Here is a 142,485-nt window from a genome sequence, read left to right on the forward strand (position 1 = left end):
TGAATGAATCACAGAATCACAGAAAGTTGGAAGGAACCTTCAGAAATCACCCAGCCCAACCCCCTCTGCCAGAGCAGGGTCACCCAGGGCAGGTCACACAGGAACACATCCAGGTGGGGTTGGAAAGTCTCCAGAGAAGGAGACTTCACAACCTCTCTGGGCAGCCTGCTCCAGGCTCACACCAAAGAAGTTTCTCCTCATGTTGAGGTGGAACTTCCTGGGTTGCAGTTTGTGTCCATTGCTCCTTGTCCTATCCCAGGACACCACTCAACAGAGCCTGGCCCTTTCCGATCCCCTCAGATATTTGTAACCATTGATCAGATCCCCTCTCAGCCTTCACTTCTCCAGGCTCAACAGCCCCAGGGCTCTCAGCCTTTCCTCATCACATAGATGTTTCAGTCCCCTTGTAGCCTCTCTTGGACCCTCTCCAGTAGATCCCTGTCCCTCTTGAATTTGGGAGCCCAGGACCAGACACAGCACTCCAGATTATAGACTCTGTAGAGCACCTGTCAGTCAGCCAACCTCAAATACACCTTCACAAGACCTGTCTGTACATCAATGACTTCACAACGTACAGATGCCAAGAACCCAGAAAAAAGAACACAGCAGACAGGGAGTTGAGTGTGGTTAACCAGGCTGCTTTCAGTTTATTGCATGTACTGATACACAAAGCTGTGTGTGAGAACACCAGGGGCAAGATCCAGGGCACAGTGTACCAAAAAGGCATGGGGCAGGATCTTGGGGTGCAGGGGGCCAGGGGACCACCTATGTTTTGTACAAACTTTACACTGAAAAACAAAAAAACCCACACACTTTTCAGAGGGAAGCAGACAGTCTGTTTGGAACTGGCAAATTGATTTTATTCATATGTAAAAAAATAAATCTACAGTGGCATCAGTGCAAACACACAGTACTTACACAGCAGAGACACCAAGGAGCAGGCAGTATTATACAGGGAGCCTCAGGTTTGCCATGGTGCTGGCTGGGAGGTATGCAACAAACAAGAGGCTGAGGAGCAAACTGCAACGTGAACCAGCAGAAGAGCTGCAGATGACTGGCTCTGTCCTGTAGGGTCTCTCTATGGTAGGGGGCAAAGCTGTCATGCCTTGAATCTGCAAGGAAAAGAATGGAAATGAGCAGGTTTGTCACAGCTTTGCTCTGTAATTGTCAGCTTGATTGAGAATCACACAGGGTGCATGGGCTTGGAAGGGACCCTCCAAAGTCATCTTGTCCAACCCCCTGCAGTCACAGGGACATCTTCAACTAGAGCAGGCTGCACAGGGGCACAGTAAGTTTGGCCTTGAATGTCTCTAGGGATAGGGCCTCAACCACCTCCCTGGGCAGCCTGTTCCGGTGTCTCACCACCCTCACTCTGCAGAGCTTCCTCCTGATGTCCAACATAAGTCTGCCCTGCTCCTGTTTCAAACCATTGCCTCTCATCCTGTCCCCACAGCCCCTTCTGAAGAGTCCCTCAGACTCACCGACCACTCTGCATTGTCAGTTTTGGAACATCTGACGTTCACTGGCAGCTTCAGCACAAGGTCATTGTAGGAAAGACCCTCTGAGGGGGACCACTTGAATTTGTTCATTGCATCCGTGAAAGAGAGGTTTTTATACTGCTTGGGACTCTTGATGATGAAAGGCCAAGTCCTACAGGCAAATAAACAGAGAGTTTAGGAAACAGACACACAGCATCAAGTGGGAACTGATGGAGATAAACTTTTGGAGAACCTGCTGAGGAAAACAAATGCGCAGTTAATCTGTGTGGTGCCCAGCTGAGCTCTGCCACTGCACACTGCTGCACTTGCACAGGATCACAGTTTGCCAGCAGCTTAGGCCTTGTTTCCAGATGCTTGTAGAAATTAAGACCTTTTAAAAAGAGAATCACCCTTGCTGTGTCTGACCTGCAGCCTGAGCTCCCAGGCTGATCAGCACAGAGCTTCGGCTGCAACGTTTCACAAAAGCCCCAAGCACACCAACAAGCCACAACCCCTCCTGTGTTGGGCAGCACTGCAGAGGAGAGTTTGCCACTAGCAAGCTGCTTCCAGCTGGCTCTGCCAAGCTGCAGATAGCTCAGACAATAGGGCCCAGCTCAGCTCATCAGAGGAGCTGCCCCAGTCGGCAGCAGTGCCAGAAGAGCAAGTAACTAGTGGCGTGAACGCTGCCTTTTGGCTTCCCCCTGTGTGCTGGCTGCCAGCAGAGCTTTGCCACATCCCCAAGGAATAAATGAGGCCAATCCCACTTCCAAGCAGCCAAAGATGTGGAAAGGGAAGAAATGAGATTTCTGGTCTGCCATTTAGTAAGAAAACCTCACCAATAATAATAAAGTGATAATAAAAATAATAAAATAATAAAGTAATAAAATATACTGCTGCTGCTGCTACTACTACTGCAGCAGGAGTCAGTGAAGCAATGCCAGTGCAAGAGTGACACAAGAGAGATGACTGTCAGGTCACATATCCTCAGGCTGATAGAGCTTAGTGAAACAATGATTGTAGGTGAGGTCATAAATACTAGAGCATTAACAATCCCTCTTTCTAATTACTATTCCACTTGTGGCAGACACACTGCATACTCACTCTGTTCAAAAGGCCTTCATCTCCCCAGGCCAAATGCTCATTTTCCCCTTGACTGCAGTTGTCAGAAAGGGGCACTCCAGAAAGCACAACCCTGCTTAGAGTATTTATATATTTATATATTCTGAGCTTTCTGAGCTCAGAAAGACTCTGAGCTGGGACTCATCTAGAAACTGCTCCCTGTGTGAAGAGAATGTACACAGAAATAGAGTGCAAAATGAAGCAAGGCCACACTGCAGTGGGATGATTTCTGACTGCAGTGTGATAATTTCCTGACTGCAGTGTGATGATTTCCTGACTGCAGTGTGATTTTCTTCCAACCCTTTTGGTCTGGATCTAGGTCCCAGAATTCAGAGTAGTGAAGCCCATAGATCCCCTGACTTGGTAGTAATAGGAAATAATTTTGCAATTGCATGACTAAGATAAACTCTATAAGGAAAGAGAACTTCCAAGCTGAAAGTGTGAGGACACACTCCCAGACCAGCCATTGGATTTTGAACTCCTGCTATTACCTTAGTTGAGTGCATCCAACACCACAGCTACTGTCTACCTTGCACCACTAACAGTGCATTCTACACTCTGGTGATGTTTCTGCAGTTCATCCACACAGGAACTTTCCACTTTAGACTATTCTCACTCTGTTTGCAATCACTTCCACTGCCGACCTGCTACTGAGATGCTGTCCTGAAGGGACAAAGTCTCAGATATGCCCTGAACCAGACAATGGAGCAGGAGCCAGGAGCTCTGGTTTTCCAGGACATTCCCCACATTGTCCAGGTTTGTCTGAACATGCCCTAGGGTCCAAGTGGGCCAGGTGTGTGTCTTTGGGCACATTTGGAGAAAACTTTTCTATAGGTTCAAGTATCAGGTTTCTATCTCTTAATTTTTGTTTTCACTGGGCAGGTATGTGAGTGAGTGCCTTGCCTTGCCTTGCCTTGTCCAAGATCTGGGAGAGAAGCCAGGAGCCTTATCCTGCAAGCCTGAAAAGCCAAGCCAAGCTTGCTGATGAAGGGAAAAGTAAATGTATGTTTTTAAGGAAGAAAGTAAATATATGTTTTTAAGGGAAAAAGTAAATGAAGGGTGTTAAGTAAACAAGAATCCTGTCCTTAGGTGATAAGATCCCTTCCAACCTCAGGGCATCCTCACAAAGCAGGAAGGAGAACAACTGTTAAGGACCTATGGTAACAGTCAGGCAGTCAGAGACCACTGGTAAGAGGTATGGCATGGGAGGACCAGTGTTTCTTAAAGGAGGGGTTCTGCTTTGTGAGTCCCTGGCCAGGTATGATTATATTCGAAGAAGAGGAGGACACTCATGTAAATGAGTTCCTGAAAATGAGAAGGGGGAGGACACCTATGCTAATGAGTTCCTGAAGATAGTTTGCATTAGATACGCCTATCCTCAGAAACCTGTTGACTACGTATACCTCTCCTGTTGACTATGGATACCTCTGTAACCTAAAAACGGGTTGTGCCAGTGGTTTTTAGGTGAGATCGATGGACTGATCCCGCGGGCATGCGGCGTGGTAGGAAACATCTCTCTTCATCAGCCTGTGTGAGCTGGGAGCTCTTTTCCGCACGTCATTGCCTTGCAATTGGGAATGTGTGCTGTGCCTCAGTTTACCCAGAAAGACGCAAGTGCCCTACGCAGTAACATGTCAAAGCCCAGGAGCAGACAGATGTCTTGCCGGGCCGAAGGACAAACCCTGGAGGAGCCAAGACCCCAGGACAGTTTTGTCTTATTGGAAGAAGCAATCAGAACCACTGCAAAACTGCAGCAGAAGAAGCTCTCCAGAAAAGGCAAAGCTATAAAGTCGATGTGCCCTGAAAGCCTTGGCAGCAACCACCTTTCTACAAAGCTTTCAGCTACAAAGCTTTCAGCTACAAAGCCCTCGGAGATAAAAGCTTTCCCCATGTCTGTGCTACAGCAACAGGCTGCAGAAGCCAACAGAAAGCGAAGCTGTACTCTTTCAGCTTTCACCTGTTTGACTCCAGTTTGGTTTTGTTTAACTCCCCAGGTGTGCCATGTGTTACCGTGATCTGTGGATTATAAACATAGCAACTGGACTAAAGAGCAGTTTGTAGTGAGTAACCTAGTAAATATGATTTTTATAAGCATCTGTTAAAAAGTCTGTTGTCCTAGAGAATTCTAGAGCCCCCCACCCCCGCCTTGTGGGCAAAGCCAAGATGTTGCCGATGTCTTTTTTCCTTCTTTACAGTTTAAATTACTGTTGTTTCTGGGTTTTTGCTAATATTGTTTAAATTGTTACACGTTCCTGCTGGCGAGATATCTGTTCCACAACTGAATATTTCAAACCAGTAAATAGGTTTTATTAATATTTTCTCTGGGATTCTCTTTTATTAATCCAGTTATTAAATATTTTTATTAATCATTCTGCCTATAATAATCATAACAGATGCTTTAAGCACCATAAGGGACACTCAAAATCTGAAATAGGTTATTTATTGATCTTTATGTAGTCACACAGATTCATCTTGTCAAGAATGGGCTTCCTCCCATCATTAAAGATTGAGGTTATGTTCTGGAGATCAGAACATCACTTTTAGTGAGTGATGTTGTCCTTCAAGTCCTGCCACTGACACTAAAGGGCAGAAAAGCCAGAGCCCACCACAAACTGGGAAGCATTTTTGTTCTTGCTAAGGACTCTCATGATGAAGGGCAGCAAGACTTCTGCTGACTTACTGGAGAAATCGTAACACCTTGTTTAAAATTTACCAGCCTGTGGTTTACCATGCCTTACCATGAGGATGCTGCAACAGGTTGCCCAGGGAGGTGGTTGAGGCCCCATTCCTGGAGATATTCAAGGTGAGGCTGGACAACAAGTTAAGGCTTTGGGCAACCTGATCTAGTGGAGGATGTCCCTGCTGACTGAGGAGGGAGTGTTAGACTGGATGAGCTTTGGAGCTCCCTTCCGAGCCAACCCATTCTATGATTGTATGCCAGCTGAGTTACATGGACCTTCATGGAGGTTATTGCTGTCTAAGTGGCAGAAGACCCCACCCCCTACCATCCACAGAGGGGAGGCTTAATGCTGGTGCAGCACTGCAGGAGACAAATCTCACCACAAAAGGACAGCACTGATTTCTCTGTGCTAAGCAGTGGGCCAATACTTTGATTCTTGAGGGTTGTTTTATTGGGAGGAAAAATGGTGATTTTCTTTCTGACATGGATTAACATCTCAGAGATGTGCACTGTCCATCTTCTCTGAGCAGCAGGAGTTCACCACTCAGCAGGCACAGTCTTCGCACAGAACTGCAAGCCCTGCAACCAGCAGTTCACCTCACAAGCTCTTTGATTCCCCTTGGCTAGACTTCTGCCACTGCTTCATGGGTTTCTATTTACTATGCACATGTGGTGAAGGCACCATATGCCCAGAATCGTGCCCCAAATACTGTAAAACTTGTCCCAACACGTTTGGCCACACTCCCCCTTCCACCCTCCTGTCCGGAGCGGGTACTCAGCCCAGAGCTGAGGGGGACAAAGGCCCAGGTGCCAGACAGACAGCACCAACAACCCCAACCTGAATGCTTAAGGGGTAAACAGCAACATGCACCCATCCCATGGGATGCTCGTGCTCCTGCCAAGGAAGGGCATCATTCCAGCTTCATGCTTTCTGTAGGCTAAAGCTGGTTGTTGACGAGAGTGCACATTGGTCAAATCTGGCCTCAAGAAACTTACAAGTATTACCCCAACTTGTAAACAAGTCACTCTTAGTAAGCTCCTCATGCTTAAGCCTTTGCTATTAAGCTCCATAGCTATTGCTTCCATCAAGCTCCTCTCACATGCATGCCAGTGGCTCTGCACTACAGAGGGAAGCCAGCACCCGGGAAGGCTGTTGAGCCTCAGTTTGCCTGAGGAATCTACAAAGGGGAGTCCATTGCTGAAGCCCCAGATGGCCAGCGCCATATTGCCGGCCTCACCGGTCAGAGGGAGAGCCCACCTTGTCTTAAAGATGACTGGGCCCCCGAGGGTAAGCTTTTAGCCCACAGGGGAAGGGACTGGCTCAAGTTTCAGCAGTCCAAGCTTCTACTACAGCCATAAGCATCAGACAACAAGCCACAGAGCCTCTGTGCTTAGCTCAGAAAGAACGAACAGCACCAGCCGCACCCTGCGGGACCCCGCCCCATTCACGGGAGAGAAGGGTGTCACTTCACCGCTCCACAGTCCTGTAAACATCAGGGTAAGTCAAATCCGGAACCACCCCAAGAGAGGGTCTCGCCAGATCCCTTTCAGCCAAAGGGACACTGCCTCCACTTCGCACAACTGTGCCCCATCCAGGGAGCCACTACACGAGCCCTGCCTGCCGCAGCGCAGGATCGGAGACGTCTGAGACCGCCTACAGAGAATCCTGCTGGGCCGACCCTGCGAGGGCCACTCCCCAGGGAGCCAGCACTTACCCTGCTAGCCCTGAGCCTCTGGCGGGGACCAGCCTCCCGGCAGCCACAGCCGTGCCAAGGGAACCGCCCGACCCCTGCTAAAGGAGCCTGCCGACAGGGTAGCCTACATCTCGTTGCCCTCGAGGCTGCCCCCGTTACTGCGCGGAGGGAAGCCCTCACCATGGGCCCACCAGCAGCTCAGCCGCAGCCGCAGCCCAGGGAGCCTGCCCCCAGAACAGACCAGCCCCGGAGCCAATCCCGGTGGAGCCTGGCAGGCAGTGGCCTAAGAAGCTTAATTAGCCACAAAGGACACAGTGTATCTTTCGTATGTGCAGCACCCACTAACATTCAGTTAAAAGCTGTAATAAGTAAGAAAAGAGTTATTAAGTAAGAAAAGAGTTATTGGCTAATTATATAGTGTAGAGCTTAAAATGTAAAACAAAAGCATGCTTGTTTTTGTAGAGATTTAGTTACAATGTACAGCTGTGTGTAGCATCAGGGCCCCATGACATAATCCCTGTATATCTTATCTTGAACGGTTTCTGCCAAGGTAGGTAGCAGTACCAGGTGGCACAAGGACACATAGTACTACGTGATGTATTAACTGAGCATGTGCACAGACCAAGATCAGAAGAGAGACATCTGAAAAAAAGACCATCTGCTTCCGTCGTAAAAGACCCAATTGGATGAGCAATAAAAAGGAACCGATAAGAAACTGCTAATGGTGCGAAATTCACACACCATAAAAAGGGGTCTCAGGGTCTGGTCGGTGCGTCTCGGAGGAGGGGCAGGAGAACCCCCCCGGACGCCCAGCACTGCTTTTACTTATTTTACTCAAAATAAAATATCCTCATTCTTAAAATCGTAAAGTGTGAGGATCGTTTATAACGAAGCCTCTCGCACTAGCTCGCGTAACATTTCTAACTTAAGCTTCTGACACATTGTAACACTTCCCTGTATAGCGCTAAAGCCACGAACGTCTTGGGGAGTCACCACCTGGTGGACAAGCGGCAGAAAATTCGTTTTTTTAATCAAAATTAATTCTGTAAATATTCTAATTGGGTTCAAATTGTAGGTAGGAGACCAGTTATGGGATATAGCTAACAATCATGCACTAGAATTTGAATATGAAATACTGATTAATCAGTTATTAATATTTTATAATTTTCATAATTCAAATTTCATAAATCATAATTAATAACCTCTCCATCACAGCACATCATCCTCTGACGTTGTTATCCTTCCAAAGCTTTCACTCTCTTATTCCTCTCCATATTTGTGCTTAGCTACCATTCATCTACTAGTATGAACAATTTAATATTCTCTCAGCCTTTCTACTTCCTTTCAGACATACAACTTCTTCCTCTTTTGTGCACTTCAGTCAGTGTGATTGAGACAGCATTAAGAGACTGGAAAGGGACTTGGGGGTGCTGGTGGGGGAGAAGCTGGGCAGGAGCCACCAATAGGCAATGGCTGCAGAGAAGGGCAAAGGGCATCCTGGGCTGCATCCCAAGCAGCATGGCCAGAGCTGGAAAGAGATCCTGCCCCTCTGCTCTGCTCTGGGGAGACCTCACCTGCAGGGCTGTGTCCCGATCTGGGGCCCACAGTACAGGAAGGACATGGACCTGATAGAGAGGTCCAGAGGAGGGCCGCAGAGATGGTCACAGGCTGGGAAGAGGCTGAGAGAGTTGGGTCTGTTCAGCCTGGAGAAGGCTCCAGGGAGACCTTAGAACAGCCTTCCGTTACCTGAAGGGGCTACAGGAGAGGACATGGTGATAGGACAAGGGGCAATGCTCTGAAACTGGAGCAGGGTAGGTCTAGATTGGACATTAGGAAGAAGTTCTGCAGAGTGAGGGTGGTGAGACACTGGAACAGTTTGCCCAGGGAGGTTGTGGATGCCTCCTCCCTGGAGGTGTTCAAGGCCAGACTGGATCCGGCCTTGAGCAACCTGGGCTGGTGGGAGGTGTCCCCCACCTAGAATTCCATTCTAGGATTGTATGATCCTAAGCTCTATATGTGAGCAACAGTTCTAGGATCTGCTTGCACTGATTGCCTTCAACAGAATTACTGACAATGAACCTACCAAGGGTAATAATAGAATCATAGAATGGTCTGGGTTGGAAAGGACCTCCAAAGCTCATCCAGTCCAATCCCCCTGCAGTCAGCAGGGACATGCTCCACTAAATCAGGTTGCCCAGAGTCCTGTCCAACCTCACCTTGAATATCTCCAGGGATGGGGCCCCAACCACCTCCCTGGGCAACCTGTTGCAGTGTTCTAGCAGCCTCAAGGTACAGAACTTGTTCCTCACATCCAATCTAAATCTGCTCTGCTCTAGTTTGAAGCCATTATCCCTTGTCCTGTCCCTGCAGGCCTTAGCAAACAGTCTCTCTCCTAAACTCCTGTTTCAAAATTCTCTATAAGTGAAGCACTGATAGATCTTAATACATTGACAGACTTGAAACATTGCTATGATATAAATTGAGATTTTTTTAGACGGGTGTGGGAAAAAACAAACAAGCAAAAAAAAAAAAAAACAACCAAACAAAAACACCAACACCACCCACCCAAAAAAACCAACAAAAGACAGAAGCAGAGGAAATGGTTCCAAGCTGCACCAGGGGAGGCTCAGGCTGATCTCAGGAAATATTTCTGCACTGGAAGGTCTCTCAGATAGGTGCTTAGGGACATGGTTTGGTGTTGACCCTGCAGTGCTGGGTGAAGGGTTGGGCTGGATGAGCTTGGAGGGCTCTGCCAACCAGATGTATTCTATGATTCTGTCACATAAAAATGACCCTGCAGCCCCACAGACAGAGGCAGAGGTGCTGCACACATCCACAAGCACTGGACTTGCCTGACTGGTCTGTAGATCTCCTTGACACCAATGAAATGGAGCTGCTCCATGATGTCTGGGATGCTGGCACAGCGGGTGAGGTTGATCCTGGGGTAGTAGAGCAGGTAGGACAGGCACATCTCATTCCTGGTGCTCAGACCACCCTGCAGATAGCATTAGAACCCCACAGACAGAACCAGTGATTAACATTTCTATGGTAATGAAGCCTGCGTCAGGAGGCCCAGTTCAAACCTTTATCTTGCAGCAAGTAGCAAGAAGAGACTCCATCACCATCATTCATTACAAAATAAACTGCAAGTTCAAGAGACACATCCTAAGCTTAAAAGGTGTCAGAGCAGCTGTCAGTAAAATAAAGCCTCCTGCTGTGTTGCAGAGCACTGTCTGACAGGTTCAGGTTTATTTTCAGCTCTAGAAAAAAGGCTTTAAAGTGGAGTAGATGTGGAAAACAAATCTGGTAGGATCCTTAGTTTGTTTAATAAGAAATGAAATGGGCTTTTCCTGGTGAAATGGGATGTGTACCTGTATGGACTCCACTTGTAAGCACATATACACAGATGGAGGAAGAAGGGAAAGAGTTAAGGGAATGTTGCCTCAGATGCAAATGAGCACTAAGTACAAAACAAAGAATTTAAGTAAGTTTTTCAGGCAGTAGAAGAAACAGACTCTAAAATCAACTTGAAGATTGTTCCCAATCCTGTGTGGGAACAGTTCCACAAATCTCACCAAATGAATAGGAATGGAGAAGACAAAGCAGGGACCAAGGGCTGAGAGCTGGTGTGGTCACCACACAGAAGACAGAAACTCTAAAGCCTTCGTTCTCACTTGTTCACTCTCCTTGATGTGCCTACCACATGCACCTACATGCAAGTGATGATTCAGAGAGAGGTTTCCCTGATCTCTCTTGGTGCCAGGAACAGGTCTTCCTTGTTCGGAAACCCCTCAGACCTCACCTGACCCTCCAGAGGAAGAGGGCTCAGCCCCTGGCAAAGGCTGGGTACTGGCAGCTCCACCCCTGCCTAAACAAACTGTCTCTGACATGGCCCTCTGGTTTCACAGCCAGGCTGCAGCCCAGCTTGTGTTTGCAGACCTGAATTTGTTTCACTTCCAAAACCAAGTGGCCACATCACAATAGCTGGAGCTTGGTGCCTGCTGACCTGCAAAGCAGCATCAGGGATAGAAGCTGCTGCTGTTTGCCAGACCTTAGCTGGATACCTTCCAGCCTGAAGGGGATGCTCAGCCCTGGCCACGGCCCTGTGATGTCCACTGCCATGGATATGCACCTGGGGCTGCAGCACAGCCGCTCCTCATGCCCCAGCTGCAGAGGGATGGCATGGGCTCCCCTGGAGCTGCCCCAGGGGCAGCAGCTGTCCAGGAGGGACCTCGCCTGCAGCAGCTGCATTCTGCCTGGATCCCATCTCGGGCACAAAAACAAGTGGTGCCATCTGAGCAAGCCCCGCGGTCAGTGGGCTAAATTCAGAAGATCAGCACTGCTGGTAATGTTCTGGGGTTTCACTGCTTGTGTGAACAGAAGGATTGGTGTCAACTGCCTGGAGAATAGAAGGCTCCATGGAGAGCTTTTTGTGGCCTTTCAGTACTTAGAGGAGCTGAGAAAAAAGTTGGGGACAGACTTTCATCAGGGCCTGTGGTGACAGGACAAGGGGTGATGGTTTGAACTAAGGCAGGGAGATTCAGACTGGAGAGAAGGGAGCAATGTTTTCTGCTGAAGATGGTGAAACTCTGATTCAGATTACCCAGAGAGGTGGGAGATGGCCCAGGTCAAGTTGTCTGGGGCTCTGAGCAGATGTCCCTGCAGACTGCAGAGGGGTGGGACTGGATGAGCTCCAAAGGTCCCTTTCATCCTGAAGCATTCTAGGGTCTCAGCCATGGCATAAGGAAAACTCAGTGTGTGAGAACTGGCAATGACAGCTTGCGGGGGGAATGTGTATCAAGGAGATCAAAACAATTCCTCTGAACATGCAGAGTGTGCATGTTGGTGCATGTTGGTGCATGCTCTGGAGAGAGCACTGCTTGTGCCGGGGACTGGGTTTATGAGCTGGCCTGCTCCTTGTTCTAAACTACTCGGATGAGTGCTTTGTGCAAGAGCTCAAGCCATGGGCAGAACACTCCTGATGGCCTTAAAAGCTAGGATTCTGTGAAAGGAAGGATGACACCCAGCTGTGCACAGAGGCAGGAGCACATCCAACACACATCCAACAGCACTGTGTGACAATCCTGCAGTCCCCACTGTTACCTGGGTGGATATTTTGATCCATGACACCTTTCTTACCCAGGTCATGCGGATCCGGTCCACAGTACTGTAGTGACATTCTGTGATCAAATGATCGCCCTGAAACAGAAGAGTTTGGAACTTCAGGTCTGAATTTTGTTAGCATCAGCTTCATTTAGCCACAGCTGACAGCAAACACACAAGGAAGAAAGAGCAGAGCAGGGGAACAAAGGATTAGGTAATTGGCAAAGGCTAAGGCCTTGGCGCTCAGCATGCCTGTGATCCCAGATGCCCTTTTGACAAGGAGTACCATGGAAAAGACAAGAGGAAGGTTGGAATCCAGTAGAACCCAGATCCTCAGGGATCCTCCACAGATTTAAATGGAGTTTTACTAAGAGTCTAATCCAGTCTTTGGAAAAGCAGTGAAGGTGCCCAGCTACAATCCTGCTTTCAGGAAAATATCTGCAGACAATGTGCACACAGGATTCTTGCTCCCAAACTCCTCCAGTGCTGCTTGGGATAGCTTCCCCCAGGCCAACTTACCCTGCCAGCTTCAAGAGACCTACTTGCCAAAAGAGTAAAATAAGGTTTTCCACTTCAAAATAACATCTGTTTATCTGCCAAGCCTGGGAGTGGAGGAGTGGCAGACAAAGACTCAGCTGCACTGACAGACAGGCCTGGGAAAGGCTCCTTGCTTGCCTTCTCAGGTACAAGGAATTAACCTCTTGTTGTCCTGACAGGCTGAGCTGCAGCTGAGGAGCTCCTTTATTGCTTCCACTTACTCAAATACAGACACCAAAATCACTGTGATAGTCAAATGAATTAAAACACTGAAGAACATTGCCAGATATCAAAAGTCACAGAACATTAGGGGTTGGAAGGGACCTCCAGAGATTACCCAGTCCAACCACCTGCCAGAGCAGGGTCACCCAGGGCAGGGCAGGTCACACAGAACACATCCAGGTGGGTTTGGAAAGTCCCCAGAGAAGGAGACTCCACAACCTCTCTGGGCAGCCTGCTCCAGGCTCCAGCACCCTCACAGGGACAAAGTTTTCCCTTCTGTTCCCACAACCTCTCCTCTGCTCCGGCTGGCACCCAGTGGCCCTTGTCCTGTCCTTGGACATCCCTGAGCAGAGCCTGGCTCCAGCCCTGCACATCTTTATCCCCAGCAATGAGGGCAGCCCTCAGGCTCCTCTGCTCCGAGCTCCAAGCCCCAGAGCTCCCTCAGCCTGGCCTCACAGGAGATGTTCCACTGCCTGCAGCAGCTCTGTGCCTCTGTGCTGGACTCTGTCAAGCATTTCCCTGAGGTCCTTCTTGACCTGAGGGGCCCAGAACTGGACACAATATTCCAGATGTGGCCTCACCAGGGCAGAGTAGAGGGGCAGAACATCTCTGGACCTTCTCACCACAGCCCTTCTAATCCAGCCCAGGATGCCCTTGGCCTTCTTAGCCACAGGGGCACATTGCTGGCTCATGGGCATCCTTCTGTCCACCAGCAACCCCATGTCCCTTTCCCTTATGCTGCTCTCCAACAGGTCAGGCCCCAAATTATCCTGGTCCGTGGGGTTATTCTTCCCTAGATGAACAACCTTGCCCTTGTTGGATTTGATTCCATTTCTCCCCACACAGCTCTCCAGCGTGACCAGGTCTGGTGGGACAGCTTCATATCATAAGGCTGCCAGTGTTTTATTTGCTTTGGTTCGTTTTTTTATATCATCATCTTCCCTGAAAAAAAATCTGATGTTGCTTCCAAGGTTGAGACTTTCTCCTGTCCTGTAGCTGTCTGGTTGCCAGCTCAGTGCTAGCACTACCCCAGCTAGGTGCTGGAAGCAGGTGAGTCAGTCTGGTGCCAGCCAAAAGCAGGGGGAGGTTTCTGAAGCAGCATAACTGGTACAGCATTGCTGCTCCCAGCAGGAACATGTTGGCTGCTGCCAGTTCTAGTGTCCCATGGCTCACACTGGAAATGTTCCTCCTGCCAGATTCGATCTTTTGCTTCAAAATTCAGGTGAGAGTGCTAGTGCACAAAGAAGACAAATAACCTGGACTCCAGAAGCTGAAGGAAGGATGAAAGAGCTTTCAGAAGGTGAGGATAACAAGAAATTGAATTAAATTTTTTAATATTAGTTAATTGATTAGACTCTAGTCCAAAATGCATAGAATGGGTTGGGTTAGAAGGGGCCTTAAAGATCATCCAGTTCCAGCCCCATGGTAACACCTCCCACCAGCCCAGGTTGCTTCAGGCCTCATCCAGCCTGGCCTTGAAAACACCCAGGGTGAGAGCAGCCACAGCCTCCCTGGGCAACCTGCTCCAGTGTCTCACCACCCTCACTCTAAAGAATATCTTCCTTCCAGTTCCAGAGAGACAGGGAGCTGCTGGAGAGAACCCAACAGAAAGCCACAAGGATGATTAGGAGATGAAGAGAGACTGAGAGCCTTGGGGCTGTTTAGTCTTGAGAAGAGAAGGCTGAGAGGAGATCTGATCAATGTCAATCAATATGTGAGGGGTGGGTGTGAAGTGGAGGGGGCCAGGCTCTTTTGGGTGGTGCACAGCAATAAGCCAAGGAACAATGGAGACAAACTTGACCAGAGAAGGTTTCAGCTCAACATGAGGAGGAACTTCTTTGCAGTGAGGGTGCTGGAGCCTGGAGCAGGCTGCCCAGAGAGGTAGTGGAGTCTCCTCTGGAGACTTTCAAAACTGACCTGGATGTGTTCCTGTGTGACTTGCCCTAAGTGACCCTGCTCTGGCAGGGAGGTTGGACTGGATGATGATCTCTGGAGGTCCCTTCCAACATGTAATGTTCTACAATTCTACGATTCTAATCTCCAGTTTCAATCTCCCCTCTTCTACCAGCTCAAAGCCATTGCCCCTTGTCCAGCCAATTCTTTATCCAGTCAGTGGTCCCTCCCTCTAGCCCATGTTTTTCCAGTGTGGTGACCAGGATGTCTCATGGGACAGTGCCAGAGGCTCTGCACAAGTCCAGGTAGGTGACACAGGGGAAGCTGTGCTGGGAGTGGTGGGAAAAACAAAAGGTATGAGAAGTGCTCACTTCAGAGAAAGAATTCCAGCTTCCACCTGAGCTGCCCTCTGGAAGCTGTTGATGTTATCAGAGGTCTCCTTTAGTCTTTCTGCTGTCTGCTCCCTTTTGCTCTGGAATATTAGGGAGCCTTTCTCTATAATCTGCATGGATTTTTCCTACAAATATCACAGGATGTCATCTTCTGCCAGCCCTCTTCCTAAACCCTTCCACACTTCTTTCCTCCAGGAGGTAAGACTGGTTTGTATTTGAAGTCCCTGTGGAATACAAGCAGTTGGACTTCAAAGAGTCAATGCTGCACCTGAATATTCAGGGTTTGCTGCAGACATCAAATTACAAAGTTAGTACTTTGGCTTCTTGTCTGCAAAGGACAAACACCAAATTCTCCCAGGGTGTGAGAAGAGGTAGGAAAGGGAAAGGGACTTGAAGACAAGCCTAGAGTTTTATACCATGGGGCTCCTGACCATACTTGAAGCTCAGTCATTGCAGTGCTCTTTTCAGCTCCCTTGCAGCCTCCAACTAAACACAATCCAGCTGTTTGATATTCCACATCTGCCCATTTACATCAGGTTACATCACACAGGTACATCAGCAGCTGTACATCCAATCTTTGCAGAACTGAATTGTCTGTCCTCAGGTGCTGTGTGGAACGACCAAGAGATGAGGGAATAATTGATAATGAATGACTGAGCACAGGAACCAAACCCAGAGCTTCTGCTCTGTTCTGTCACTGTGGCTGGGATTTCTCTAAGAGCTGCAGGACATTGCTCTCACAAGAACTGGGAACAGCAGTGCAAAAGTTCTTCTACCAGAAGGTTTTTTCCACTAGTGAAGAACTGGCTGAGGTGCAGATGTGTTTGCCAGGACGTGCTGCTTCCTTCCAATGCACCTGGCTGGATGCACAAAGATGGCACAACCAGGCACCCATCTGCTGGCTTCAAACACTGGTGATGGTAAAGTTCACATCCAGTAATTGTGGACATCAAACACACTCAAGCAGCAGCTTGAATTGATTGGCCAAGACAGTTCTGAAGTGAACACAGTGCAGGGAACCCTGGGCCTGTCAGTCTGAGATGGGTGACAGGGAAGGTTCATGGAGCAGGGCACCCTGAGTGCCATCACACGTCACTTACAAGACAGCCAAGAGATCAGGGCCAGGCAGCAGGGGGTTATGAAAGGCAGGTCCACCCTGACTGATCTGATCTCCTTCTGCAGCAAGGTGACCTGGCTAGGGGATGAGGGAAGTGCCATGGATATTGTCAGCCTGGACTTTAGCAAAGCCTTTGACACTGTGTCCCACAGCATCCTCCTGCTGAAAGGAGAAACTCTTGGCACAGGGCTTGGCTCAGTGCCCTCTGCACTGGGTTAAAAACTGGCTGATGGCCAGGCCCAGAGAGTGGTTGGGAATGGAGCTGGACCTGGCTGGGGCCCAGTCACCAGTGGTGTCCCCAGGGCTCAGAGCTGGGGCCTGGCCTCTTTAATGCCTTTATCAATGATCTGGGTGAGAGCATTGAGGCAGTCTCAGTGAGTTTGCAGATGGCACCAAGCTGGGTGGCTGTGTTCAACTGCTAGAGGATAAAGAAGCTTCACAGCAGGGTCTGGAAAGGTGAGAGCCATGGGCCAAGGCTCATTGGGTGAAGTTCAGCAAGACCAAGTGCCAGGTACTGCACCTGGGGCACAACAACCCCATGGGGAGCTCCAGACCTGGAGATGTGTGGTTGGAAAGCTGCAGCATGGAGACGGACCTGGGGGTGTTGGTTGGCAGTCACTGACCATGAGCCAGCAGTGCCCAGGGGGCCAAGAAAGCCAATGGCATCCTGGCTTGGATCAGAAGCAGGGTGGGCAGCAGGGACAGGAGGTGACCCTCCCCCTGTGCTCAGCACTGGGGAGGCCACACCTCGAGTGCTGTGTTCAGCTCTGGGCTCTCACTGCAGGAAGGACACTGAGGGGCTGGAGCCTGTGCAGAGCAGGGCAGTGAGGCTGGAGAAGGGCCTGGAGCCCCTGGGCTAGAGGAGGGGCTGAGGGAGCTGGGGGTGTTGAGGCTGGAGAAGAGGAGGCTGAGGGAGACCTCATTGCTCTCTGCAGCTCCCTGAAGGGAGGTTGGAGTGAGGAGGGAGCAGCCTCTGCTCCTTGGTGGCAAGGGACAGGAGCAGAGGAAATGGTTCCAAGCTGCCCCAGGGGAGGCTCAGGCTGGAGCTCAGGAAATATTTCTGCACTGGCAGGGCTCTCAGACATTGGAATGTTCTGCCCAGGCCAGTGCTGGAGTCACCATCCCTGGGGGTGTTCCAGCAGCATGGACCTGGTGCTTAGGGACATGGTTTGGTGACCCTGCAGTGCTGGGTGGAGGGCTGGACTGGATGAGCTTGGAGGGCTCTGCCAACTGGACGGACTCTGGGATTTTGTGAAAAGTGGAAATATTTACAAAACACTCAGGAGTAGCTGTGGCACACTGGGACATGACCTAGTAGTAGTCATGGAGGCATTGGGTAGAAGGTTGGACTTGATGATCTAAGAGGTCCAACCTTAGTGATTCTATGATTCTAATAATTCCATGATTCTATCAGAAGAGACTCAGCAGCAACATCACCCCTAGCTGTGAGTAACCCTCAGGCACTGCAGCTCTTAAGGACTCAGGGAGGGTGTAAGGCTCTCCTACCGGCAAGATGGTTCTTTCTTCTTTCAGGTACTGGAACTCCTGGAAGTTGAAGTCGAACTCCTCATCATAGGCCAGCAGCTTCTGCTCCTCGCCTCTGTGGAAGTGGCGCAACCTGATAGCTCTGCCAGCAAGGTGAGCGTGGAGCAGCACTGCAAACACATGGATCCCTGCAGGCCTCTCAGCACCTAGAGCCTGCCCAGAGGAAACCAAGAGCATCAGTGTGCCCTGCTGCAGTGTCATGCATGTACAACCGAGAGAAGACAGATTCATGAATGCATTTTGCAGTCCCTCGATCCAGACCCAAATGAAGGGTTTAGGTACAGAGCAGGCAAGCAGTTTTCTGGGGTTGTTTGGTGGGTTGGGATTTGGCTTAATTTTGGTTTGCTCCTAATCACACAGTAGTTGTGGAACTCAGCTGCACCATCAATAATTCTCAGTAGTTGAAGACTCTCAAAGGCATCAGGCTGAGAGCTGCACATTATTTCAGTGCTCATGGTCAGTACTGCTGAGTATGGATTGGTACTGTGAAGAAGTACTGTGAATGATGTTAGCACCCTTTCCCTGGCAGCACTTGGAATTAAGAGGCTGCAATTATAACATACTCCACTTCCCATCTTCAACTCAACTGGGAAAAAATTCCTGAAAGATTACACATGAAAGGTTTTTCCAAGTTGAAAATATTTGCAAGAGCAAGGTCACCTAGACCAGGCTGCACGGAAACACATCCAGGCAGGTTTGAAATCTCTCCAGAGAAGGAGACTCCACAACCTCTCTGGGCAGCCTGCTCCAGGGCTCCAGCACCCTCACACCAAAGAGTTTTGTCCTTAAGTTCAAGCAAAACCTCCTGGGTTCTTGTTTGTGTCCCTTGCCCTTGTTCTGTCACTGACCACCACTGAGAAGAGCCCAGCCCCATCCTCTTGACCTCCAGCCTTTAGCTGTTGATCAGATCCCCTCTCAGGCTGCTCTTCTCCAGGCTAAACAGCCCCAGGGCTCTCAGCCTCTCCTCCTAAGAGATGCTGCAGCTCCTCAGCATCCTCACAGCCTCTGCTGGGCTCTCTCTAGTAGTTCCCTGTCCATCTTGAACTGGGGAGCCCAGAACTGGACACTATACCTCAGCTGCAGCCTCACCAGGGTAGAATAGAGGGAAGGAGAGAAACCTTCCTGGACCTGCTGACTCTCGATGCACCCCAGCACACCACTGGCCTTCTTGGCCACAAGGGCACACTGCTATCTCATGGCCATCCTGTTGTCCCTCAGCACTCCCAGGTCTTTCTTCCCAGAGCTGCTCTCCAGCCGATCCCCCCTCACCTGTACTGCTGCAGGGGTTGTTCCACCCCAGCTGCAGGACCCTTCCCTTGCCTTTGTTGACCTTCATGAGGTCTTCTCTGCCCAACACTCCAAGCCTGTCCAGGTCACTTTGGGTGGCAGCATAGCCTGGCAGGGTGTCAGCCACCCCTCCCAGTTTGGTATCAATAAATTGGCTGAGGGTTCACTCTGCCCCTTCATCCATGTTGTTGATGAAGACATTGAACAGGACTGGACCCAAGTCCCTTGGAGAACACCACTGGCTACAGACCTCCAGCCATACCCTGAAGCATTGACCACAACCCTCTTAAGGGACCTACAAGAAAGCTGGGGACAGACTTTTTAGGGTGTCAGGTAGTGATAGGACTAGGGGGAATGGAAAAAAATAGAAATGGGTAGATTCAGATTGAATGTTAGGAAGTTTTTCACCATGAGAGTGGTAGGGTGGTGAGACACTGGCATAGATTGTCCAGGGAGGTTGCCTCACCCCTGGAGGTTTTTGAGGCCAGGCTGGATGTGGCTCTGGGCAACCTGATCTAGTGTGAGATGTCACTGCCTATGGCAGGGGGCTTGGGACTAGATGATTCTGTTATTGTCCCCAGTCCTCAGGCCTGTCTCCTGTTCTCCAGGATGTTTCAAAATTGATGTGAGAGTGGCTTAGCAACAAGCTCAGTCAGCTCCCTCTGCACTCATGGGTGCATCCCTTCAGGACCCATGGGTCTGTGGATGCCCAGCTTGTCTAGGTGATCTCTAATCCAGTCCTCCCATTCCTTCCTCTGGACCTTCTCTCTTGCCTCCTGGGTCTGAGGGCTGGTAAAGCCTGAAGCAAAGCTGGCATTCTGGAGCTCCACCTTCTCTGTGCCTCTGTGCCTCTGTCACCAGAGCTCCCACCTCATTCGGCAGCAGGCTCACATTTTGCACAGAGCAGGACAGCTGTGTCTTTGTGTGCCAGCTCCACCTGGGTCCCCATATTCCTCCTGGTGATGGGTCTGGAGCAAGGGGAAACCATGGCTCGTTCCTCCTCTGGGTTAGTACTGACCAGTGGTGGAACTGGTGCCCTGTCTGTCCTGCCTGCACCAGCTGCTGCACTATGGCCTGTTCACCACGCTCCCTGGGGCAGCTCTGCGACCAGAGGCTGCTGCCACCATCGCTCAGGGCTCCTGATGGAGTGGGAGCTGGGGACACCATCTCTCTCCCTGCCCTTTTGCCTTCGCTCTTTTGCTGCAGTTTTGATGCTTTAGGAAGGCTTCCCCACTGTGGTCCTCTGCTCTGGAGCCATTCACCTCAGCCACTGCTACCCCAGTACCTTTGATGTGAAGCCTTAAGGTCAGACCCCTCACAAGCTCCAGCGCTTCTGGGCTGAAAACTGCTCTGACAGAGTGCAGCATTCAACAGCACCAAGAACAAATCCAAATTCTGGATCTACTTCATCCTTTACTCCAAACCACATCAGAACCTCTCCATGTCACCTCATGTCCAGAAAAGGGCAATGAGGCTGCTGAAGGCTCTTGAATACAAGTCCTGTGAGGAAGAGCTGAGGGAGCTGGGGGTGTTCAGCCTGGGGAAGAATAGGCTGAGGGGAGACCTCATTGCTCTCTACAGCTCCCTGAGAGAAAGTTGGGGTGAGGTGGGGGTTGGCTTCTCCCAGGTAAAATTGATAGGATGAGAGGAAATGGCCTCAAGTTGCCCCAGGGGACGTTTAGGTTGGAGAGTAGGAAAAATTTCTTCACCAAAAGGCTCATTGGGCCCTGGCACAGGCTGCCCAGGGCAGTGCTGGAGTCCCCATTCCTGAAGGTGTTTAAAAGATGTTGGGATGAGTTTAGGGACATGGTCTAAGAGTTGTCTACAGGGAGATGCTAGGACAGGGTTGGATTCAATGATCTCAAGGTCCTTTCCGCCCAAGTGACTCTGTGATCACAAGCATTGGTTCAACTTTTCTCTATAAATGACAAAGTAAATCAGAGTCTCCTGTGACAGATTCTAGACAATGCTTCCATTTCCTGCAGAGACATTTAAATTCTCTTAATGAAATCAAGTGTTCAATGAAAGGATAGTTTTGTGCTTTGGGACATACAACATCTGTCCAGGTCTTTAATTTCTGTGGTTGGTCTGGGAATGCCTTTCAGGCTTTCACTTCACCAGTAGGAGCCTTTTGCACATGCACAGATCTTAATGAGTCTCTCTGAACAATTTTTTCTGTGCTCTTCCAGGCTATTGATAGCTTTCCCATAGAAAGCTGTGTGAGCACACAGTTCAAACCTAACTTTCTAGAGTGAGCACAAAATTAAAACAAGCACTGTGCATCCAGGACCACATAATTCAGTAAAGCAGCCTGAATGCTGAGCACTCTGCTCAGGGTGCTGGGTTTGTTCAGTCTGGAGAAGGCTCCAGGGAGAACTTAGTGCTGCCTGCCAGTACCTGAAAGGCCTACAAGAAAGCTGCAGAGGAACTGTTCCCAAAGGCCTGCAGGGACAGGACCAGGGGCAATGGCTTGAAAGGAGAGCAGAGCAGATTGAGATTGGATGTGAGGAACAAGTTCTGCACCAGGAGGCTGCTGGAATGCTGGAACAGGTTACCCAAGGAGGTGGTTGAAGCCCCATCCCTGGAGATATTCAAGGTGAGGCTGGACAGGGCTCTGGGCAACCTGATCTAGTGGAGGATGTCCCTGCTGAGTGCAGGGGGGGTGGATTGGATGACTCTGGAAGGCCCTTCCAACCCAGACCATTCTGTGATTCTATGATGCTATAAAATACCCAGATCAAAAAGATTGAGCATGCTGGGGGACAGGAGGCAGTAGGTGCCTTCACCCTTGTCTGTCAGCAGTAACGATCAATCTTCCCAAGAAGTTAAGTGATTGTCCCAAACTATTTCTCAGCATGGGAGCCCTTGGGCTTGGGCTGCAGCCATACCTCTGTGAGACATTCCTGTGTGCAGTGACCCTCTGACACGAACTCAGGCATGCCTGGTGGGATGTTGTGGAATAGACTGACCCACAGACCAGCTTCAATAACCCCAGCATCGTATTTCCTTAGCACTGGAGTGTAAATGAGCCTCAGACCAGAGTTATCTATCAAGCCTGCAACAAAAGAACAGAGTTATCCATGGCTGCAAATCAGGAAAATAAATTAATAAATAACCCCCAACTGTTTCACATTTTTCAAGGCTTGAGCTGTGTTTTGTATGTGCAAAGTTCACCTCAATAACCTGGAAATCAGTCAAACCATATGCAATAAGTGATAAACAGAAGCAGGCTCCAGGAGGGTGGTTAAACATAGGATACTGAAATCTCTGCTGTTCAGACGGGAATGAAAAATGTGAGCTGCCTGCATCACTCATGTCTCAGTATGGGTCTCAGAGAAAAGAAATTGGATCACAGGGAGAGCAAACAATAAAGAAAAAAAATAAAAAATCAAAGGGAAAAAAGGGGAAAAAACACAAAGGAAAACAAAGGGGGGAAAAACAAAGGAAAAAAGGGAGGGGGGGGGGGAAACCAAAGAAAAAAAAAGGGAAAAAAGAGAAAAAAAATAATAAAAGGGGGGGAAAAACATAAAAAGAAACAAAACAAATAAACCCAATAAAAACTAACAACCTCCCCCAATGAAGCTCCAAAGGATCCAGGTACCATTTTCAAAAGACATATTTGAAGCACAGCTTAAAGTTGTGGAGGTTTTAATTTAAAAATTTCCATCTCTGTGTTGCCTTCTCCTTGTGTCTTTAACTATTCCTTCACCTTGAGCCCTGGCATGAATTGGATTTTCCTTTGTTTCGTGCTGCCTGTCGTGTTACAGCACACCTTAGATCATCAGAGTCACAGCATGGCTCAGGTTGGAAGGAGCCTTAGACATCAAGGTCTCCACCTCTCCACCCTGGGCAGGGACACCTCTCAGCTAGACTCAGCTGCTCAGGGCCTCATCCAGCCTGACCTTGAAACCCTCATGGAGGAGGTATCCACAGCCTCCCTGGGCAGCCTGTGCCAGAGTTTCACCACCCTCACACTACAGAACTTCTTCCTTAGCTCCAGTTTAACCCTGCTCTCCCTCAGCTTCAAACCATTCCCCCTTGGCCTGTCTCCAGACACCCTCAGGAAAAGTCTCTCTGCAGCCTTCCTGCAGGATCCCTTCAGGTACTGGCAGGCATCTCTGAGGCCCTCCTGGAGTCTTCTTTTCTCCAGGCTGAACAGTCCCAGCTCCCTCAGCCTGGCCTCACAGCAGAGCTGCTCCAGCCTTTGGACTCCTCTGGACTCACTCCAGCAGCTCTGTGTCCTTCTCATGCTGGGGACACCAGAACTGGGGGCAGGATTGGAGGTGAGGTCTCAGCAGAGCAGAGGCAAGGGGTAGAATCCCCTCTCCTGCCTTGCTGCCCACACTCCTCTGGATGCAGCCCAGCACACAACTGCCTGTTGGGCTGATGATGACCAACTCCAATCTCCACAAGAGAGCATCAAACAAACATGAAAATTGGCTTCCTAAATTCCAGACATGAAGACAGACAATCCCAGAATTCAGAATTGCTTTGCACAAGCCCCACATCCTGGTACTCCATCCATTGCCTCCTTCTTTGTTGTCCCTTTTCCAATTTCAGTGCAAAAAGCCCTGCCAAGTATCTCTGAGAAGTTGAGGCTTCTAGTGACCTATGCTAGACTTCTAAAAACCCTAACAGACACAGTAATGCCTGACACCAACTGTTATGGCCATCTGAAATCAGCAGGCTGTTTTGAGAAAAGCAAAGGGCAGAGGGAGAGAGCAGGGACATGAAAATACCTAAGTTGAGCAGTGTGTAACTGGTAAGGTGAGGAACAAAGGTTGGGAGCTCTGTGTGAGTGGCAATCATCAACTGCAAGACATCCTGCAATGTACAAACTATGAGACCTGATGAAAGAGACCTGGTGAGGCCACAGCTGGAGTATTGTGTCCAGTTCTGGGCTCCCCGGTTCAAGAGGGACAGGGAACTACTAGAGAGATTCCAAGGGAGGCTACGAGGATGCTGAACATCTGTGTGATGAGGAAAGGCTGAGAGCCCTGGGACTGTTGAGCCTGGAGAAGAGAAGGCTGAGAGGGGATCTGATCAATGGTTACAAATATCTGAGGGGTGGGGGACAAGAAGGGGCCAGGCTCTTTTTGGTGGTGCTCTGTGATAGGATGAGGGGCTAAGGAAACAAACTGGAACCCAAGAAGTTCCATCTCAACAGGAGGAGAAACTTCTGTGCTGTGAGGGTGACAGAGCCTTGGAGCAGGCTGCCCAGAGAGGTTGTGGAGTCTCCTTCTCTGAAGACCTTCCAGCCCCAGCTGGATGTGTTCCTGTGTGACCTGCCCTGGATGACCCCGCTCTGGCAGGGGGTTGGAGTGGATGATCTCCAGAGGTCCTTTCCAACCCCTACCAATCTGTGACTCAATGACATTTCAGGTCCCACACCTTCCAACTTCAAAGAAGCTATTTGCACACTCTCATCATTTTTGTGGTATTTCCCCTTCAAGATTTATGCTAACATCTAAGTGCCAGAAAATCTCATGATCTGTCAGAGCAACCTCCACAGAGAGCACCTTTCAAGTGAAAATTGAATGTTAAGGGTTTCATAAACAAACTTTCAAACCCAGTCCTGTCAGGAGCAGTTCAGGCATTTCTGAGTCCAGCAGGGAGCCAGCACTGATGTTCCCCAATGACAAAGGTGAGGCTGACAGCACAGCCTTTAACCACCAGAGCCAAGGGGGGAAAAGGCAGGGGCTGAAAGGTGAGAAGCGAGGTGGTCTGGTGTCCCGTGCCAGTGTGACTGCTGAAGGGAGAGAGTCAGTCATTAAACAGAACAATCTGGAGAGAGCAGGTTGTACCAGGAGAGGCTGAGGGAGCTGGGCCTGTTTAGCCTTCAGAAGAAGCTGAGAGGAGACCTCATTGCTCTCTACAGCTACCTGCAAGGAGGCTGGAGTGAGGCCAGTGTTGGACTCTTCTCCCAAGTGACTAACGACAGGACAAGAGGAAATGCCTTCAGGCTGTGCCAGGGGAGGTTTAGGTTGGATATTAGGAAAAAAAATATTTCCTGGAGAGTAGTGGGGCAGAGGCACAGGCTGTCCAGGGAGGTGGTGAGGTCCTCATCCCTGGAGGGGTTCAAAAAAATGAGTGGATGTGTTTTGGGTGCTTTGGTGCTTTGGGACATGGTCTGTTGGTCATGGGGGTGCATGGTTAAAAGGTTGGACTTGATGATCTTAGAGGTTTTTTCCAACCTTTATGGTTCTCTAAGATAGTTCCATCTAATACAAGATGTAGAGGGGGAACACCACAACCCACAGGGAGCAGCAGAGAAAGGCCACTGCACTGTGCTGCACTGGAGTTTGCTCAGTTCTGTATAGCAGCCACCAGAATGTTCTCAGGTACAGCAGCTCAACAACGTTTTGTTTCAGAACAAAAGTCAGCCACAAGGTTGCCCATGGATTGTCTGTGGCTCCTTGATTTGTTCCTTTGGCTTCTTCTAAATAGTAACAAATTTTAGATAGAAGATTAAAACAACCCCAGCATTACAAATTAAAACTTTATCTTTTAAGATAAACAGCTTTTACCCATTAAATGCAGAAAACCAGAGTCCACACCTGACCTAGGTCTAGAGACCTCCTTGACAAGGTCTAGAAACCTGAGTCCATACTTCACCTTGAGGAACTGCCCAGTATTCAGGTTAGATGTCTTAAGAGAATCCTGCCCACAATGAAGGTTCTTTCCCTGTCTTGGCTCAGTCTGGTGCTGTGCTGCTGGCTCACACTGATTGGATTTTCCAGCAAAAGGAGAGAGCATAAGACAAATGCAGTGACAAAAGGAGATGTGTTCACCTGGTCCACAGCTCTTTGTATGTCACAGAATCGCAGAATCATTCAGGTTGCAAGAGCCTCCTGGGATCCTCAAGTCCAACCACTGACCCTGCTCTACAAAGTTCATCCCTAAACCATAAGCACCACATCCAAACCACCTTTAAACACCTCCAGGGTTGGTGACTCCACCACCCCCCTGGACAGCCTCTGCCACTGTCTGACCACTCTTGCTGTGAAAAATGTTTCCTACTGTCCAGTTAAAACCTGCTCTTCTGCAGTTAAATCTGAATCTCCTGCTCACTTCAGGTCAATCTTTTGAGAGCAGCAACAAAAACTCTGGGAACTGGGAAAATTGAGCAGGCAAAAGCAGGTCTCAGCTTTGGGTTTCCTCTGTTTGCTGTGCAATGCTATCAGGAGAACCTCTGTCACTTTTGTCTGGGGCATTTTTCAGCCTGGCATGGTTTAAAGAACATGAGAATACAAACCTTCTGTGTATGATGGGTTGTCATAGTGCACCTCCATCAGAACAAACTGAGGGTCTGCTGCTGTGCCAAGGGACAAGCCAACATGAGGAGGGTAAGTGAAGCCCTGGGGATCAGCGTACACATGCAGAGTTAAGATATTCTTGCCAGAGATAAGAGCTAATTTCTTTTTATAAGCACATACATTTACTTTATTTATTTGGTTTTCAAGGATGTAATCACATTTATGCTAATATTTACAGAGGTAACTCCTTTTAAAACTCTCTGAAGGTGGCACTTTGGCATAACAGTTTTATTATAAACTCAATGCCTTGCATAACTCTGTCACTAGCAAATAGTAGATGTTATGCTTGCTAGAGGATAAAGCCCTGACCAAACCAATCTGACCTCACCACTGACCCTGCTTTGAGCAGGAGGTTTGACTAGAGACTTCCTGAGGTCCCTTCCAACCTGCATTATCCTGTGATTCCCTGATTATTTATCCTGTATTTACAGCTCAAGTTGAAAAGGCAAATTCTCTTTCAATGTATAAATATTGCATGCTGGAGCAGATAGGCTGACAATAAAGCCCTTATGGAGAGGTGAATCCACACTGTAAACATTCCCAGTTTCTAAACAAGAGTCATTCCCAGTGAATGCTGAGGTTGGATGGGATGAAATTGTTTTCCTGCACAGACCTCTGCATTCTAAGTAAACTGATTAGAACACTAAAGGTGATCTTCAATGCTACACTTTCATTAGCAAGCCATGTGGTGCAAAAGAAAAAAATAACCAATGAATGTACAGGGCAACAGCTTGGGCAGAACCTGCTGCCCCCAGACAATGTCTCCTTGAGCAGGCTTTGCTCAGAACCCCTGCACTGAACCCTGTTTATTGCTGGGCTGTGCTGGGCTCACCCCTGCAGATTCAGTTTCACTGCAGCCCAGAGTGGGCTGTGCAGGTTCTCAGACCACTCATGGTGTGAAACAGAGTGGGAATGCTCAGGAGGTTTAGTTCAGAGCTCACTCCTGTCCCAGACATAAATACCAGTGCATTCTAAGTTAATTCAACTACCAAAGTCACTGTCAGAGGAATGAATCTGATCATTTTGCAGTACCTAGCAAGTATTTGAATGTGCCACTTGAGACACTGCTTTCTGAACTGTGCCTGCTGATGCTTGAAGGACATTAAAGAATTAATCATAGTATACAGTAATAAATACTATTCTCCTATTCTACATAAGGGCAAAGTGAAGTGAGTGCTGCAGCAAACATAACCCAGATGTGTCAGATTCCTTTCTACAGATCTTTCACCATGGGATCATTCCTGCAAGAGCCTGCACAGTGCTTGCCAAATGCTAACATATTTATATGAGCTTTTTATTTCACTTAGATTAAGGCAATTGGAAGTATAAATACTAGGTCAGAGCATAGCTGATGGCAAAAATGCACCAAGCATCTATCAGGGCTAATGCTCACAGTGGATGAAGCTTCTTTTGATGTGTCCATGTGGTAGCTCTGGCTTCCTTACACTGCAGCACTCAAAGATGTTTCTGGACTGCAAGCTGGCAAAAAGAGCTCCAGAAACTATCATCCCCCCAGTCCCTCTCTGTGCCCACACTGTGGTTTGTGTTGGCACACAGGGAGCGAAAGGGATAAAGAAGGGGTAGAATTAATTCTCTAGTCAGTGATGCTGCCTTATGAAAGGATTAACTGCAGCCTAAATTAACATACAAAATGAGCTGAAAATACAGCCTGAAGTCCAAAATGTCATCAGGGACTGTTTTCTATAGACATGTCCCATTGCCATCAGCTAAAGGGTTCTTGTGCTGGCTCTGCACTGGCACAGGAGCTCTCCTACACAGAAATTCTGTCCTTGGGCTGGGCAGAAAACTCCGGACTGATAGGTGTGAATGAGGCAAACCTCTTAGCGGGTCCTGGTGAGGCACAAAACGGTTTCAATCTATGTCTGACTGAATTTGCAAAGTCTTTCCTCCATGTCCTGTGTGCAAACACCTACAGACACTACTCTGCTTTCTGTAGCAGATACTGATCACTGCTGGAGGCGGTGATCTCCCATATCAGATGGGACAAGCTGATGCAGCACAGACTTCCATGCTCCTAAGCCACCTTTCTTCCCCAAAGGCATCAACTCTGTTTACAATATTTTCATTGCTTTTAGCTTGTCACTGAGAGCCATCCTTGTATTTCAGACTTCAAAAGCCAACAAGAAGTTGATTGTATATCCTTAAGAGCAGCGAGGTGAAGTCATCACTAATTGCTTACTAGGAAGAAGCTTCACTATGAAGCAGCCCCTCCTGGATGCCCCTTGCTGAGCCATGCCAGCCAGCTGTCCTACCTCTCCTCCAATGGCCCAGGCAAAAATGACTGTCTCACAGGTGAGGAAGGCATCTGGCATGTTGGGGTGGTAGCACTCATGCCCATAGTCCAGCACGCTGTTGTTCAAACTGCTGCTGCACTGGTAGAGCAGGATGTGGTGCACCAGATTCTCATGGCCTTTCTGGATCAGTGGCTCAACCTGTCAACATGAAAAGGAAAGTGAAAGAAAGCACACCTCAGAGCTGGCCATTTCCATGCAGGCTTGCAGGGAGAAATAAAGATCATGTGGAGCATTTGTTGTAACAGAGGAGACCTGGTTTAGATTGTACATAGGTTGTGATGGTCAGAGATTCACAGAATGGTTCAGGTTGGAGAGAAGCTTAAAGATGATCCACTACCAACCCCTGCCATGGGCAGGGACACCTCCCACCAGCCCAGCTTGCTCAAGGCCTCGGAGTCCAGCCTGTCCTTGAACACCTCCAGGGAGGGGACATCCACAGCCTCCCTCGGCAACCCGTTCCAGTGTCTGTGCACCTTCACTCTCAAGGTTACTTTACTGTAAATTGTACTTTGGAGCTCTGCAACTCCCAGCACTGAAGAAGCTTGGTAACCTCATTGCCCAGACATCCACAGGGGACAGGAAGAAAATTATGTGTCTTGAAGAAACTTCTGTTGCCATCTGTCTTGTTCTCTCTTCCCCCACCCCAGCTCTGCACTGCCTCTTGATTTCCTCCCTGCCCAGAGTTGTCTCAGCTACATTCCAGCACAGAGAGGACACAACTCAGCTGGAAGTCTGCTTAGCTAACCCAGCTTCGTATCTGAACTGCTCACAGCTTCCCACCCCTGGTTCTGCCTCTTTCATGTTGTTTCAAACTAGAGCTGCCCATAGGTTCTGTGGGTCTAGGGTGAGCCTGGAGGTACACCCCACAATCCTCAGCAGCTCAAGATGGGCTTTCAAATTTTGTTGACAACTACACGAAATTATAATTCTTTTACAAGTTGCTTGGTTATCAAGAATTTATTAACATTGCTGAGAGGTCAGGGGCTGGAGCCTGCTCGTGGCAGTGATGAGCTGCAGGGCTCTCAGGGGTGCCCAGATGGCCGCAATATAATTTAACCAGAGAACTTCAGGGTAGGCTGAGATGTTTTCATTCCACAGAACAGCACTCACTCTCTATTTACTTGTATGATGTTAAATTGTCTCTGTCAGAGATGACATCCCTGGGGCAAATGTGAACCCTTCTGAAAAAATTATTTTGCTTTTAAGCAGAATATCAGCATACAGAAAACAGTCATGAAATTCTGAGAATTTCTCCCTTGTTCCTGCTTTCAGAGGTTGCTTCCCATTCTCTCATACCTACCTTAAATGAGTTAAACATTCACGTTTGCCCATATCAGGAAAGAGAAGGTATTTTAAAATACAGAATCATAGAATGGGTTGCTTTGGAAAGGACCTCCAAAGGTCATCCAGTCCAACCCTACCTGCGGAAATCAGGGACATCCTCATCTAGATCAGGTTGCCCAGATCCCTGTCCAGCCTCACCTTGAATATCTCCTTGAATATCTTGAGTATGTGTATCCCAACTCTGCATCACTTTGTTTTGCAAGGATATGAACTCCAGTGACCAGAGGACCAGAAGCAAGAGCAGTTATCAAGGTACTGTCAGCACAGTATTTTCCCCCTAAATGTCTCTCTCCTCACTTTGCTCAAATCACTAAACCAGCTGCAAAACGAAGAAGGGCAGGAAGAAGAAGAAACCCACTTCCTGTGCTCAGAAGTTAGAGCAGAAGGATGTCAATTTGCTTGGAGGTAGCAAAGTTCTGTTCTGATGTCAAGGCTGAAACACTTCACAAGAGATTTGTTGTGCTGCCCTCAGTAATGCCTGCCCTGGTCAGCGTTATACCAGCAGGGATCACTCTCCTCTGGAAGTAAATTATCTCTGAAGGTGGTAAGAGTCAGTTTAAGGGTGAGAGACCTGGGGCTGTTTAGTGTGGAAAGCAGACTAAGACTGAGAGGGGATCTTACTAAGGGTGAGTGTCAGGAAGCAAGGGCCAGGCTTTTTTTTGGTGGAGCTCTGTGACAGAACAAGGGGCAATGGACACAAACTGGAACCCAGGAGGTTCCACCTCAACATGAGGAAAAGTCCTTTGGTGTGAGGGTGCTGGAGGCCTGCAGCAGGCTGCCCAGAGAGGTTGTGGAGACGTTCAAAACCCACCTGGATATGTTCCTGTATGACTTGCCCTGGGTGATCCTTCTTTGGCATGGTATTGGACTCAATGACCTCTGGAGCTTCCTTTCAACCCCTCCCAGTATATGATTATATGATTTTTATTTTCCCATCAAATAAGAATTTATTCCCAAATGTTTCAGACTGACTGACTAAGATTCAGAGATCCATTTCAGCTTGACAATGCTTTTTCTTTCTGTTCCACATATATCCAAACACTGCAGAACCAAGACATACACATCATGGCATCTTAGACATCAAAGAGCAGAGTTCTGAAGCTCCCCATAAAGCAGAGGTTAGTCAGGGGAATCACAGAATCAATGTTAGGGGTTGGAAGGGAGCTCCAGGGTCACCCAGTGCAGGTCACACAGGAACACACCCAGGTTGGCTTTGAAAGTCTCCAGAGAAGGAGAATTATGGTTATGGGAATATTAGCCCTGTAGCTACCAAGAGGGAGAGAGTATTTTTATCCCAAAACGTGAGAGTTCTGCCTGCTGCTACAAGATCCCAGCACCTGGTGTGCTCACAAGCACTACTTCAGCATCAACTTCCCCTCCAAATGCTGGGGCACGACCAAAATTAGAAACTCACCTCCTGCCAGCAGCACCTAAACAATAACAGCACTACAGAAAGAGGCTTTGTGCAGCTTTCTCTGGTGAAGATATGAAAAACAATCCAGAGCAGCCCCTTAGGCATCTTTCCAGTGCATCCTCTGGGCTTCAGATGCAGTGAAGTTAAACTTTTTACGCATTCCTGTTAGACCTTGGTTAATGAGGGGGCACACTGAGTTCTCCCCTTTTCTGCCAATAGAGAAGCAAAGAAACACTTCAGAGTGTAAAAAAAAATTGATTACCAAAACTGCTGGGCAAATACCATTCATCAGAAATTCTTCATGGAGTAGATGGAAATATTTTCATAGCCAGGCCCCTAAGGTTCATTTCTGCCTGAAATGAGAGAAGAGGAGCAGTCCCCCTGGGCTCCCCTTCTCTGATGAATTCTATTTACTTACTTCATCAGAAAATCAAACAGAATGCGATTCCATCCTCTGTTCCAGAGATTAACTGGAGCAGGAATTTTCACACCACATCCCAGGTGAGTGCTGCCCTGTTGGCTCAGCCATCTTCTGTTTGAGTTATTTAGCTTGCCTGCCTCTACCTCTTTCACTCTCCACACACAGCATCTGTACACCTTAGTTTGCTCCAAGCTGGAAAGAAATTCCAAAACCTCTTTTTTTATTTATTTCTTTTTTTTTTCCCCAGACAAACAAAATTCCTGTTCTCTGCCCAGCCTCACAATGATGAGCAGTTACCAGGGTTCTCAAATATGGAGCCAAATACAACAAATCACTAATACACTAGAAGCTGAAGAAGTCCCATATGTAAAATGAGTTGCTACAGCAGGTATCAACAATTAACTCCTTAGCTGAGGGTAGTCCTGATTTCCAGAGGACTTGCAGCCTCCATGGATGATAACACAATGTGCAGGGCTTATTTTCTGTGAGGTTATTCCTGCTTTCATAGATTCACAGAATGGGTTGGGTTGGAAGGGACCTTAAATATCACCCAGCTCCAACCCCCTGCCATGGGCAGGGACACCTCCCACCAGCCCAGCTTGCTCAAGGCCTCATCCAACCTGGCCTTGAACACCTCCAGGGAGGGGGCAGCTACAACTTCCCTATTCCAGTGTCTCCCCACCCTCACTGCCAAGAATTTCTTCCTCGTCTCCAGTCTCAATTTCCCCTCTTCCAGATCACAGACATTGTCCTTCATCCTGTAACTCCCAGCCCTTGTTAAAAGCCCCTCCCCAGCTCTCCTGGAGCCCCTTCAGGGACTGGAAGTATGCTCTAAGGTCTCCCTGGAGCCTTCTCTTCTCCAGGCTGATTTTCAAAATTTTAACAAACCTTTCTCAGCCTTTGATCCCCAGCTGCAGGCATAGATTTTTAAAGCATGAACTGTTTGATGACCACATTCAAAGTGTCTCTCTTTAAAATCATTTCTAAACCAAAGTTGTTGGTTCTTTGACAGCCTTTCATCCCCAAAGCACAAAGTGGAAAACTAAGCTATTACTGGTCTAAAACTAAGCTATTACTGGTCTAAAACTAAGCTATTACTGGTCTCCACTCTAAATACTAGTGGAGTCACCACGACTGCTTTGTTAGTTTGTCCTGGGAAGCAGTTCACCCATTAGAATACTCATGGAAATCATTGAATCACAGAATGGTCTTGGTTGGAAGGGACGTCCAAAGCTCATCTAGTCCAACCCCCTCTGCAGCAAGCAGGAACATCCTCCACTAGATCAGGATGCCCAGAGTCCTGTGGTAAATTATGGCTAAAAGTAGTGAAATACAGAAGATACAGTGGACATACTAGAGGACAGCAAATAATCTTCAGGTCTCAGTGACTGAATTTTTATTTGGTTTCTTATTTATACACAGCCGCCTGTACTCTGTTCTTCTAGTTTCAGGAGCCCCTGAAACTGCCCCTTCAGCCATCAAACACTGAGTACCTCAGATGAGTTGTAGTGAAAACAGGAACCCAGCTCTCCTTTTCCATAATTCTAAGCAAACCTGTGCCTTTGGAGCACAGCTCCTTCCCCTTCCCTTGCTCATTCTTCCCCACCTCTTGTTAGCTGAGGGAGCCAGGAAAGAGGCTGAAAGGAGGCTGGAAGGCAGTGTGCATGCAAGAACCTATTTCCCCATTCTACCTCATCTACGGTTCTTTCCCTGCTGCTGACATGCAAGGAAGACTCAGCTGTCAGGGTGAATCTCTTTCCCTGCTGTGAATAAGCCCTGTAGGTACTGCACCACCATGGATACTGCACCACAGGGGCACCTCGGCAACTCCATAAGGGCCTGCAGACAAAGTGCATTTTCTGCTTGACTTTTCCTAAGTGCCAGAGGCTGGCAGAACAGATGCCCTGTATCCATCCTCCACCAGGATGCTGGAAGCCTTGGGGACTGCACAAATAAGTGCATGCAATAAAACACAATCCTCCTGCTTCTCATGGAACCTGCAGGAAGAAGCTCATGGTTTATTATCCATGGTGATTTGCTTTCTGCATCCTCTCTACCGTTCATGAAAGCTCAGGCTAGAGATCTTTCTAGCCAAGCACACTGACACACATGAACACATCTGGATCCCACTAACAGAGGTAAAAGATGTACTGTACAGCCGTACTGTAGTGCCCAAGCACAGCCAGCCAGACTTTGCAGAGGAGAAGGTATTTAAAATACACCACATTCAGATGCTGCCTTCTGCAGCCAGAGTTCTAGTGTTTGGTTAGCATGAGCTGTACTCAACAGGCAGGCTGAGAGGCTTTACAGAGCTCCTTTTCTCATCTTAGCTCTTCTGCAAACATTGCCTTTCAAAGAACAAAAAATAACTATCAGTTTGTTATAAAGTTACACAGATCAGACCTGTGTTTTCCACCTGTTCATTTCACAGATTCACAAAATAGTTTGGCTTGGAAGGGACCTTAAAGATCATCCAGTTCCAACCACCTGCCATGAGCAGGGACACCTCCCTGAGTTGCTACAGCAGGTATCAACAATTAACTCCTTAGCTGAGGGTAGTCCTGATTTCCAGAGGACTTGCAGCCTCCATGGATGATAACACAATGTGCAGGGCTTATTTTCTGTGAGATTATTCCTGCTTTCATAGATTCACAGAATGGGTTGGGTTGGAAGGGACCTTAAATATCACCCAGCTCCAACCCCCTGCCATGGGCAGGGACACCTCCCACCAGCCCAGCTTGCTCAAGGTCTCATCCAACCTGGCCTTGAACACCTCCAGGGAGGAGGCATCCACAGCTTCCCTGGGCAACCTGTGCCAGTGTTTCACCATGCTCACGGTCACGAATTTCTTCCTCATCTTGTCTCAATCTCCCCTCTCCCAGCTCAAAGCCATTGTCCCTCATCCTGTCACTCCCAGCCCTTGTCAAAAGTTCCTCCCCAGCTCTCCTGTGGCCCCCTTCAGACCCTGGTATTTAACAAACCCTGTTCTGGTCAACAGGCTGACAACACATGAGCTAAGGAAATGCTTACATCTTACATCTGAACCAGTGCCAGGTTACTCAACTTCAATTTTTCTTCCTCTCCTTTATTTTCTGTTATCCTTTTACCTTCTTCACCAACTGAACATTCCACAGCTCACTATTTCTTAAAAGAAACAGCCAACAAGACAAACTGTAACAACAACCCCATGCAATGCTACAGGCTTGGGGCAGAGTGGCTGCAGAGCTGCTTGGTGGAGAACAATCTGGGGGTGTTGATTGATGGGCGGCTGAAGGTGAGCCAGCAGTGTACCCAGGTGGCCAAGCAAGCCAACGGCATCCTGGTCTGGATCAGCAACAGTGTGGCCAACAGGACCAGGGCTGTCCCCATCTATTGGACACTGGTGAGGCCACACCACAAGTACTGGGTTCAGGTTTGGGCCCCTCACTCAAGAAGGACACCGAGGTGCTGGATGGTATCCAGAGAAGAGCACCTAAACTGATGAAGGGCCTTGAACACAGCTCTAGTGAGGAGCAGCTGAGGAACCTGGGGTTGTTTAGTCTGGAGAAGAGAAGGCTGAGGGGAGAGGTCATTGCTCTCTACAGCTCCCTGAAAGGAGGTTGGAGTCAGGTGGGAGCTGGTCTCTTCTCACATCCAGCAAGTGCCAGGACAAGAGGGAACAGCCTCAAGCTGTGCCAGGGGAGGTTCAGGTTGGAGATTAGGAACAATCTCTTCCCAGCAAGGGTTCTCAGGCACTGTCCCAGGCTGCCCAGGGAGGTGCTGCAGTCCCCATCCCTGGAGGGGTTTCAAAGCTGCATGGATGTGGTGCTGAGGGACGTGGGGTAGTGGCAGTGGCTCAGCAGCAGGGGTGGGGCTGTGAGCTCTGGGTGAGTGACTGGATGATCTCTAAGGTCTCTTCCACCCTCAACAGTTCTATGGTTCTATGACCCCAAGCAGGGTCCAGATAGTAATGTATAATATATTAAATAGGCCAAAAATGCAAACAATTCCACTGGTGCAAGAAGATTCTCTACAAGGGAAAATCATCTCCAGACGCCTGGAAGTCTTTCTTATTCCTGGTTTTCTACCAATTTATCTGGTTTCCTTCCTATTTATCTGGTTTCCATCCTATTTATCCGGTTTCCTTCCTATTTATCTGGTTTCCTTCCTTTGCTGTTACCAGCTGTGGTTTGTTCTTCACACCTGATTGTGCAAATGATGGAAGGTTACTGTGAATCGCATCCATAGACTCCTCATAGTGTCTTTACCATGAGGGTGGTGGAACACTGCAACAGGTTGCCCGGGGAGGTGGTGGGGACCCCATCCCTGGAGATATTCAAGGTGAGGCTGGATAAGGCTCTGGGTAACCTGATCTAGTGGAGGATGTCCCTGCTGACTGCAGGGGGGTTGGACAGGATGAGCTTTGGAGGTCCCTTCCAGCCCAAACCATTCTCTGCTTCTGTGATTCTCTGTCAGGAAATGCAGCCTGCTGAGTGTCAGAAAACAGAATGCTGACTGTATTTTTGTGTATGAGAATACGGGGAGTTTTTTTGTTGCTTTTTGTACACAACCCAGAGGTGTGCTGAGCAAAAACTCAGCAGCTGGAAATATGCCTCTGAGTTAGGGTAGTTATGCCCATGACCATGGAATTCTAACCCTGACCACCTGGCCTAGCCCAGTGTCACATCGGGGACACTAATCTGATGCAGACATTCAGACAGGAGTTCAGGCATCCTGGGGTCAGGCAGGGAACACTCTCCCAGCGCTCCCACCCCACCTCATCTGTCAGAATGAATGCCACAGAGTAGTCGGAACTAAAAGAGAGACCTCCACAGAGTAGTTGGAACTAAAAGAGAGACCTCCAGCACTCAACCAGCTGCAGTCTGGCACGGATTAGCTGCCAAAATCTCTCCTGAGCTCTGTGGTGCTGTTTGCATGAAGGCAGCCAAGAACCTGTTTCACTTCCCAACCCAGCTCCTAAACTCAGTCATCACTGCTAGCAAAGCCCTTTAAATCAGAGAGGCTGTGGAGTCATCTTCTCTGGATTCTTTCCAGACCCACCTGGAAGCATTCCTGTGTGACCTGCCCTGAGTGATCCTGCTTTGGCAAGGGAGTTGGGCTGGATGATCTCTGAAGGTCCCTTCCAACCCCCATGTTCTGTGGGTTTAATTCATTTGAAAATGCAGAACTTCAAAAGCAGACCGAAGATTCCAGCATTATTTTGGAGAGAAAGTCCCTGTTACCTACAGCTATTTCCTGTTTTTGAAGCTAGGCAGCAAGGATTTGTTTCCTCAGTGACTGCTGGTCAGTGAAGGCTCCCATTCCAGTGCTGCTGGTGTGCTGTGTTAAGAAGCATGCCTCTGGTTTGAGCTGCAGAATTGTTACTGGAAAAGAACAGCCTCTGTCAGGTGAAAGTCACTGCTGCTCTGCTGTGAGCTGTCACACCAAGTGTGACACAGACTTGATGGATGTCCCACTGCTGGATCAGGAACTGGCTGGATGGCTGCACTCAGAGTTGTGGTCAGCAGCTCAATGTCCAAATGGAGACCAGTGACAACCATCACCCCTCAGGGGTGGGGAGTGGACCAGTGTTGTTTAACACCTCTGTGGGATGGCAGTGGGATGGAGGCAGCCTCAGCAGGTCTGCAGATCACACCAAGCTGTGTGGTGCATTTGACACTCTGGAGGGAAGGGATCCATCCAGAGGGACTTGGGCAGGCTGGAGAGGTTGGCCCAAGCCAACCTCAGGACATTCAACAAGGCCAAGTGCACGGTCCTGCACCTGGGCTGGGGCAATCCCAGGCACAAATCCAGGCTGGGAGAAGAGTGGCTCGAGAGCAACCCTGCAGAGAAGGGCTTAGGGGGTACTGGCTGATGAGGTGCTTGACATGAGCCAGCAATGTGACCAGAAGGCCTACCACACCCTGAGCTGCACCAAAAGCAGCATGGCCATCAGGTTAAGGGAGGGGATTCTGCCCCTCTGCTCTGCTCTACTGAGACCTCACCTGGAGTGCTCTGTCCAGTTCTGGGCCCCCCCAACACAAGAAGGACCTGGAGCTGTTGGAGAGGATCCATAGGAGGCCACAAAGATGATCAGAGGGCTGGAGAACCTCTGCTATGGGGACAGGCTGAGAGAGTTGGGCGTGTTCTGGAGAAGAAAAGGCTCCAGGGAGAACTTAGAGAAGCCTTCCAGTATCTGAGGTCCTTCTTGACCTGAGGGGCCCAGAACTGGACACAAATATTCCACATGTGGCGTCAGCAGGGCAAAGTAGAGGGGGAGGAGAACCTCTCTGACCTACTCACCACAGCCCTTCTAATACACCTAAGGATACAACGTCTACACAGCTCTTAAACTCCTCCGGGGATGGTGACTCCACCACCTCCCTGGGCAGCCTGTGCCAGTGTCTGATGCCTGATCTGACCTTGACTATTTTGGTGGGACATCCAGCTGGGAGCTACATCTCTAATGGTGACTGTGTATCTGGGTTCTCTCCTTTGTCAGTGTAGAGAGGCTGAAGCATACAGAAGAAGCTGGACCTGCTGTACCTCCTGCAGGATGGCAGAAATGGATGGTTTTGACACTGAAAGGCCATTTAGCAGCTGGCTCAGACATGTAGCCAAGGCCAGTTACAGCACAGGAGCCCATCCTTGTGGGTGGAAATTTACAGTCTTCCATGCATTGCCTGAATTTGCTGTGGTGTTCATGAGTTGTACTTAAGAGATGCTGAATTTTAACCAGATATCCTAATCCCCAGCATGGGACTTCTTCCCCAGTTCAACAGCACTAAACCTGCTCCCTCCTTCTCCTCAGCAGGTTTAAACAATGCACATGGAAGGATATTCTATGAATCTATGAATTTTATGTTCCTGAGCACAGCCACATGGTCGTCTTTCTGGTAGTAAAATGTGTTCCAGGCCAGGCTGGATGAGGCCTTGAGCAAGCTGGCCTAGTGGGAGACTGGAACAAAATGATCTTTAAGGTCCCTTCCAAGCCAAACCAGTCTGTGAGTCTGACTCAGCCTGACTATAGGAGTTTCAAAAACAAACCTAGAAAGTTGGAACTAGAGGAAAATGAAGGTTATTAGAAAAAACTTCATGTAGATAGAGCTAAATGACCCTACTGCCCAAATACAGTTCTGATTTTACAGAAACTGCTTTACCTACTCTTAGAGTGAAAGTCAATGTTAGACATTTTTGTCTGTGGCTACTGAAGCTCAGCAACCTGGGGATGTTGATCCATTGGTGGCTAAAGATGAGCCAGCAGTGTGCTCAGCTGGCCAAGAAGGCCAATGGCATCCTGGCCCAGATCAGCAACAGTGTGGCCAGCAGGTCTAGGGACGTCATTGTTCCCCTCTGCTGGGCACTGGTGAGGCCACACCTCAAGCACTGGGTTCTGTTTTGGGCCCCTCACTCCCAGGATGACATTGAGTTGCTGGAGCAGGTCCAGAGAAGGGCAACAAAGCTGGGAAAGGATCTGGAGAACAGGGCTGGGGAGGAATCACACAGAATCATAGGATCACAGAATCATCCAGCACCTCCACATCTCTCTTGTGTTCGGGTGCCCAAAACTGGACACAGCACTTGAGCTGTGGCCTCACCAGTACCCAGTACAGGGGCACAGTCACCTCCCTGCTCCTGCTGGACACAGCATTTCTAATCCCAGTCTTCAGTTTTCTTGGGCATCTGGGCACACTGTTGGCTCATGTTCAGATGCTTGTCAATTAGAACCCTCAGGTCCCACTCTGCCCCAGGCTTGTAGTGTTGCTTGGGGTTGTGACCCAAGTGCAGGACCTGGCACTTGGCCTTGTTGAAGCGCATCCTGTTAACATTGGCCATGGATCCAACCTATCCAAGCACCCCTGCAGAGCCTCTCTACCCTGGTGCAGATCAACACTCCACCTAAACTGGTGTCATCTGTGAACTCACTGCTGATCCACTCTGTGTCCCTATCAAGATCATCAATCAAGATGTTAAACAGAAGTGGTCCTAACACTGAGCCCTGGGGAACACCACTCGTGACTGGCCACCAGCTGAGGGAATTTGGGTTCTTTAATCTGAAGAAGAGGAGACTGAGGGGAGACCTCATTGCTCTCTACAGCTCCTGCAAGGAAGCTGCAGTGAGGTGGGGTTGGCAGTGGCTTAGCAGCAGTGAGACTGTGAGCTCTGGGTGAACTGCTGGATGATCTCAGAGGTCTTTCCCAACCTTGACAGTTCTGTGGTTCTATGATTCTGCTTTCCCTGAGGAAAACACAGGATATTGCAAAGAGATTAAGAAAATAGAGAGGGAAAATGTATGGTGTTGGAACCACCATGGATGTGCCCTGTACTGATCCTGCTGGGTGACCATGGCACATCTGGCATGTGGGGGGTTCAGGCCTTTCCCTCACCTTTAACTACTGCAACACACCACATTAAACCATTTGTCAGGTGCAGGAGGGGAAACCCCAGGTACAGAGAAATGATAGCAAATCCAGAGACACTAGAGGAATTTATCTGACAAGGGTTTGAACTGCAGCAGGAAGAGCATGGAGTGTGTGGCAGACCTGCAGCTGGAGTGAAGGCCAAGTGCCAAGCCTGCAAGCAGATGCAGCTGTACCAATGAGCAATGCAAGTAACCTGAGCTGACAGAAGGCACCCAGGATGGAAAGCTAAGCCAAAGACAGTAAGATTAATAACCTGGATCTGTAGAACCACAAGTGCAAAGAGCAGGAAACACAAGCTTTGTGTGGTCTAGCAGCTGTGTGCAGCGAGATGTTAGGTCATGGTTGGACTCCATGATCTTCAGGGCTTTTCCAACCAGGTGACTGTCATTCTGTGGTAAAGCAAAACCAGTATTTACTGGAATATTAGGAAGGATTTTTCATGATTATGAAACAAATTTTCACTCTCATGAAACTGGCAAAAATCTGGATGATGCCAGATCACAGGAAGCAAAGAATAAATAAACAGGTAGGAAAAAAAATATCATCCACAGAGAGGCTTACAAACTGTCAAAGCAGAGAGATGTGTCAGCACGCACCCAAACATCCAGCACAAGGACGTGGAACTGTTGGAGAGGGTCCAGAGGAGGCCACCAGGATGATCAGAGGGCTGGAGAACCTCCCCTGTGGGGACAGGCTGAGAGAGTTCAGCCTGGAGACCTCAGAGCAGTCTTCCAGTACCTGAAGGGGCTCCAGGAGAACTGGGGAGGGACTTCTGACAAGATCTGGGAGTGCCAGAATGAGGGACAATGACTTTGAGCTGGAAGAGGGGAGATTGAGTCTGGAGATGAGGAAGAAATTCTTGAGTGAGGGTGGTGAAACCATGGAACAGGTTGCCCAGGCAGGTTGTGGCTGCCTCCTCCCTGGAGGTGTTCAAGGCCAGGCTGGATAAGACCTTGAGCAACCTGGGCTGGAGGGAGGTGTCCCTGCCCATGGCAGGGGGTTGGAACTGGATGATCCTTAAGGTCCCTTCCAACCCAACCCATTCCTTGAAACCATGATTGAAAATCATGAAAATTAGACATTTGATGGTAAAAGAGAACTCCAAAAATCCTAGCAAGAAATGACCTCACATCATGTCTGGCAGGTCTGAGGTAATTAGTAGAATAGCTTTTTTAAGCAAGCTACTTCAAGAAGACTCCTGGCTAGCTTCTGTTTGTGAGAAAAGGGAAGCTACCTGGGGCAGCCAGCCTGAGGCACAGAGCACAGCCTGCAGCCCAAAGCAGCAAACCAGGCCAATGCACATCTAGCTGCAGGAGCTAGATGTGTGCTCTGATGTTTGCTCTCCCACATGAAGAGCAGCCAGGGTCCTCCACTCCATGACCACCGTGGAGCCATCCTGCAAACAGCTGGTTGGCTCCTGTTGGCTGCTGTTAGCTCCAAGCAACCCCTTTCATCTGCTCTGCTTGTTGTTAAACGGAGACTCATCTCCCCCGCAGTTGGTTCTGCTAAGAGAAAGCACAGGGGAGGCAAGACCTGGAAGTGCTTAACAACATGTCAGGCAGCCACCACTCAGCTGGGAAGGCAGCTTGGAGCTGAGGGGCAATGTACTCTGGCAGAGGCACCACCTGGCTGTAACCTGTGCAAGTCACTCTCATGCCTGCCTGTGGAGAAATCATCTCATTCTGATTTATTTCTTAGCAGACACAATATTATTGTGACTTATTTTCCCAGGAGTTCCCAGAGGCATATGGGAAGATCTTGTTACAGAAGGCACAGCAAGGGCATGGAGGAAGGCTGTACTGGTTTTAGGGCTATGCCTTTAAAATTTTTCACAGATCTTGAGCAGAAAGTAGTAAGAATGTAAATAAATCACTATTGGGTGTAAAAAGGAAAAATAATGATCATTCTAAATGATTCCATTCAAGGGATAGCACCCTTAAGATTCAGTTCTCAAAACAAAGTTCAGTCTGGTCTGTTCTGTTGAGCAGTCTAGCAGGGTGATCTGCTTCTCTTCTTGCTTCTTTCACAGGGGAGGATTTCCAATACACCTCTGCTGGCCTTGACTGCTTGGTCTGGTATTAACCTTATCTGCTTCTCTCTCTCTCTCTCTCTCTCTCTCCTTTTGCTGGAGGAGTCAGGAGTCAGAGAGAGGGAGGCAGGGAGCAGTTTCTCTCCCTGGTCTTTGGACAGGCGGGGTTATGCTGGTTTTGTTAATTGTAAATACCTGCAAATATTGTAAATCCTGTCTATTTGTATATATTCATTGCATTGTAGACTGCAGTGTCACTTGTAAATACAGCTTCATTTGCTTCCAAACTGAACTAGTCTGGTGAAGTTAATGTTGGGGACAATTTCAACCCACCACAAAGGCACAATCTCTTCCCCAGGGAAGAAGCTGCAAGATATAGGAGACAAAGGAAGATTAAAGAGAGAAATCCCAGCCCTGGCCAGGTGCTCTGTTACCACACTGCAGCTCTCTTCTCCATTGGCCAATGCAGCAGGAGAAATTACTTCTCCCTGTGTCCTTATCCCACCTTGGGATGAATACAAGATTACAACTTTATCTCTTGCATAATTTCCATGTCATGTCATGCAGCTTGATCAAGAAAAGTCAAGGAAAATGTGCTGTTTCTCATTACCCAAAGCTCTTGGAAAGTAGCACGGATCTTATTGAAAGACAAAGCAAATACAGAAGGGCTTACTTGCTCCTGAGGTTCAGCAGGAGCAAGTGCAGGGTCCTGCACCTGGGCCAGAACAACCTTCACCATCAATCCAGGCTGGGGAAGGAGGAAATTGAGAGCAACTCTGAGGAAAAGGACTTGGGGGTTCTGGTGGGGGAGAAGCTGGACAGGAACCAGCAATGGGCAATGGCAGCACAGAAGGCCAAGGGCAGCCTTGGCTGCATCCAAAGCAGTGTGGCAAGAGATGGTGAGAGGAGATCCTGCCCCTCTGCTCTGCTCTGGGAAGACCTCACTGTGTCCAGTTCTGGAGTCCCCAACAGAAGAAAAACATGAAACTGATGGAGAAGGTCCAGAGGAGGCCGCAAAGATCAGAGGGCTGGAGATTCTCTGCTGTGAGGACCTCCAAAGGGCATCCAGTCCAACTCTCTCTGCAGTCAGCAGGGACATCCTCCACTAGATCAGGTTGCCCAGAGCCCTGTCCAGCCTCACCTTGAACATCTCCAGGGATGGGGCCCCTGGGCAAGCTGTTCCCAGTGCTCAGTCACCTTCCTGGTACAGAACTTGCTCCTCACATCCAATCTCAATCTTCTCTGATCTCATTTCAAACCATTGTCCCTGGTCCCGTTGCTGCAGGCCTCTGGGAACAGTCCCTCTGCAGCCTTCTTGTAGGCCCTTCAGGTACTTGAAGGCAGCTCTTAGGTCTCCCTGGAGCCTTCTCTTCTCCAGCTGACATTGACACACTCTGCCTATTCATACAGCAGAGCTGCTCCAGCCCCCTGATCATCTTCGTGGCCTGTTTGATGGGGCCAAATAATTCTGCCCTCCCCTTTGTAACATTTGGTCCCTGCTTGCACAGCTAACACCCTCTTGAGCAGCCTCAGACCCCATCCCTTGTGTATCAGCATGCCTTGAGAATGTTTCCTCAGTCTGCAGGCATGCATCCATCCAAACCCACAGCAGCTCCCTAGCAGGCATCTCCCAGCGTTGCATCTATGAAGATATGAACTGTGCCCCTGCTAGCAATGCTAAGGAAATGCTCCTATGTAATTCTTCTTTCTCTAAGCATTTCTCTCTCTCTAAGCATTTTTGAAGTGGCAAACTGCAATTTGTTTGCCTTTCTGAAGGTGGAAAATCACTAAGGATTCCACTTTGAGTTTTAACCTCATAAAAGCAAGGAAATTGCTGATTTCACAGTGTCCCAGATTGCACTGGTTTGGAAGGGACCTCCAAAGGCATCTTGTCCAATCCCCCTGCAGGCAGCAGGGACAACTCCAACTGGAGCAGGCTGTCAGGGCCACATCAAATCAATCTTGAATGTCTCCAAGGACAGGGCCTCAACCACATGCTTGGGCAACCTGTCCCAGTATCTTACCACTACCAGTCTTATTGACTGAACAGCCCAGGCATCAATTCCAGCTCAGAGAGAAGGATGTTGTGGTCAAAGTCTTTACAAATATGATCTCTAAAAGAATTCTGCAATGCACACAGCACCATCAAAACAATATAAAACTGTTCTGAAACATTAGGCAGTACGTTTATGAGCTAAAATCACAATTTAGCTTCCCCCAATCACAATGGAGCTATTGAATAAGAGGGCGGACAAAGCACTAAAAACATTAATTCAGAAAACATAAATAATAAATAGTTCCAGAAACCCTTTAGCAGAACAGCAATTTCCACCAAGCTGCACATGGAGAGCAGGAGCCTGTTGGTAGCATTTGAAGCTCTCTGGCTTGAAAGCAGGCAGACAGGACTCCTGCCATATAAACTGCAAGCAAATCCTGCTTCTCATGCAGATCTGTGACATTAGCTGCCACAAATCTCAGATGTGATTAAAGATCAAGTATCTGAAGGCAGAAATTTGGACCTTGCAATTCTTCATGCAGATAAAAGGGTTATGAGGATGCTGAAGGGCCATTCCTCATCACACAGAGATCTGTGTGATGAGGAAAGGCTGAGAGCCCTGGGACTGTTGAGCTTGGAGAAGAGAAGGCTGAGAGGGGATCTGATCAATGGTTACAAATATCTGAGGGGTGGGGGACAAGAAGGGGCCAGGCTCTTTTTGGTGGTGCTCTGTTATAGGACAAGGGGCTAGGGAAACAAACTGAAATCCAGGAAGTTCCACCTCAACAGGAGGAGAAACTCCTGTGGTGTGAGGGTGACAGAGCCTTGGAGCAGGCTGCCCAGAGAGGTCGTGGAGCCTCCTTCTCTGGAGACTTTCCAGCCCCACCTGGATGTGTTCCTGTGTGACCTGCCCTGTATGACCCTGCTCTGGCAGGATGTTGGAGTGGATGATCTCCAGAGGTCCCTTCCAACCATTACCACTCTGTGAGTCTGTGATTCTATGAAGTGCAGAAACCAACCATGTTTCAGAATCACTATAGGTGTTTCTCAGACCTACAATGGAGATCACACACTGAGCTCATTTAAAATCCTAGTTTTATCAAATGCAGTGGAGAAACATGACTGACAGTAATCAAAAATAGTAATGGGATGGAATTACAGCCTTAAAAGCATTCCTGGGTTCAAAGAACAAGAAAAAGGAGGGCCAGAGCTATATCACTGTTCTCTTGGCAGCAGTGTAGTGAAGCTGTGCATTTAAGAGGTCTCTGGGGGAGGAATGTGAGAGCCAGCTTGCCCCCAGCACTTTTAAGTTTTCAGGCCCAAAATGAAAGAGAAGTTTGAAAAAGCATTACAGCAAAACAAGTTTGTGCATGTGGGCTCTGAAATGCCCTGGGATCCTGCCGAGCTTTGTGTGGATGCTTGCGGGGTTTCATTAATTTTTCAATAAACTGCAACATCCATCTCTGCTTCTTAATATTTATCTTTTATATAGCTGAAGACAGTGGAGTCTGTGCTCATGAGATGTACCATGGGATAACTCCACTGTGACCATTGCCACTGGAATCAGATAAAAACCTGACCTTTCACTGGAACAAACTTCAGCATTTCATGTTTTTTTAAACACTCCTCTCTGTCAAAAGAAATCTGTTCCACTGCTACACTGATGTCAAAGGACAGGACATGGGGCACTGGGGGCAAGCTGGAGAAGAGGAGGTGCCACTGGAACAGAAGGGAAAGCTGTCAATGTGAAGGTGCTGGAGCCTGGAGCAGGCTTCCCAGAGAGGTTGTGGAGTCTCCTTCTCTGGAGACTTTCCAAACCCACCTGGAAATGTTCCTGTGTGAGCTGCCCTGGCTGACCCTGCTGTGGCAGGGGGGTTGGGCTGGATGATCTCGGAGGTCCCTTCAAACCCCTACCATCCTGTGACTCTCATTCTGTGAAAAGCAGAAGCTTGATAGAACAAGCCTCTAGACAATTTTACTTAGTCTTTGCAAACAATGTTTAAAGACATAAATTCTCAACCTCATTTTCTGAAGGGAGAGAGGATGCAGGGGCTGTGTCCCTGCAGGCACCACTGCTCAGGGCACACTAGAATCAGGTCCAGGGCACATAGACACTTGACCCATGTTTGTGAAGACAGACAAGAGGTCTTGTTTTCTCCCTGGTAAGATCCAGCATGGATCTTAAGCCAAATCACCCGCTGAGCACCTCTAGAGTGGTTCTGTCTGAATCACTCACCTTTGTCACATGATGCTTTTGCTGCTGCAGAGGAATCTTGAACATTTGGCACCAATATGTTGTATCCTTGTCTGGCACAGGAACCTGTCTTAATAAAAAGGGCAAGAAAACAAGGGTCACATGAGCCTGCTGCACGAGGCCAAGGCTTTGGCTGTCACCTCACCCTCATCTCCACACAGACCCAAGCCCTGGATCAACTTACGTCTCTGTTTGTCAGGTCAAAGTATGGCAAAGAGGCAGAGAAGGCTTCTTCCCTCTCAGGGTTCAGCAAGCGCAGGCTCTTTGTGCCACGCGTGGCCCCGTGGTAATTCTGGCCTGCTTCTGCCAGGTCTGTGTGGTGGTAGGCCCATATCACCCTCACTGTGCTCTCCTGGAAAGAGACCAAACAACCAACAACCCCCAGCTCTGTGAGAGGACTGCTGGAGGTACTGAACAAAGACAGCACTTAGCAGAGGAGGAGTCAGACACAGCCTTTCATATTTTGTACTCATAGGTTTCACTGGAGATGTGCAGGAGCTGAGTCTCAATCTGAGAGATCCATTCATTAATGTCACTAACTTAAACCAGATCTCCAACCAGCAGAACAGACTCCTCAAGAGGTAACCAACTCAGTGTGTGAAATTTGTTTTTTCCTTCAAAAGTCCCTTATTGGCAAGCAATTAGAAGGTTCCCTCCCAAAAACTTTCCCAGCCTCAGCTCTGTGAACATGTGGCTGCCTTCTGTGAACTGCTGTCCTCACATACCAGGGGAGAATGACATTCAGCTGTGGGACAGATTTACATCTTCAACATCAATCTTCAGCCACAGCACAGATCAATTCTCTGTAAAGCCATTCTCAGCCTGCCATCATCACCCTTGAGACAAAGCCCTCTAACAAGTCCTGAAATGTCCCAGAATGTTAAATTACACTGAGAATTCAGAGCAGGTATGAAAGACATAGATCCACTGGCTGCCTTGGAATCACAGAATCACAGAATGGTTTGGGTTGGAAGGGACCTCCAAAAGGCATCCAGTCCAACTCCCTCTGCAGTCAGCAGGGACATCCTCCACTCGATCAGGTTGCCTAGAGCCCTGTCCAGCCTCACCTTGAATATTCCCAGGGATGGGGCCTCAAACACCTCCCTGGGCTACCTGTGGCAGTGTTCCAGCAGCCTCCTGGTGCAGAACTTGTCCTCACATCCAATCTAAATCTGCTCTTCTCTCATTTCAAACCATTGTCCCTGGTCCTGTCACTGCAAGCCTTTGGGAACAGTCCCTCTGCAGCCTTCTTGTAGCCCTTTCAGGTACAGGAAGGTCATTATCAGGTCTCCCCAGAGCCTTCTCTTTTCCAGGCTGAACACCCCCAAGCTCCCTCAGCCTGTCCTTGTAGCAGAGGTCCCCTTATCATTTTCATGGCCCTCCTCTGGACCTGCTCCATCAGATCCATGTCCTTCCTGTGTTGAGGGCTCCAGAGCTGGGTGCAGTACTCCAGATGAGGAAATCTTGTTGGGTTTATCCAGCTGTGGTTTACCCTTCATCTCTCAGTTCCTTCTGTTGCCATTTTTATGCACATTACAGACAGGTAATGGACACCATGCAGAACAACAGCAATGCTTCCAACATGAGGAGGAGACAAGCCAAAAACTAGCAGCCTTGAAAATCTCTCTCACCTGTCTGCCATCTCCATTGTGTGAGTCACCAACTTCAAATGATTTAAAATAATACTTGGGCAGTAAAGCAGAAGGACAAACAAATCCAGAATTACAACAGAAGAGCTTAATACCATAGCAGAAGGACCTCGAGTTGGCCAAACAGGTGGCTTGGAAATGGGCACCAGCACAGCCTGCCCAGGGAGGTCGTAGGGGTTTAAAGCTTGTTTAGATGTGGTGCTTGGGGATATGGCTTAAGGGTGAACTTTGCAGAGTAGGTTTCTGGGTTGGACTTGGTGAGCCTGAGGGTCTCTTCCAACCTGAATGATTCTGTGATTCTCTAATCCTGTCCATTACTAAGGTGAGGTTTTAGTACCCAGCTTCCTATCCATGTGCAGGTTTGGCCTCTGACAATTGCTCCATCTCCCCACACACCTGCAGAGCCTCTCACCGTTATGCTCCTGTCATTGGTGTCACAGGTGTGCAGTTCTCTGCTAAAAGCCAGTATGGTGTGTGTCCCATTTTCCATGGCATATTCCAGATGGTAATCCTGCTGAGGGTCCTTCTTGAGCACTCTGTTTTCATCTGTAAAATAATCCTGTTGAGAAGAAAAGGTGAACCCTTTATTGAAATCTGATATTGAATTCAAAATGGAACTTCATGGCAAATACTGAAGCCCCTGAAACACATCACAGTGTAAAATGCTGCAGAGCAGAGGTCTGTATCAGGTGATAAATTTGAGATCTCAATGAACTTTTTTTTTAATTAAAAATCTCCAAGAAAGTAAATTTCCTTGGTAAGCAGCTGACAGAGAGCCTTGAGCAGCTTTAACCACACACTGCTTGCACGGAGCTGCAAAAATAAAAGCTGCACCCAAGGAACAAGGAGCTTAACTTATCATAGCTGAGATGTGGTGAGCTTTAGCAGAAATGAGGAGAGAGAAAATCTCCCTTAACGTTCCCATCAGCAATGCTGCCATTTCCTCTTTTCACAGCTTTGCCTTTGTTTTGTCTGCCCAACAGAAAGCAAACCCCTTGAATGAAGGCTGACTGGAATGAGACACCCTGCAGCTTAACCAGCACAAAAGGTGCTCAGCTCACACAAAAGGTGCTGGGCTGAGGTTAGGTTGGGCTTTAAGGAGGGAGTGTCTCCAGCTCTGGTGTCCAGCAGAGGTGGCCACTGGAGGAGCAGCTGCAGCAATCCAGGTCATTAACCTCCTCACCCCGAATTCCTTTGGTCCCGTGAAGCTGGGCCCCTGCCCTCCCTCTCCTCCCACCCTGGCCACCTGGAAAGGACTGCCCACTGACCCAGATGCAGCTCTCCTGGTCACCAGCCTGATTCAGTTTGGTTTGGGGTGGGGAGGGGAGCTTATCACCACCATACAGCTGAACAGGCTCCAGGTCATCACCATTCATCCTGCGGTGCCCTTCACAAAATAATGCAGCACCTGCAGATGTTTGGAGCTGCATTCACCTCCACAGAGATGTCCCTGCTCTTAAAGTGGAGGTAACCAAGCTGAAAAATTGTAAATTGTTATGGCCAAGTATTTGGCTACCAGTGAAAGTAGCTGGTACCTTATTGACAGAAACAGAGTCACAGAATGCGTTGGCTTGGAAAGGACCTTAAAAGCCATCCAGTTCCAACCCCCTGCCATGGGCAGGGACACCTCCCACCAGCTCAGGTTGCTCAAGACCTCATCCAGCCTGGCCTTGAACACCTCCAGGGAGGAGGCAGCCACACCCTCACTGGGCAATCTGTTCCAGGGTCTCCCCATGCTCACTCTCAAGAATTTCTTCCTCATTTCCAGACTCAATTTCCCCTCTTCCAGCTCAAAGCCATTGTCCTTCACCCTGACAGTCCCAGACCTCATTGAAAGTTCCTCCCCAACTCTCCTGTGACCCCCTACTAGCCTACCCTACTACCACACGATCACAGAAGGTGAAGCAGTTGGGATTTTTTTTCAGTTCCAGAACAAACCTAAATTTCAACAGTGTTTGAAGGTACCAAAAAGAGTGCTTGCTTTGCTCTCAGAACTCCTCACAGCCACAAATGACTGAGTACATGTGTGAAGGAATACACATATGGAGAAATCATCACCAAAAGGAGCAAAAGAAGGGCCCGGGACCCGAAATTCAATGTTCGAAGACAGGGGACTGATGAATTACATTAGTCTACAGAAATAATTTGGGGATTGCATTTCTAGAGGGAAATCACAGAGTGGCACAAAATGATAGGGAATGGAATAGGGATAGGATAGGGAAATGATTAGAAGGGACCTCTGGAGATCATCCAGCCCAGCCTCTCTGCTCCAGCAGGGTCACCTACAGCAGCTTGCCCAAGATCCCAATGTCCAGGAGGGTTTGAAATCTCTCCAGAGAAGGAGACTCCACAACCTCTCTGGGCAGCCTGCTCCTGGGTTCCACCAACCTCAAAATAAAGAAGCTCCTCCTTATGCTTAGATGGAACTTGCTATGATCAAGTTTGTGCCCATTATCCCTTGTCCTGTCACTAGACACCACTGAATGAAGCCTGGTCCCATGCTCCTGACACCCACCCTGTACGTATTGATCAGCTTTGGTGAGATCCCTCCTCAGTATTAATAATTGGCCTGTTCTGGCCTGGTGCTTTCTGGGGTCACAGCATTGTACTCTAACCCTGCATCAGAGCTTGAAGAGAGGCTGTGTGTCCCCAGACCCAGTACCACCCTTGCTCTGAAAACATTCCTATGGAATCTCCAGGTACATCCTTCAAAGAGCAAGGGTTGTCTGGACAAGAAATGTAACCTTGTGAACCTCAGCTGTTAAAGTGTGGTACCTCTGCTGAAGTGTCACAACAACCAGGAGGGAAGAAGCTCTATGTTAGAACCAGCAGCCACACACTGAATTATTGAGAAGCACAAATTCCAGAACAGCTTCTGGTCATCTGAACAGATTCAGAGTCTTTGCCTGTAACTACTGGGAAGGAAAGCTCAGCAACGTGAAGCAAGACCAGGTGTGCAGGCTCCAATGTTTTGCTGGTGAACTTCAGCACTTCTTAGCATGTCTATAGGACACAGAAACCAAAATAAAGCCCCTGTGAGGACAGGCTGGGAGAGCTGGGGCTGTTCAGCCTGGAGAAGTGAAGGCTTCAGGGAGACCTTAGAGCAGCCTTCCAGTACCTGAAGGGGACCTACAGGAAGGCTGGGGAGGGACTGTTCAGAAGGGCCTGTGGGGATAGGATGAGGAGCAATAGTTTGAAACTGGAGCAGGGCAAATTTAGGTTTGACATCAGGAAGAAGTTCTGCGCAGTGAGGGTGAGGAGACACTGGAACAGGCTGCCTAGAGAAGTTGTGGACACCTCATCTGTGAAAATGTTTAAGCCCAGGCTGGATGAAGCCTTGAGCAAGCTGGTCTAGTGGGGGGTGTCCCTGCCCATGGCATGGGGATTGGAACCAGATGATCTTTGAGGTCCCTTCCAGCTCAAGCCATTCTATGATCCTGTCAACCTCTTGTCTCCTCACACTTTTTCTGCCTGACACCACCACCGTGAAGCAGCCCTTAAATATCAGGGCGCTGAGAACAGCTGGGAAGCAAATCTCCGTAGTTCTCAGGAAGACAAAGATGTCCTTTTATTCCCCAAATCCTGCGGCCGCACTGAGTGCACCGGGGCTGCCCTGGGGGAATCAAGCATGCAGTATGCTTGCAGGGAGCTCCTTAGGAGTTAGAAAACTGTTACTGTTTTTATTTCCTCTGTTGAAAATTAGCCACACATTCATCACAAAAATGAATTCAAATAATGTAACAGGGAAAAAAAGAGTTCTGAACAGCTTGGAATTTGTTTGTTCAACCTCTCACATGAAAATGGTTTGTTCACCAGTGTTAAAAGCAAACAAGGCCACATTGCCAAGGAAACAGATTTATGTCTTTCTGCTCAGAGAGAAGATTTCTGGTCAGACTGTGCAGGCTTTGCTTAATTTACCCAGCAGAGCTTAAAAGCCCTTAAGACAGGAGTTTGTATACAGAGCATAAGGAGCTAGGGGAGGCTGCCAAAAATAAAGACACTGACAAACTGTGGTGCCACATCCTTGTCAGCAGCATCTTGGAGCAGTAAGGGAAAGTTAGTTGCAGATACATCTTTATACATGTATGGCTGTCTATTAATGCATCTCCCATGTTTCCTTTCAGAGGAATAAAAAAAAGAATAAACAGAAGTGCTGCTCCTGTGTCAAAATGGAATCAAACCTACCAGGTTTGGACGGCCTGCACTGCATTGAGGTCCTTGTGCCAAGTCAAAAGAGAACACTGGGTACATCTAAAGGTCTTTGGAAAGTGGCTTAGAAGGCCAAAGAACGTCATAGAGTGGAATAGTTTATTCTTCATTAAGGCAGTGGAACAGCTCCTGTGAGGACAGGCTGAAAGAGCTGGGGCTCTGCAGCTTGGAACAGAGGAGCCTGGGGGCTGCCCTCATTGCTGGGGATAAAGATGTGCAGGGCTGGAGCCAGACTCTGCTCAGGGATGCCCAAGGACAGGACAAGGGGCACTAGGGGCAAGCTGGAGCAGAGGAGTTGCCACAGGAACAGGAGGGGAAACTTTGTCACTGTGAGGTTGACAGAGCCCTGGAGCAGACTGCCCAGAGAGGTTGTGGAGTCTCCTCTGGAGACTTTCCAAACGCATCTGGATGTGTTCCTGTGTGACCTGCCCTGGGTGACCCTGCTCTGGCAGGAGGTTGGACTCAATGATCTTTTGAGGTCCCTTCCAATCCCTAACATTCCATGATTCTTCCTACCAGGTAGGAAAAGGTCTAATATTGCAACGCCATTTACACAGGCTTGGTTTTGCCACCCCACAGATTAGCTGGAAAGCTGTCCCTTGCTAGATCACACTGACACACCTCCCTCTGAATGCTATGGAGTATCAGCAGAGATCTACAGTGAAGATCAACTCCTCAGACTGAATTTCTGAACTTTTCACAGCACAAACCTGGCAACAGGATATCTGTAGCCATTTGGCACTTAGATTCAGGCTCTCCTGTTGCTTACACTTACAAGCATGTATCAGATGTTAAATGAGGATACAGTTTTCAAGCATTACATTTTACTTCAGGTGTAACCATTACAGAAAGAGTAAGGGTGCCATAAATCCCTTTGTCTACTCTGGATACGTGATTTGGTTACTTAGTGTTTAAAACAAGGATTGAGAAGTGCTGTTTGTCACCATACATCACAACAAATAATTTAACTTCAGAATCTACTTATGGACACTGTTTACATGTGAAGCATTTCAAGCTCCTGTACTCCGTTTGATAATATTGGACAAAATCCCATGGGGAGCTATAGACCTGGAGATGTGTGGTTGGAAAGCTGCAGCGTGGAGACAGACCTGGGGGTGTTGGTTGGCAGTCACTGACCATGAGCCAGAAGTGCCCAGCTGGCCAAGAAAACCAAAGGCATCCTGGCTTGGGTCAGAAGCAGGGTGGGCAGCAGGGACAGGAGGTGACCCTCCCCCTGTGCTCAGCACTGGGGAGGCCACACCTCGAGTGCTGTGTTCAGCTCTGGGCTCTCACTGCAGGAAGGACATTGAGGGGCTGGAGCCTGTCCAGAGCAGGGCAGTGAGGCTGGAGAAGGGCCTGGAGCCCCTAGGCTAGAGGAGGGGCTGAGGGAGCTGGGGGTGTTGAGGCTGGAGAAGAGGAGGCTGAGGGAGACCTCATTGCTCTCTACAGCTCCCTGAAGGGAGGTTGGAGTGAGGAGGGAGCAGCCTCTGCTCCTTGGTGGCAAGGGACAGGAGCAGAGGAAATGGTTCCAAGCTGCAGCAGGGGAGGCTCAGGAAATATTTCTACACTAGAAGGACTCTCAGACATTGGAAGAGGCTGCCCAGGGTAGTGCTGGAGTCACTGTCCCTGGGGGTGTTCAAGTAGCATGGACCTGGTGCTTAGGGACATGGTCTGGTGTTGACTCTGCAGTGCTGGGTAGAGGGTTGGACTGGATGAGCTTGGAGGGCTCTGTCAACTAGGTGGACTCTGTGAAAATGGCATCTTAAAGTCTGGGCTGAGTTGTGCAATCAATTAAATAATTAGGCATCTCCTTCCTCACATTACCGAGCAAATTGAAACAACAGATGGAAGATGAAAAATCTTCCTGCTAGTAAAAGGTACTTTATGCTCTGTTCCAGATGTGCAGCTGATTGTGTTATGATGTTTTTCAGATCACATTAACCTCTCTCTTTCTTAAAAACATATGTTTTGTGGCATATAAGGTTTCTGATTGCTGCTCTAGAGGCAGGAAGAACGATTTCTTAAGGATGTGAAAAGAGGCTGGTTTTTCCTTGGAGACTGTAAGCACAGCTGCAGAGGGAAGCCTAACCCTGGAAGCACCACCAGCTGTTATCACAGCCTGGGACAGGTGTTTAAGGAACTCCCTCTCCAGATCTTTACAATGTACTACACTGGTTTGTTTATGAGCTCCAGTTCCCAGCCTAAATTATGGTCAGCACCTTTCAACCTCCAGAAGCATAAAACGACCCTCGAATCATGTCCCCAGCCAGCAGTCACCTTGCAGGCTCAGCTGGTGAACAGCTCTGGTTTTGCCCAGCCTGCCTTCTCTACCTAGCAGCTCTGTTTTTACACAGCCTGTCCTCTCTAACTGGGAGCCATTGAACACTGACAAGCAAGTCAAGGGAGAAGCCAGGTGTGTGAAAAAAGCAAAACCCAAGCTGTGTCGCAACTAGTCTTCAACTATGTTCTGTACCAACCCATGGAGCTTTGAACATTCCCAAACTACCCAGGCTGACATCTAAGACTAGTCTGAAGAGAAGTTTGGCAAAGGGATGGGGAAGCTGATCCCAGGACAAAGGTTGGCACAGGAGAGGCTCTATCTGTGTATAAATAGGATGGATAAATTGCTACAGTGCGTGGAAGAAGTGATCACAGAGTTTGTTTGAAATCAGCATCTTGCTATCCCTCTCTGGGTTCCCAAAAAATAACTGTGGTTAACATTTCTCTCTTTCATCGTGACACTCAGAATCCTGCTGCTCATGGCTCCAACACACACTGGATGTTAGCACCAAAATTAAGCTGGTTTGACAGTGTGTTTGGCAAGAAGCACACAGAGCTTACAAATAATCAAATTGAATTATTGTTTTGCAATCTCAGATAAATTTCATCTTGAGTTTCAGGCAAAGATCACAGGATCCTAGAATGGCTTCAATCCCCTCCCTCCCCTACACCAGGTTGCTCAAGGCCTCACCAGCCTGGCCATGAACACCTCCAGAGTTGAGGTGCATCCACCACCTCACTGGGCAACTTGTTCCAGGGTCTCCCCACCCTCACTCTCAAGAATTTCTTCCTCATCTCCAGACTCAATCTCCCCTCTTCCAGCTCAAAGCCATTGTCCCTAGTCCTGGCACTCCCAGCCCTTCTCAGAAGTCCCTCCCCAGTGATCCTGGAGCCCTTTCAGGGACTGGAAGGCTGCTCTAAGGTCTCCCTGGAGCCTTCTCTTCTCCAGGCTGAACAGCTCCAACTCCCTCAGCCTATCCCCACAGTAGAGTTTCTCCAGCCCTCTGACTGTCTTCATGGCCTCCTCTGGACCCTCTCCCATAGTTCCATGTCCTTGTGCTGGGGGCTCCAGAGCTGGATGCAGTGCTCCACCTGGGGTTCTCACCAAAGCAGAGCGGAGAGGCAGAGAAAGATCTTACTATGCTCTTCCATTAGGGAAAACTACCCACAGAAAACTAACACAAAGTAAGAGTCTGAAGCTTCACCACTGCACCTTGAGAACATTCCAGCTGACTGATCCAACCTTGAAATTGGCCCCAAATGAAGATTTCTACAGAAAGGCCACAGGAACAGCATTCAAGCAGTTTTAAGTTGTTCCTAAAGTAAGTGGCACTAATAAATTGAGCTGCCTGTAATTAATTTAACCATTTATGGACTTTTTACCTGCATAGAAGTATGAAGTGATTCAGGCCTTGCTGGGAAGCCTGGATCTCTTTCATGCAGGCAGTGTACCTAAGCTACAGACAATTCCTGGTACTATGCCAGTCCCACTGACTGATTACCCTGGAGCAAATGTGGGTTCTTTACTTCCAGTGTACTCCTGCCCTGGAGCAGGACAGATGGTTGGTATCTGTAACACAGAGTTGTGGGTCTGCTATCAGTGCAGGCAGACACACAGCACAGAGACATACTTCCCATTTCTGTACTTACAGAAGGAGTTGTGCCACTACAGGTTAGGAGCTGACCTGCTGGGAAGCAGTTCCAGGGATAAGGACCTTGGAGTTCTCATGGACAAGCAGCAATGTGCCCTTGTGGCCAAGAAGGCAAATGGGATCCTGTGGTACATTTAGAAGACTGTGGTCAGCAGGGCAAGGGAGGTTCTCCTCCCCCTCTACTCTACCCTGTTGAGGCCACATCTGGATTATTGTGTCCAGTTCTGGGGTCCCCATTTTAAGAGGGACAGGGACATACTGGAGAGAGTCCAAGGGAGGCTAGGAGGATGCTGAAGGGCCTGGAACATCTGTGTGAGGAGGAAAAGCTCAGGGCCCTGGGGCTGTTTAGTCTAGAGAGAAGGCTGAGAGGAGATCTGATCAATGGTTACAAATATCTGAGGGGTGGGGGGCAAGAAGAGGCCAGGCTCTGCTCAGTGGTGTCCTGGAATAGGACAAGGGGCAATGCAGACAAAGTGGAACTCAGGAAATTCCACCTCAGCATGAGGAGAAACTTCTTTGGTGTGAGGGTGCTGGAGCCCTGGAGCAGGCTGCCCAGAGAGGTTGTGGAGTCTCCTTCTCTGGAGACTTTCCAAACCCACCTGGATGTGTTCCTGTGTGACCTGCCCTGGGTGATCCTGCTCTGGCAGGGGGGTTGGACTGGGTGATCCCTGGAGGTGCCTTCCAACACCCACCCTTCTGTGATTCTATGGCAATGTCTCTATGTCTGCATACAATTACAAAGATTTTCTTAGTAAAACAGAGGCTCTGGATTTTTCATAGATGAAACACAATGACTGATTTACAGACGCAGCTGTCCTCAGTCAAGCTCTAAGTCACCTGAATGTATCCAGTTAATTGCTGCCCACGGCGGGTTCCTGTTAGCCCTGACTAACACCCCCTTGTTTTCTGTGGCATTCCTGGGACATATAAAAATGTCACTTTCTCTTCACACAACTGGAGAACAGTGAAATGTGGAGAGCTCTCTAAGTTACCACACAAAGATGTACAAAGTTGAAACAGAACATTGCTTATCAGCCTGGATAACTGAACTCTGCAGCAGAGTCCCCAGGACCTACCTGAGCGTCTCCATCAAGAATAAATGCTGATTTAAGAGGTTATATCCTAGTTAGACCAGAAGCTATCAAGCTGGGTTAAAGGCTGTTCTAGCACATATGGACTAGAAAAAACATGCAGCAAAGTGTTGTAAGGGAAAGAAAATCTGTGAGTAGGAGATAATTCATGATGCAGTCTTACAGCTGCACTTCATCATGAGGAACATTCCTTACACAGGAGCCACATTTACCAGCACAAGTTTTCTTGCTTTAATGACTTTTAATTACTTCAATTATCAGTTAGTTTTAAAAACACTTCAGGGGGTTCCAAAGTCAACTGTTAGTGATACTTGTTGCCAACATTTCTGTATGTGCCTTAGACAATCTCCCCTCCCCTACTTCCATACTAGTTGTTTGTATGGAGAATTAGACCATTCCCCCCCATTACTTTAAGTCTTTGCATCACTCAAGGCTACATTTCCATCCTGCCCCAGCTACTGATTTTTGGGGAGCTGCAAGAAAATTTCATTTTCTTAGTTTTTTCAACATCCAAAGGACAAGAAAAAATACCACAAAGAATACAAACAAAACCCCTTGCAAAGCAGCCCCCCAAGCCTGCAGAACACAAGAGCTACAGAATTCTTCTCATCTTTTGTTCACCAACTGTTGGTTCCTTGTCCCAGATATTGTACCTCTGAAAGGGAGCCATAAAGCACCCAGCCAGCAGGGATGTCCACTGAAGTATCTCTTTATGTCCCACAAGCAAGCCAAGAGGGACTCATTAGTCATCTGGAGATTTTGCCCCGATGCCCAAAGGCATGAAATACCTCCAACAAAGCACCAACTGAGATATGTCAGTGTGGCACTCACTTTGCATCTCTCTCTTCGTGCCTTTCAAGTTGTTTTCTAAACACTTCTTTTGTTGCTGTTGGCATGAGTGCACTTAAAAGCAGCATATGCTGAAGTGCAGAGAACTCTGCCTGGTTTCTGTCCTTTAAAATGTCTTCCAAGTACTTCCCTGTGAGCAATTAAGCTAACTCCATGGGATACATTTGATAACAGATATTCTTTAGTTTGGGTGACAGTTAACAAGCAAGGCTCTAATGAATAATAAAGCACTTTTTAGTGGCACACAGTCGCCATTCACCCCAAGCAGGGGCTATTTTTGTGCAACTTCAACAGAAGATCTGAACAATGCAACCCTCTTGTGTAACTTACACAAAATAGGCTTTCATCAAGGGGGATTACTCTCCCCAAAATGAGGCTCTCAGCAGCTACATGCTGTGGGGATGCACAATTCCAGACAGGGGTGGAGACCAAGGAAGAGGGGTCTAGCATGAAAATGCATGCTGTGTCCATTTCTAAGCACAAAAGAGATTCATTTAAAGAAAAGAAAAAAGGAAGAAAATGGGGGGAGGGGAGGAGGAAAGAAACTAGCTGCAAAAGCTAGGGCTGCCCCAAGAACTTTGATGAGGAGTAAGGCATGCTGCAAGCAACCATGGCAATACTTCAAGGTAACATCTTCCGAAGCATGAACTCTCCTCCTAAATCCAATCCCTCCCTAGAGAGACAAAGGCAGCTCCTGGCTTTCTAACATCAGCCCCCATTTGTATCTTCTCCTCCTTCTCAGATATGCTCACCCAAACACCACCTAACCTGCTGCTGGCACCTCAGGGCTCTCAGTAACATGTGGGAATCATCAGAACGCTCATCTCCCTCTTTCCCTCCTTCTGCTTGGCAGAGGAGCCTCCCTCACAGGACCACCCTGGGCTAGTGGGAGGTGTCTCTGCCCATGGCAGGGGAGTTGAAACTGGATGATCTTTAAGGTCGCTTCCAAGCCAAACCAGTCTATGAGGCTATGGATCTCTGAACAAAGCAAAGCTGTTTGTGCACTCACCAATGTAGCCATGCTATATCCTCTACCTCCTGCCAAAACAGCTCTAGGATCCCATCCCAAATGCTGAACTTGGGGAACATTAGGGCAATAAATGTGGAATTGTTCCATCATTCAAATGCTCTCTGAAAAATTGCTCTGGTACACCATGGAACTTTGTTCTTCTACCGCTTTATGCCTGGAGATATTTAGAGAACTAAGCCTCAGATTTTCAAATTATTTTAGCCCTCCCTTACGCCAGACACTCTTTTAGGTTAAATACATCTCAAACATGGAAAAGCAAACTAAAGCAAGTCACTCACTGCACCCAAGCTCAGGATACACCTAAAAACTGAGAAAGTAATACCCAGGCCCAAATACCCAGAACTTTGAGTCACCAGATCTCAGGGCAAGCACTGCTGGCTAACTGGTGGGAGCAGCATTTCCTTGATCTGAGAAGATGAAGAGGCAGTGCCAGAGGAGATGTTTTCTCTGCTGAGAACTGTTCGGAAGCTTTCCTCTACCTCAACACATGGATCTTCCACAAACTGAGATGTCTGCTTCTGCCTTTGCTGAGGGCTGCAGTCTGACTCCATGCAGATGTTTGTTCCCAGAAGAGGACTCTTCCCTCCCAGAACACTTTCTATTTTTAAAGAAGGAGAGAATGTAAAGGGGAGGGAAGAGGATGAATTCTCTCAGGAGACCAGCAATTTCAATGCCCACTTGAAAGGTTATAAAGGTGTTTCTGAACAGCTTCTGACAAATCAGGCCACTAACAAGCAGCTTGAGACTTTCAAAGAGACCAAAAAACGACCCTTCTAAGAGTTTAGACCACGAGACACATTTTCCAGCTGATGACCATGGAAGGAAAATATATTGCTAAAACCAAGAGGGAAAGTAAGTTCTTTCATTCTAGGCTGCAGAAATTCCACAGAGTGCAGCTAGGCATAAACCCACACACTTTCCAGGGTACTATCTATAAAAAATTCGTTTTCAGTAGTAAATAAGGTGAAAGATACACTCAGCACAGGAGGGGTTTTGAAAACATCAGCTGTGTTTGTGTGTCCAGCAAAGGGAAGCATTAGTTATTACTGAACCAGCTCTCTGGAACAAGCCATTCATTTTTAGAGCAATCCCTGAGGATTGGCCACAAAAAGTCTTCAGACAAATTTTGTTTCTTCATCCTCTTTGTTTTCTTGTTGGTGCAAGTACAGAAATATTTGAGCTAAGCAACTTTGTACAAGACATCAGTCCATCTTAAAAAGAAACTTTTCTGTCTGGATCTGAGGAAGGAATGGGAATGGAGAAAAACTCAGGTTGCAGGCAAGCTTAGAAGAAGTGTTTCCTCTATGTGTTCACCTAGTTAAGAGTGCAACAGAATAACTGCTAGCACTTTCCATAGCAGATGTTCCTGCGCTGAATCAGTGCCTCGGGAAAAATATCAGGCATTCAGTAACAGCAGGCCTTCCCTGTGCTTGCTCACATTTGTCCTGAGATGCCAGTGAAGAAAATCCTCAGAAAAAGAATAGAATTTGTATAGGGCCACTTTTAAAGGATGCTGAAAACCTGCTGCAAACCTGCTGGAAAGTACTTTGGCTGTTAGGGAAAGTGTCTTGCAGTGGGGTGTGTAAAGAGACAGGCTAAGAAAAATGAGGAGTGATTTGACTGCAGCATATAAACAACTGTATGGAGGCAGGATGCAGGAAGGGCAGAGCAAATACAGATCTGGAACCTGAACCCAGACGAAATAATGCTGGAAATCTGGAAAAGCAGAGAGATGCTATTGCCACAAACTCTGATGGGAAGTGATGGTTCCTTCAGCACTGGATGTCATTAAAAGAGGTTTGGGGGCCTTTCTAAAAGGCTTCCTTTACCCCAACTCTTAACTAACCAAGAACAAAATTCATGGTTAATAGGAGTAGCTTCTCAAGTGTGAGGCTCCAGAAAGCCTCATATTCTGGGAGCTAAGAGTTTATGAGCAGAACACGATTTTTATTATTATTAGCATTTTATTTAGAGGTTTTTAGGAGCGAAAAAAATCATGAAATATGGAGGAAAAAATATTCTGAAAATATTCTTGGATAAGACAAATATTTGCCTCAATGTCATACAGTAAACTAAGAAGCAAAAAAAAAAAAAAAAAGAAAGAAAGATTTCTGCTGAAAGCTTCCTTTTTCTGAAGTTTTTGTTTTATTACAGTTGGAAGAGCATTTAGGTTTCTTAAAGTGAAATCAAACCTTAGACAGCAGCTTCACAGATCATCTAGGTCCGATATCATGAAGAACAGACAAACCACCTCTTCTCCTAGACCACACTCTGAGTGCCACTCTGCTCTGAAATTGCCTCTCTCAAGGTTATTACTGAGGCAGCTAGAGCTGACAAGGTGTCAGGCTGGGCCTAGTTTCCCTTTCATTCATTCATGGGGCAAGCAGTGCCTGCTCGCCCAGCCCCAGAGCAGCTCCTCCAGGCTGACCCTCAGGTCACTGAGAGAGGACCTTCCCCTCTCATGGCTCCTACCATACCAGGCTCTTGGAGGGGATGCTTTGCCAGAAGCAGCAGCAGAACTTATGTCCCACACTCCTGCTCCTAGCCATGGCCCTGGCAATACCCAGGCAACTACAGAAACATGCCTAGGGAATTATGCCAGAACAGTTTGGCTCCTCTGAGGGTGCTCTGCTAGATCGAGGACAGTACCAGGAGTCCCAGCGGTTACTCTGTTCAGTCTTTTACAATATCTGGGTCGAAACACCTCCAGGTGAGGAGGAACAGCAAGGACAGGAGCAGCACTGTCAGCAGAGTGTCAGCAGGCTGGGGAGCTGTGGGATCCTGCTCTCATGCCAGTGGGATTACAATGGCAAGCTCAGGATGCACCGGGACTTCCAAGCTCCGTCGCTTGTTGAGGGGAAAGGTGCCACAGCTCGCTGGGGAAGCTTCTGCCCTCCCTTCTCTCTTTCGCTGCCGGCAGGGAGATTGCCCACAGAGAGGGGAAAAGGGCTGTTGTGATTTCGGGTTAACAAGGAAGGAAACCTGACACATTTGAGGAAACCCCTGGAGAAGTTCAGGGGGAAGGACCGAAAGGGAACCGCTTCTCTGTGGGGGAAGAAGGGCAGAACAATGAGAATGACCGAAGCGCTGGGAGGAAGAGGCGAAGGGACGGGAACTGGGGCGAGAAGGTGGCGAAAGAAAGCGGAGCAGGGAAAGAGGGGCCGAGAAAGGAACAGCAGAAAGAAGGTGGCGAACAAAGAGGAGCCGGGACGCGGAGCAGGGTGCCGGGAGCGGGGTGCCAGGAGCGCTTACGGGCGGGGGAAGGAGCGGGCCTTACCTGCAGGTAGGGCTGGCCCCTCTTCACGCCCCCCACCACGATGTCTGCCGAGGCCATGCTGCCGCTGGCCGACAGCCCGAAGCCCACGTATCCGCGGGTGCGCACCTCCAGGCGCACGGCCAAGGCGCTGCCGCGGAGAGCCCAGCGCAGGCGGTACGCGGCCGCACCGTCCAGCACCGCACTCTGAGGGTAGCTCCGCGGCGGTTCCGCGGTGGCGGCGGCACAGGCAGAGAGCAGCCCGCCCAGCACCAGCGCCCAGGGCCGCCGCATACTCCCGCTGTGGCTGCGTGTTCCCGGGGTGTGCGCGTCCGTGTGTGTGCGCGGAGGAGGGGGCCGGTGCCCCAGTCACCCCGCCCCCGCGGCGGGCGGCCCCGAGCCGGCCCCGTCGGGGCAGCGCGCCCCCGGCAGCCGCTTTGTTCGTTGCCCGCTCCGGCTCGACGCTGGTTCCCCACCCTCCGCCCGAGGGCTGCCGCGCAGAGCCCCTTGCCGAGCACCTGCCGAGAGCTCGCGGCTGCTGCCGGGGGAAGCGGAGGGATGGCGACGGATCCGGCAACCCCGGTCCCACGGGACCTTCAGCTCCAGGGGAAGAAATCGGCGGGAGAAAGTCCGGAGCCGAACGAGCCCTGTCGAGCTCTCAGTCGCCTCTCGCGGGCTGCCGGAGCGCGGTACTGCGGACCGACGGGCGGCCGCAGCGGGCGCCCGTCGGGAGAGCTGGTTTAAGCTGCGCGAGTGGAGAAGAAGGATCCTCCGGAGTAATTTGAACTGAAATGGCTTCAAAAAGCTCAACACAAAATCCCACCCGTGTCCCTTGGCACCTCCGCGCCCACTGTCACCATCACTTGGCCATGCAGTCACTGGTACCACCGCTACCAGGAGCTGCATCCACATCTGCTTCACGCACCACCAACTCCATTGCCATTTCCACAGGAAAGTAAGGATCAGAAAGATAAAGAAGGGAGGAAAAAAGAAAAAAGAGGAGGAAATGGAGTGGAAGGAGTGGTGTTCCCCAGCTCCCTGCAATGTGAGATGGAAAGAAAGGAAATAGCACAGCACCCACAGAGGGAAAGTTGTCCTTTGGAAACTCCAAGCAATATGAAATCAGCTGAAAACCACAGAATTGCCCAGACCAGAAAAGACCTTGAAAGATCGAGTCCAAGTCCAAGTCTTTGACTAAACAGTATCACTCAGCACTACTCTCAAACACCTCCTGGGACTCCAGCACCACCCTGGGCAGCCTGGGACAGTGCCTGAGAACCCTTGCTGTGAAGAAATTGTTCCTAATCTCCAACCTGAACCTCCCCTGGCACATCTTGAGTCCGTAATGATGTTGTGCTGTTTGAATTGTGTTTTGGTCATATTTAAATGACAGGGCAAGAGCCCAGCACTCAGTCACAAGGAAGGAATAACTCAGTGAAAACCAATCACCCTCATTCATACACAAGGGTAGTTGGAAATGCTTCCTGGTTCAGGTTGTTGCAGGGCAATGTTTCACAAACAGCACTGAGGCTTCCAGAATATCACCATCCTCTGTGATGAGCGAAATACATCCAACTACAAACCAGCCACTAGAAAAGCAAATGCTTTAAACATTAGGAACATCAAAAATTACTTTCAACTAAAATATCATAAGAAATGAGGGAAAAGCAATAATCAGACACTGGTGACATGAAAATTATTTTTAAGGGCATAAACTAGAGCCAGGTAGATTAGGTTGGACATTAGGAAGAAGTACTTTATTATGAGGGTGACGAGACACTGGAACAGGTTGCCCAGAGAAGCTGTGTGTTCAAAGCCAGGCTGGATGAGGCCTTGAGCAAGCTGGGCTGGTGGGAGGTATCCCTGCCCATGGCAGGGTGTTGGAACTGGATGAGCTTTTAAAGTCCATCTCAAGCCATTCTAGGATTCTGTGATGGACTATCTATACTGCACAGCACAGCAAGCAGAAATCAGAGTTCCCAGCCAGCCTGGATGTGGGGGCCATCAGGGAAGAAGAGCTGGAGGTAGGTGCACACTAGAGAAGCTGTCATTGTGAGGAGCTGTGCACCTTTCCTGGCCTCTGCCTCGCTCACCTCCATCCAATTTTCTTACAGCAAACAGGCACAAAAAGAGAACTGAAAAAGTCTCAAATGAACCCAGAATGGGGCTTGAGATGATTTCAGTCACTCAGCCAAAAGCCAAGGCAGCAGGACCATGAGGGACTGGGCCAAACCATTACAGTGGGTCTGACAGTCATGGGAAGCAGCCTGGTGAGCTGCAAGGGCCTTGAAGGGTGGACAGGCCCTACACATCCCAGCAGGTGAGTCTCCTCTACTGGCATAACCTGTGGCCAGCGTGTCCTTATTCCATGGCTCCAGAACTAACCCTAGATTGTTCCTGGGCCTTTTTCTCTTTTGAGGAGAAAAATGACATTTTGGAAGCTGAGAGCAGAAATGGAACCAATACTTGCGCCCTTGAAATCTCCTGTGGGAGTGAATGATCTTTGCACAGCTCAAGGGCCAGCTGCCTCTCAGCAGCTTTAGAGCTCTTATTTCCAAAGTCCCTGTGACCCCTTCACCAAAGCCTGGGAGTGCTGGCAACCTGTCTTCCAGCAATGGAGCTGCACTCAGCAGCATTGCCTACCCCATGGTGCTGGCCATCTCTAGGCTAGCAGAAGTGCAGCAGTAACAGTCCTTGTGTTCTCCAGCCTCTAGCAGACATGTTTGCCTTAAAACAAAACATCCAAAGGGTTTTGCAGAGCTGAACACTTGATCCTGTGGCAAACGCAACCTTTATCTGCTTGCTGCTATTTATAGTCCCAAGAACAATGCCCACCTAATGACCTACTTCTAGCAGGGTTAGCACATGCACTTTGTGGGCAGAGCAGTGCAATTCCCTCAACTCACACTGAGAGATTGATCAACAATATTTTGCCTCATGGAGAGACCAAACATTAAAGAAAGCAGGGTCTGAACCTGAGACTTGGCTGAGCAGTGATGCTGCTGGCAGGAGCAGAGGGAGACATCCAACTACTGCCTTCTCCTGGCTGAGCTCAGTCTCACTGCTACTCTTCCTGAGGAAGGCAGTCACCCAGCCAAGCACAGGGAGACTCAGCAAGGGTTTTCCTTTAAAAACATCTCATTCCTGTTACTGAAGATGACCTTGCCAGGTGCTCCACCACATCACCACGCAGTGTGGTCAACAGACTGAAGGACAGAGTTTAAAAATGGCCTCTTCTGGTTCATACCACAAATATTTGAGAAAAAAAAAGCACATGACCTATAAAGAATGACAAATGTACTAAAAACAGAGACATCTTTTGATACAAACCAGTGCTCCTTGTTGTAGGAGACTCATTAATCACAGAATCTCCTGCTTGGAAAAGCCCTGAAGATCATTGACTCCACCCATAACCTAACATCACCTTGTACACAACTCTTAGACCATGTCCCTGAGCTCCTCACCCAGATGTCCCTTAAACTCCTCCAGGGATGGGGACTGCAGCACCTCCCTGGGCAGCCTGGGACAGTGCCTGAGAACCCTTGCTGGGAAGAGAGTGTTCCTAATCTCCAACCTGAACCTCCCCTGGCACAGCTTGAGGCTGTTTCCTCTTGTCCTGTCACTTGTTGCATGTGAAAAGAGACCAACCCTCTTCTGGCTCCAACCTCCTTGTAAGGGAGCTGTAGAAAGCAATGAGGGCTCCCCTCAGCCTCCTCTTCTCCAGGCTGAATAACTCCAGGTCCCTCAGTTGCTCCTCACCATCCCTGTTCTTCAGACGCTTCTCCAGTTTGGTTGCTCTTCCTTGGACACTCTCCAGCCCCTCAATGTCCTTCTTGCAGTGAGGGACCCAAAACTGAGCCCAGTACTCAAGGTGTGGCTTCACCAGTGCCCAGTCCTGGAGGACAATCACTGCCCTGCTCCTGCTGGCTACCCTGTTCCTGATCCAGCCCAGGATGCTGGTGGCCTTCTTGGCCACCTGAGCACACTGCTAGCTCATCTTCAGCCAGTTGTCAAACAACACCCACAGGCTCTTCTCCACCAGGCAGCTCTCCAGCCACTCCACCCTAAGCCTGGAGTGTTCATGGGGTTGCTGTGGCCCAAGTGTGACACTCAACACTTGGCCTTCTTGAATTCCATGATGTTGGCCTGAGCTCGTTGATCCAGCCCACCCAAGTCCCTCTGGATGGATCCCTTCCCTCCAGAGTGTCAGCTGCACCACACAGCTTGGTGTCACCTGCAGACCTGCTGTGACCCGCCTTCATCCCACTGTCTGTGTCACCCACAGAGATGTTAAACACCACTGGTCCCAGTACCCACCTCCCACCTCTGAGGGTCATTCCCTAATGAGTCAATTCATTATGAAGGTTTAGCCTCATCATGAATATTGACCTAACCCCTGATTTAGCCATGCTGGTGTGTCCTGGCATTTAGGCACTCATTTTGGGGAGCAGCCCAGAAAGATCTGAATGTTCAGTCCAGTTGAAGAATAGGCTGTCCCAGAGAGATGAGATTCAACACGGCCAAATGTAAGGTCCTGCAGCTGGGTCAGGGCAATCCCAGGCACAAATCCAGGCTGAGCAGAGAATTGCTCAAGAGCAGCTTTGGGAAGAAGGCCTTGGGGGTGTCAGTTGCTGACAAACTCCCCAGGAGCCAGCAATGGTCCCTGGCAGCCCAGCAGGCAGCTGTGTGCTGAGCTGCATCCAGAGCAGGGAGAGCAGCAGCACAGGGAGGGGATTCTGCCCCTCTGCTCTGCTCTGCTCAGACCCCACCTGCAGCACTGCCTCCAGTTCTGGTGTCCCCAGCACAAGGACCTGGAGCTGCTGGAGAGGGTCCAGAGGAGGTCCATGTAAGGCAGTATATAATGATACTTATTTGATTATTGGAAGCCAACACAGCTGCTTTTGGAGGAAGGAAGGAGCTTCCTGGTCCCTACCTCTCTCTGTCTTGGTTCAGATACCAGTTTTCAGCCTGTGTGACTTTTATAAGAAGCTGGATACCATCCCTCCTGTGCAGCCCTCACACAGCTCAGTGGGTATCCAGTTGTCCAAATCTAAATGAGCAGTCTCCCCTTTCTTCTTCATTAGAGAGATGGGCTCAGAGAGCAAAACTTCCCTTGGGTAGAATCTCCCTCTCTGATTTATAAGGTCCAAATCAGCAGAACAAACACAAAACAGAAGGAGAGCAGGAGGTAGGGCTCAGTGCCTTTGGAGAATGTGTTGTTGTACAGCAGTGAAGAGTATCCCCCTGCCCTGCCCTGCCCTCTGTGCAAGCAGCCAAAGCTACAAATACAAGAAACAAAAGTGGAGCAGGAGGAGGGTGCCCAATGCACTGCATCTCCTGGACACCAACAGTAGCATCTGCCTTCACACCCAGCTGTGCAGATCTGCTGGCAGCTACTCCATCACAGGAAAGCTTCCAGAATCTTTCAACATAGCAAAGCTTGGATCCCATCTTGTTTCCACTGAACCCAGTGGTAAATTCCCAGTGCAAACATGGGAAGTGGCCTTGTTTTTGCGAAGGAGAACATCCCTTAGTGGAGCAAAGATTCCCATCTCTCCAGCTGTCCAATGTTCTGCTGAGCTGTTTCACCTAGAAGTGATGTAATCCATTTTGCTCCTGTATGTGTAACACACCCCAAACAGGGAAGGCTGAGTTGGAGCAAAAAGGAAAGTTTTGTTGGAATGGGGAGTTTCTAAGCAAGGTGCATGCCTATGAAGTGTACACAGGCTGAGGAGCAAGGTTCTAGGCTGCTGATTTGAAGGGAAGCTTACGCTAAAATTTCCAACAGGCAGTTGCTGTCATCAGGGACATCCTCCACTAGATCAGGTTGCCCAGAGCCCTGTCCAGCCTCACCTTCAATATCTCCAGGGATGGGGCCCCAACCACCTCCCTGGCAGCCTGTTGCAGTGTTTCAGCAGCCTCCTGGTGCAGAACTTGTTCCTCACATCCAATCTCAATCTGCTCTGCTCTCATTTCAAACCATTGCCTCTGGTCCTGTCCCTTCAGGCCTTTGGGAATAAGTCCCTCTGCAGCCTTGTAGCCCCCTTCAGGTCTCCCTGGAGCCTTCTCTTCTCCAGGCTGAGCAACCCCTGCTCCAAGTTCCAAGCCTAGAAGCACCTGAGAAGTGCTACTACAAAAGTGAAAGGAATATGACAAAAATAATGAATTTTAAATCCTTAAAATTAACATTGACATTAGTTATGTCAGCAATGGATCACTAATTTCAGGGGACACAAAATAGACCTGAAGAAGGAATACAAAAGTGCAAGGCCACAACATCAAGTGTAGAAAAAAATAAAGCCACAGGTGGGTGATAGGAGAAGTACCCTGAAAGCAGTGATACTGGAAGAGACCAAAGCAGATGCTGAGCAGGAACTTCCAGAGGAGAACTGGCTGTGCCACCAGGGAAGCAGCACTGCTGTGCTCTGTCCCTGGGGCTGTGATCCACACACTGAAGAGACAGTTAAGAAACTGAAAAGATACAGAAAATAACTCAGAGAAGGCCTCAAAAACCTCTTAGCTCTGAGGCAAATGTGAGAGATGAACTGTAACAGCCTGTAAGCACCTATGGGTAAGATCACAATAAGACAGAAGCTGCAGCCCTGAAAGCCAAATTCAGCCAAATCCAAAGCAAGGACAACTCTGTGGAAAAGCTACATGGCAGCCATAAATGCCTGACCAGCTCCCCAGGGTTCAGGCCCTGCAGGCTTCAAGGCAGGACCTATGCTTCTATATGCAGGTAGGTGCCAGCTCAACCCAGAGCTGTGAAGCGGGTGCAGAAATTTCTGGACATCAGTCTTGGTTACTGTCCTGGCCTTACAGTGGCAAGGGATAGCAGGACACAGATTTTCAATACAAAATCACAGAATCATTTAGGTTGGAAAAGACCTTCCAGATCATCAAGTCTCTACCGAGTTCACCACTAAGCCATATCCCCAAGCACCCCAGGAACAGTGACTCCACCGCCTCTCTGGGCAGCCTGTTCCAATGTTTGAACCCTTCCAGTGAGAAAAACTCTTCCTAATGTCCTTTCTGGGAAAGCTGAATTCTGGTGTTTAATGACAAGCTATCATTGTGAGAGACTTCAATCACTGCAATGTGGTCTGAAACACATTCTGCCTGCTGCCCTTCTTGTTCTTGCTCTGCCTGAGCTCTCAGATCCCAAACACTCACGCAAATACTCACCATGACTTTCCCAGCTGGCAGTTGCCACCTTTCCCCATGTCTCTCCCTTCCCTCCCTACCCTGTTTCTGCTCCTCAGTTTCCTGCCTTAGCTGAACCCATATCCAGTGCTTTCCAAATGACCAGACTCAAGACTGGGCTTTTGCAGCTTTTCCTAGACCAGCTCCTTAGAGTCCTGACATAAAATTGCCTTTCCCCCCCCCAGGTTTGTTACAGAGCCCTGCCCCATGGAGAAGTTTTGTGATCCTTTTGCAAAACCACCACTGACCTGCTCAGCAGCCTGCTGTGTGCAGAGGGCTCTGCAGGGATTGTTTACAAACACATCACAGAATCACAGGGTGGAGGGGGCTAGAAAGGACCTTCAGAGATCATCCAGTCCAACCCCCCTGCCAGAGCAGGGTCACCCAGGGCAGGTCACACAGGAACACATCCAGGTGGGTCTGGAAAGGCTCCAGAGAAGGAGACTCCACAACCTCTCTGGGCAGCCTGCTCCAGGGCTCCAGCACCCTCACACCAAAGAAGTTTCTCCTCATGCTGAGGTGGAATTTCCTGAGTTCCACTTTGTCTGCATTGCCCCTTGTCCTATCCCAGGACAACACTGAGCAGAGCCTCGCCTCTTCTTGGCCCCCACCCCTCAGATATTTGTAACCATTAATCAGATCCCCTCTCAGCCTTCTCTTCTCCGGGCTCAACAGCCCCAGGGCTCTCAGCCTTTCCTCATCACACAGATGTTCCAGGCCTGACTCAATATGTCCAGATGTCCCTTTCAACCCTCACCATTCTGTAATTCTATGACCAGCAGCACTCACCAACACCATTTGTTCTCTGATGTCTCCTTGCCCTGTCAGTGTTGACCTGCCTCAGAACACCAACATCCCATGGCCCACAGTCAGTGACTTGTGCTGCACCGTGCCCCAGAGCTCACCCACCTGGGCCATTCTAGTTCTGCAGGGGTCTGAGGTAGTTGTCACCTCCTTATTCTTGTCCCAGATGAATGGTCAGACTAGCCCCAGACTTGTGCCCTGCTCTTAACTCTATTTCATCCCCTTGCCCAGCACCAGCTGCAACAAAGCAAACACTCCAAGTCCTCTGGCACCCGTGCAAAGCAGATCAGCACGATTTGCATGGCAATTCCTAATGGTCATTAAGCAGCACTCAGCTCAGCAAGAAGCCTTCTGTAAGGCACATCCCCAGAAACGTTACAGTCCTGCTGAGTGGAAAAAGGCTCAGACAACAAACAGCTCCTGAAAAGAGCCAGTGTTAGAAGCTGAGTTAAAGTGTGCTACATTTGCATCCCCCTTCCTCACTTTGATTTACAAACCCACGTTTTTTTCTTTGGTGCTCATGAATCCTTGATCAGATGAAGAGCTTCCCCACAAAGCTTTTGATAATGTTGTGCTTTGTGCCTGCCTAACTACTTCTGGGCTGAATTTATTAAGGACCTCATCAAAAGATCCTCTGTGTGTCTACATGGAAAAGCCTAACCAGAAAAGACTGAGGACCAAGATGAGGAAACTCCTCCTTTCTCCCTTGATGAAGAACTACTGAAGGCCAGCCTAAACTTGGGACTCTACCAAAAAAAAAAAAAAAAAAGTCTTTAAGGTTGGTTCCAAGACAAACCACTCTAGCACTCTATGATTTTACTGCAGCTCCAGTTCCTGCTGTGCCATTGTGAATATACCTTTCAAAAAGCCTCACCCTTCTGTTTCCTTGGGGATCAGAGTTGCTGAGTCTAAGTGGAGAACTCGACTTGGGGCAGAGCTCTTGCTAGAAACACCTCAACAAAAACCCAGGATTGCAGATGAGATGTTGGTGCAGCAGAATCATGCAGAAAACCACAGATGAACAAACTTGCACTGACTCCTTCACTAGCACCTCTCTGAAAGAATGGTAGAGATGAGGGGCACAGAAGCAATGAAAAATCAAAAGCAGTTACAAAGCCAGCACTCTTGGACCCTCTGTAATCTTTAGGATGCTCTCAGGGTAAAAAAACACATCACCTCCTCCTGCAGTTGTGAATGATTTAATGAAACAACTGACTGGCTGGATGCCTGAGATTGGGGTACATGCTGTCATACCCTAGAATGGTTTGGGTTGGAAGGGACCTTAAGGATCATCCAGTTCCAACCCCCTGCCATGGGCAGGAACACCTCCCACCAGCCCAGGTTGCTCAAGGCCTCATCCAATCTGGCCTTGAACACCTCCAGGGAGGGGACATCCACAGCCTCCCTGGGCAATCTGTTCCAGTGTCTCAACACCCTCACTCTCAAGAGTTTCTTCCTCATCTCCAGGCTCAATGTCCCCTCTCCCCGCTCAAAGCCCTTGTCCCTCATCCTGACATTCCCAGCCCTTGACCAAAGTCCTTCCCCAGCTCTCCTGGAGACCCTTCAGGTACTGGAAGGCTGCTCTAAGGTCTCCCTGGAGCCTTCTCTTCTGCAGACTGAACAGCCCCAACTCTCCCAGCCTGTCCCCAGAGAGGAGCTGCTCCAGTCTCTGATCATCTTCATGGCCTCCTCTGGCCCCACGCCAGCAACCTGGTGAGTCTTACAACAGCTCACACAGAGCCATGCTAACCACACCTGCATGTCTCAAACAATGCTATTACTTTGGTTGTCTTAATACTCTCACAGGTCTTCCTAGCACATCCTGAATAATAGAATCATAGATTCATCATAGAATCAACCAGGTGGGAAGAGACCTCCAAGATCATCCAGTCCAACCTATCACCCAGGCCTAAGCAATCAACCAGACCATGGCACTAAGTGCCTCATCCAGGCTCCTCTTGAACATCTCCAGGGATGGTGACTCCACCACCTCCCTGGGCAGCACATCCCAATGGGAAATCTCTCTCTCTGGGAAGAACTTCCTCCTAACACCCAGCCTAGACCTCCCCTGGCACAGCTTGAGACTGTGTCCTCTTGTTCTGCTGCTGGTTGCCTGGGAGAAGAGACCAACCCCCACCTGCCTACAACCTCCCTTCAGGTAGTTGTAGACAGCAATGAGGTCACCCCTGAGCCTCCTCTTCTCCAGGCTAAACACCCCCAGCTCCCTCAGCCTCTCCTCATAGGGTTTGTGTTCCAGACCCCTCCCCAGCTTTGTTGCCCTTCTCTGGACACGTTCCAGTCCCTCAATATCTCTATTAAATTGAGGAGCCCAGAACTGGACACAATACTCAAGGTGTAGCCTGACCAGTACTGAGTACAGGGCAAGAATAACCTCCCTTGTCCTGCTGGCCACACTATTCCTGATCCAGGCCAGGATGCCATTGGCTCTCTTGGCCACCTGGGCACACTGCTGGCTCATGTTCAGCTACTATCACCCAGCACCCCCAGGTCCCTCTCTGCCTGGCTGCTCTCCAGCCACTCTGTCCCCAGCCTGTAGCACTGCATGGGGTTGGTGTGGCCAAAGTGTAGAACTCTGCCCTTAGCCTTGTTAAATCTCATCCCATTGGCCTCTGCCCACCCATCCAGCCTGTCCAGGTCCCTCTGCAGGGCCCTTCTACCCTCCAACAGATCCACTCCTGCTCCCAGCTTGGTGTCATCTGCAAACATACTGACGATGGACTCAATTCCTTCATCCACATCATCAATAAAGAGATTGAACAGGATGGGGCCCAGCACTGATCCCTGGGGGACACCACTGGTGCCTGGCTGCCAGCTGGCAGTGGCACCATTCACCACCACTCTCTGGGCATGGCCCTCCAGCCAGTTCTTGACCCATTTCAGAGTGAATCTGTCCAAACCACGAGCTGCCAGCTTTGCCAGGAGCTTCTTGTGGCAGACAGTGTCAAAGGCTTTGCTGAAGTCCAGGTAGACTTCATCCACAGCCTGCCCTGCATTCACCAGCTGCTAACCTGATCATAAAAGCAGATCAGGTTGGTCAGGCAGGACCTGCCCCTCTTGAATCCATGCTGGCTGGGCCTGATCCCTTGACCATCTTGCAGGTTCTGTGTGATTGTGCTCAGGATGACCTGTTCCATAACCTTGCCTGGCACTGAAGTCAGGCTGACAGGTCTGGAATTTCCTGGTTCCTCTTTCAGGCCCTTTTTGTGGATGGGCATCACACTGGCCAGCCTCCAGTCATCAGAGACCTCACCTGTGAGCCAGAACTGCTGATAAATGATGGAGAGAGGCTTGGCCAGCTCATCTGCCAGCTCTCTCAGCACCCTAGGATGGATCCCATCAGGTCCCATGGACTTGTGAGGATCCAAGTGGCTCAGCAGGTCCCTTACTGCTTCCTCCTGGATTACAGGGGGACTATACTGGTCCCTGACTCCATCTGCCAGTTCAGGAGGCCAGTTGTCCTGAAGACAACCTGTCCCACTATTGAAGACTGAGGCAAAGAAGGTGTTAAGTACCTCTGCCTTTTCCTGGTCTTTTGTTACTATATTCCCTTCCACATCCAATAAGGAGTGGAGGTTGTCCTTACCTCTTCTTTTGCCACTAATATATTTATAGAAATATTTTTATTCTCTTTTATGGCCGTGGCCAGTCTAAGTTCTAAATGGGCTTTTGCCTCTCTAATTTTTTTCCTACAAGACTTAGCAATGTCCTTAAACACATCCTGGGATACCTTCCCTTTTTTCCAAAGGTGATACACTCTCTTTTTTGCCCTTAATTCCTTTAGAAGCTCCTTGCTCATCCAGTCCAGTTGTCTCCCTCATCGGCTCCTCTTCCGACACATGGGCACAGCCTGTTCCTGTGCCTTCAAGAGTTCTTTCTTTAAGTAAGTCCAGCCTTCCTGGACCCCTTGGTTTTTAAGGGCTGTTTCCCAAGGAACTTTCCAAGTTAGTTCCTTGAATAAACCAAAGTCTGCCCTTCGGAAGTCCAGGGTGGAGGTTTTGGTGCTGCCCCTCCTGGTTTCACCATATATTGAAAACTCAATTATTTTGTGGTGACTGGACCCCAGGCAGCCTCCCACCACCACATCTCCCACCAGCCCTTCTCTATTTGTAAAGAGCAAATCGAGCAGGGCTGCACCCCTGGTAGGCTTGTGTAACAGCTGGGATAAGAAGCTATCCTCCATACACTCCAGGAACCTTCTAGACTGCCCCTTCTCTGCAGTGTTCAACTCCCAGCAGATGTCTGGCAGGTTAAAGTCACCCACAAGAACAAGGGGAAGTGATCTTGAGGCAGCCTCCAGCTGCTTGAAGAAAATGAAATCAACCTCTTCTTCCTGATTAGGTGATCTATAACAGACTCCATCCTGCCTCTGCTCCAGGCTTCTTTACATTTTTAATTTTCTCTGATCCACACAAACCCCTCCCAGAAAACAAGAACAGAACTGGGAAGTCAAGAAAAGTTCAGAGATCTGAGCACTTCCCTTGACTCATAACAAAAATGACCCCACCAGGCTGGTGAATCCTCAAGGTACAAACGGAACAACACACGCAGAGAAGCTCCTGGGTTTCCCCTGCAAAGCTGGAGAAGAGCAGTGGCCAGGATGAATTTTCTGTCTGCAGGCCAGCTTTAGAAGGCTATTCACAGAAACACCATTTCCAAAACCAGAGTCATCAGCGCTGGGTGACAGTCAGCCACCAGGGACTGCCCAGAGCAATCACAAAATGACTCAGGTTGAAAGAGACCTCAGATGTCATGGTCCAACCTGGTGCTTATGGCAAAGAGCTCCAGGTGAGACATGTGGACGTCCACTTGGTTTCTGGAGTCATGGCTACAAAGGCTCGGAGGCAAATTATTCTCCAACAGAGAAAGAGATATTAGCTGCTTATGAAGCAGTAAAAGCTGCTTTTGAAGTAATTGGAACTGACTCACAACTTCTTTAAGCTCCTAGATTGCCAGTTTCGAATTGGATGTTCAAAGGGAAAGGTTCCTCACCACATTATGCAACACATGCCACATGGTCTAAGTGGATGGCTCTGATAATTCAGAGAGCTTGAATGGGAAATCTTGAAAGACCTGGTCTGCTGGAAGTGATCACAAATTGGCCAGAAGGCACTGACTGTACAAAACCTCCAGAGAAGAGAGTAACTCGTGCTGAGGAAGCTCCTCCTTACAGTGATCTGTCTGATGATGAAAAGAGATATGCTTTGTTCACAGACGGTTCCTGTCGTCTTGTTGGGAACAAGCGGAGATGGAAATCTGCAGTGTGGAGCCCAACGCGCAGAGTTGCAGAAGTGAGAGATGGAGAAGGAGAATCCAGTCAATGTGCAGAGGTAAAAGCTGTCCAGCTAGCTCTTGATGTAGCTGAATGTGAGAGATGGCCAAAGCTTTATCTCTACACCTACTCATGGATGGTAGCTAATGCCTTGCGGGGTTGGCTAAAGGACCTTTTCAGAAGTAAATGGGGGGGGAGGGTGCAGAGGAAATGACTTGCAAGGCAATGCTTGGCTGACTGGACACCTGCCTGTTTTTAGGTGCAGTTCCATCATGGGATTAGAACTGTAAGGATTAAAAACCAAAATCTAACTCTAATGTCTGCCAGAAGAAATAGACTGGATTCTCCTCTTCCCTGAGGAGAGCTACACTGAGACCAAGGCTACAGCCGGTTGGGAAGTTCATGGAAGTTACTGAATTGATGATGTCCAATTGCTCCATCACTGAATGCCTCTGACCCTGAGTGAATGCAATGCTTGTTCCCAGCCTAGAACTCCTGGCTTGCATAGCAATCATGTAGCCAACCTAAATGGCCTTATTTGCATAAAGAAAGGTGGCACAGTGGGGTGGGCAGAGCCTTACAGCAGAGCTGGTTCTGCCCTTCCAGGCTGCCAGCCTAGGGCTGATGCAGTAACAAAGCTGCCAATTGAAAGGCAAGAGAAGAGGAAATTGTGCAAAGACTTGCTTTCCAAAAAAACTCCCTCCTGTCTGGGTGAGCAGGCCTGGGGAGCACGGGCAGGCTGCTGAGGGAGGTGAGTCCTGGAGGGGGACCCCGGGGTCTGTGGGGTGGCAAAGCCAGCCAGTGCTGGCTGCCTGCTCTGAGCTGGGTTGTGCACCTCCTGCACTCTGCCAATCAGGTGCAAACCCCTTGCAATAAACTTTATTTGCTTCTCCTGTCAAGGCTGTGCAGGAACACACTCTTAGTGGTGCTTCACAGAGGAGTGGAGACACTGGGTAAGCAGCAGCCATCAAGGTCTCAGTCTTCATGGACAGGCACTATCCACTGCACCCATGGGCTCTGGACATGCTGTTGAAGCAGATTGCACGTCCAGCTGGCTGCTCTCTGAGGGGGGCAGAGCCAGCAGCCAAGAGCACATCTCACACAGCCATGCTGCCTCTGAGCGCAGCTCCAGCAGCACAGACTCCACTGCACTCCCTTCACACAGCACCCAGAGCAAACCTCTGCATGTCAAATACCTTTGATCCTTACAAGATGAACAAAATCCATACTCATTAAAATTGATTAGGACAAGGTGATGGATACCCTGTATTGCAACACTGCTACCAGAACTGGGAAAGAAACTTTCGCAAGAGGCACAACAAAGAAATTCTTCACTCATGTCAAGGCATAACGAGAGCCAGCCCAACAATCACCTGCAAAGCAACTCTTAAGGGACACCCAAGAGGCTCAGATTCCAAGACTGTCCTTCGCCAGGGATGCCACTGTGGGGCTGCAGTGGAACAAGGATGGTGGCTTTGCTGCAGGCAGCCCCTCTTCCCCTAGAGCTTCAAGGCTTGCAATTCCCTGCTTGGGAGTCTACAAACAGGAATATAAATGAACAGAAGCGGGAAGGAATGCTCTGGTTTCCTTCTCTGTTTAAAGTTCTCTTCATATTATTTTAAATAATGATTTGCTGAAGACACTAAAATCAAGGCTAGCACAGAGTAAGAAAGCCTCGATGTGTTTTTGCCCCCTTACCCAGATGGTTTAAATCTACTTTTTAATAAGCATTTCTAATCCTCCAACTTTCTCCAGCCTAATTCTCCCTGCCAACACAGTAGCCAGTTTCCAAGATGATTATCCTTTAACTTGTTGAAGAGAAGTTGTCAGGGAGATGCCTATCAGATAATAAGGCTGAGAAGTTCCTGAAGAGCACAAGAGATGAAGGTCTGATTCTTCCTCTGTGCTGGGTTCTGGAAAACCCAATTTGGGATTTCAGTCTCCTTTGTATGGAGAGCATTCAGGCAGATGTGGGCAGGAGGGGCACATACAGCACAGCTGGCAGGGAATATCCCCTGCAAGTTGATGACTGATGTCATCTTTCAGAGCAGGAAAGAGCCTCTCCTTGGCCCTTCTGATCTCCTTTATAGGTCCATCCCTTGGGCAGTGCTCAGAAGCAGCTGAAGCTGTTGCTGAAGAAGTGCTGTGGATTTGGAGCCTAGCTGAGTCCTCTCTCCAGAACTGCAACTGGAGCTCCAGAAGCAGCTCCGCAGCAGCTCCTCTTGTCCTCTTCTGAGCCAAGCAGGGAAGTTTTGTCCCCATTCACACTGCCTGGGTTGTGTGGTGAGCCTGCTACTTTCCCACCCTGCTTACCATCTGCACTGCCAAAGGCCAAGCAGTGTCTGCTTACATCTTAAATAAATGACAAACATGAGCAGAACTCGGCCCATGAGCAGTCCTGGAGAGCTTGGCTGAGGAGTGGGAGCCACCAGCGCTGCTGGCAACCTCCAGCTTTTTCAACTCGGTGAATTTTTACTTTTGTTCCCTCCCTTTTTGCAAGGCCTTTAAAAATGTGACATTAATAGAAGCAAAGCTGCCCTTGTGCTAACAAGCATTCTGATCTAGGTGTTTTGGGTTGAGGCTTTGCTAAATCAGAGAAATCTGTTTTCTCAGTAGCAGCAGAGCAGTGCTGTGTCCTGAGGCATAGATATGAACCACCAGCCCTTCATCTTCAGAACATTGATGCAAACATCACCAAGTATGATGCACTCCCTTAGCCCAGGAGTGTTTCTGCTCTCCCCAGTGGGAACAAAAAGAAGTTCTGCAGCTGTGTTGAGGCCCAGACATTCAAACCGGCCAAAGGGAAGAGCAGAGTACTTCCTACTAACAGTGAGTTCCAACATCAGCTGGAGCCCTCACACTGCTCTGCTGGAGGGCATGCAGCATGGCTTTCAAAACAAGTATTTGGGAACTTTCTCTGATTCCTCCTGGTTTTGCAGAGTTTTTTGCTGTTGTACAAATACTCAGCTTCCTTTCTTATGGTTTAAGAGCCATGGTGGTGTTGGGTTGATGGTAGGACTTAATAATCTTAAAGACCTTTTCCAACAGAACCAATTCTGTGATTCTGTGATCACTGAACATCACCAGGGACACACCAAGAACTACATCAGCACCTTCCTATCTGAGAGCTGAAGCTATAGAAACCTCTGCAGCTTCAGGAGCACCACCAGAGACGTGTGCAAGGACAAAGCTCTCTGAAAGCTGATAACTTTGATATTTCCCCCTGCAACTCTACCTTGCACTAGCATCTGGGATGGCTCTGCAGGTGGGCACCTCATCACAAGATAATCACTGCTCACTGCACAACAGCTTTGCATGAGAGATTTGGACTTAATTGCAAAGTGAAACAGAAAGCTTCCTGCTCTCCACTCAAGCACCACTTTGCAGCACAGGCATCATAAGAAACAAAAAATCATCACATGTTGGTATCTAGCCACAAGGAAACCCCTGCTCTTCCCTCTCTCACTGCTCTTGGGTTCTCATGGGCTGTCATGAGTACAGCACCAGCTCTTTTCTGTGCATGACCCTGTGGGATGTTATTTTTCATCTTTTTCCATTCACCTGCTTTCCCACACTGAACTCAGCATCAGAAGGGCACATAAGCCACAGGTTCTAAACCTATGGTGAGAAAAGTGGCAGCCTTCAGTGTGGTCAGTGCCGCACCACGGCCACTGCACAGTAGAAGGAGCTGTGTGTTGGACCAAAGGCAGTGACATCCATGGGGGGTGAGCAGCCAGACTGCTTTCTGATAGCCCAAGGTCAAGGCCCATAACATCAGCCAGCTGCAACCCACAAAGAAGCCTGCCAGAGACTGTGAATAGGTGAATTTAAACAATAAATAGGATCCAGACATCAATTCACAGTTGATCAGGATAGAAAATATTGTCAAGGATATATGGCAGTCCCTGTATGGAGGTAATCTATATGGTGAGTTCCCTGAGTTTTCACAGAATGCCAGAATCCATCCAGTTGGCAGAGCCCTCCAAGCTCATCCAGTCCAACCCTCCACCCAGCACTGCAGGGTGAACCAAAGCATGTCCCTAAGCACCAGGTCCATGCTACTTGAACACCCCCAGGGATGGTGACTCCAGCATTGGCCTGGGCAGCCTCTTCCAAAGTCTGAGAGCCCTTCCAGTGCAGAAATATTTCCTGAGATCCAGCCTGAGCCTCCCCTGGGGCAGCTTGGAACCATTTCCTCTGCTCCTGTCCTTGGCCACCACCCTGCTCCCTCCTCACTCACTCCAACCTCCCTCCAGGGAGCTGCAGAGAGCAATGAGGTCTCTCTCAGCCTCCTCTTCTCCAGCCTCAACACCCCCAGCTCCCTCAGCCCCTCCTCTAGCCCAGGGGCTCCAGGCCCTTCTCCAGCCTCACTGCCCTGCTCTGCACAGGCTCCAGCCCCTCAATGTCCTTCCTGCAGTGAGAGCCCAGAGCTGAACACAGCACTCGAGGTGTGGCCTCCCCAGTGCTGAGCACAGGGGGAGGGTCACCTCCTGTCCCTGCTGCCCACCCTGCTTCTGATCCAAGCCAGGATGCCATTGTTGCTTTCTTGGCCACCTGGACACTGCTGGCTCATGGTCAGTGACTGCCAACCAACACCCCCAGGTCCGTCTCCACGCTGCAGCTTTCCAACCAGACATCTCCAGGTCTGTAGCTCCCCACAGGGTTGTGTAGTGAAGGCATCCCATGCCCAGAACGATGCCCCCAGATACCCGCTAACTTGTCCCAACATGTTCTGGGAAGTCCCCCCTTCCACCCTCCTTTCAGGAGAGGAGGAACAAAAGGTTCAGGCGCCAGCCTGTCTCCTAAGGGAATAAACAACTGTAGGCACCCATCTCAATGGCATGCTTATGCTCTGTCCATCTACGGGCGTAATTCTAGCTTCACCTTTTCTATGAGTGGAAGCAGGTTGTTGGCAAGTGAGCCCATTGGCTAGTTCCAGCCTCGAGTATCTATAAGTATTGCTCCATTTGTTACCACGTTGCTCTCTCCTTTTGCTTTCACTCGTTATGTGACTCGTGATGCGTCAGCTGTAAGGCTTTTCACACGCAAGCGTACTGGAAGCCTCTGTGAATATGGAAGGCAGCCCACCGGGACACTCGAGGAATCAGCAAATAGGATGACCCCTTCGTGGTAGAGAACATCAGCGTCGTACGCCCGAGAGAGGGTGAAATCAGACCTGGTCAAAAAGGACTGAGGGAAGCCCGGAGAGAGGATAAGCTGTAACCCGGAAGGGGAAGGACTAAGCCTAGCCAGCTAGTCCAGCTTTGCTGCAAGCTAATATAGTAGCCATAAGCAGCCATAAGCAGTAACGCATCCTGCGTAGCCCTGCCATCCATGGGAGAGAAAGGGAGCCGCCCACGATAGCTGCTCCGCAGCCTGTATTAGGGCGAAGCACCCGGGATTTCCCCGAGGGACAGAGAGAGCAAAGATAGCCTCTCCATTGAAATTAAGGCAACGACTGTACCATTATAATTTAAATGGAAAGCAGTAGCCGAGAGAAGCGACAGTCAGATCACCTCGAGTCGAGCCGAGTGGGGAAGCATCGCGTCACCACAGCCCCACCGAAACCCGCCTACGGGAACCGCCCTCAATCAGGAGGGCCGACCACCAAAAGGACCTGGCTCTGCTGAGCCGATCCTCCAGTCAGGAGCCAGCCCCTCCCCGCAGATGCGGGAGGACAAAGAAGCCAACTGCCCCTCCCCGCAGACCGCGGGAGGACAAAGAAGCCAACTGCCCCTCCCCGCAGACCACGGGAGGAGAAAGCCAACCTTGTCCACCCCACCCCCCACAGAGCTGGGAGGGAGAAAGAAAGGCACCACCCGAACGGGGCCAACCTCAGCAGAAAGCAGATACGCAGCGAGCCCGCGTGATCTGGCAACTTGTCTCGCTGCATAGACATAATTTATCTTTCATGTGTATAACATTCAGCAACCTTCTATTCAAAGTGCCCACGTGTAGCCGCGTGATAGTTCCAGCTTAACTTGCCTTGTGATAACATCATAAATATCTCTATACATAGCTAGCAGCCGCAAGCGTCTTGTTGAGTCTCCATCTAGTGGACAAGCTGCATAACTGCACCCTTTCGTTCCCTTAAGTAGAAATTGACTGTAAATATTATAATTGGGTATAATTGTAAATACTAAATCATCATTTTTCATAATTCGTAATTAATAATCACCATCCTCCATCCGTATTCCCCCTCTCCATGACAGGTTGTTCTGACCCAGGTGCAGGACCTGGCCCTTGGCATTTTTGAGCCTTGGCCCATGGCTCTTACCTGCCCAGACTCTGCTGTGAACCTTCTCTACCCTCTAGCAGATGGACACAGACACCCAGCTTGGTGCCATCTGCAAACTCACTATGGGCGCCTCAATGCCCTTATGCAGATCGTTGCTAAAGACATTAAAGAGGCCAGGCTGTCCCTTTCTGCACCTAAAAAACTCCACAAACATACAAAAAAAGCAACAAGAAAATCCCTAGCTGAGGAGAAGGTTTTGTGGTTTTTTTTTTTCTCCTTTTTTAAACACTGTTAAAGCTGCTAGTGAATGGTGATGGTTTCAGCTACACTAGCAGCTGCTGGGTCATAAGGAAAATAGGTCTCTTTGGATGTGCTTACCAGGAACTGACCTCTCCTGGGCTGGGGCACTGCAGTTCTGTTAGTCCACCACTGTATGTTCTTCCACACAGCAGAAACTTGGTCTTTCCCTCAGTTACCCTGCACTCAGGAGGACTCTGTGTGTCCAGCTGTGGGCAGCCTCAGAAGGGCTACAAAAAGCATATGCAGATACCCACAGTAACTAGAAACTTGCTGCTGCATATAAGGAAAACAGAAAAAAAAAAAAAAGAAGAACAGAAAAATAAAGATGAGTAATGATGCTGTGCCGCTGGGGAACAGACCTCCTGCAGCACCTGTCTGGAGCTCATGGTGTCACAGCTTTGCAGTCAAGACTTAACTGCAAAGTGAAACAGAAAGCTGCCTGCTCTCCACTCAAGCACCGCTTTGCAGCATGGGTGTCACAGGAAACAGAAAATCATCACATGTTGGTATCTAGCCACAAGGAAATCCCTGCTCTTCCCCCTCTCACTGCCCTTCTGCTCCTGAAAGCATCAAGTGAGTTCCACCAAGCCTAGCCAAAAGCAAAGGCAGCCACCTGTAGTGAGTTACTTCGTCCAAAGCTGGTCCAGCACCCCAAACAGTCCTTGAAACTTCCCAAACCAGTGAGGAACCACAGGGGGTTGATCTTCCAAACTTCACTAGCAAATCATGGCCTTACCTGCCTCCCTCTGCCTTTGACCCCTTACTTCCTCAGATTAATTTGTTTTTCATGACTTCAAATGACTTTTGATGCACAAAACGAGCCCACGCCTCTGACACCAGACACATTTGCCAGCTCTATGTGTATGGTGTGGGGGTGAGCAACTCAGGAAGGCTCCTGGGGCTGAAGCTGGTTGCAGAGAATGGCTCAGGTTGGAAGGGACCTCAGACATCAGCTACTCCAACCCCCTGCCATGCCCTCTCAGCTAGACTCAGCTGCTCAAGGCCTCATCCAACCTGATCTTGAACGCATGCCCAACCACTCTGGGAAAAGAGAATGTAGATGGTGTCATGCACTTGAGAGAAGCATTCATTGCTCCTGAACCCAGTGAGATTTAAACAGAGGAACCCCCTGCTCTCTAATGAAACTTTGCATTTGGTTTTCTAGGCAGCAGAAGCAGCAGTACACCAACCAGCTTGCCAAAGAAACTGACAAATATGTCAAAGAGTTTGGATCTCTGCCTGCAATCAGTGAACAGGTATGAAACCACAGGGCATGGCTCATGCAGGGGATTTGCATGCCTTCAGTCCCGGCCTGCTGCTCCACACCATGCTCCTGAGAGCCTTAGCTCAGCAAGGACACTTACAACCTCTGAGTATTTTGTTGCAGTCCAGTCTTGTTCCCAAGTCAATTTATGTATCAGCAATAAGGTAGTTTGAAGTGGCAGGACCTAAAGCAAGGCACCCTGCCTCTGGGTTTGGGTAGCTGTGCACTTTGTGATCCCCTGCAGCGATGGTAAGTCTGACCCTGCAGGCTCTGTGACTGATTCCAGCAGCAAGGAATTGTGTTGAAAGTGGGATTTTGTTACGCTCAGCAGATCTATTGTGTATCAGACAGGTCAGCAGATGTGCTAGGGCTTGTCCACAGGCTTTTCCTTTCTTAAGAGCAGTGGACAGGAGCTGTTACCAAAGCAACTTGTGCAGTCTTCAGACTGCTTCTTTCCCAGTAAAATACAATCAGAGGTAACATGTTGTGGTGGGTTTAAATTACTCCCCAGCTCATTTAGAGAAAAATACCCCCCAAGTAAAATTGCCAGACAGCTCAGTTTGGGATGGAAGCAAATGAAGCTCTATTTACAAGAAAACTAAAATCTAGAAATACAAAATGCAATTAATATGTACAAAATATATAATAGATATATCATATATATACAATAAACAACACAGAAACTCCTCAGACCCCCCTGGACAGCTCCAGGGGAACCGTTCACTCCCTTCCTCCTTCCCTCTACCTCACACAGTAGTCAAAACAGAGATACCCCTGGCAGGACACAGAAGAGAGAGAGAGAGAAGTTGCAAGCAGAAGTGACAGTAGAAAAGAAAGAACTGTTTATGCCTCTGCTCTGTATCCCATTAGCAATCCAATGAATTATACAGACCTTAGCAGCATATTCCGTTTACATCCAATGGTAATTTATTTTCAGCCTTTGCAGTCAGGATCTAGGCTAAAGTTCCCCCTTCACACTGTAACATGTGCGAAGTGGCTGCTGTCCTGCATTTTCTTATCCTAGCCTAGGTAAGGAGCATCCCAGAAAGCATGAACCCAGCTTATCATCACTCTAAGAACTTGCCTGCTCTGTGGCTGGTTCCCAAGGAGTCCCTAAGAAGCACTGAATCCAAATGGCACACCAGGAGCCACAGGTGCTCCTTCTGGCAAGGTGGAAACTTCTCTTGGGGGTGTTGCAGCTTGGTCTCAGTGTGTAGCTGCTAGTTCAGGCAAAGTATGTTTGGGGTTTGTTACGGCTTTGTGTTACTTGGAACTGAAAAGTTGGCAGTGAGATGTTTTACTGTTTTGTTTTGCTGCTTTTATCATGAGCATCTCCATCAAAGCTGCGTGCCAATGAAATGCATAAACACAGACTGGGGAGTGGCAGATGATAGCCTCTCAGGAAGGTGGAAGGAAGGGTTGGTGTCCTGTAGACACCTGGGAAATATGGTGGAGGATCTCCTCAGTGCCCAGTATCCCTCTTGACTCCTCTACATCTTACAAGAAGCCTGAAAGGTTAGAGCACATCTTTGTACCAGCTTGTAAGGGAGGCTGTGAATCCCCTTCTGGCTGTGCGTCCCCAACCTTTCTGTCAGTCCATGTGAAGTGTCCTGCTGCTTCTCTTCTGCCCCCTGCTCCTGCAGCGCCAAAGGAAGATCCAGAAGGACCGCCTGGTGGGGGAGTTCACCTCAGCACTGACCAACTTCCAAAGGCTCCAAAGACAAGCTGCTGAGAAAGAAAAAGACTTTGTGGCCAGAGTGAGAGCCAGCTCCAGGGTGTCTGTAAGTATCACAGATCTGCCATCAGACCCTGTTTGCAGTGCTGTTGGCAGTGCTTGGTGCCACACCTCTCTCCACAGTGCTGCTCCCCAAAGCTCACACCTGGCTGTGAGCCCTGCAGAAGGTGTGGAGCAGGATTTTATAGGAAAGGCTTGAATTCAGTTCTCAGCACTTCCTCCCACCCCCCAGCTGCTATTACATTTGCCAGATTACTGTGCAGTCTTAGAGTGGAGAAGCACTGAGGAGCTTGAGCTGTTGAGCTTGTCCTTTCCGTGTAGCAGTTGTGCCAAGTACCCCTTGCCTTACCTGTCAGTTTCAGCAGGCAGTTACCCAGCTTCAATTTCATTTTGTGTATGCAGAAAGCAAAATCAGGCTGGGAACATGTTATGGGAACATGTAAAATCATGTTTTGGTCTGACTTACTATAAACCTGCTAACACTCAGTCTTTGCAGAAACGCTGCCAGTGCTGCTTCCAGAGCCCTGATGTTCTCTTTGTGTCTTTAAACGCTGATCATGTAGGGTGGTGCTCCTGAGGACAGCAGCAAAGCAGGAACACTTGTCTCCTGGGACAGGTAGGCTACTCCAACCCCCTGCCATGCCCTCTCAGCTAGACTCAGCTGCTCAAGGCCTCATCCAACCTGATCTTGAACACATCCCCAACCACTCTGGGAAAAGAGAATGTAGATGGCATAATGCACTTGAGAGAAGCATTCATTGCCTCCTGAACCCAGTGAGATTTAAACAGAGGAACCCCTTGCTCTCTAATGAAACTCAGTGGAGATGTCTTGCTCAGAGAGACATGTAAAGTCTGTCAGCTGGTCTGGCAGGGTGGCATTGAGGCTTGCTCTCAGCCCACCACAGCCTGTGACTCTTAGCTCTACACCCCCATGGCAACCTCTCCCTGCCTGACCTGTGCTCCAGCTCCATCCCTCTCTCAGGCTGCTGTACTGCACTGCTCACCCTGCACTTGAGGAGATGTTGCCTGTGATTGGCTGTGGGGGCTGTCACTCTGCCTCTGACTGGCTGTGGGGGCTGCCACTCTGTCCCAGGCTGGGGCCCAGCCCTCTGTGGGGCCTGAGGGCAGAGGCTGGGCTATGGCAGCCAGACTGGGAACCAGGAATGGGGATTTGCGCCCTGCAAAGGAGCTTTGGGCACAGCCAGGACGGGCTAGGCATCACCCGTGGGACCCCATTTGCAGTTGCCCTTGCTGAGCTGTGCTGGAACAAGTCCAGAGAAGGGCCACGGGGATGATCAGAGGGCTAGAGCACCCCTCCTATGAGGATAGGCTGAGAGTTTTGGGTTTGTTCAGTTTGGAGAAGAGAAGGCTCCCAAGAGACCTTCTTGTGGCCTTCCAGTACCTGAAGGGGGCTACAGGAAAGCTGGGGAGGGACTTTTTAGGCTGTTGGGTAGGACTAAGACTAGGGGGAAGGGAGGGGAGAGGTAGATTAGACGTCAGGAAGAAGTTCTTCCCCATGAGGGTGGTGAGACACTGGCACAGGTTGCCCAGGGAGGTGGTGGAAGCCTCATCCCTGGAGGTTTTTAAGGCCAGGTTGGATGTGGCTGTGAGCAACCTGCTGTAGTGTGAGGTGTCCCTGCCCGTGGCAGAGGGGTTGGATCCTTGAGCTCCCTTCCAACCCTGACAATTCTCTGATTAAACTTGACAAACATAAACTTGCCAAAACTTGTTTGTGCCCAGTTTCTCAGTAGTCCCTTTCTCAGGAGGAAGTCTGCATTACTCAGTGGCACCTGCCTAAGCAGCACTCACCAAAAGATGTGGAGTGCAGACTCTGGACCAATGTTGCCTTCTCAAATCAGCTATTTCTTTTAGGATCAGAAAGCTGGAAAGAAGGTTAATGGTACAAAATGCAAGAGGATGAAAATAAGCAGGCAAAGAACTCCCGAGAAAAGCTGTAAAACTTTTATAAGTCATGAAGGGAAAACTCCCCAGTTTACAGGGATGTTTCTTTGGACTCTCACCACTTAGAAACCAATACGTTCATCCGAGTCCAACTCTGTATTTTAAAGGAGGCTGAATTGACACCATAATAGTGGTGTCTAAAAGTAATTTTATTCTCTCCCCAGAAAGAACCATGATATATTTTAAGTGTTTTGTTTTTTTTTTTTGTCTAGGGTTCCTTTTTCATGGCATGTTCCAAGAGCAATATGAAGCAGATCATTTGGCCACAGAGTTTGCAACTTACTGGTAAGTGAGGTTGTCTCAGACTAGTTGGTTAAGCTCCTGAATGGCTTCTCTTTGGATGGTATCTACCAATTCCAGGCTGGTAACTCGCCCTGGGGTTGTTGCACTTGGTCACTCTGCTCTTATTCTGAGTTACACCAGAGAAAAGCCTCAGAGAAAGCCCCTGAACAGCCCTGATAGCTGATATTGGGACCATGGCAAAGCAGCTGTGCTAAGGTATTTCTTTGTTAGTTAACTCTCTAGACTTGTTTGGTGTGCCAGGAAAGCCAAAGGCATCCTGGCTTGGGTCAGAAGCAGGGTGGGCAGCAGGGACAGGAGGTGACCCTCCCCCTGTGCTCAGCACTGGGGAGGCCACACCTCGAGTGCTGTGTTCAGCTCTGGGCTCTCACTGCAGGAAGGACATTGAGGGGCTGGAGCCTGTGCAGAGCAGGGCAGTGAGGCTGGAGAAGGGCCTGGAGCCCCTGGGCTGGAGGAGGGGGCTGAGGGAGCTGGGGGAGTTGAGGCTGGAGAAGAGGAGGCTGAGGGAGACCTCATTGCTCTCTACAGCTCCCTGAAGGGAGGTTGGAGTGAGGAGGGAGCAGCCTCTGCTCCTTGGTGGCAAGGGACAGGAGCAGAGGAAATGGTTCCAAGCTGCCCAGGGAAGGCTCAGGCTGGATCTCAGGAAATATTTCTGCACTGGAAGGGCTCTCAGACATTGGAATGTTCTGCCCAGGCCAGTGCTGGAGTCACCATCCCTGGGGGTGTTCCAGCAGCATGGACCTGGTGCTTAGGGACATGGTTTGGTGTTGACCCTGCAGTGCTGGTGGAGGGCTGGACTGGATGAGCTTGGAGGGCTCTGCCAAGTGAATGGATTCTGTGATTCTGTATTGCTAGCCATGGTGATGTTCATGGACAGCAAGCTGGCTCACAGCAAAGCTCTGTGGCATGGTTAAACCATGACTCCAACAGCTAGACATGGTTTTATCTTTTGCATCTCAAATCCTGTTTTTAATGTAGCCTGTGTGCTTTGCCTTGAATTGCTCTCCAAGGAGGACAGGAGTAGGGCAAACAGTTCCTGAAGATGAAGCAGTGATGAACTTCAGTTGACAGAAGTCATTGCCCATGTTCTGGTTTAGCAATCCACCATGCCCTGTGGGCTTTCAGAGCATGGACAATCAATGATGAAACAAGGAACACTTCAGGCAGAGCTCCCTGCTCCTCTTGATGTTCTTAGAAAGCAAAGGGAGGATTCTGTAAGTGCAGATCAGAAGCACAGATTGGGTTCCTCTGGAGACAAGCCAGAGGTTCTTTGCCAATGCCTCACGGAGACCTTTCCCCTGGCCTTTGTCACAGCCCTCTTCACTACCACAATCTGTAGTACAGGAGCCCCAGCCCTGTCTCACATCTCTCTAACAGGAGGAAATCCAACTCAACAATGCTCAGATCAATCAGGAAGAGGAGCCTGCTACACAGGATCCACACCTGGGCCTCTCACTGTGACCTGGGCTCTGCCCACAGCCACCAGTTCCAAACAGAAACTGCTCAGTTGGTGCTGGTAACAAGGTGAGATGAATCCCAAGCACTGAGAGGACATCCCATCAGCACCTCAGCCTTGTATTCCCTTCAGTCTGTGCTTTGCTTCCCCAAACCCTTACCTGTCACCAGATCCTGGTGTTGCTTGGCTTCTGCACCAGTTGTAGGCAGACAGATCTCTGTGGAAAGGGTTTTCAGCATGCAAGGAGATTGTTGCTCTGCTCCTCTCTGTGTGAGCTTGAAGGCTCCCAGTGCATGCCAGACACCTGCTTTTCAGGTCTGTGTGAAGAGCACCTACAAGTGATCATTAATTGTGCCCTGACTATGCAAATGCCAAATCTTTACAAGGCTTACAGGAAAGGTGTTTGGAATAACAGTTTGATGAAGGCTACAAGGCAGTTAGTTTGCTCATTCTTCCCCTTTATGGTATCAAAATCCCCAGCTCAAGCACATCAGTTTGAGCTCATGCATGGGCTCAAGCACATGCACCAACTTCTCTCTTTCTCAGTTTATTTCTCAGCCACTGATGTTTATCTTACACAGGATCACAGGAGGTGAGGGGTTGGAAGGGACCTCTGGAGATCTTCCAGTCCAACCCTCCTGCCAGAGCAGGACCAGAGAATCCAGCACAGGTCCCACAGGAACACATCCAGACAGGGCTGGAAAGGCTCCAGAGAAGGAGACTCCACAACCTCTCTGGGCAGCCTGCTCCAGGGCTCTGGGATCCTCATAGAGAAGAAGTTCCTCCTTATGTTGAGGTGGAACCTCCTGTGCTGCAGTTTAGATCTATTGTCCCTTGTCCTGTCCCAGGGTACAACTGAGCAGAGCCTGTCCCTGTCCCCTCCCTCCTGACCCCCAGCCCTCAGCTATTGATAGACATTGATCAGATCCCTCTCAGTCTTCTCCTCTCCACACTAACCACCCCCAGGGCTCTCAGCCTCTCCTCCCCAGGCAGTGCTGCAGTCCCTTCAGCATCCTTGTAGCCCTCCCTTGGACGCTCTCCAGCAGATCCCTGTCCCTCTTTGTGTGTCCCCTACATGATGGAAAGGTAGGCACAAAGGTAGAATTTTTTTTCCACCTACTCTTAAAGACTGCCAGTGTTCAAAGAGGCAGACAGGGCCTCCCAGCAGCCAGCATAGCAGCTTGGTGCTCTTCTGCCACTGGTGAGACAATGGTGCTGCTGCTCAACAGCTGCACTCTATGTCCAAAGCAACACAGAGGCAGGGACCCAGCTCTTGTCCTCCCAGGGAGGTTGTGGATGCCCCCTCCCTGGAGGTGTTCAAGGCCAGGCTGGATGAGGCCTTAAGCAAGCTGGGCTGGTGGGAGGTGTCCCTGCCCATGGCAGGGGGTTGGAACTGGATGATCCTGAAGGTCCCTTCCAGCCCAACCCATTCTGTGATTCTAATGACAGCCATGCAATAGTCACTCGGTCAAGCAGCTCTCACATCTAGCTCCCCATGAAACAATGAATTGCCTCTGGCCTCCTGCATTTCTGCTGCACCTTCTGACTGCCTGCTCTCCATGGATAGAAATCACAGATTCATAGAATTGTCAGGGTTGGAAGGGACCTCAAGGATCACCGAGTTCCAACCTGCCTGCCACGGGCAAGGACACCTCACATTAGATCAGGCTGCTCAGATGGGAATGACCTGCAAGGCAGCTTCTCTGCAAAGAAAGCTGAGCAGCTCCAGTAACTACCACAGCCTCCATCCCCTTCTTCATTCAGGGTACCTTGCCCCAGTCTCTGTACGTGTTCCAACTGGAATCCACATCTCTTTTCTGTGAGGAGCTGGAATAGGCTTTTGGCAAAGAGAACAAGGCCCACAGCAAGAGTTTTGGATGTGCTGAATGGGAAAGTCAGGACAGAAATGCTGTGCTGGAAAAAATTTCTTGTCATTGGAGAATTTTTAGTGCTTCAGAATTTCACACTCTGCACCAAGTCAGAGCCACCTTTCAGATGGGGAGAGAAGGCAGACAGAAAGGCAACAGAACATGCAGCAGGTTGGCTTTGAAGAGACTCATTCAGGCTGTACAAAACCCAGCCCCAAGCTTGTGCCCACAAGTTGCCCCAGCCCTGGATTTTGTCAGCTCGGCCACAGAGCAGCCTGGCTGTCAGCCAGGGCTCACTGAGTTCAGGTTGGTTGTCAGCTCAGGAGAAGCCTGAAGGAAGGTGATGGAGATGATGTCCTGGCATCTAACCTTCTTCTGGAAACTGTTTGGCTGCCAAGGTTGTGCTGGCACACCACTGGAAGCAGATTCAGCCTTGGCAAAATGACTTCCTGGCAGGGAGCTGACTGACTCCTACAAACCCAACAACAACAGAACCCCAGCTCACTTTTGTTAAGCTTTTTCTGACCAATTCTCTCCATGCCCTTTTCCCCCTGACTGCTCAAGACATTTTGTAGAGACATTTTCTGGCTCAGCAGGGCATCTCCTGTCCCTGCACTTCAGAGAGGCTCTCCCTGGCACATCCTTGCTAGTGCCTTGCAGACAGTCACCAAAGTCAGTACAGGAAGGAGCTATTGATGAGCTGCACTGCAACTCACCCTTGGAATACAGGACCCCCACACACCCCCCCACAGCCTTTGGCTTCAGGCATCCACACACCAACTGCCCAACTGCCGTGATGTGAGAGATGGGACAAAGTCTGATGCAAGCAAAGTGTCAGTTTATTGTACAAAGCTTTTTCTTTATATAGGTTAATGTAATATCAGAAGGCAGCTTGTAATTGGTCATTAGTGTGCAAGCTACAGTTGTACATTCATGATTGGCTACAGAGAGAAAGTATCACACGAACACATATATTTTTCAGAAGGCTTAAGCAAGCATCAAGCAAGAGATAAGGGATTCCATAATTCTGCATCTTCGATGTTACAACTTTTACCGAGTTCCTGTTATCAGGTCCCTGCATAACTCCCTTAGGTCACAGTGACTACTGGGAGTCAACCTATCTATGTTTTCCTTCTAGCTGCACTCTGTTCCCAGGGTTTACCGCCCATCAGGGTTAAAGCATCTCCTTCTATCAGTAAGACAGTGTCTGGGGTTCTGGTCCCTAAATCGATTCCTTCACCCAACCTCACAGACACAGCTGGATGGGAAGCAAGTAGGGAACAGCTTGGCTGTGCCAGTGTTCAGCAGGGGACTCTGCCCCTCTGCTCTGCTCTGCTGAGACCCCACCTGCAGCACTGCCTCCAGCTCTGGGGCCCCCAGCACAAGAAGGACCTGGAGCTGCTGGAGAGGGTCCAGAGGAGGCCACCAAGATGATCAGAGGACTGGAGAACCTCCCCTGGGGGAACAGGCTGAGAGAGTTGGGGCTGTTCAGCCTGGAGAAGAGAAGGCTCCAGGGAGACCTCAGAGCATACTTCCAGTCCGTGAAGGGTCTCCAGGAGAGTTGGGAAGGGACTTTTGACAAGGGTTGGGAGTGCCAGGATGAGGGACAATGGCTTGGAGCTGGGAGAGGGGAGATTAAGATTGGAGATGAGGAAGAAATTCTTGACACTAAGGGTGGGGAGAGACTGGCACAGGTTGCCCAGGGAGGTGGTGGAATCCTCCTCCCTGGAGGTGTTCAAGGCCAGGCTGGATGAGGCCCTGAGCAAGCTGTGCTGGTGGGAGGTGTCCCTGCCCATGGCAGGGGGTTGGAACTGCATGAGCTTTAAGGTCCCTTCCAACCCAACCCATTCAGTGAATCTGTGAAATCCATCAGCAATACTACAGCAGCCTGTCCCTGTTTGTATGAGGTTGCTCACAGCTGGAGGAGAGGGAGCTTCCCATAACTGCAGTAGCAGCAGGTATCAGTGTCTGCCTGCTGGCTGCTGTCTGCACACAGGCACTGCTTGGCTTTCTGAAGCTAACAACATACCTTATTATAGATTTTTTCCCTGTTTCTAGAAAGTTCTCGCTTTGCTTTTCTGCACATCTTTTATCATTGGATAGCTTTTAATAGCCAGAACATTCTTTTGTGCCACTGACAGCATCTGGATGTAACTGAAACATTTTGTACTTGAGGAAGGTATTGAAAGAAAGCACAGATACTTCCTGGAGAAGAGAATACTCTGGAGGGACCTTAGAGATGCCTTCCAATGCCTGAAGAGATCTTGCAGGAAGGCTGCAGAGGGACTTTTCCTGAGGGTGTCTGGAGACAGGACAAGGGGGAATGGTTTGAGGTTGAGGGAGAGCAGGGTTAAACTAGGGCTGAGGAAGAAGTTCTTCAGTATGAGACTCTGGAAGAGGTTGTGGATGCCTCCTCCCTGGGGGTGTTCAAGATGAGGCCTTGAACAGCTGAGTTTAGTTGAGAGGTGTCCCTGCCCATGGCAGGAGGTTGGAGTAGATGATCAGCCATTTTGGCTGGTGAGCTGGTTGGGATCGACACCGGGTCCGCTGTGCCTGCTTTGGGTTCTCTCTCTTTTCGTTTCTTTTCGGGGTTTGTGGGGCGGAAGGACCCTGGCAGAGAGCGACAACCAGCGGTCGTCCTCTCACTGCCTGCTCGGGATTGTGACGTCAGCCGCGGGAATGTTTAAAACCCGGCGGGGCTGAGCGCCCGACGCCATTTTGGCTGGTGAGCTATAGGCTTCTTGCCTGCTTGCACGTGCCAGGTCAGCTGACAGGATACAGGGGAGAAAAAAAAAAAAAAAAACAAAAACAACCCTCAATAAAATCTCCGATCTCAAGATCTCTTGTCTGCAGGCACCTACCATGGTAGCAACTCGGACAAAGGGTGTTAAACATGCAGTAGGTTCTCAGACTGAGTCTCTCTACAAGCATGCTGGTGTTCAGGCTTCTGGCTGCAGTGAGTGTTCAAGCCTGGCACTTGGTGTGGAGGGTGAAGGAGACACCTGTGTCAGGTGTGACCAGGTGAATTGTCTCTTAAATTTAGTAGCTGAGCTGAAGGATGAAGTGGCTGAGCTGAAAGCGGAGGTAGCAAGGCTCAGGACCATACGAGAATGTGAAAGGGAGTTGGATATGTGGGAACAGGCTTTGAAACCCTCTCCAGCTGAGGGGAGCAGTGGAGGATGGATACAGGTCCCTGTCAGGGGAAGCAAAGGGAATACACCCCGACCCTCTTCCCCTCCCCCGCTGCCCTTGAGCAATAACTATGAGACTCTGCAGGCTGAGGGCAATGTGGATGAGAGTATTGTAGAGGAACCGAACAAGGAGATACCAAAGACAAAGCAGCCCCCCCAAACCTTAAGGACCAGTGCTACAAAGAAAAAGAGAAAGGCTATAGTTATTGGAGACTCTCTCTTGAGGGGAACAGAGGGACCCATATGTCGTCCCGATCCATCCCATAGGGAGGTGTGCTGCCTACCTGGGGCCCGGGTGAGGGACATCACCCAGAGGTTACCTAAACTAATCCAGCCCTCTGACTATTACCCATTGCTGGTAATCCAGGCTGGAAGTGAAGAAATTGAAAAGAGCAGCACCAGGAAGATTAAAAAGGAAATTAAGGCCCTTGGGAAATCAATTGACGGGGCAGGAGCTCAAGTGGTGTTCTGCTCAGTTCCCTCAGCAGCTGTGGTGTACACTGAGAGGAACAGGAAAACCCACACCATCAACAGTTGGCTTAGGAGATGGTGCCAGCAGCGGAATTTTGGCTTCTTTGATCACGGGGCAACTCTTACTGCACCTGACCTGCTGGACCAAGATGGGTTGAATTTATCTAGAAAGGGTAAGAGGGTGCTGGCACTGGGCTTGGCAGGACTCATTGGGAGGGCTTTAAACTAGGTCTGAAGGGGGTGGGTGTGGAAACCAGTCTCCCTGGAAAGGAGGGAGGACCACACAAACTGGTGAAATCAGCAGCCCAGCTGAAGTGCATGTACACCAATACACGCAGTATGGGCAACAAACAAGAGGAACTGGAACTCTTGGTTCACCAGGAGAACTATGATGTAGTTGCCATTACAGAAACATGGTGGAACGATTCTCACAATTGGAGTACCACACTGGGGGGTTATAAGCTCTTTAGGAGAGACAGGCAAGGGAGAAGAGGAGGAGGGGTGGCCCTGTATATTAGGGAATCCTTTGATGCCTCAGAACTTGAGGTTGCAGATGAAAGGGTTGAATGCTTGTGGGTTAACATCAGAGGGAGGCCACACAAAACTGACATCCTGGTTGGAGTCTGTTATAGACCACCCAACCAGGACGAGGAGGCCGATGAGATATTCTATAAGCAGCTGGAAGCTGTCTCAAGATCATCAGACCTTGTCCTTGTGGGGGACTTTAACCTACCAGACATCTGCTGGGAACTTAATTCAGCAGAGAGGAGACAGTCCAGAAGGTTCCTAGAGTGCATGGATGACAACTTCCTGATGCAGCTCTTAGGTGAACCTACCAGGGGTAAGGCTCTGCTTGATCTGCTGTTCTCAAATAGAGAAGGGCTGGTGGGAGATGTGATGGTTGGAGGCTGTCTAGGGTGCAGCGACCATGAGATAGTGGAGTTTTCAATATGCAGGGAAATAGGGAGGAGCAGTAACAGAACCCTCACTTTGGACTTTCGGAGGGCAAACTTCAGGTTGTTCAGGCAACTTATTCGGAAAGTTCCCTGGGTAACAGCCCTTAAGAAGAAAGGGGTCCAGGATGGTTGGACCTACTTCAAACAGGAGCTCCTAAAGGCACAGGAACTGGCAGTTCCCACATGCCGTAAGACGAGCCGGCGGGGAAGACGACCGGCCTGGATGAGCAAGGAGCTCCTGAAGGATTTAAGGGAAAAAAAGAGGATTTATCACCTTTGGAAAGGGGGGGAGGCAACTAGTGATATGTTTAAGGATGTTGTTAGATCATGTAGGAGAAAAATTAGAGAGGCAAAAGCACAGTTAGAAATTAAACTGGCCGCTTCCGTGAAGGACAACAAAAAGCATTTTTATAAATATATTAATGCTAAAAAGAGGGGCAAGAGGAGCCTCCACTCTTTACTGGACGTGGAGGGTAACATTGTGACTAAGGATGAGGAGAAGGCTGAGATTCTAAATACCTTCTCTGCCTCCATTTTCAACAGTAAGGCAGGAGGACTTCAGGATAACTGGCCTCCTGAGCTGGTTGATGGGGTCAAGGAGCAGTGTTGTACTCCTGAAATCCATGTGGAATTAGTTCGAGACTTGTTGAGTCACTTGGATATTCACAAGTCCATGGGACCTGATGGGATTCACCCTAGGGTGCTGAAAGAGCTGGCAGATGAGCTGGCCAAGCCTCTCTCCATCATTTTCCACCAGTCCTGGCTCACTGGAGAGGTCCCAGAAGACTGGAAACTGGCCAATGTGACGCCCATCCACAAGAAGGGACGGACAGAAGAACCTGGGAACTACAGGCCTGTCAGCCTGACCTCAGTGCCAGGGAAAATCATGGAGCAGATTGTCTTGGGGGCAATCACTGCATACCTGAAGGATAGCCAAGGAATCAGGCCCAGCCAACATGGATTTAGGAAGGGCAGGTCCTGCCTCACCAACCTGATCTCCTTCTATGACCAGGTGACCAGCCTGGTGGACGTGGGAAAGGCTGTGGATGTAGTCTACCTGGACTTCAGCAAGGCCTTTGACACTGTCCCCCACAGCAAACTCCTGGCCAAGCTGTCAGCCTGTGGCTTGGACAGCAGCACTCTGTGCTGGGTTAGGAACTGGCTGGAGGGCAGAGCCCAGAGAGTGGTGGTGAATGGTGCCACATCCAGCTGGCAGCCTGTCACTAGTGGTGTCCCCCAGGGATCAGTGCTGGGCTCCATCCTGTTCAATCTCTTTATTGATGATCTGGATGAGGGGATTGAGTCCATCATCAGTAAATTTGCAGATGACACCAAGCTGGGAGCAGGTGTTGATCTGTTAGAAGGTAGAAGGGCTCTGCAGAGGGACCTTGACAGGCTGGACAGATGGGCAGAGTCCAACAGGATGGCATTCAACAAGTCCAAGTGCTGGGTGCTGCACTTTGGCCACACCAACCCCATGCAGAGCTACAGGCTGGGGACAGAGTGGCTTGAGAGCAGCCAGGCAGAGAGGGACCTGGGGGTGCTGGGTGACAGCAGCTGAACATGAGCCAGCAGTGTGCCCAGGTGGCCAAGAGAGCCAATGGCATCCTGGCCTGCATCAGGCATAGTGTGGCCAGCAGGAGCAGGGAGGTCATTGTACCCCTGTACACAGCACTGGTTAGGCCACACCTTGAGCACTGTGTCCAGTTCTGGGCCCCTCAGTTTAGGAAAGATGTTGAATTTCTGGAGCATGTCCAGAGAAGGGCAACGAGGCTGGGGAGAGGCCTTGAGCACAAGCCCTATGAGGAGAGGCTGAAGGAGCTGGGGGTGTTTAGCCTGGAGAAGAGGAGGCTCAGGGGTGACCTCATTGCTGTCTACAACTACCTGAAGGGAGGTTGTAGCCAGGTGGGGGTTGGTCTCTTCTCCCAGGCAACCAGCAGCAGAACAAGAGGACACAGTCTCAAGCTGTGCCAGGGGAGGTTTAGGCTGGAGGTGAGGAGAAAGTTCTTCCCAGAGAGAGTGGTTGGCCATTGGAATGTGCTGCCCAGGGAGGTGGTGGAGTCACCATCCCTGGAGGTGTTCAAGAGGGGATTGGACGTGGCACTTGGTGCCATGGTTTAGATAGGCATGAGGTGTAGGGTGACAGGTTGGACTCGATGATCCTTGAGGTCTCTTCCAACCTTCTTGATTCTTCTTGATCTCTGAGGTCTCTTCCAACCTGAGCCATTTTATGGTTCTGTGATTCTGTAACCTATAACCCTCCCCTGGCACAATTTCGGGCCATTTCCTCTCCTTCTGTCACCTGAGATGTAGGGAGAGGAGAAAAACATCCATCTGACTGCAGCCTCCTTGCAGGGAACTTGCAGGCTTTGCAGCCTCACTTGCAGGGATCAATTAGGTCTCCCCTCAGCCTCCTCTTCTCCAGCCTCACCAACCCCAGGTCCCTCAGCTGCTCCTCACCAGCCCTGTTCTCCAGACCCTTCCCAGCTTGGTTGCCCTTCTCTGGACCTGCTGCAACCCCTCAGTGTCCTTCTTGGAGTGAGAGGACCAAAACTGAACTGAACTCAGGGTGTGGCTTCACCAGTGCCCAGCCCAGGGGCACAATCCCTGCCCTGCTTCTGCTGCCCACACCATTGCTCATCCAGGCCAGGCTGCTGGTGGCTTTCTTGACCACTTAGGCACACCCTTGCTCATGTCCTACCACGATGCAGAGATGGGACAAAGCTTGATGCAAGCAAGGTGTCAGTTTATTGTATACAGCTTTTCCTTTATATAGATGAACATAATCTCAGGCGGCCAGGGGCCATATCCTCCCCGTGCTCCACACTACTGTCCGTGCTGTAACTGCCGGGATTTTTTCTTGCACCCACTTCAGCGTTACTTTAAGATCATGGCCAGAAATCGCTTTGCCATGCTTTTTTAGGAGCTCATTCATTAGCTCATATATGTCTCTCTCTGGGGACGACTCTTGATTCCCCATAGCTTCCAGTTTCCCACAGCTCATCTCACTTCCTGGAGGGATGATTTGTGTCCTGCTTCCTTTCAGCAGCTCATTCAGAGTTCTGTGGGACTCACGGCAGGACCGCAGTCTAGCAGCTAATCGCCTCCATCACGTCGGGGTCACCATTTTACCACGATGCAGAAACAGGACAAAGCTTGATGCAAGCAAGGTGTCAGTTTATTGTACAAAGCTTTTCCTTTATATAGATTAACATAATCTCAGAAGGCATCTTGTAATTGGTCATATGTCCAGGCAACAGTTGTAAACTCATGATTGGCTACAGAGGAAAAGTCTCACGCAAATGCATAGATTTTACCAAGGCTTAAACAAATGTCAGGCAAGAGATAAAGGATTCTATAACTCTGCATTCCACTGTCCTAACTTTTGGCGAGTTCCTGTTATCAGGTAACTGTGTAACCCCCTGTGGTGGTTTGAAACTGTCTTTTTAATTTTTCCTTGCAAAGTTCAGAACAGAGAAAGTGAAAGAATGTAAATAAGTCACTATTGGGTGTAAGAAAGCAAAATAACGATTGTTCTAAACACTTCCATTGGATAGATAGAAATGTTTAAGAACTATTACCCAAAACAAAGTAGGCACTCTGCACATTCTGCGTTCGGCAGTGGGGGCAGTTGCTGGGCTGTCTGGCTGCTGTTTCTTCTTCTCTTCTGGCTGAAGAAAACACACTGACCTTGGCAGCTAAGTTAACAACTTTCTGCTTAACTAACTCTGCTTCTCTGTCCAGGGGGGTCTGGGGGGGAAGCTCCTGGGAGAGAGAGAGGCCCCTTGGGGAGGGTCCCCTTGTGGGGAAGCAAAGGGAGATCGATTGTGCTTTTTCTGTTGATTGTATATATTTGTGAATGTTGTGAATTTTGTATATTTGTACATATTCATTGCATTTCATTGTAGATTTTAGACTCTGCTTGTAAATACAGCCTTCATTTGCTTCCAGACTGGGCTAGCCTGGTTATTGTCAATGGGGGGGGAATTTCAGCTCACACTGACACACTTTTTATTTTTGGCACCCAACGTGGGGCTCGATTGCTTGTGATTTATTTCTGCTCAGATTAGGAAGCAAAATGAAGCTGTTTTGGATTTTGAGTAATTTTATTTCATCTATTATCGGTGCAATTGTCTACAGATGGGCTGTTACCTGCATGATAGACAAGATTGTGAGATATGTGGCATATAAGTCGTTTCTTAGGGTTAAGAACAAGTTACTGAATGTTGGTGAATTCTGTTGTGGTCTTATTGGGCTAAGAAGCTATGGTAACTCAACTATGGATCTGCTAGCAGACACATATGAGTTTGTTACTCCTCTTACAACTACAGAGGGTCCTTGGAACCAGTGGTACCCTAGATATCTTGTACTAGCCTTAATCTTAATTTTGTTGCTTCTTGGAATAATCATATGGCTACTGATAGCACTGTGTCAAGAAAGTCATAAGGCTACTTGCTCTTCCAACTCTGCTGTGAATGTGAAAACCAAGCCAGTAAATTTGGTGGCCACTGTAACCAGAAAGCGTAAAGGAGATGCAGATGCTGCAGGAGATGGTGCAGATGGAGATGAGGGTCCTTCTACTCAGGGTTCCTCTCTTAAGAAAGATCCTTCTGGTGAGGAAGAGAAGGTTACCCTTAAAACTCTGGTAGACCTCTTGAGACCCCACATGGATGATGGAGATGTAGGTCAGGATGTAGACCCTGGTAGATTAGCAACTGCTGGCAGTGCCTCTGAACTCAAGGAAATTCAGTGGAGGATTACAACAGGATTATGGGGGCAGCGACCTCAGGATGATGATGATGATGATGAGGATGAGGATGACATACAGTCAGCTAATGCACCCAGACAGGAAATTAGACATGTGAGGAAGGATTACATCAGAGGAGATAATGAGCCAGTCCTGTCTTGGCTAGCCAGGTGTTTTGATATGGGAGCCCCAGCATTGGTGGTAGGCGACAAGTCGGCCTCTCAGTTGGGGATGCTCTCAAAGGATACAGGCATAGACAGGCACCTAGGCAAGTGCATTGGTAAAGTTTCTCTGTGGGCACGCCTCCTACTGGCAGTCTCGCTGAGGTACCCCAGCAGAGATGATTTACCATGGAACCCTAAGCCTTGGACCACAATAGCTGAGGGAATCAAGCGTCTGAGAGAGTTTGCTGTGAGAGAAGTAATGTATGGAGATCATAAGACTCTGAATCCTGATGAAATTCCTGTTGGAACAGGCCTTGCCAAAAAGCTCATTAAGCTTGCTCCTCCTAATTATACTACTATTCTGGCAAGCAGGATTGTGGCAAGAAATTATAGTGCAGAACCTCCTACTGTTGGCCATTTCACTGACCAAATGAGGCAGTTGGAGGATAGTCTTGCACGTACTTCTTTGGTTTCAGCCATTGAAACTTTGTCTGGAAAGATGGAGAATTGCATGAAAGAGCTGAAGGAGGAACTTAAAACCTCCATATCCAACTTGATGAAGGGGGATGATTATGATTCCTCTTCCTCCAGATGGATACAAGTTTCAGCTGTTAGGAACAGACGTGCTCCAAGAAGGCCATTCCAGAACAGGTCAAACCAAAACAGACAGCAGAAGCAATCACGTGGCAGTATCTGGATAACTCTGCGTGATCAGTTTGGTGAGAACATGAACAGATGGGATGGTCAACCAACTTCTGATCTTTTCAAGAGGTTACGGGAGCTGCAGAGGGGCAGATCCCGAGGTAGCAATACCAGGAGGGTAGCTGTCGCTTCCTCAGTTTCCCAGAACAACTCTGATAGCTCCAACAGTGATCCTAATTCTGGTGCTGGACGTTGTGCCAGCTGTACATGTGGATGTAATCCCCACCATTAGGGGTGCCCTGCCTTCCGCCAGGGGGAGGTAAGGGATAATGGAGATAACAGAATCTATTGGGATGTGTACATCCAGTGGCCTGGCACTTCAAAATTTCAGAAGTACAGGGCCTTGGTTGACACAGGAGCTCAGTGCACCATAATACCATCAAATTATCAAGGGGGAGAATCTATAACTATTCAGGGAGTCACTGGTGGATCTCAAGAGTTGTTTAAGATAAGGTTGATATAAGTTTAACTGGGAAGCAGTGGAAGAAACATACTATTGTAACAGGTCCTAATGCACCTTGTATTTTGGGAATTGATTTTCTGAGAGAAGGGCGTTTTAAAGACCCTAAGGGTTACAAATGGGCTTTTGGAATAGCAACTGTAGAAATTGATGGAGGAAAATTGAAGTTGTCCATTAGACCTGAGCTTTCAGATGAATCTGCAGTTGTGGGACAACATGAGATAGAGGATGTAAAGCTGCCGGTTGCTTCTCAAACTGTGCATCACAGACAATACAGAACCAACCGTGACTCTTTGGTGCCCATTCAAAACTTGATTCGTCAGTTGGAGAGTCAGAAGGTCATCAGCAAAACTCATTCACCTTTCAACAGTCCAATCTGGCCTGTGCGAAAGCAGAATGGAGAGTGGCGTCTGACAGTTGATTTCCGTGCCTTGAATGAAGTAACTCCACCCATGAGTGCAGCTGTACCAGACATGATGGAACTCCAATATGAGCTGGAATCCAAGCAGGCCAAATGGTATGCTACCATAGACATTGCTAATGCTTTCTTCTCTATTCCCATAGCAGAGGAATGCAGGCCTCAGTTTGCTTTCACCTGGAGAGGCATTCAGTACACATTCAATCGTTTGCCCCAGGGGTGGATTCACAGTTCAACCATCTGCCATGCAGTGATCCATGATGCTTTGGAGAAAGGTGGAGCTCCAGAACACATTCAGTTCATCGATGACATCATCGTCTGGGGTGAGACTGCTGAAGAAGTCTTCGAGAAAGGTAACAAAATCATTGACATTCTCTTGCAAGCTGGTTTCGCTATCAAGCGAGACAAGGTGAAAGGACCTGCCAGAGAAATCCAGTTTCTGGGAGTGCGGTGGCAAGACGGTCGCCGTCACATCCCAATGGATGTGATAAACAGAGTCTCCACCATGGCAAATCCCATCAACAAGAAAGAAACTCTGCGTTTCTTAGGCATAGTGGGATTTTGGAGACTGCACATTCCTGGATACAGTCAGATTGTGAAACCTCTCTATGATGTGACTCGAAAGAGAAACAGTTTCCAATGGGGTCCTGAGCAACAAGCAGCCTTTGACCAGATCAAGCGAGAGGTAGTCCAAGCGATGGGTCTGGGACCTGTCCGAACTGGTCCAGACATTAAGAACATTCTGTACACGGCCGCGAGTGACAATGGTCCAACCTGGTGCTTATGGCAAAGAGCTCCAGGGGAGACACGAGGACGTCCTCTTGGTTTCTGGGGTCGTGGCTACAGAGGCTCAGAGGCAAACTACACTCCAACAGAGAAAGAGATTTTAGCTGCTTATGAAGGAGTGAAAGCTGCTTCTGAAGTGATTGGAACTGAGTCACAACTTCTTCTAGCTCCTAGATTGCCAGTTCTGAATTGGATGTTCAAAGGCAAAGGTTCTTCACCACATCATGCAACAGATGCTACCTGGTCTAAGTGGATGGCTCTGATAACACAGAGAGCTCGAATGGGAAATCTCGAAAGGCCTGGTTTGGTGGAGGTGATCACAAACTGGCCAGAAGGCACAAGCTGTGCTAAACCTCCAGAGGAGAGAGTAACTCGTGCTGAGGAAGCTCCTCCTTACAGTGATCTGTCTGATGATGAAAAGAGATATGCTTTGTTCACAGACGGTTCCTGTCGTCTTGTTGGGAACAAGCGGAGATGGAAATCTGCAGTGTGGAGCCCAACGCGCAGAGTTGCAGAAGCGAGAGATGGAGAAGGAGAATCCAGTCAATTTGCAGAGGTAAAAGCTGTCCAGCTAGCTCTTAACATAGCTGAACGTGAGAGATGGCCAAAGCTTTATCTCTACACCGACTCGTGGATGGTAGCCAATGCCTTGTGGGGTTGGCTGAAAGACTGGAAGAAGAATGGCTGGCAGAGGAAAGGAAAGCCAATCTGGGCTGCAGATCTGTGGCAAGACATTGCTGCTCGCATTGAGAGAATCCCAGTGAAAGTGAGACACATCGATGCTCACATTCCTAAGAGCAAAGCTACTGAGGAACAACAACACAACCATCAGGCAGATCTAGCTGCAAGAGTTTCCCAGGTGGACACAAACTCTGATCCTGATCCTGATCTTGACTGGAAACACCGAGGTGAGCTGTTCTTAGCTCGGTGGGCCCATGACTCGTCAGGACATCAAGGCAGAGATGCAACCTACCGATGGGCTCGTGACAGATCCATTGACATTTCCATGGATGCTATCACACAAGTCATCCATGACTGTGACATTTGTGCTGCTATTAAGCAGGCAAAGCGGATCAAGCCCTTGTGGTACGGTGACCGATGGTCCAAGTACAAGTATGGTGAAGCCTGGCAGATTGACTACATCACTCTACCTCGTTCTCCATCTGGTAAGCAGTATGTGCTGACTATGGTAGAGGCAAGCACTGGATGGCTGGAAACTTATCCAGTTCCTCATGCAACTGCACGTAACACCATTCTTGGTCTGGAAAGACAAATCCTGTGGAGACACGGAACTCCAGAGAGGATTGAGTCAGACAACGGAACTCATTTCAAGAACAATCTTGTAAAAAACTGGGCCAAAGAGCACGGCATCGAGTGGATATTCCACATTCCCTACTATGCACCAGCTGCAGGGAAGATCGAACGCTACAACGGTTTGCTGAAAACCACTCTCAAAGCCATGGGGGGTGGATCTTTGAAAAACTGGGAGAAACATTTAGCACAAGCAACCTGGTTGGTGAATAGTAGAGGTTCAGTGAATCGAGCTGGACCTGCCCAATCAGATTTGTTGCGAAAGGAGGAAGGTGATAGAGTTCCTGTTATCAGAGAAAAGAATCTGTTAGGCAAAACTGTTTGGGTATTTTCTCCTTCAGGAGAGGCCAAACCTGTCCGAGGGGTGGTTTCTGCTGAAGGTCCTGGTCACACCTATTGGGTGATGCAAGAAAATGGTGAAATTCAGTGTGATTCCACAAAGAAATCTAACTTTGGCTGAGAGAGGTTAAATTCAGAGTGTTGCGCAGATACAGCATCGCGCCCAAGAGGAGAGTCCATGAGATCTACGGTGCACGAACCCTGAGAGCCCTGAGTCACCTGAGAGTCCCTGTTCCTTTCTTCGCTCCATCTGCGAGGAAACAAGCTGTTTGCTGTTTTTCCTGTGATTTGACTCTTTTGAATCATCTACATCTGAGATAGCCGGAATGGACTATGGTCTTTATTCACCTATTGTTGTAGATATTATTTTAGATTAGATAAATGATAGTAGCAGCCAATGGAATTGTTTAGAAGGGGTGGACTGTGATGGTTTGAAACTGTCTTTTTAATTTTTCCTTGCAAAGTTCAGAACAGAGAAAGTGAAAGAGTGTAAATAAGTCACTATTGGGTCTAAGAAAGCAAAATAAGGATTGTTCTAAACACTTCCATTGGATAGATAGAAATGTTTAAGAACTATTACCCAAAACAAAGTAGGCACTCTGCACATTCTGCGTTCGGCAGTGGGGGCAGTTGCTGGGCTGTCTGGCTGCTGTTTCTTCTTCTCTTCTGGCTGAAGATAACACGTACTGACCTTGGCAGCTAAGTTAACAACTTTCTGCTTAACTAACTCTGCTTCTCTGTCCAGGGGGGTCTGGGGGGAAGCTCCTGGGAGAGGGAGGCCCCTTTGGGAGGGTCCCCTTGGGGGGAAGCAAAGGGAGATCGGTTGTGCTTTTCTGTTGATTGTATATATTTGTAAATGTTGTGAATTTTGTATATTTGTACATATTCATTGCATTTCATTGTAGATTTTAGACTCTGCTTGTAAATACAGCTTTTCATTTGCTTCCAGACTGGGCTAGCCTGGTTATTGTCGGTGGGGGGGGAATTTCAGCTCACACTGACACACCCCCTTAGGTCACAGTGACTGTTAGGAGTCACCTATCTGTGTTTTTCTTTCTATGCAGTTGCATTCTGTTCCCAGGGTTTACAACCCACCAGGGTTAAAGCATCTCCTTCTATCAGCAAAGCAGTGTCTGAGGTCCTGGTCCCTAAATCAATTCCATGAACGTCCAGCTGCTGTCACCCAGCAACCCCAGGTCTTTCTTTGCTGGGCACTTTCCAGCCACTCTGCCCCAAAACTGGAGTGTTCGTGGGGTTGCTGTGACCCAAGTGCAGGACCCAACACTTGGCTTTGTTAAACCTCACACAACTGACCTCAGCCCATCCATTCAGCCTCTCCAGACCCTTCTGCAGAGCCTTCCTGCCCCCCAGCAACACTCCTGCCCAACTTGGTGTCATCCACAAACTGATTGAGGGTGCCCTGAATTCCCTCCCCCAGGTCATTGATAAGACATTGTGCCTGTAAGACCCATGGCTGCAGGGGGGTATTTGCTGCCAAGCCAGCAGAAGCATGCTTGGTGTGGCAAGCAGAGCCTGAAAGCTGCTGTCAGTATTCATAAAGGAAAATCTACTGAACCAAACTGAAGACAAGGTTTTGTCCAGCACAGCTCCTGTGTCTGTGCAGCAAAACTCTTCCCAGAGTTCTGCACTGCTCATAAAACTCAGTCTCATAGCACATGAAATGTGCTCCAGCTCCTGACTAAGGAAATGAGGCAAGAGTTCTCGTGCTGTGGAAAGAATGAGAGGCAGCTACAGTTTGAGTTCACCTTTCCCATGGGTCTGCAGCTGAGCTTTTCAAAATTCCAAGAAATAGAAGCTTGAACATTCTGCCAGTGTGCCTCATGTCCTGGGGATGGCAGCGCAGTGACTGATGGCACTGACTGAAGCAAGCTGCAGTGAGACAGCAAAGCTGATTTGTTTATAGGCATCTGTTAAAGGTTCTGTTGCCCTGGCCACTCTGTTGGGCAAGTTCTGGGGTTCCCCTGTGTGGGCAGAGCCCGCAGGTTGCCGAAGTCTTTCTTTACAGTTTAAATTACTGTTTGCCCTTTCTGGTTTTTGCTAATATTGTTTAAATTGTTACATGTTCCTGCTTGGGAGATATCTTTCCACAATTATTTCTAATCAGCAAATAGGTTTTGTTAATATTTTCCATGGAATTTTTTCATTAATAAAGTTATTAATATTTTTATTAATTGTTCCACCAATTATTAAATATTAATAACCAAAAGTGAAGTTTCCCATGCTCCCCTCAATTGCTTTTGGAACCCAAAGACAGGAGAAGCCCTCTCCTACCCACACCATGGGTTCTCACTCATCAAATGCCTGATGCTGTGCTGAAGGAGAGCTCATAAAGGTCTAACCCTTGGCACCCTCTGCCAGCAGCCACACAAAGCAGGCTTTCCCCTGAGCCTGGGCTCACACAGGCAGGAATGCAAGACCCAGAAGCATCTTCATTACCTATGGGAAGCACAGCACAGGAACAGAGGATCCTCTGGACTGAGGAGCCAGCAGAGCTGACATTCTCTGGAGCTTTCAGAGGAGCTTCCCTGGTGCCTGAAGGCAGAGCTGAGAGCTTGTGCTTTGCTCTGAACAAAGGAACTGCCAGAATGGACTCTTTAAAAAACCTTTATTGTGGCTGCATGGTTACAATTCTCAAGTCCATTTATGCTTACAGTTAGGTTGTTCCCAGATGCTTACCATGTAAGCAGCGCATTCTCTATCAGCCCAGTGTGCAAGAACCTCAGAAACACAGAAAGGGACTTCCCCACCTGCATGTTTGTCAGGTTAGCTCACCAAGATCAGTTAAAAAGGCAAACAGATGAAGTCTTGTCACATTTGTAATGTATTGGTACAAAATGGCACAAAAGAAAGACAATGCCTTGGACACCTGGAGTCACTGCAGCTGATCTGAGCCTCCTTTCAAACACCACTGCCGAGGATCACTGCAAGCTCTGTGAAAAGATCTCACACAGCTTCAGATATGGGCATGCAAACCCAGTCACAGTAGTTCCAGAACATTCAAGTGCAGTTAGGAGATGGGAATTTCTACCCTTCCCAGGAAACTGAAGAATTCACAGACTAGAGCTTGTTCTCACCTAGCCAAGCTCACTGGTGCACACTCAGGTGGGAAGATCCCAGAGGTGCACACAGAACACAACATCTCTTACTGAAGGAACTGAAGAGAACAATCCCCATCGTGCCATCACCCACCCTGCCTTGGCAGCAGGCTTCCGGACATAGCCACACTCAATGCCAGCTGGAGAGACATGAAGCAGCTACAAGATTTCAGGCAAACTGAAGGCTTGATTCAAAGGCTTGACTTGAAAAGACAGATCATAGCCACTTCAGCAATCCACATTTTATTTTTGAGCTACCTGTAATGGCTGGATAGGGGAGGAGGATGGCAGCCAGAGATGGGGACATTTCTAACTTAAAAATCAGTTCTGAGATGCAAATCCATAGCCTCAAGCAGCAGTCCAGAAATTTGTTTTGGAATCAACATTTAGCAACACCCCAAAAGATAACGACCCACCCTAGCAAAAAGAATGATCAAGATTTTGATTGGCCCCCTAAATATTCACTTACAGATAAAAACCTCTTCACAGAACAGTCTGTGACCTGGCTGAGGTAAGAGCACCCAGGAGGGCAGGCAGTGACACTGATAGTGGCACTTGAGAACCTCACTTCTCAGGTGCCAACAAAAACATCAGATAAAAAGTCTGAAGAATAGAATCATTGTTTTACTCAGCTCCACATTCACCAAACTGGGCATTTCCTTTCATCACTGAATGACCAATCCACCACTTCCTGCAGACACTTAACGTGTAGTTAACCAGATGATCAGGGCCAGCAGCAGCACTCCTACGCCCAGGATGGCCAGCAGGATGCACATCTTCTTGCGGGACTTTTGCTGCCAAGAGAGGAATAACCAAGGTGATTGGAAACTGCACCGCCACAGCAAAAGACTCCTCAGGTGCTGACGTTGTCCCACTGCTCCTGCAGTCTAAGCAAGCTGTGTTCTTACTAACAACAGGGCACAGGAAGTCGTGCAAGTGAACAGAAGAGCTGCATCACCCAGCAGGTACTTCCATGGCTGTGTCATTCAGCAGGGTGAGCTCAGTCACACATCCTGATACCCACAGTGACCAGTGGCAGACAGCAATGACAGAGGAATGGAGGAGAGAAAGACAACAGGAGAAAGCAAGTGGCCACAGACAGAGGACAATAGACAAGGAATCTGCACAGCAGAGGAGGTAGAAATGGTCTGCTGGGAAAAAAAATCATTACAAAATGGAATTGTTTCAGCTGGAGAAGCCCTTTCAGATCACGCAGTCCAGCCATTCTCTGACTGTACCAAGGCTGGTGCTAAACCACCCAATCTGTGGCTCTAAAACACCTCCAGGGATGGGGGATTCAGCCACCTCCCTGGGCAGCCTGTGCCAGCATTTAACAACCCTTTCAAGGGAGAATTTTCTTCTAATGTCCAACCTAAACCTCCCCAGGGACAACTTGCAGCCTCCTTTCAAGCAGCTGCAGAAAGCCAGAAGGTCTTTCCTAGGCCTCATTTTCTCCAGGATGAACACTCCCAGGTCCCTCAGCTGCTTCTCCCCAGCCCTGTTCTCTAGACCCTTCCTCCTCAATGTCCTTCTTGGAGTGAAGTCCTCAAAACTGAACCCAGCACTCAAGGTGTGGCCTTCTTGGTGCTGAGTACAAGAGGACATTCCCTGTCCTGCTCCTGCTGGCCACAACATTGCTCATCCAGGCCAGGCTGCTGATGGCCTTCTTGCCTGCCTGGGCACAGTTGGCTCATGTTCAGCTGTTGTCAACCAGCACCTCCAGGTCCTTTCCCACCAGGCAACTTTCCAGCCACTCTGCCCCAAGCCTGGAGCATTCATGGGCTTGTTGTGACCCAAGTGCAGGACCCAGCACCTGGCCTTGTTGAACCTCATGCAACTGACCTCAGCCCATGGATCCAGCCTGGCAAGATCCCTCTGCAGAGCCTCCTACCCTCCAGCAAATCAGCACTGCCACCCAGTTTGGCATCATCTGCAGAATTACTGAGGGTGCCTCACTCCCCTCACCCAGATCATAGATAAGGACATTAAAGAGTACTGGCCCCAGCACTGAGCCCTGGAGAATACCATCTGTGACTGGCTACCAGCTGGATTTAACTCCATTCCCCACCACTCTTTGTGCTCAGCCAGCCAGCTCTTCACCCAGCAAAGCCTCCCTCACCCAGGCCAGGAGCAGTCAGTTCCTGCAGGAGGATGCTGTGGGACACAGTGCCAAAGGCTTTGCTAAAGTGCAGGCAAACACCACCACAGCCTGTCCCTCTCCCATTCAGCAGCTCACTTTGTTCACAGATTCATAGAATACCAGGTTGGGAGGGACCTTGAGGCTCATCCAGTTCAACCTTTCAGGGTAAGCCTACAGTTGAAATGAGCTGGCCCAGCACCCTGGCAAGCTGGGCCTTGAAACTGCCTAATGCAGGGGAATCCAGCACCTTCCCGGGGAGTGTTGCAGGAGGAGATCAGGTTGCTCAAGCAGAACCTGCCCTTCATGAGCCCACGCTGACTGGGCCTGACCCCCTGGTTGCCCCACACTAAAAGGCTATTTAAAGACTGTTCCTGTATCCACAGAAGGGGCAGCAGACTGTAGGTTTAGACTTCTGGAGGAGAATTTTGCATCTATTCACAGAGTTATTGTCAAGTTGTGCTTGTCAAGTTCTTAGACACAAGAAAGAAAAGAGAAAGACCTGACTACAGCCCCAGATATAGAGATGTCTCTGCAATGTAAGTTAGGAGCATGCCCAGAACTTCCACTTCTGCCATACAGGTTTGTAACTTGAGACAGCAGAGAACCCAAGACTAGCAGTTGCCCCCTTCATCTGAAGGTTTCCTTCACACCAGGAAGGAAATGAGCCCAGGGTTCCACAGGCCTGTGCTGATAGCCAACAGACAACAACAATCAAGTCTTGGGATTCCAGGCCACAGCTCCAGAAGCAAAGCTGTGCTCTGCTTCTTCAATTCAAGGATACATTCACTCCATGCTCTTTACCACTTCTGGAATCAGCAATCCTTCAGACATTCTGTCACTGATTTGCTGTCCTGCCTATCTCTAACATATATGAGGATTTAAAAAGTACTAACTCTGACTTATGAGGGAAGATTTTTGCTAATAAGATTAATCAGATTATTTCTAATAAGTTTCAAAACTGTTCCTAAAGAAGTGGCAGATAAAGATATTTAAAAGACTTTTCAGAGAAGTTTGAAAGCTGCTTCTAGCATGAGGGCAGCAATTATCAGAAGCTGGATATTTATAGCTCTGAGAACACTTCAGACAGCAATAACTGGTGTTGGGTGGCAGCATCTTCAGAAGACTTTCCTGCTCCTCCAGTGATCTTTAGAGTCCTGCCCTCCATAATCAGGAACCTTTTACTTCCTGAGCTGAAAAAGGAAGGGTTTTTGTTTTGTTCTGTTTTTTAAATTAAAGGTTTAACTTCAGGTGCTCTGAACCAGCCTTGCTGATTTCACAGGGAACCCAAAGCGTCCAGAATTCACTGCCTTTTGTTTTATGCTGACCTAGAAATACCACTGCAGCCTAATAACGACCTGTAATAAGTCTGCAAGCCTTGAGGAAATTGATAACCAAACCTGAAGTGCAGAAGGAAGTGGGAGTCAGGGCTCATGAGGAAGGGCAGTCACACCCCACTGGAGCTGGCATGGCCATTACCTGGTAGTTTGCTGCTCTGGAGAGCTGTTGGTTTGCTTGCTGTACGTGCACTTCTGCGTGTTCCACGTTGGCTTCTATGCTGTCTTCATTTTAAAAGGAAGGAGTTCAAATTGTGGTTAGTCAGAACCCAGCCAAAGCTTTGGGATGCTCAAATACACTTTGAGCGCAGGTCAGAGCTGCTTCCCACCTGTTGGGGTCTTCACTAACACCCAAACATCTATACCTTGCACTGTGGAGCTTTGACCCTTCCTATACCTCTGTGTGAGCTCATTTCAGAACTGGCCAGGCAGTGAGTGGCAGAATTCATGCTAGGGACAGCTCCTCTCTTCTAGACATGGGACTGACCCTTGGATACCAACTTTCAGTAGCTCTACATTTTTAATTCAGTTTCTCTCTTTTTTTGTCAGTGTGAATTGTCTTCCAACTCCCAACCCTCTGCTCAGAATAAAACAGTCCTAAGGCCTACAAGGTCAGAGGAATCAGATGCACCCCAAGTGGAACAATTCTGTTTGGTTTTCTATCATCCTAACATGGAAGTTCAGTTTTTTTTCCTGAAAATGTCTGGACAGGTTCTTGGATAGTGTGGTAGAGGAAGCCCTAACAATGTGTGCCGGACATAGACAAGAGCAGGGCCTAGCAGCAGGCTCAGGAAATACCTTTTCCAGTCACATTTTGTTCAAAGGATAAAGCTGTCTGCTTGCAGGGCAGAGCAGGAAGCTGTGCTGAAGCTGTACACTTACATCAGCAGCCCCACACTAAACCTCCCCAGATGGACTCCAAGCAGTCACACTGCTCCTACAGACACCTGATACACCTGAAAATGACAGGAGGTTTCAAACTACATTTTAAACACACTGCCGTAGTGTATTCTCAGCTGCCTTGGCCACGCTACCCATGCTGAGGTTGCACTTGATTTGCTTTAGAATTCCCCTTGCCATCAGAGGAATGCTTCCACCAAAAGGCAGCTCTGGATTGCTGATCTGTGGAGAAACAGGAAAAAAAAAACACCCTCAGATGCTCTGAAGTGGACTTACCTATGACATCACCCTGCTCGTGAATCATCATTCCCAGATCTTTGAAGATTTCATTGATGTCCATGATATCTGCCTGAAAGGGGAAAGTCATCCTGTGAGCTGACATAGTAAATTCCAGCATCTCTGAGATTGCTGCTGCTGCTCCTCCCACGGACACAGCCACCCCTCCTTCCAGCCTTCAGCCCTTTGTCTGCAGGGGGCTTTCTGGTACTATGAGCCCTGTTTTTTTGCTTAAAGCTTTAGATTTAGCCCAATTCAGAGAATGGGTTGGCTTGGAAGGGATCTTAAAGACCATCCAGTTCCAACCCCCTGCCACAGGCAGGGACACCTCCTACCAGCCCAGGTTGCTCAAGGCCTCATCCAGCCTGGCCTTGAACACCTCCAGGGAGGAGGCAGCCACAGCCTCCCTGGGCAACCTGTTCCAGTGTCTCCCCACCCTCACTGCAAAGAATTTCTTCCTTATCTTCAGTCTCAACCTGCCCTGCCACGTTTCAAACCACTGTCCCTCGTCCTATCACCAGAGGTCCCTTCCCATCTGTCCCGTAGTGGAGGTTTTCCAGTCCTCTGATCATCTTCATGGCCTCCTCTGGACCACAGTTCCACCTCCTTCTTTTGCTGGGGACACCAGAACTGGAGGCAGTGCTCCAGCTGCCTGCTGGACTGCCAGTGACCATTGCTGGCTCCTGGGCCTTCTCTGCAGCCTGCTCTCAAGCCACTCCTCACCCAGCCTGGATTTGTGCCTGGGATTGCCCTGACCCATCTGCAGGACCTTGCACTTGGCATTGTTGAACTTGAGGTTGGCTCCAGCCTGTCCAAGTTACTCTGGATGGATCCCTTCCCTCCAGTGTGTCAACCAGGCCACAGAACTTGGTGTAACCTGCAGACCTGCTGAGGGTGCCCTCATCCCACTGTCCATGTCACCCACAGAGATTTTAAACAGCACTGGTCCCAGTACTGACCCACTTGTCACCAGTCTCCATTTGGACACTGAGCCATTGACCACAATTCTCTGAGTGCAACCATCCAGCCAGTTCCTCATCCAGCCTTGGCCACCCCTCCAGTCCATGCTTTCCCCGTTTGGTGACCAGGATGTCATGTGGGACAGTGCCAAACATTTTACAGAAGTCCAGGCAGATGCCAACAGTTGCTCTTCCCTTATGCACTGATGCTGTAGCTCCATCATAGAAAGCCACCAAGCTCAACAGGCAGGGTTTGTCCTTGCTGAAGCCATGTTGGTTACCACCAGTTGCCTCCCTGTTTTCCGTGTGCCCTAGCATAGTCTTCAGGAGGATCTGCTCCCTTACCTTGCCAGGCACAGAGGTCAGACTGGAAGGCCTGTGGTTCCCTGGGTTTTCCTTATCTCCCTTTTTGAAAGTGGGGGTCATGTTTCCCATTTCTAGGCAGTGGGAACTTCATTAGTTTAATACAAGTATGTGCAGGCTGAGGGAGAGTCTGAGGTTGTTCATCCTGGAGAAGAGAAGGCTCTGGGGAGAGCTTAGAGCTGCCTGCCAGTACCTGAAGGGACTACAAGAAAGCTGCAGAGGGACTGTTCTCAAAGGCCTGCAGGGACAGGACCAGGGGCAATGGTTTGAAATGAGAGCAGAGCAGATTGAGATTGGATGTGAGGAACAAGTTCTGCACCAGGAGGCTGCTGGAACAATGCCACAGGTTGCCCAGGGAGGTGGTTGAGGACCCATCCCTGGAGATACTCAAGGTTAGGCTCAGCAAGGCTCTGAGCAACCTGATCTAGTGGAGGATGTCCCTGCTGACTGCAGAGGGGCTTGGCAAGGTGGAGATTATTGAAAAATGAAGGTTGTGATCAAGGGTGCAGAGTCCGGTTGGAGACCTGGAACCAGTGTTCTTCCTCAGGGGTCAGCACTGGGTCCAGGCTTGCTCAACATCTTCATCAACAACTGAATGAGGGCATAGAGTGGACCCTCAGCCAGTTTGCTGATGATCCCAAACTGGAAGGAATGGCTGACACTCACCAGGCTGTGCTGCCATTTAGCCAGACCTGGACAGCCTGGAGAGGTGGGCACAGGGGAACTGCATGAAGGCCAACAAGGGCAAGTGTAGAGTCCTGCACCTAGGGAGAACAAGCCTCAGCACTAGCACAGGTGAGGGGTGACCTGCTGGGAAGCAGCTCTGTGGAGAAGAACCTGGGAGTCCTGGTGCACAAGAAGCAATGTGGAACAGCAATGTGATTTTGTGGACAAGAAGGCAAATAGTTTCCTGGGTTGTAGTAAGAAAAGTGTGGTCAGTGGTCAAGGGAGCTTCTTCTCCCCCTCTACTCTGCCCTGCTGAGGCTGCAGCTGGAATATTTTGTCCAGTTCTGGGCTCCCCATTTTAAGAGGGACAGGAACAGACTGGAGAGAGAGTCCAAGGGAGGCTAGGAGGATGCTGAAGGGCCTGGAACATCTGTGGGATGAGGAAAGGCTGAGAGCCCTGGGGCTGTTGAGCCTGGAGGAGAGAAAGCTGAGAGAGGATCTGATCAGCGTCTATCAATATCTGAGGGGTGGGTGTCAGAAGGGGCCAGGCTCTGTTCAGTGGTGTCCTGTGGTAGGACAAGGGGTAAAGGATACAAAGTGGAACCCAGGAAGTTCCACCTCAACAGGAGGAGAAACTTCTGTGGTGTGAGGGTGCTGGAGGCCTGGAGCAGGCTGCCCAGAGAGGTTGTGGAGTCTCCTGCTCTGGAGACTTTCAAATCTCATCTGCCCTGGGTGATCCAGCTCTGGCAGGAGAGCTGGATTCGATCTCTGGGGGTCCCTTCCAACCTCCACCGTTCTGTGATTCTAATTTACACACAGAATGGATTTTGCCACAGTTATCAGCAAGACTTCCTGACAAACTCCAGTTCCAGCATCTTTCCTCAGGGTAGAGATATGGCTGGAATAATTTTCTTGTGTCTTCAGAGAGGTCCATATGTCCATATATGATCACTCTCAATGAGTTTCACTATGCTTTACATCTTGGTTTCAAATGTTTTGAACTTTTGGACAAGTCCTTGATGACAAAAGTTGGAATTAAACAATCTCTGTTTTCAGAATTGTTCCAAAGGCTGTTACCAAAAGGAGGATGCTGACCAATAGATTGGGAATACCTGGGAGGAAGGGAATCATTTGGCTTCATGTCCAGCCACTGTTGAAGAGGTTGTATTAGCTGACTGCTATGCTCTGTGTATGAGCTCTCTCTTGTTCCAGAACTGAGCCTCTGAAGTCAAACGCAGCATCAAGCCATGGCCTCCACAAAGGGGATTTCTAATGCACATCTCACAGCTAAAGGCAATTTGCAGTAGCTCTTTTTTGGAAGGCAAAAAAACAACAGCAACAAACAAACCCTCACTTACCAAGGTGAACGTCTGCAATCCATGCTCACACCACTCTAAAATGTTTTTCTTTGGGAAGAAGAGAAGCCCATTCTGCCCTAACATCACTGGGACTTACCTCCAGCTGCCTAATGGAAGACTCCCGCTCCTCGATAAGCCTCAGGTCATCCTCTGTGATTTCTTCATCTTGCACTTGTGCTTGGGCCTGACTATCAAAACAAACACCAAGAACTGAACAGGCAGGATGAGAAGTGACTGAGAATAAAAGACAGCTAAGTACATGCAGATACTTTACCCACAGTGCACATTTTTCACCCTTGCCTGTGTAGCTACCAGGGAAAGTCTAGCAGTCCAACAGTCCCCACCTTTGCTCGAGGAAGCTGCTGCTGCAGCAGTGCTACACACAGTGCTGAGCTAGCTGGCTGGAAATTCCAAGCATAAATACAAGGGCAAAGTCTCTTCCGAATTACATCCATCTAAGGCAGAGCAATTTAGCAAACAAAACAGAATCTGAGACTGAGAAACAGTTCTTTGAGAGCAGGAAAGCAACAGGACCAGTAAACACTGGACCCTATCACAAGTCACCAGTTTTACTCCACTAACAGTTTGCTTACTTAAGTTTGGGTCTCAGAAAGCCCAAAAACAGTTTTAAGGCAGCTTAAGGAAATAACTAAATGAGGGGGGAAAGTGAGGCAGATGATATGAATTACTCCTTTAAATCCCCACCTATCCCACCAAAGCCTCTGCTCTGCACTTGCCCTGTGGAACACAGCCTGGCTACACCACCCAGCCCAGCCTCCTCCAGGAAAAGGCAACTGACCAGAAAAACAGTAACAATCATTTACATCAGCAGCTGGCTTCCCTGCAGGCCATTGATTCTCATTCTGAGCTAGCTTAGTCCTTGTTAACAAATTCAGCCTACCTGTCCCAGGAGACAAGTGTTCCTGCTTTGCTGCTGTCCTCAGGAGCACCACCCTACATGATCAGCGTTTAAAGACACAAAGAGAACATCAGGGCTCTGGAAGCAGCACTGGCAGCGTTTCTGCAAAGACTGAGTGTTAGCAGGTTTATAGTAAGTCAGACCAAAACATGATTTTACATGTTCCCATAACATGTTCCCAGCCTGATTTTGCTTTCTGCATACACAAAATGAAATTGAAGCTGGGTAACTGCCTGCTGAAACTGACAGGTAAGGCAAGGGGTACTTGGCACAACTGCTACACGGAAAGGACAAGCTCAACAGCTCAAGCTCCTCAGTGCTTCTCCACTCTAAGACTGCACAGTAATCTGGCAAATGTAATAGCAGCTGGGGGGTGGGAGGAAGTGCTGAGAACTGAATTCAAGCCTTTCCTATAAAATCCTGCTCCACACCTTCTGCAGGGCTCACAGCCAGGTGTGAGCTTTGGGGAGCAGCACTGTGGAGAGAGGTGTGGCACCAAGCACTGCCAACAGCACTGCAAACAGGGTCTGATGGCAGATCTGTGATACTTACAGACACCCTGGAGCTGGCTCTCACTCTGGCCACAAAGTCTTTTTCTTTCTCAGCAGCTTGTCTTTGGAGCCTTTGGAAGTTGGTCAGTGCTGAGGTGAACTCCCCCACCAGGCGGTCCTTCTGGATCTTCCTTTGGCGCTGCAGGAGCAGGGGGCAGAAGAGAAGCAGCAGGACACTTCACATGGACTGACAGAAAGGCTGGGGACGCACAGCCAGAAGGGGATTCACAGCCTCCCTTACAAGCTGGTACAAGGATGTGCTCTAACCTTTCAGGCTTCTTGTAAGATGTAGAGGAGTCAAGAGGGATACTGGGCACTGAGGAGATCCTCCACCATATTTCCCAGGTGTCTACAGGACACCAACCCTTCCTTCCACCTTCCTGAGAGGCTATCATCTGCCACTCCCCAGTCTGTGTTTATGCATTTCATTGGCACGCAGCTTTGATGGAGATGCTCATGATAAAAGCAGCAAAATAAAACAGTGAAACATCTCACTGCCAACTTTTCAGTTCCAAGTAACACAAAGCCATAACAAACCCCAAACATACTTTGCCTGAACTAGCAGCTACACACTGAGACCAAGCTGCAACACCCCCAAGAGAAGTTTCCACCTTGCCAGAAGGAGCACCTGTGGCTCCTGGTGTGCCATTTGGATTCAGTGCTTCTTAGGGACTCCTTGGGAACCAGCCACAGAGCAGGCAAGTTCTTAGAGTGATGATAAGCTGGGTTCATGCTTTCTGGGATGCTCCTTACCTAGGCTAGGATAAGAAAATGCAGGACAGCAGCCACTTCGCACATGTTACAGTGTGAAGGGGGAACTTTAGCCTAGATCCTGACTGCAAAGACTGAAAATAAATTATCATTGGATGTAAACGGAATATGCTGCTAAGGTCTGTATAATTCATTGGATTGCTAATGGGATACAGAGCAGAGGCATAAACAGTTCTTTCTTTTCTACTGTCGCTTCTGCTTGCAACTTCTCTCTCTCTCTCTTCTGTGTCCTGCCAGGGGTATCTCTGTTTTGACTACTGTGTGAGGTAGAGGGAAGGAGGAAGGGAGTGAACGGTTCCCCTGGAGCTGTCCAGGGGGGTCTGAGGAGTTTCTGTGTTGTTTATTGTATATATATCATACATATATTGTATATTTTGTACATATTAATTGCATTTGATATTTCTAGATTTTAGTTTGCTTGTAAATAGAGCTTCATTTGCTTCCATCCCAAACTGAGCTGTCTGGCAATTTTACTTGGGGGGTATTTTTCTCTAAATGAGCTGGGGAGTAATTTAAACCCACCACAACATGTTACCTCTGATTGTATTTTACTGGGAAAGAAGCAGTCTGAAGACTGCACAAGTTGCTTTGGTAACAGCTCCTGTCCACTGCTCTTAAGAAAGGAAAAGCCTGTGGACAAGCCCTAGCACATCTGCTGACCTGTCTGATACACAATAGATCTGCTGAGCGTAACAAAATCCCACTTTCAACACAATTCCTTGCTGCTGGAATCAGTCACAGAGCCTGCAGGGTCAGACTTACCATCGCTGCAGGGGATCACAAAGTGCACAGCTACCCAAACCCAGAGGCAGGGTGCCTTGCTTTAGGTCCTGCCACTTCAAACTACCTTATTGCTGATACATAAATTGACTTGGGAACAAGACTGGACTGCAACAAAATACTCAGAGGTTGTAAGTGTCCTTGCTGAGCTAAGGCTCTCAGGAGCATGGTGTGGAGCAGCAGGCCGGGACTGAAGGCATGCAAATCCCCTGCATGAGCCATGCCCTGTGGTTTCATACCTGTTCACTGATTGCAGGCAGAGATCCAAACTCTTTGACATATTTGTCAGTTTCTTTGGCAAGCTGGTTGGTGTACTGCTGCTTCTGCTGCCTAGAAAACCAAATGCAAAGTTTCATTAGAGAGCAGGGGGTTCCTCTGTTTAAATCTCACTGGGTTCAGGAGCAATGAATGCTTCTCTCAAGTGCATGACACCATCTACATTCTCTTTTCCCAGAGTGGTTGGGCATGCGTTCAAGATCAGGTTGGATGAGGCCTTGAGCAGCTGAGTCTAGCTGAGAGGGCATGGCAGGGGGTTGGAGTAGCTGATGTCTGAGGTCCCTTCCAACCTGAGCCATTCTCTGCAACCAGCTTCAGCCCCAGGAGCCTTCCTGAGTTGCTCACCCCCACACCATACACATAGAGCTGGCAAATGTGTCTGGTGTCAGAGGCGTGGGCTCGTTTTGTGCATCAAAAGTCATTTGAAGTCATGAAAAACAAATTAATCTGGGGAAGTAAGGGGTCAAAGGCAGAGGGAGGCAGGTAAGGCCATGATTTGCTAGTGAAGTTTGAAAGATCAACCCCCTGTGGTTCCTCACTGGTTTGGGAAGTTTCAAGGACTGTTTGGGGTGCTGGACCAGCTTTGGACGAAGTAACTCACTACAGGTGGCTGCCTTTGCTTTTGGCTAGGCTTGGTGGAACTCACTTGATGCTTTCAGGAGCAGAAGGGCAGTGAGAGGGGGAAGAGCAGGGATTTCCTTGTGGCTAGATACCAACATGTGATGATTTTCTGTTTCCTGTGACACCCATGCTGCAAAGCGGTGCTTGAGTGGAGAGCAGGCAGCTTTCTGTTTCACTTTGCAGTTAAGTCTTGACTGCAAAGCTGTGACACCATGAGCTCCAGACAGGTGCTGCAGGAGGTCTGTTCCCCAGCGGCACAGCATCATTACTCATCTTTATTTTTCTGTTCTTCTTTTTTTTTTTTTCTGTTTTCCTTATATGCAGCAGTAAGTTTCTAGTTACTGTGGGTATCTGCATATGCTGTAGCCCTTCTGAGGCTGCCCACAGCTGGAGACACAGAGACCTCCTGAGTGCAGGGTAACTGAGGGAAAGACCAAGTTTCTGCTGTGTGGAAGAACATACAGTGGTGGACTAACAGAACTGCAGTGCCCCAGCCCAGGAGAGGTCAGTTCCTGGTAAGCACATCCAAAGAGACCTATTTTCCTTATGACCCAGCAGCTGCTAGTGTAGCTGAAACCATCACCATTCACTAGCAGCTTTAACAGTGTTTAAAAAAGGAGAAAAAAAACCCCACAAAACCTTCTCCTCAGCTAGGGATTTTCTTGATGCTTTTTTTGTATGTTTGTGGAGTTTTTTAGGTGCAGAAAGGGACAGCCTGGCCTCTTTAATGTCTTTAGCAACGATCTGCATAAGGGCATTGAGGCGCCCATAGTGAGTTTGCAGATGGCACCAAGCTGGGTGTCTGTGTCCATCTGCTAGAGGGTAGAGAAGGTTCACAGCAGAGTCTGGGCAGGTAAGAGCCATGGGCCAAGGCTCAAAAAGGCCAAGGGCCAGGTCCTGCACCTGGGTCAGAACAACCTGTCATGGAGAGGGGGAATACGGATGGAGGATGGTGATTATTAATTACGAATTATGAAAAATGATGATTTAGTATTTACAATTATACCCAATTATAATATTTACAGTCAATTTCTACTTAAGGGAACGAAAGGGTGCAGTTATGCAGCTTGTCCACTAGATGGAGACTCAACAAGACGCTTGCGGCTGCTAGCTATGTATAGAGATATTTATGATGTTATCACAAGGCAAGTTAAGCTGGAACTATCACGCGGCTACACGTGGGCACTTTGAATAGAAGGTTGCTGAATGTTATACACATGAATAGATACATTATGTCTATGCAGCGAGACAAGTTGCCAGATCACGCGGGCTCGCTGCGTATCTGCTTTCTGCCTGCGGCTGGCCCCGTTCCGGTGGTGCCTTTCTTTCTCCCTCCCAGCTCTGTGGGGGGTGGGGGGGACAAAGTTGGCTTTCTCCTCCCGCGGTCTGCGGGGAGGGGCAGTCAGCTTCTTTGTCCTCCCGCAGTCTGCGGGAAGGGGCAGTTGGCTTCTTTGTCCTCCCGCGTCTGCGGGGAGGGGCAGTCAGCTTCTTTGTCCTCCCGCAGTCTGCGGGAAGGGGCAGTTGGCTTCTTTGTTCTCCCGCGGTCTGCGGGAAGGGGCAGTCGGCTTCTTTGTCCTCCCGCGGTCTGCGGGAAGGGGCAGTTGGCTTCTTTGTCCTCCCGCGGTCTGCGGGGAGGGGCAGTTGGCTTCTTTGTCCTCCCGCGGTCTGCGGGGAGGGGCAGTTGGCTTCTTTGTCCTCCCGCAGTCTGCGGGAAGGGGCAGTCGGCTTCTTTGTCCTCCCGCAGTCTGCGGGGAGGGGCAGTTGGCTTCTTTGTCCTCCCGCGGTCTGCGGGGAGGGGCAGTTGGCTTCTTTGTCCTCCCGCGGTCTGCGGGGAGGGGCTGGCTCCTGACTGGAGGATCGGCTCAGCAGAGCCAGGTCCTTTTGGTGGTCGGCCCTCCTGATTGAGGGCGGTTCCCGTAGGCGGGTTTCGGTGGGGCTGTGGTGACGCGATGCTTCCCCACTCGGCTCGACTCGAGGTGATCTGACTGTCGCTTCTCTCGGCTACTGCTTTCCATTTAAATTATAATGGTACAGTCGTTGCCTTAATTTCAATGGAGAGGCTATCTTTGCTCTCTCTGTCCCTCGGGGAAATCCCGGGTGCTTCGCCCTAATACAGGCTGCGGAGCAGCTATCGTGGGCGGCTCCCTTTCTCTCCTGTGGACGGCAGGGCTACGCAGGATGCGTTACTGCTTATGGCTGCTTATGGCTACTATATTATCTTGCAGCAAAGCTGGACTAGCTGGCTAGGCTTAGTCCTTCCCCTTCCGGGTTACAGCTTATCCTCTCTCCGGGCTTCCCTCAGTCCTTTTTGACCAGGTCTGATTTCACCCTCTCTCGGGCGTACGACGCTGATGTTCTCTACCACGAAGGGGTCATCCTATTTGCTGATTCCTCGAGTGTCCCGGTGGGCTGCCTTCCATATTCACAGAGGCTTCCAGTACGCTTGCGTGTGAAAAGCCTTACAGCTGACGCATCACGAGTCACATAACGAGTGAAAGCAAAAGGAGAGAGCAACGTGGTAACAAATGGAGCAATACTTATAGATACTCGAGGCTGGAACTAGCCAATGGGCTCACTTGCCAACAACCTGCTTCCACTCATAGAAAAGGTGAAGCTAGAATTACGCCCGTAGATGGACAGAGCATAAGCATGCCATTGAGATGGGTGCCTACAGTTGTTTATTCCCTTAGGAGACAGGCTGGCGCCTGAACCTTTTGTTCCTCCTCTCCTGAAAGGAGGGTGGAAGGGGGGACTTCCCAGAACATGTTGGGACAAGTTAGCGGGTATCTGGGGGCATCGTTCTGGGCATGTGATGCCTTCACTACACAACCCTGTGGGGAGCTACAGACCTGGAGATGTCTGGTTGGAAAGCTGCAGCGTGGAGACGGACCTGGGGGTGTTGGTTGGCAGTCACTGACCATGAGCCAGCAGTGCCCAGGTGGCCAAGAAAGCAACAATGGCATCCTGGCTTGGATCAGAAGCAGGGTGGGCAGCAGGGACAGGAGGTGACCCTCCCCATGTGCTCAGCACTGGGGAGGCCACACCTCGAGTGCTGTGTTCAGCTCTGGGCCACTCACTGCAGGAAGGACATTGAGGGGCTGGAGCCTGTACAGAGCAGGGCAGTGAGGCTGGAGAAGGGCCTGGAGCCCCTGGGCTAGAGGAGGGGCTGAGGGAGCTGGGGGTGTTGAGGCTGGAGAAGAGGAGGCTGAGGGAGACCTCATTGCTCTCTGCAGCTCCCTGGAGGGAGGTTGGAGTGAGTGAGGAGGGAGCAGGGTGGTGGCCAAGGACAGGAGCAGAGGAAATGGTTCCAAGCTGCCCCACGGGAGGCTCAGGTTCAGGCTGGATCTCAGGAAATATTTCTGCACTGGAAGGGCTTTCAGACTTTGGAAGAGGCTGCCCAGGCCAGTGCTGGAGTCACCATCCCTGGGGGTGTTCAAGTAGCATGGACCTGGTGCTTAGGGACATGCTTTGGTTCACCCTGCAGTGCTGGGTGGAGGGTTGGACTGGATGAGCTTGGGGGGCTCTGCCAACTGGATGGATTCTGGCATTCTGTGAAAACTCAGGGAACTCACCATATAGATTACCTCCATACAGGGACTGCCATATATCCTTGACAATATTTTCTATCCTGATCAACTGTGAATTGATGTCTGGATCCTATTTATTGTTTAAATTCACCTATTCACAGTCTCTGGCAGGCTTCTTTGTGGGTTGCAGCTGGCTGATGTTATGGGCCTTGACCTTGGGCTATCAGAAAGCAGTCTGGCTGCTCACCCCCCATGGATGTCACTGCCTTTGGTCCAACACACAGCTCCTTCTACTGTGCAGTGGCCGTGGTGCGGCACTGACCACACTGAAGGCTGCCACTTTTCTCACCATAGGTTTAGAACCTGTGGCTTATGTGCCCTTCTGATGCTGAGTTCAGTGTGGGAAAGCAGGCGAATGGAAAAAGATGAAAAATAACATCCCACAGGGTCATGCACAGAAAAGAGCTGGTGCTGTACTCATGACAGCCCATGAGAACCCAAGAGCAGTGAGAGAGGGAAGAGCAGGGGTTTCCTTGTGGCTAGATACCAACATGTGATGATTTTTTGTTTCTTATGATGCCTGTGCTGCAAAGTGGTGCTTGAGTGGAGAGCAGGAAGCTTTCTGTTTCACTTTGCAATTAAGTCCAAATCTCTCATGCAAAGCTGTTGTGCAGTGAGCAGTGATTATCTTGTGATGAGGTGCCCACCTGCAGAGCCATCCCAGATGCTAGTGCAAGGTAGAGTTGCAGGGGGAAATATCAAAGTTATCAGCTTTCAGAGAGCTTTGTCCTTGCACACGTCTCTGGTGGTGCTCCTGAAGCTGCAGAGGTTTCTATAGCTTCAGCTCTCAGATAGGAAGGTGCTGATGTAGTTCTTGGTGTGTCCTTGGAGATGTTCAGTGATCACAGAATCATGACAGCCCACCTGCAAGTGAATGAGCTAGGGGACAGCACCTGCCTTGGAGCCTTGTTGCACTGCTGGGTCTGTTAGATGTGTATTTTATGATGTCACCTTCACTGCAGATTTCAGCAGTAACAAGGCATTCCCCTCTTCCCCTAACCAGTGTCACCTCTACCAATAAAGCCCAATGTGTTCATTCCCTGGTGAAAATCACCCAGACAGGCCTGAAGAGCTGCCTGGGCCGGAGTGGGGCAGGGGTTTGCTTACCGAACAGTGATCCTGATCTCTGCTTCTGACTCTTCCTCTTTGCTGACTGTAGCACAGGTTTTGTAGCTGCACTGACACACAATGGTTTGCGTTGGAAGGGACCTCCAGAGGCCAGCCAGGCCAAGCCCCTCTGCAGTCAGCAGGGACATCCTCCACTAAATCAGGTTGCCCAGAGCCCTGTCCAGCCTCACCTTGAATATCCCCAGGGATGGGGCCTCAAACACCTCCCTGGGCTATCTGTGGCAGTGTTCCAACAGCCTCCTGGTGCAGAACTTGTTCCTCACATCCAATCTAAATCTGTTCTGCTCTAGTTTGAAGCCATTGCCCCACATCCTGTCACTGCAGGCTTGCAGGCAGTGTGCAGGGACAAGCAGCCAATTCTAGCTGACAGCCTGTCCAAGATTAATTTCAAAAAGCCTATCTCAACAATCTTAGTTTCAAGCATTCCTTTACATTTGCCTCTCTGAGCAAGTTCAAATAATCTGCCCAGCAAAACCCACCTCATCACCTCCCAGGAGCCTGTTTGCAAGGCAGTGAAATTCAGCCTTTTCCTGTCAAGTACTCACAGCTGTTGCCTCAACTCAGGAGTGTCCTGTGGTGTTCCCAGCTGATGCAGGATTCTTTGTATTTCAGCAGCTGTTGGTGAAGAGCAAGAGAAATTGGAATGGGGCATGGACAATTCCTGCTTCATTTGATTCATTTTTGCTTGACAGTTCTAAAGACATGGAAGTTGACAGAAACTGGTAGTGCAAGCTCTTCCAGCCTGCTACTAAGACTCCACTTAAGAAGTCCCAGAACTGGTGAACAAGCCAAAGACAAACCCAGGGCTTCCTTAAAGGCCAGCAATGTGTTCATGTGTCTGGGTAGGAACAGTCCATTCAAAGTTCACTTAATAATTTCACTGAAATAAGGATAAACCAAGCCTTCAAATATCAGTAATTGTAATTTTAATTCTTCTAATTAGCAACATTCTGGTTCAGTCGGGTTTGACTCCTGTCACTTTGGAGCTCTTTGAAGCCTGCCATGGCATCCACACACCCAAGCAGAGCCAGTTCATCACTGACACAGCACTCCTGGCTTTGTAGCACATGAAAGCACACAGTCAGGCGTGCAAGGTGAAGCTGTAATGTGGAGATCCTTGCATTTCAAACTGTGGCACACAGCTAAAAATCCCTGGTACCTTCTATCTCATCACATATCCTAGTTTTGAATACATGTGACAGCACCTGAGCCTTATTTTCAGTTTAATGTGTTTTGCTGTCACAGGAGAAGGCAAGAAGTGGAGAGACACTTCAATGACATTCAGCAAAAGCAGTACCCTCAGTGGCTTTTATCAGACCTTAATCCCCTCACATCTTCTAAAACAACAGAAAAATCCCAAACATACACAAAATAACTCACTTCTTCTTGACCTCTGCTGGAAGCAGACCTTTCTTCCCTGTATATCTGTGGCCCTCCCCATGCAGACTGGTGTCCCACAGAGTAGGTCAGAGAGGTTCTGCTGCCCCTCTACTCTGCCCTGGTGAGGCCACATCTGGAATATTGTATCCAGTCTTGGAAGGGACCTCTGGAGATTACCCAGTCCAACCCCCTGCCAGACCAGGGCACCCAGGGCAGGGCACACAGGACACATCCAGGTGGGGTTGGAAAGTCCCCAGAGAAGGAGACTCCACAACCTCTCTGGGCAGCCTGCTCTAGGCTCCAGCACCCTCACAGGGACAAAGTTTTCCTTTCTGTTCCCACGACCCCTCCTCTGCTCCAGCTGGCACCCAGTGCCCCTCGTCCTGTCCTTGGACATCCCTGAGCAGAGCCTGGCTCCAGCCCTGCACATCTTTATCCCCAGCAATGAGGGCAGCCCTCAGGCTCCTCTGCTCCAAGCCCCAAGCCCCAGAGCTCCCTCAGCCTGGCCTCACAGGATGATGTTCCATTGCCTGCAGCAGCTCTGTGCTTCTGGGCTGGACTCTGTCAAGCAGTTCCCTGAGGTCCTTCTTGACCTGAGGGGCCCAGAACTGGACACAATATTCCAGATGTGGCCTCAGCAGGGCAGAGTAGAGGGAGAGGAGAACCTCTGAGACCTACTAACCACAGCCCTTGTAATCCACCCCAGGATGCCCTTGGCCTTCTTGGCCACAAAGGCACATTGCTGGCTCATGGGCATCCTGTTGTCCACCAGGACCCTCAGATCCCTGTCCTCTGCTCTGCTCTCCAACAGCTCAGGCCCCAACCTATCCTGGTCCATGGGGCTGCTCTTCCCCAGCTGCCAGACTCTACCCCTGCCTTTGTTGGATTCCATTCCATTTCTCCCCACCGAGCTCTCCAGCATGTCCAGGTCTCACTGGATGGCAGCACATCCTGAAGGGTGTCAGCCACTGCTCCCAGTTTGGTGTCATCAACAAACCTGCTGACAGTGCCTCTGTGCCCTCAGCCAGGTTGTTGATGAATGTATTGAACAGCACTGATCCCAGTACCAACCCCTGAGGGATTCTACAGGCCCCCAGCTAGACTCTGTATTCCTTCCCAAGCACTCTCCTGCACGATTCAGGAGCAGAGGAGCTTGGTGATTGCAGGTCCCTTTGCAGGGAGAACCAAACAAGCCCAACCCAACCCAACCACAGGCAGTTACTCTGCAGCCCCCAGTTCCAGTGTCCTGCTGCCACCTGCAGCTGCTTTGTCTAACTGCCAGTGCAAAAAGCTTTGTGTTTCAGAGACTACCAGCCCAGAAACTCTCAGGAGCAAAGCTTGTACTTCAAACACCTGTGTTCCAAGCTAAACAGCTCTTTACCTTACTTCTAAACCTGAGCACAAGGAGATAACTGAGAGGAAATTAAAAGCTAGAGAGGCTGTGTTCCTGTGTGATCTGCCTTGGGTGATGCTGCTTGGGTGATGGCAGGGATGGCTGATCTCTGGAGGTCCCTTCCAACCCCACTGTTCTGTGATTCTGTGTCAGCTGTACAATCCCAGACAGAGAGAAGTTCATCCCATGCCTTCTGATTATTCAGCACAAGATTAAAGTGTATTTCAGTAAGCATCAGGACAGCAAAGTGCTAACAGGCTTGAATCACATCTCAAAGGGGAAAAATACACTCAAGGAAACAAAAACCCTCAAGGACTGAAATGCCATCACTTCTTCTGGGCTTCCTGTAATTTTTCCACCTTAATCTTTCACACCAAGGATATTATTGAGAAAAAAAATGGCATTTCTTTGCTCTGTTTCTTGTTCAGCTGAGGCACACTGCACTGCACAGTGAAATACTGCTTAGACAAGTGAGCAAGTAGAAAAAGGACCGAGTAGTGAAAACCAATTTTGGCCAGCAGGCTTTAGCAGCCCTCCTCAAGCTGTCTTCATAAAAAAGCCCAAAGCAAGTTGGTAGGAGCAGTGCAAAACAGAGAGCAGAGAGGCTGACCCTCTTGACAGCTTGAGCTGGAGTCCATAGATGCAAGCTGGGGAGCTGAAGGAATCACAGTAACACAAACACACTGCAGTGAGCATAGGCACAGCCAGGCACTTCTGGAGAGTATGACAGTTCTCATGGCTGGCCTGCGCTCACAGAGATTTCTCACTGCAGCTTCTACCCACTCAGATACCTGACATCATCAGAGAAGGCTCCAGGGAGACCTTAGAGCAGCCTTCCAGTACCTGAAGGGGCTACAAGAAGGCTGCAGAGGGACTGTTCCCAAAGGCCTGCAGGGACTGGACAAGGGGCAATGATTTGAAATGAGAACAGAGCAGACTGAGATTGTTCTACACCAGGAGGCTGCTGGAACACTGCAACAGGTTGCCCAGGGAGGTGGTTCAAGCCCCATCCCTGGAGGTATTCAAGGCGAGGCTGGACAGGGCTCTGGGCAACCTGATCTAGTGGAGGATGTCCCTGCTGAGTGCAGGGGGGTCAGACTGGATGAGTGTTGGACGTCTCTCCCAACCCAGACCATTCTATGATTCTGTGATTATCCAGAGTCACAAACCCACCTGGAGCAGGCATTTGCCCAGACTCCTGGACTCAAGGTGGCTTTATTGATAAAAAGACTTTCAGACACTGCCTGGATCACAGCAGCAAAGTGTCTCTTGCCCTTCTCAGAGAAGCAAGACTTGGCTTCAAAACTTCTTATATAAAGTAGGGTAACCTAAGCCTCTCCTTCTGAAGGTTGGACTGTAGAACCTCTGCTGGCTCCTTCCACTGCCCCCTCTATTCAGCACTGGTTAGGCCACACCCTGACTACTGGGTTCAGTTTTCAGCCCATCATTCCAAGCAGGTCCAGAAAAGAGCAACAAAGGTGGGGAAGGGTCTGGAGAACAGGGCTGGGGAGGAACAGCTGAGGGAGCTGGGGGTGTTCAGTCTTCAAAAACAGGGTCTGAGGGGTGACCTCATTGCTCTCTGCAGCTACCTCAAGAGAGGTGGGGGTTAGGGTCTTCTCACATGCAATGCGAGACAGGACAAGAGGAAAGAGCCTCAAGCTGTGCCAGGGGAGGTTTAGGTTGGAAGGCTGCATGGATGTGGTGCTGAGGGACATGGGTTAGGGGCAGTGCATCAGCAGCAGGGGTGGGGCTGTGAGCTCTGGGTGAGCGCTTGGACTTGGTGATCTCAGAAGTCTCTTCCAACCTCAACAGTTCTGTAGTTCTGTGATTTGGGAAACAAGCCAGGAAGTGGAGCTTGGCACTGAAAGGGGAAAGCAAAACTGCTGGAAACCTGGGATTCCTTTTTGTAAGAGCCTTCCAAGCTCTCAGCTTCACTGATGCTGTGATTCATAAGGCACTGCCTCCCTCACCCCTCTGCAAGGGCTCCAGGTGGCACCAAGGCCCCAGGCAGCTGCTCTGGTGCCTTGTGATTCATCGGGAATGCTCAAGTGGCCTGGGGAGCCAAGGGCTTAGGCCCAACTCACAAAGTCCTAGCTCTGCATTGTAAACATTCTGGGAACAGTCAGGGACCAAAGATCAGGGCACAGTTTGATGGGTTCCTAGGTTACTGCACCCTTTATGGTTTTCCCCTCCCCACTTCCTGATTCTTCCAGCTAAGGAACTCTGAAAGACAGCAGCAATGTGACTGCCAGAGGTCTCTCCTATCCTTCTAGGCTTTACTAATTACATAAGAGAACCTGACTGGATCTCGTGAATGGTTTTCATCCATTTCAGTGCCAAGTCTGACACTTGAGCTCAAGTATCTTGGGTACATAGAGCTAGCTGCTGGACTTTGCTCAGGAGCTGCAGAAGGGCACCATGTGCAGGTGAGCGTTCTTTAGAGTCACCAGGGCACCAGGTGACAGCCTCCACCAGAGGTGCACGAGCTCCTGCAGCTGCCTGTGCCCTGAACAGCAGGGTAGATGTTTGCATATCATGAAGCTCAGCTCCTTCAGGGCCCACGCTGCACCCTGCAGGAGCAGCACCCTGGCAGCTGTGGCCTGGCCATGAGCCACCATGGAGGGCAAGTCACCCTAGGGTACTGGGCAGTGCAGCAAGCAGGCTGCACTGGTTCCCCCAGCACTGCTGTCTGACACACAAAGAAAGGAAGCAGACACTTCCCACCTGAAGTGAGTCTTGTCCTAGGAAGAAGCACTGCTCCCAGCAGTGTATCAGCAAGGAGGTTTCACTCCCCTCCTGGTGTTCCTGATCCAGCTGTCACAAGGCACAGCTGAGGAGAGCTGTGAGGCCATTCTCACAGCAGTCATATGTCCAGCAACAGCTCAGCCATGGTTAGTGATGAGCCAGAGACACCATTAAGACCTAACCTGAACTCCTACAGAGAAAAATCATTGAAGAGTCAGCTCCTGTTTACTTCTGCTAAGCCAAACAGTGGGCCCATTCCTAGGCTGTGCAAGTTCTCAAGGACCCAGAGGCACAATAAAAACCAGTAAGTGTCTGTGTAAAAGGCCTCCTTTTCTCTACACAAGGGTCAGGAGTACTGAGATTTACACTGTCAATAACTCCATTTTTTACAGGTAGGAATAGCTGAGAACTGTCCCTGCAAGATCTGCAATCCATACTGTTCCATAAGTAAACCCCTGTTTCCCACACTGGATCCCACACTACCCTTGCTTAACAGCTGCCTTTTGGCTGCCCCTGATAGAAGACAGTTCCATCTCCTTTCTCCTCGTCTCTCCTTGGTTTTCAGCCAGCTCTGCAAAGATGTTCCACCAGCACAGGTAGATCCATGCTGACACAGCTGCTACTTCTGCTCCCTAATCATAAGGACATTTAAGATCACACAGGAAGTTTCAAACTTTAAATAAAAATAAGTGAAGTGATACAATGAAGACCAAAACACGAAACAGAATCATAGAACACAATCACTTTTGTGGCCTCCTCTGGACCCACTCCATCAGGTCCATGTCCTTCCTCTTCTTGCCTGTAAGAACACTGGAGCAAACGAAGTTCTCTCCAGCTGAGACTTAGCCATCACTTGACAGGTTGTATACAGCACAGCATTGCTGCAGAAGAAAAAAAATCCAAAGCATTAAGCAAAATGCTAATGTCAGAACTAAGAGGAGGGAAATGAAGAGCAGACTGCAGGGCACCCACCTTTCCTGGCAGCACTGAGAAGTGCCCAAGCACCACACTCATCCCAAACATGAAACAAGGGAAGTGGAGGATGGTCCTCTGAGCACTTACCAGTTACTCCAGGCACAGGAGAGCAGCTTTCCCTGTGCACCTACAGCCCCCTGCCCTTCCATCTCAACCTCCATTCTAATTAACATTGGGAAACCAAACTGTAAATCCCCCAGAGACCATGACCACCTTTACAGCGCATCAACACACAACCCACAGAGTCCTAAGAAGGCCTCAACACAGAAGCATGAATTCAGGGGGAAAATCCTGAGTGCTGTTTATACCCCTTTGCTGCCAGGAGCCTCACTTGGATCACACAAGCCTGCATTACAGCCACACAGCTCCCTTCAGTGCTCCAGTTCCAGTCAGTCCCACTACACTGCCCAGTTTGGTAAAGCTGCAGCCTGCTGCTTCCACAGCAGATGCACCATGGAAAAAGCCACCATCAGCAGCAAACATCAAGGACTGCCCTGCAGAGGGCAGAAACCAGACAAGCAGGCAAGGCAAGTATGATGAGACCTGCCCTGCAGAACAGCAAGGCCTTGGACCTCTGACAGGAAGAAGGAGCAGAGCTTTGCTCCAACCAGCAGCTCTGGCTGCTCCTGAATATGAACTGCAGTGCTGAGAGCCCCCCATGCCTCTCTGTTTTACTTCAAAAGGGACACAGAGGGGTTAGTCACAGCCTAAGATTCACAGGACTCAACCAGAAAAATGGCCATTTAAAGCCACTGATTCTCTGTCACCTTCCCAGCTCCTCAGCCCAAGCAGAACAAACAGAATCAGCAAAGCATTCCTCTGGGCACAGATGGCCTGCTCCACGTGAAGCTCACAGCCTTGGCTTTAGACAGCAAACAAGCAGTGAGTGCAACACCATCACAGTCAGCAGCCAGGAATGCTGCATGCAAGACATGTCACTGCCACCAGCTGAGTGAAGGAATCTGCTGCTGGTTCCCAGCTGAGCAAGTGAGTCAGTGAGCAGCACTGCACTGCCAGGGAGTTGTGTGGAACCTAACCCACTTCAGCCACAGCAGAGCAGCTCCTTGCAAGGGAATCATCTGTGAAAATGGCACTAGCTCGAGCTGCTTTTGCCTGGGGACAAGGCGGCTGCCTCAGATTATCCACATGTGCCTTCCTTCTGCCCTTCAGCTGAGGGCACTTGACTCTATGGACAGCCACTGCAGAGAACATTCCTCCATCACTCTTCAACAAAAGCTCTTCCTCACAGCAACCCAAAGGAGATCAAATCAGTTCAGCAGACTGCAGTCTTCTGCATGAGGTTAAGTGCCTCTTTAAAGCTACCACTGTAGTTCACACCCTCTAAAACTAAGTAAATAGTGCTGCCCACCTTGCCAAATCTGCTCTAACCAGGAATGACACTTCAACAGAGCAATCAAATCCAGGACACCAGCCCAAAGTCCCACCCACAGGAGGAAAGCCTGGAGTTTGGAGAGCTCAGCTCATGAATGCAGGAAGCCAGCTCAGGAGCTACCATGGCAAAGAAATGAAACGCATCATGGCTTGGCGAACACAAACTGTCACTCTAGGGGCCACCAGTAACCAACCACTGACCTGGGCTTATTCTGAGCCCTAACTGGAGTGCACAGCATTTATACAGGAGATTTGAAGGAGGTATCTCGAGGAGAAGGCCTTGGGGGTGTCAGCTGATGACAAACTCTCCAGGAGCCAGCACTGGTCCCTGGCAGCCCAGCAGGCAGCTGTGTGCTGAGCTGCATCCAGAGCAGGGAGAGCAGCAGCACAGGGAGGGGATTCTGCCCCTCTGCTCTGCTCTGCTCAGACCCCACCTGCAGCACTGCCTCCAGCTCTGGGGCCCCCAGCACAAGAAGGACCTGGAGCTGCTGGAGAGGGTCCAGAGGAGGTCACCAAGATGATCAGAGGGCTGGAGAACCTCCCCTGTGGGGACAGGCTGGGAGAGTTGGAGCTGTTCACCCTGGAGAAGAGAAGGCTTCAGGAAGACCTTAGAGCAGCCTTCCAGTACCTGAAGGGGCTACCAAAGAGCTGGGGAGGGACTTCTGAGAAGGGCTGGGAGTGACAGGATGAGGGACTTTGAGCTGGAAGAGGGGAGATTGAGACTGGAGATGAGGAAGAAATTCTTGAGAGTGAGGGTGGTGAGACACTGGAACAAGTTGCCCAGGGAGCTTGTGCCTCCAGCAGAGATAAATCTCTGCAGCTCCTGTGCAATGCCATCCACGCAGTTTCATGTCATTTCCCACAGAACCAAAGTGTTTTTAAGAAGACAAAACACAGGAAATTACCCTGCAAAACTCTGCAAACTCATAAACACATCTGAGAGACAATCCTGGAAACACACTTGCTGCTTGGCAGAGAGCAGAGCATGCAAATCACAATCACAGAATGCATCCAGTTGGAAAGGACCTCCCAAGGCCATCTTGTCCAACACCCCTTCAGTCAGCAGGGACACCTCCAATTAGAGCAGGTTGCTCAGGGCCATATCAAGTTTGGTCTTGAATGTCTCCAGGAATGGGACCTCAACCACCTTCCTGGGCAACCTGTTCCAGTATCTCTCCACCCTCACTGTGCAGAATGTCCTCCTGATGTCCAACCTAAACCTGCCCTGCTCCAGTTTCAAACCATTGCCTCTCATCCTATCCCCACAGGCCCTTCTGAACAGTCCCTCCCCAGACTTCCTGTAGGTCCCCTTCAGATACTGAAATGCACTTCTAAGGTCTCCCCAGAGCTTTCTTTTCTCCAGGCTGAACAGCCCCAGCTTCCTCAGCCTGTGATGTTCTCCAGCCCCCTGATCATCTTTGTGGCTTCCTCTGGACCCTCTCCATCAGGTCCATGTCCTTCTGTGTTAAGGCCCCCACAGCTGGCCCCAGCCCTGCAGGTGAGGTCTCCCCAGAGCAGAGCAGAGGGGCAGGATCTCCTCTCTCCATCTCTGACCACACTGCTTTGGATGCAGCCCAGGCTGCCCTTGGCCTTCTGTGCTGCCAGTGCCCATTGCTGGCTCCTGTCCAGCTTCTCCCCCACCAGCACCCCCAAGTCCTTCTCTGCAGGGCTGCTCTCAATCTCATCAGCCCCCAGCCTGGATTGGTAGCAAGGATTGCCCCAACCCAGTTGCTGGACCTTGCACTTTGCCTTGCTGAACCTTTCCAGTTCAGGCTGCTTCTCCAGCCTGTCCAGATCACACTTGTAGTCATCAGAAATAGTTAATTTCTAAAAGAACTGTGGACTTCCTGACTTCACCTGGTTGCAGAAAGTCAGGCAGGAAAGATCCGAAATAGATGAATTCTTCCTCCTATTTTCCTCCATATTCAGGTTATGAATTGGATACAGCAGAGTAAAGTTCAATTCCTCAGCCTTGGAAAACCCCACAAAAATGGAACATGGAGGGCTCCAATGGGTGCTTAAAAACACCTAAATAACCACCAAAGCTTCATCCTAAATCAAAGAAACCTTCCTGACAACAGTAATAATAATCACAGAATCCTAGAATGTTTTGGATTGGAAGAGACCTCCAAATGTCATCCAGCCCTGCACTGAACAAGGACATCCTCCACTAGATCAGGTTACCCAGAGCCTGTTCGAGCCTAACCTTGTTTAAAGGATGAGGCCTCAGCCACCTCCCTGGGCAACCTGTTGCAGTGTTCTAGCAGCCTCATGGTGCAGAACTTGTTCCTCACATCCAAGTTAAATCTGCTCTGCTCTCATTTCTAACTGTTGCCTCTCATCCTGTCACTGCACCCTTTGGGAACAGCCTTCTTGTAGCCCCTTCAGGTACTGGAAGGCTGCTGTTAGGTCCCCCCAGAGTCTTCTCCTCCCCAGGCTGAACAACCCCAGCTCCCTCAGCCTGACCTCATAGCAGAGCTGCTTTAGCTCCCTGATCATTTCATGGGATGCAACAGAAACTGGACAAACTTGCTGTGGCAGGAGAAGTATCCCAGACAGCGATCTCAGTGGCTGAAGCTGACCTGCTGGTAACATGCTCTGTACGAGCTGTGGTTTGTGTTACATTTCCTAACAGGAAAGAAAGTCAGCGGAGAGAAGTCTGTGCAAGAAAGCAGCTCCCAGAGCCAGACAGACTCCCTCTAGCCTGGCTGTGGCCATCCCATCTGACTGTGACCACCTTGTGCTATGCAGAGCACAGACTGCTCCAGCTGGGCTGCCTGTCAGCAGCATCAGCAAGTCAAAGATGCCACCCCTGACTTTGCCAGTACTGAGCAAGGGGAGATGATGCCATTTCCACCTGCACAAAATACAGCTTTTCTAAACTGGAGGAGCTGGGAAGAGAGAGGTAAGGAGGAAATTTGAATGTCCTCCTTCAGTTAGGATAGGTTCTGGAACTGTTTGCAAGCCAGAAGTTCTCTGCAGCTCAGCCTAGGTGTTGGTTCTGTGCTCCCAAGCAAAAGCAGAATTCTAAACTGCTTCTAACCCAAGGTCACCCAGCTTAAGGTGCCAGTGGAGACAGGAGCCTGGAGTGTGGGGACTGGTAGCTACACTGACAATCCAAGGAGCCAAGTAAACACAGGCACAGGAACGTGCTTGCTCCATGGCCTGTGTGTGGGAGAGACTTGACAAGCATAGTGGGGAGGACAACACGTGGCTGGTTCCTTCTTCGTGCACAGCTCTTGTCAGAGACACGAGTCAAAACTTTGCAGCCCCCCAGAGCAGGCCCCTGCTCCTCTAACCATATCCTTTCTCCTCTTAAAAGTGTGGAGTTATCCCTGCAGATGAACACACCTCCCATTTTGCTCCCTCTTGGGAACATCTTTTTAAAACAAAGAGCTTTCCCTCTCTTTTCTACGCACAGAGGATCAGCTCTTGAAAATGGAGAAGACTCTCAGATTTCATAAAAACTGCTCCCCTTCGTCTTCACAGTTCTAAGAAGTCTGAAATGCCCAGGGAGGTGGTCGAGTCACAAACTCCAGAGGGGTTTAAAGGTTGTTTGGATGTGGTGCTTGGGAATATGGTTGAGGGGTGAGCTTTACAGAGTAGGGTTAATGGTTGGATTTGATGATCCCAGGGGTCTCTTCCAACCTGAATGATGCTATGAACATATTTCAAAGCTTTTAAATTGGGCTTTTTGCTTGTTTTACTTATTCTGCTTTCATCTTTCCATTTGTTGAAAGATCAGATCTCCTCTTGTACAATTTGCTCTTCAAGAGAAGAAGGGAAAAGAGTAAGATCCCAACATGGGCTCAGTGCTCTTATCCTACCAGGCATAGCCATAGGATGGTAAATGAAGATGTCTGGTAGAAACACAGCTCTGTAAGCAGGCAGGACTTGTTTTGTCACAAAGAAACATTCCAGGGAAATACTGAAGGGAGGCACTGAGATGTCTCCCAGGTTATTAGCAGCTGCCATTAAGCTGCCACATAAATGAGAGTGCAGGCTATGAAACCCAGTTCTGGAACTAGTGCTCCTGCAGTAAACACCAATTCAGACACCTTGATAATAGGTTCTCCACCTGCAAAGCCCAGACAGCTTGGAGCTGGCAGCACTCCTCACACTCTGTTCTCCACATTCAGACAATCACAGAATGGCAGGGGTTGGAAGGCAACTCTGCAGATCATCCAGTCCAACCCCCCTGTCAGAGCAAGGTCACCCAAAGTAAATCCCCCAGGAACACATCCAGGTAGGTTTTGAATGACTCCCAAGAAAGAGACTCCACAACTCTGGATTGTTTCCACTGTCCCTTGTCCTGTCACTGGACACCACTGAGAAGGAACCTGGCTCCATCCTCCTGAAACTTGGCCTTTAGACATTTCTAAGCATTAATGAGATCCCCTCTCAGCCTCCTTCCAGCTAATCAGCCCCAGCTCTCTTAGCCTCCCCTCATCAGACTGATGTTCCAGGCCCCTCAGCATCTTAATGGCTCTCTCCTGGACTCCTTCCACTAGTTCCTTGTCCTTCTCTCAACCTGCTGACCACACTCTTCTTCATGAATCCCAGGATGCCAATGGCTGCCTTGGATGCAAGGGCAGATGGCTAGCTTGCGGTGAGCCTCCCAGGTGCTTCTCCCCAGAGCTGCTCCCCAGTAGGCCACCCCTCCCCTCTACTGGTGCAGGGATTATTCTTCCCCAGCTGCAGGGGTCTGTGCTTGTCCTGGTTGAAATTCACAGGGTTCTGCTTTCCCCAAGACTCCAGCCTGTCCAGATCTGGCTGGCTGCACAGACTGACCGGGAGTCAGCCACCCCTCCCAGTTTGCTATCACCACCAAACTGGCTGAGGGACCATTCTGTCCCTGTTCTTCATATTCAGGCACCTTTAAACTCATATTTCAAAAGTCATCTAGATTTTATAATCAGATATAAGATAGGCCTGCAATGAGAACTGCAGATTCCAGACAGACTGACTTTCAAACCTTAATCATAAATTCTGTTCTTTTAAGACAGAAATTTAGCAGCTGCCTGAGTCGAAGAGTTGCCAAAGCTCATCATACACTTCCTTGGTAGTATTATTGCAGCCTGAAGCTTCCCTAGCTGTTTGCAGCTCTGCTTGCGACACAGGTAACACAGCTGCAAAGTCAAACCAGTGAGGCACAGCTATGCAGGCAGCGCTGAGCTGACTGAAGCCCAGGACAAAGCACTGCAGCCCATACAAGGAGATGGGGTTCAGCTCTCCAGGTCCTACAGCACTGCTCCAGGAGAGCAACAATGGCATCCTGGCTTGGATCAGAAGCAGGGTGGGCAGCAGGGACAGGAGGTGACCCTCCCCCTGTGCTCAGCACTGGGGAGGCCACACCTCGAGTGCTGTGTTCAGCTCTGGGCTCTCACTGCAGGAAGGACATTGAGGGGCTGGAGCCTGTGCAGAGCAGGGCAGTGAGGCTGGAGAAGGGCCTGGAGCCCCTGGGCTACAGGAGGGGCTGAGGGAGCTGGGGGTGTTGAGGCTGGAGAAGAGGAGGCTGAGGGAGACCTCATTGCTCTCTACAGCTCCCTGAAGGGAGGTTGGAGTGAGGAGGGAGCAGCCTCTGCTCCTTGGTGGCAAGGGACAGGAGCAGAGGAAATGGTTCCAAGCTGCAACAGGGGAGGCTCAGGCTGGATCTCAGGAAATATTTCTGCACTGGAAGGGCTCTCAGACATTGGAATGTTCTGCCCAGGGCAGTGCTGGAGTCACCATCCCTGGGGTGTTTCTAAGTGATGTTATAATTACTGAGATCTGCAGAGATGCTGGAAATGCAAAGCAGAGCAGGGGTCTGTGTGGGAAGAATAGCTGAAAGCAGAGTCTGTGACCAGGGAGCTCTGGGCTTTGGCAGCCCAAACACAGTCAGGTATTCTCCTGCTTCACATTTCCAAGGGAGCTCAAGGTGCAGGCAGCAGGGGATGCTGCTAGGTCAGTTGTATCTTCAAGGCCTGAAGGACCTTGAGTGCCTTCTCGTATCATAGAATCCCAAGATCCTAAGATCTTCCAGGTCCAACCCCCTCCCATGGGCAGGGACGTCCCACCAGCCCAGGCTGCTCAAGGCCTCATCCAGCCTGGCAAGGGAGGGGGCACCACAACCTCCCTGGGCAACTTGTTCCAGGGTCTCCCCACCCTTACTCTCAAGAATTTCCTCATCCCCATTCTCAATCTCTGATCTTCCAGTTCAAAGCCATTGTCCCTCATCCTGTCACCACAAGCCCTCCACCAAGGAAACTCAAACATCCCACTGCAGATAGGGGCTCAAGCACACAGAAGCATGTTGCAACTCTCAACACATCAGCAACATTACAATCAGTTTCATGACTGGATCAACAGCTCAACAGAATCTGTTCTTTGGAATTAAAGTGGTGCTAAGCCAACCCAGCTGTCAGCTGACACAAATAGAGGTCCTCTCCATCATCACAGAACACCCCAAACCAAACAGAACACCATCTTGCAGCTCATTGAATTACTGGTGTGCTACATCAGCACAGGGCTGAGCTTTGGTTGTCAGTCAGTACCAGTGGGCTAGATGAGCAAGGGAAGAAGGGAGGCAAGGATCACTAGTGTCAATACACCAGCTGCATCACACAACCACAGACCTGCTGAGCCTGGAAGAAACCTCTGAGATCACCAACTCCAATCACTCCCCCCGAGCTCACAGCCCCACCCCTGCTGCTGAGCCACTGCCACTGCTCCATGTCCCTCAGCACCACATCCATGCAGCTGTGAAACCCCTCCAGGGATGGGGACTGCAGCACCTCCCTGGGCAGCCTGGGACAGTGCCTGAGAACCCTTGCTGGGAAGAGATTGTTCCTAATCTCCAACCTGAACCTCCCCTGGCACAGCTTGAGGCTGCTTCCTCTTGTCCTGGCACTTGTTGCATGTGAGAAGACACCAATCCCCACCTCACTGCAACCTCCCTTCTGGGAGCTGTAGAAAGCTATGAGGTCTCCCTTCAGCCTCCTCCAGACTAAACAACCCCAGCTCCCTCAGCTCCCTCATACAACTTGTCCTCAAGGCCCTTCATCAGCTTCGCTACCCTTCTCTGGACCCACTCCAGCACCCCAATGCACGATGAAACATGAGGTATTCCATGGATCTATTTCATCCTGTACATGTTTGGCATATTACAAACAGATCCAATGTATTATTTGGAGAGTGTGCCATAACTGGTCCTTGAAGGAACCTGACAGCTCAGACTGCTGCTTCCTACCCTGCTCGAGTGTGTGATGCAATCCTGGCAGCACAGTGCTGCTGAATTCAGGAAGTTCTTTTGGCCTCCTTCCACAAGTTAAAGGACCAGCTTCTACCTGGGAGAGCCAGATGCCCCTTCAACTAATGCCTACTGGAAGAGCCAGCTGCCTTTCAACTAATTCCTACTGGAAGAGCCAGCTGCCATTCGACTGCTCTCTGTCTCCTCTAGATCTCTGCAGCAGTACTGTTGGTCTGCTTGCATATTAGCTGAAGTGTGAATTACTTTTGAGCAACCTCCTGAAATGTTTGTTAATCTGAAACAAAACTCTCTTCCTCTATTAATTTCACTCTGAAAACCAGAATGTTTACACAGCTCTAGATTAACCAATAAAATTTCAGGTCTGGTGAAACACCTCACAAATTCCAAGCATTTCTAGACAAAAGAACCAAATCAAGTGCTTAGAAGGAATAAACAGATTTAGGGTTAGTCTCCCTCTCCTTCCCTAACCAAGGCCATAAAATGCAGTCTACGAGACACCTGCTCAGCAGCTGACCAGCTCTAGAGCTTCCCAAGCTTGCAGGTTTTCCCCCCTTTGACTTGGAAGTTCTTGCAGGTCACATCTTCCAACAGAAAGCTGGGCAGGTAATACCCAACAGAACAAAACAGCAGGCTCAGGTCAGGGAACATGTTCAGCAAGCCCACAGGATCCAGACCAGAAGCACAGTGGACTACAAGAGCTCAGGCAGGTTGACAGAAGAGGGGTGGAACCCACTTGGGTACCTACCAGTCCTAGAAAAGTGTTTCACAGCAGGTTCTGAAGGCAAGGCTCTTTCTGAAGTCATGCAACACCCAGGACTAAGAGAGACCTGGACTTGGGTCTTGGAAGGGCAGAAGGCCCTGACTACTGCTCAGCCATCAGCCATCCAAACTCCAACAAGGGAAGGATAGCAGGGCTGCAGGTAACCCCCGTGGCATATCTCTTGCTGTCTAAGCCTGGGCAGCCTGTCACTAGCATGCCCTGTTTTTCACACGGGGAGGGGGACACAGCAGAAGAGGAGCTAGAAGACACAGAATCAGACTAGCATCAGATGGCTAATTATGTTCAGTGACTGCTTCACAGAGCTCCAGCTTCAGCCACTGATTTCACTTTATGTTTGCACCTGACAACAGAGACTTTTTTGGTTTTACTGCTTGGTTCCTCAGTGTCTGTCACAGCTTGCAGATGCTTCTGCAGGACCAAGTCAGCACCAGATGCCATGAGACTGCAGGAATTCAGGCAGATTTTAGGAAATAAAAGCAGAACAGCTTTACAGAGACACTCTGTTAACTTTAGATAGAGGAAATACAACCCTGATTTGTGAATTAAAAGGGAAAAAAAAAGATACAAAGATTTTTTTTTTGTCAGAGAAAATACAAAGTGAAGCTGAAAAATAGTAAAAAAGTACAATTGGTGCCACTAATCTGCGGCACAAATATCACGTCCTAAAATTTGTCTTAAAAAACAGAGACCAAAGCTGTATGAAATCTGCCCTAGGTCTGTGATCAGAATTGATGTGAAGTTTTCATGTCCAAACAGCCATTTCTGCATGCAGACTATGTCCTGCACAACAGAAAAACACAGCCCAAAGCCCAACCACACACTGCTCCTGGCTAGCTCCCTTCTGACAAGCAGAATGCTTGGTGTGATTTGTGAGCTCAGTCTGGATCTGCTTTTTGCATCACATACAATCACAGACTGTTGGGGGTCAGAAGGGACCTCTGGAGATCATCCAGTCCAACCCCTCTGACAGAGAAGGATCACCCACAGCAAGTCACACAGGAACACATCCAGATGGGTTTTGAAAGTCTCCAGAGAAGAAGACTCCCCAGCCTCTCTGGGTAGCCTGCTCCAGGGCTCCAGCACCCTCACAGTAAAGAAGTCTTTCCTCATGTTCACACATACAGACATACACAAACTTACGAAAAAAAGAATGAAAAACAGGGGGAAAGGGAAAAAGATTGAAAACCTCAGCAGCCTATCTTAGCACCAGCATAACCACTCCAGCTATTAGATGGCATGAATCCAAGCACAAGCACATTCAACTTGTACCACCTTCTCTACACATCTAACATACTTCCAAGGGCAAGCTGCAAGGCCACAGCTCCTGGCTCTGCTAAACAATTCAAGCTCCAGCAAATATTTGATGCAATCCTTGGTCAGCAAACATCTCAACCTGCCTTCTTAAGGTGCCACATAAGAGGCCAGAACAAAGCTTATTAGCAGCAGCCACCTTCCTAATGATTGTTTGGTGAATGCTATGATCATTAAGTTCCCAGGACACCTCCCACTTAACCCCCACAAAGGAGTGGTGCTGCTATGTGGGGTGCCAGAAACCTGGCAAACGAAATCAGAGTGGATTCCTGTGAATGGAAGTGAGAAGCTAAGCTCAGCCAGGGGGCAGCACCATTACCAAACATTGTATGAGACATGCACAACGAGACTCACAGCACTGAGTGATCTTCTGGATGTTGGAAGTGATGCGCTGGGCCAGCTGGTTGGGATCCCCATGGCTCACACTGTACGACATGGCTGAGAAGGTTCACCTGCAACGGCATCCACGATGGCAACAGGGCAGACGGGCTCCAGCTGTCTAGAAAACCTAACCCCCCTCCCCAGAAAGCAGAGTTAGGGCTTGGTCATTGCTTTATGGTCTTCATCACCTTAATAAACAGCCAGGCAAAGATGAAAGCAAGCTCCATACACTGCAGTGTAACCTCTTCACAAAAGCAGCATCTCAAAGAGGGAATTTCAGGGGGTATTAAATAAGAATTAAAAAGTATTAAATAAGAACAGCACACACTTCTGGAATCTCTGACAACTCTTACGAGTGAGATTCATGTTAATAAACACAGGCTATCTGCAACATCACAGGAGCTATGTCCTTTTCTCAGCCTGTTACTCATTTCCCTCACTGTAGAGCAGAAAAATCTTGCACCTTCCTTTGGGTCAGATCAGAAGACAGCTGCAGCTTTCACCTGTCAGTGCCCAAACCCCTGATGAATTACAGCCCCCCAAAATTCCAAGGGTTATTGCCATCCATGTACCACCCATCCACCAACACAACTACAG

The 142,485-nt window shown here is 49.3% G+C and overlaps 2 protein-coding genes across 2 annotated transcripts; both read right to left on the reverse strand.

The window, feature by feature from the left end:
- Window positions 1-947: 947 nt before the first annotated feature.
- On the reverse strand, window positions 948-62,865 carry MOXD1 (monooxygenase DBH like 1). Its single transcript, XM_054393018.1, has 12 exons — window positions 62,596-62,865; window positions 48,620-48,766; window positions 46,743-46,910; window positions 46,541-46,624; window positions 28,657-28,836; window positions 26,323-26,425; window positions 21,956-22,122; window positions 17,742-17,933; window positions 12,111-12,170; window positions 9,824-9,966; window positions 1,482-1,650; window positions 948-1,112 (listed from the first exon to the last, which is right to left on the reverse strand). The coding sequence occupies exons 1-12, from the start codon at window positions 62,863-62,865 to the stop codon at window positions 948-950; spliced, it is 1,848 nt and encodes a 615-aa protein (XP_054248993.1).
- Window positions 62,866-108,279: 45,414 nt separating this feature from the next.
- Window positions 108,280-141,943, reverse strand: STX7 (syntaxin 7). Its single transcript, XM_054393118.1, has 9 exons — window positions 141,862-141,943; window positions 124,827-124,896; window positions 118,909-118,999; window positions 117,120-117,257; window positions 116,550-116,602; window positions 115,746-115,836; window positions 112,303-112,375; window positions 111,269-111,351; window positions 108,280-108,446 (listed from the first exon to the last, which is right to left on the reverse strand). The coding sequence occupies exons 1-9, from the start codon at window positions 141,941-141,943 to the stop codon at window positions 108,354-108,356; spliced, it is 774 nt and encodes a 257-aa protein (XP_054249093.1). The 3' UTR covers window positions 108,280-108,353.
- Between the last annotated feature and the right edge of the window lie 542 nt (window positions 141,944-142,485).

Source organism: Indicator indicator, chromosome 27 (assembly GCF_027791375.1).
Source record: "Indicator indicator isolate 239-I01 chromosome 27, UM_Iind_1.1, whole genome shotgun sequence".
Taxonomy (NCBI): Eukaryota; Metazoa; Chordata; class Aves; order Piciformes; family Indicatoridae; genus Indicator; species Indicator indicator.

Bases quoted from the DNA above. Each gene is read 5' to 3' on its own strand.
- MOXD1 (XM_054393018.1), bottom strand. From the start codon at position 62,865: ATGCGGCGGCCCTGGGCGCTGGTGCTGGGCGGGCTGCTCTCTGCCTGT. The intron at 46,911-48,619 runs GTGAGAGGCTCT...GTCTCTTTCCAG, and splicing joins CCAATGACAGGAGCATAACG to GAGAGCACAGTGAGGGTGAT. The intron at 1,113-1,481 runs GTGAGTCTGAGG...TTTTCCTTGCAG, and splicing joins CTGACAATGCAGAGTGGTCG to ATTCAAGGCATGACAGCTTT.
- STX7 (XM_054393118.1), bottom strand. From the start codon at position 141,943: ATGTCGTACAGTGTGAGCCATGGGGATCCCAACCAGCTGGCCCAGCGC. The intron at 124,897-141,861 runs GTGAGTCTCGTT...CTTCACCAACAG, and splicing joins CCAGAAGATCACTCAGTGCT to CTGCTGAAATACAAAGAATC. The intron at 108,447-111,268 runs GTAATGGCCATG...CTCTCTTGGCAG, and splicing joins CCAGAGCAGCAAACTACCAG to CAAAAGTCCCGCAAGAAGAT.